This window comes from Adiantum capillus-veneris, chromosome 24 (assembly GCF_014529385.1).
Source record: "Adiantum capillus-veneris isolate H3 chromosome 24, ASM1452938v2, whole genome shotgun sequence".
NCBI classification, from domain to species: Eukaryota; Viridiplantae; Streptophyta; class Polypodiopsida; order Polypodiales; family Pteridaceae; genus Adiantum; species Adiantum capillus-veneris.
This window is the reverse complement of record NC_140954.1, coordinates 145,550,743-145,694,921: the sequence shown is the minus strand read 5'-3', so window position 1 is coordinate 145,694,921 and position 144,179 is coordinate 145,550,743. Positions and strand designations below refer to the sequence as shown.

At 45.4% G+C, this 144,179-nt stretch overlaps 2 protein-coding genes across 5 annotated transcripts; one reads left to right on the top strand and one right to left on the bottom strand.

Annotated features, from left to right (window-relative positions):
- The first annotated feature begins 26,165 nt into the window (after nucleotides 1–26,165).
- On the top strand, nucleotides 26,166–142,104 carry LOC147427305 (protein MICRORCHIDIA 2-like). Of its 4 annotated transcripts, none has more exons than XM_086499360.1 (21): nucleotides 26,166–26,521; nucleotides 26,709–27,059; nucleotides 61,844–61,918; nucleotides 100,057–100,091; nucleotides 100,181–100,259; nucleotides 100,375–100,464; nucleotides 138,616–138,691; nucleotides 138,806–138,884; nucleotides 138,964–139,092; nucleotides 139,270–139,368; nucleotides 139,556–139,657; nucleotides 139,731–139,883; nucleotides 140,089–140,181; nucleotides 140,338–140,389; nucleotides 140,524–140,635; nucleotides 140,770–140,855; nucleotides 140,937–141,035; nucleotides 141,130–141,218; nucleotides 141,291–141,391; nucleotides 141,474–141,516; nucleotides 141,593–142,104. In XM_086499360.1, the coding sequence occupies exons 2-21, from the start codon at nucleotides 26,720–26,722 to the stop codon at nucleotides 141,692–141,694; spliced, it is 2,034 nt and encodes a 677-aa protein (XP_086355486.1). In that variant the 5' UTR covers nucleotides 26,166–26,521; nucleotides 26,709–26,719; the 3' UTR covers nucleotides 141,695–142,104. The 4 variants fall into 4 exon arrangements, with proteins under 4 accessions (XP_086355486.1, XP_086355487.1, XP_086355484.1 ...); XM_086499361.1 differs by having other exon boundaries at nucleotides 26,167–26,521; nucleotides 26,709–27,041; nucleotides 140,770–140,864; XM_086499358.1 differs by having other exon boundaries at nucleotides 26,171–26,521; nucleotides 140,770–140,864.
- LOC147427306 (uncharacterized) lies at nucleotides 56,917–60,564 on the bottom strand. The gene is made up of 6 exons (XM_086499309.1): nucleotides 60,521–60,564; nucleotides 58,780–58,863; nucleotides 58,480–58,664; nucleotides 58,121–58,374; nucleotides 57,639–57,771; nucleotides 56,917–57,542 (listed from the first exon to the last, which is right to left on the bottom strand). Exons 1-6 carry the CDS (start codon nucleotides 60,562–60,564, stop codon nucleotides 56,917–56,919), a joined length of 1,326 nt encoding a protein of 441 aa, XP_086355435.1.
- Nucleotides 142,105–144,179: the final 2,075 nt, after the last annotated feature.

Genomic DNA, 144,179 nt, shown 5'->3' with positions numbered 1-144,179 from the left:
TCCATTTTAGCTCGGTAGGGTGCCGGCCTACTTACCTCTAGGCCTAGATAGTGCATCATTTTCTCACTCATGATGCATATCTGTGTGCCACCATCTATGTAGATGTCCGAGATGTGTTGCCCCTAGATGTGGGAATCCATGATAGGTAAGATGTCGTCAAGATTCCTCCCAGAGATAGCCCCATCCATCCTTGGTCTTGACTTTCTTGTACTTACCATCTTCGTCCATTATCTCCTCATGCTTGGTGCAAGATGGAGTAATTGGGGCCAGGTTATCTTGGGACCCTGCATTAATACATATTGAACTAGGTCATATGGTTTAGCATACTCACCCAATGAAAAATCCACAATGTCGATCTTCTCCCGAGGCTTAGACCCATGCTTGCTAGACTCTCCTTTTCCCTTCATCTTCTCCTCCCTTTGAGAGGCCTCTTCGTGCCTAGCACTCTTCACTCCCATGGCATCCACTTATTCTACTTTTCCTTTCCCTTTGACATGCTCTTCTCCCTTTACCTTCCCTTTAGCTTCAAGGCTAATGACACTTACTGCTTGGTTTCCAGCAGGTGGTGGAGGTAGCCGTGGAATGAGAGGTTGCGGGGGTGGTGGTGGTTGTACGGGTGGTAGAAGGATTTGGACTGTTGGAATCAGCTCTAGTAGCCTGGGTGGTGGTGGTCTCGCCCTTGGTAGAGAGATCTAATTCTATCTTCCTCCTCTATTGAAGTTCTGCCTTCTTGGATGAGAACATTAGTACATGCCATGGCCGTCCTCTCCACAGTTGTAACAATGGTAGTCTTGATTTTGTCTTCGTTGCCCTCTTCCTTGCTCTAGAATTCTGGCACGTGCATGCACTTGTTGCACCAGATGTACTGAAAGATTCTCTAGCTGGTTGGTGATTCAATTGAGCAAGTCTTATTGATCTTCAGTCGGTTCCTGTGGCTGATTCCTTTGAATGGCTGCTGCACGTGCGGCTAGGTGTGGTTGGGCCCTTCTCGGTTCCTCTTCCTCGGTAGTTCTGGCTTCTAGATGCAACTTCTTATCTTTAAGGTGGGCTAATTCAACTACTACCTCATATTTAGTAGGAAACCTTCCCTTCATCTTCTCTTTAAGAATTGGCCATAAACCAACCACAAACCGGTCTTTCTTTAGGAAATCGGGTGGCCCTTCACCCTCCCTCAGCGATGCAGCCCATCATCCCCATAGATCCACAAAATTTGATTTGTATGTTGCATACTCGGCCATACTTCCTTGCTTCAACTCCATCAGCACTTGCCATAGCTTCTCGAATGTGGTGCCTTCTCCAAAACGCCTTAGGAATGCTTAGCAGATCCCACCTCTCCTTGGTGGCTTGCACCAAGCGTTGTACCATGATCTTACTTCCACTTTCATTAGCATCAAAAAAATATGATGACGCAAAGCATCATCATCCCTTCTAGAGATGACACATGCTATTTCAAGATTATCCGAGAAATCTGAAGCATCTTCCCCCACCTTACCCGTGAAGGTTGGGAAGGAAACGTTTGCCATTGTTAAAAAACAAGATTTCTTTCAAAAAAAAATTCTTAAACACAAATGACTTAGCGACTTATAGCGGCTTTCTTACAAGGCTGGGTGGATAGATTAGAACAAGATGAAAATGGAAACATTGAAAGAGTGACGGTAATCCAACACGGGGAGGATAATGGGGTTTGGGGAGCTACGGATCTCTCCTAGCACCGCAACACCAAAAAAATACACAATCTTCTGCTGATAGAAGATTTTCTATCTACATATATATTTACGTGCATGTGTTGCAGAAACCTAAGCGAAAAAGCGGTTGGTCCGTTATCCATGATGCACAGAGTGTAGAGTACTTACTTACACCCTTACCATGCCGGTGTTGACAAGTCGGCACAGCCACAAGAGGTCATCGCTCTTCACAGGCTCCACCTTCTCTTTGTCGCTCAACACGTATGGAGTGATGGCGACGCGTTTGACCACTTCTAGCCTTTTAGCTAGCAGTATTTGCAAGTAATTACCGTAGTCGGCTTGTTGCGTGAACTCCACACCATCTAGTTGTAGCTCGTCTCTGGCCCACTGGATTTCACTCGTGGTAGACAGTTTCTTTAGGATGAGTTGTATGGGGAGAGGAGGAAGGCCCTCTACACGCCCTCCAAAACAATGAGGATAGTAGCCAAACCACCTCTGCTTCGGGGTTGTCGAAGTGAACTAGAAGCACTCACATGCGCCGTGCGAATCGATAGGTGATCTTCCGCCGCTTTGCTTCGGATGACCTTCTTTTTGGCGGCCTAGGCACGATTCTGCTTTCCGAACTCGAAGCACTCATTGGCCAAGTGTTTCTTCTTCCTTGGGGGTATGTGATTAGGATTGGCCTAGCCCTCCCTTTCCTTTGGCACGAGCAGCCCCTTTGGGCCACTTAGGAGCAGAGGCTATACCTTTACTTGCAGATTCCTTGGGAAAGAGAGGCCTTACTGGCCTTTTTCCTTCCTTGATATGGATGACCTCTTCACGGTGGACGTCGATGTAGAGGATTTTCGCTTCTTTTTTACCTCCGTTGACGCCAGTCATTGATAGAGTGCGGTGGACGACGACAGTGAGAGCAGTCTGCAGCCCTCCCTCGGATGGCTCTTGATTTGCAGTTAGAGTGAGAGATGCGAGACGGAGGACATACTTCTTGGATGTTGACGACAGTGTATTCCGGCAACAGCACTTAGATGAAGGCAGTCAGTGCTTCTTCAATTTCTTCCTCCTCCGTTCTCCAATTGGAGAAATCCCACAAACATTTGTCCATGGTTGATGACGTGCATCATTTTCAGTGTTGCAAACTGAAGGTTTTCGAGAAGCCCTCCTCAGTGGGGGCACCAAATGACAGGCGCAAGCGCAAAACGGACCTTGACAGCCTCTACACGAGGATCGTGCACGCCGAACTCATCACGAGAAGTGAACAGGGGGCACCACCTAGCTTTGAGCGGTTAGGACGCAAACAATAGTGATTAAAATAACTCTAATATTGCACATGTAGAGAGAGAGAGAGAGAGAGAGAGACGTAGACATAGATGATGAAAACCCCTCGCGATGTGAGGGAAATCTTGATTCAAAGTGGTATTTACAAAAAACTTAGTTTTGGCGAGATGGAGACCGTGGTGTGTGTGTGTGTGTGTGTGTGTGTGAGAGAGAGAGAGAGAGAGAGAGAGAGAGAGAGAGAGAGAGAGAGAGAGAGAGAGAGAGAAAGAGAGAGAGAGAGAGAGAGAGAGAGAGAGAGAGAGCATATAGTGCATTCTCTAGGGAAAATCCCCTATACACGGAGATTCTACTCTTGTGTGTAGCAACCCTTAGATTTAGGTGTGTGCATGGCTTCATTTTCAAGTGCTGACTCCCCAAGTGCTCCCTTGATAGTGACCTCTCAGTGTTCTTTTATAGGTGCATGTTGCATTAGTTTAGGATAATCTGATTAAGTTAGGGCCCTAATCAGGAGAGACAAAGCAAGCAACCGGTCCCCAGATGGTTGACCCTTGCTTTCTTTTAGAAGAACTTTAAAATGATATCTCCTAGGTGGGCCTTTGTGACATCACCTAAAGAGAAGTGGCAATATACAATTGGTTTTTTATACAAGGTTTTGGCTTGAAAACGGAAAAGTAGATTACCCTACAGATGTTTACTGCGGAGATGCATCGTGGATGAGATGTCGGTGGATGGCGGGCTTCGCTGACTCCCCATGTGCTCCCTTGATAGTGACCTCTCAGTGTTCTTTTATAGGTGCATGTTGCATTAGTTTAGGATAATCTGATTAAGTTAGGGCCCTAATCAGGAGAGACAAAGCAAGCAGCCGGTCCCCAGATGGTTGACCCTTGCTTTCTTTTAGAAGAACTTTAAAATGATATCTCCTAGGTGGGCCTTTTTGACATCACCTAAAGAGAAGTGGCAATATACAATTGGTTTTTTATACAAGGTTTTGGCTTGAAAACGGAAAAGTAGATTACCCTACAGATGTTTACTAGCGGAGATGCATCGTGGACGAGATGCCAGTGGATGGTGGGATTCGCTCGTGCGTCGGTGTAGTGCGTTCTTCACTTTCGGGGCCGGCCGGGACATGCCTTCGGCATCATTTCTTGATTCATCGTCATCGCGTGATTTTTTTCGACCTTCTTCCTTGTTTGGGCGTCGATGTTGAGCTCTTTCTTTATCTTTTCTTCTTGTGCGTGTGTATGGCGTGCATGTGCTTGTTTGAATGTGTGCATGCATGCAGTGTACGTATGTAACTTGTGTATGTGTGAGTGTGTGAGTGTGTATATATGCCAGTGTGGGTGTGTGTGTGTGTGTGTGGGAACGAGAGAGAGAGAGAGAGAGAGAGAGAGAGAGAGAGAGAGAGAGAGAGAGAGAGAGAGAGAGAGATTTTACATGGCTGAGCTGACAGAGGAACGAGGAAGAGGGGAGAGAGAGAGAGAGAGAGAGGCTGAGCGAGGGGGGGGGGGAGACAGAGAGAGAGAGAGAGAGAGAGAGAGAGGAGAGAGAGAGAGAGAGAGAGAGAGAGAGAGAGAGAGAGAGAGAGAGGGGGGGGGGGGGGGGGGGAGAGAGAGAAAGGCTGAGGGAGGGGGTGAGTGTGTGTGTGTGTATTTGGGTGGGGAAACGAGAGAGAGAGAGAGAGAGAGAGAGAGAGAGAGAGAGAGGAGAGAGAGAGAGAGAGAGAGAGAGAGAGAGAGAGAGAGAGGATGGCGAGGGTGATAGATGAGGAGGGAGACTGAGATTCTGTGTGTGTGGTGTGTGTTTAGAGAAAGAGAGGGAGAGCTTTGGTCATGGCAACCCTCCCCCCGGGTTGACGAATGAGAGAGAGAGAGAGAGAGATTTTTATTACATGCGCCCTGCATGGGCTACCGACACAGGGAAGAGGGGGGGAGAGAGAGAGAGAGAGAGAGAGAGAGAGAGAGAGAGAGAGAGAGAGAGATAGATAGATAGATAGATTTTATTATCGTCCTCGGAGGTCAAATATGACCTATGGGACCAAAGTTACATGTGATGTAGTATGTGTATGGCTGATGAGTGACTCTCGATGCTGCAAAATTGTAGTGATGAGAGTCGCAATGGAGAGCCCACACTTTGGCTGGGAGAGGAAAGTGTGTAGGTCTAAGTTATGGCTGAAAATGTGAGAGAAGCAAGTTCGGATGTGATCAAAAGCTGAGCACTCTAGTAGTGTGTGGTACTCAGACTCTCGAACTTGCAGTGAGCATAATGTGCACAATCGATTTGACTCTTCTCCATTGCCCCAACGCCCTATCTCGCATCGAAGGAAATGGGAGCTAAGCCGAATTGCTGCGATACTGCGTATCGTGGACAAGGGAATAGGCTCAAGCATGTAAGTGTGAGTACGGTTTCCTCTCTCAGCGAAGAACATGGTTTTGTAGTTGGGGGCAATATAGGTGGTGTAATGTATGAAGCGTGACCCACCGGATTTCTCCCAAGCCGTAATACATTGGCGTTGTAGAAAAGCTTCATTCACTTGAGAGTCAATTGAAGCATCATGTAGCAAGTGTAATGCATCCCATCTCCCAAACCACTTCTTTATGTCTTGCATCCATCCCGTGCTCAAGATCTTGCTTTTATGCGTCTTTTGAACTTTTTTGCCTGCTTCCCATGCAATTGTAGGAAGTCGATGTGAGGGGTTTTGACGCATCTTTATCATGTACTCCACAACCCTTTCCATGCCCATAACCTCAATTGGAAGAGATCCCGACTCAAGAAGTAGGAGCATATATGGTGTTTGTGTCTTAACTTGGAGAAATTTTGTAAGAAAACGCTTTTGGACATTCTCAAACTCTTTCCAAGTAGACTTTGAGATGCTCCCGCCCCACACTTCAACTCCATAAAGAAGAACCGGTGTCACCAACGCATCAAAAAGATACTTCTTGAGAACCCAACACTTGATGTTTCCCGCATTACACATGTTCTCAAATGCATAATATGCTCTCTTTCCCGCTTCCAAACGACGCATAGCACATTCATGCCACTTGTGATTGGATGGAACCTCAAGGCCAAGGTACTTAAAGCTCTCAACAACTTCAAGTGTCTCGTTGTTGTACACAATGCATGGCTTCTCCTTATGGTTGGTTTTCACAAGCATAACCTTTGTTTTGGATTCATTCACAATCAGCCCACTATGCAAGCAAAAGTTCTCAAGGACAACCATAAGCTTTTGTGCATCTTCTAAAGTGTGTGCTAGAAGCACTACATCATCCGCATACAACAAAAGCATGATTACCGCATTGCAAATAGTGACCTCTTCAATGCCTTCTTCTTGCATAAAGTCAAGTACCATTTGTTCCAATTGATCGATGCATAGACCAAAGAGAGTTGGTGACAATGGACATCCTTGTTTAACCCCAATAGTGCTTACAAAAATTTCTGAAATTTCTCTTCCCATGCGCAATTGACAAATCACCTTCTCATAGATTCGAGAAACCGCAAGCATAAACTCACTTGGCACTTGGAGTTCTTCCATCCTTCTCCACAAATTGTTACGTGGAATCATATCAAAGGCTTTCTTAAAGTCCACAAAACAACAATACAATCGCTTGCCTTTCAACCGACTTTCCTCCATGAGAACACGAAGAGTGACAAGATGATCAATGGTGCTATGGCATCGACGAAAACCCGCTTGTCCCTTTGCACGCTTGTCATTCTCTTCAGCCCAATCACTCAATTTCATCTCCATTATGCACCCAAACAACTTTGCCATAAGAGACCCAATCATTATAGTCCGATAGTTGCTTACATTCTTTACATCCCCTCCTTTATGCAAAGGCTTAACCCAATTAGTACTCCAATCATAAGGCATACCATGTTGAAGTGCAAGGTTGAATATATCACACATCCACTCATGGGTAAAATCTCCCGTCCATTTGATCATCTCCGGCTTGATACCTTGAAGATCTCCCGCTTTGCGAGTGGCCAACTTTTCAAGCCCACCGCATACATCCTCAATAGTAAAAAAATACTGCATACATGGGAGTGAACCATAAAATGGCATTTCTTCAATATTTTCTTGCTCATATAATTGCCTACAATGTGTGTACATATCCACTAGACTCAAGTTACCAAAATTCTCAACCCGCTTGCCTCTCAAGTTTCTCCAAAATCTTCCACATGCATGTGCCTTTTCTTGGACTTGAAATTCTTGTTGCTTTACTTCCCATCTTCTTCTCTTCTTTTGAATCAATGCCTTGTATGTATGCAAATGACTTTGATAGTTGTCTTTGTCCATAGTTGCATCAAGCTTTATCAAGGACTTTCGAGCATCTTGACATTCTTTATCAAACCACCTTTTGCGTGATCTATCTTTGTTGATACCATGGAGATGCTTTATGGCAAAGCATTCTTCCGCACAAGAACAAATAGCTTTCTTGAAAGCTTCCCATTTAGTTTCCAATGGTGCATCACATTGAAGCTTTGTCATCCATAATTTTTGCTCAACCATTTCAATGTACATTGGTGCCCGTTTGAAATCCATACATAGTGATAACTTCTCTTTCCTTTGGCTGAGATAATCATGCTTAGTTGCTTCTCCACATGAAAGGTCAATACATAAGGTGCGATGGTCGGATTCCGGGGTCCATTGACCAAACATAAAACTCTTTATGCGATACATGATGGCTTCAGAGAGTAGCATATAGTCAATCACACTATCCCCATTATGTCTTCTACATGTAAATCCATTGGTTCCACTCCACAAAGATACACCATTGGCAATGAGCATACCCGTGCTATTACACATGTGTAAAAGTAACTTTCCATAGTGATCCGGCTCTTTCTCATCCATTGAAGTACGATCATACAAGTGAACTTCCTCCAACTCCCTTGAAATGTATGGCATATCAAATTGTTGAGTATCATGTTGCAGTGTTTTTGTGCGAGCATTCATATCCCCAAATACAATAACATCACCTTCACCTTTGAAATAAGCAATGTCCTCTTCCAAATCAGAAAATGGTTGATCTCTATCCATGCAAGCATAAAAGGGAGAATCATGATGAGGAATGTAGCAACCAGCTACAAAATGGGTGCTCTTTTTGGTGTCATAATTTTCAGCCATACATAACGTTTGTACTTGTCATCTTTCACAATTGATACAAAATCTTCCAATCCTTTCTTAACCATACATGCTAACCCTCCTTGTCCTCTTCGTTGCTTGAGATTCTTTGACCACATCAATGAATGTACATTGTAATCCTCCAAGCCGTTAATCCTTTGTGTATCATGCTCCCAAGTTTCAACAAGAAGTACAACATCGGCTTTGCTTGTTAGTTCATCAATGCCAACCCCCGCATTCCATGGGTATCCATTACAATTCCAAAAGCATATTTTCAATTGTAACTCGGTCTCATAGGTCACGCATCCCTATTTTCTTGAGAGACTTGCCTCCTCCTTGGGCACATTTTCTTCATGAGAGATCTCCTTGTTTTTATTATTCTTTTCCTCATATGCCTTGCGACGCATATTTTGTTGCTTAATAGTGCGATCTTCACATACAAAACATTTTGTATCCCTCAAATAGATCCAACTATTATCAAGGATAATCTTTCGCTTGGTCTCATCCGGCATGGTGAATACAATTGGCCGTTCTCCCGAGCGAGGAGCTCCTTGCTTCCCCACTCTATGTGCTCCATAGACCATAACTCCGGACATGCCAAAGTGGGTTTTGAAGAAATCTTCAATAACAATGGCAAGAGAAGGAGGTGTCTCTAACTTCTCTTCGGGAATTCCACGAATAACAATGTTCTTGGAACGTCGCTCCCGTTCCTTCAACTCCTCCACATCCACATTCTCAACATTCTTTGTTTGAACCATAGCTTGCATGAGTGAGGAATTAGAAACCACATTGCTACCACATACATCAGCCCAAGACTTGTTTGTGCATACATTTTTCATGTCGCATACATCCCGGCTCATAGTGTCAAATTTCTCCTCTTTCAATACATGGTCATGCTCTACTTTGCTCATCCGCTCCTTCAAAGCATTCAAGTCCACAAGAGAGCGTTTACATTCCTTGACTTCCTCTTCAAGTTGCATCAAACGTGTTGTTTGCATCTTAAGTGTCCTCTTGAGATTCTCATTCTCAACCACAAGTACCCTTAGTGTGCCATTCTCCATTGCAAGTGCTCGTAAGTCTTCGCCTTGTTTGTTTACGGTCTCTTGCAATGATACCAAGTACGCCATGATCATGGTTTCCGATGTCGTTGGTTGGGTGGTTGTGTTGCTATCTCCACACTTAGGAGATTTTGGATCATTTTCCACAATGGTTGTGGACCTTGTTGAAGAAGAAGAGAGAGAGAGAGAGAGAGAGAGAGAGAGAGAGAGAGAGAGAGAGGGAGGGGGGGGGAGTGGGGGTGTGTGTGTGTGTGTGTAAATAATGAGAGAGAGAGAGAGAGAGACTTCGTATGCTGTCGAGGAAGAGAGAGAGTGACTGAACGAGAGGGGAGAGAGAGAGAGAGGGGGGGAAGGTGAGAGTGTGTGTGTGTATTAAGAGAGAGAGAGAGAGAGAGAGAGAGAGAGAGAGAGAGAGAGAGAGAGAGAGAGTTCTATTATCGTCCTCGGAGGTCAAATATGACCTATGGTACCAAATGAACATGTCACGTGGTGTGAGTGGAGGTTATAAGTGACTCTCGATGCTCAAAAATGGTTGAAATGAACGTCCCAATAGAGAGTCCACATCGTGGTTGGGAGAGGAAGGTATGTAGGGAGAGCTCATGGCTGAATATATGGGGAAAAGAGGACCTATTGTGGTCAAAAGCTGAGCACTCAAGTAGTGTGTGGTACTCGCTCTCTCGCACTTGACGAGGGCATAAGGTGCAAAGTTGATGAGACTCCTCGCCAGTGCCCCAACGTCCTGTCTCGCAGTGTAGAGAATGGGAACTAAGACGAATGGAGGCAATGGTGTGGATCGCACTCAACGGGATGGGCTTAAGGATGTAGGGATGGGTTCGGTTACCTCGTTCGGAGAAAGAGAGAGACATGTGTTTGGGGCAATGTGTGTGGTGTAATGGCTGAAGCGAGAACCTCCGGATTTCTCCCAAGCCGTGATACATTGGCGTTGTAAGAAGGCCTCATTGACTTGGGAGTCGATCGAGCATCCTTGACCAAGTGACATGCAGCACATCTTCCAAACCATTTCTTGATGTCAAGCATCCACCCCGAACTTAGTATTTTGCTCTTGCATGTCTTCTCGACCTTTTGACTTGCTTCATATGCGATTCTAGGAAGTCGATGCAAAGGGCTACGTTGTGTCTTAAGCATGTACTCCACAACCCTTTGCATGCCCAAGACCTCAATGGGAAGCGATCCGGACTCAAGAAGTAAGAGCATGTAGGGTGTTTGTGTCTTGACTTGGAGAAAGTTGGTGAGAAAACGCTTTTGAACATTCTCAAACTCTTTCCAAGTAGACTTCCCGATGCTTCCATCCCACACCTCCACTCCATTAAGAAGCACCACTGTCACCAATGTGTCAAAGAGGTACTTTTTGAGAGCCCAACACTTGATCTCTCTAGCATTGCACATGTTCTCAAATGCATAATAAGCACTCTTTCCGGCTTCCAAGCGACGCATTGCACAATCTGTCCATTTATGATTGGATGGAACCTCAAGGCCAAGGTACTTGAAGTGATCTACCACTTCAAGTTGCTCATTGTTGTATACAATGCATGGATTTTCGTCATTGAGGGTCTTTACAAGCATAACCTTGGTTTTGGATCCATTCACGATCAGCCTGCTATGTAGGCAAAAGTGTTCCAAGACACTCATAAGCCTTTGTGCATCTTTCAAGGTATGTGCCAAGAGCACTACATCATCGGCATAAAACAAAAGCATGATCACCACATTTCCGATCTTAACCTCTTCTATGCCTTCTTGCTGCATAAAATAAAGAACCATGCATTCCAGTTCATCAATGAGTAGCCCAAAGAGGGTTGGGGAAAGTGGGCATCCTTGTTTGACACCAATGGTGCTTGCAAAAAATTCTGAAATTCCATCTCCCATACGTAATCGACATATCACTTTTTTGTAGATGCGAAAGACTGCATGCATAAATTCTCTCGGCACTTGAAGGCTTTGCATATGTCTCCAGAGATTTCCTCGTGGTACCATGTCAAAAGCTTTTTTGAAATCCACAAAGCAACAATACAACTTTTTTCCTTTCAATCGAGACACTTCCATAAGAAATCGAAGAGTGACAAGGTGATCAATAGTGCTATGATGCTTTCAAAAACCTACTTGGCCAAGCATACGTTTGCCATTCTTTTCAGCCCATTCACTTATCTTCATCTCCAATATACATCTAAATAACTTTGCCATCAAAGAACCGACCATTATAGTGCAATAGTTGTTCACATTGTTTACATCTCCTCCTTTATGCAAAGGTTTGATCCAATTTTCACTCCAATCATGAGGCATGCCATGCTAAAGTGCAAGGTTAAACATATCGCATATCCAATATCGTGTTTTCTTGCTTGTCCATTTAATCATTTCAGCTTGACACCTTGAAGGTCCCCTGCCTTGCGAGTAGCAAGTTTCTCAAGCGTGCGGCATACATCTTCAATGGTAAAGAAGGGAGACATAAACGGAAGGGAGCTACAACACTCCATCTTATCAACATTGGGTTGCTCATAGAGGTTCTTGCAATACATATACATATCCTCAAGAGTCAAGTCACCAAAGCTCTCAACGCATTTTCCTTTTAGATTTTGCCAAAACTTGCCACATGCGTGTGCTTTCTCTTGCGCTAAAAGAAGTTGTTTCTTTACTTCCCACCTTCTCCTCTTCTTTTGAACAAGTGCTTTGTATGTGTGTGAACATTCCAAGTAAACTTCCTTGTCTTTGCTTGCATCCAATCTTAGGAAGTGTTTTCGGGCTTGACTACATTCCATGTCAAACCATTTCTTCTTGGTGCTACCCTTCTTATATCTTTTGCAAGACATGTGTTTCACCCAAAAGCATTCCTTCGCACAAGAGCAAATTACTTCTTTGAAAACTTTCCACTTGCATTCTAATGTTGGGCTCTCTTGATGCTCTATCATGCTTAACATTTGGTCCACCATATCAGCATATATAAGTGCTCGTTTGAAGTTTAGATGTAGGTAGAAATGATTCACATCATGATTGGAGGCTACATGCTCGGGCCGTTTACCAAACTTGAGGTCAATACATAACATCATATGATCCGATTCCGGATTCCATTCACCAAGTATAAAGCTTTGTATGCATTCTAGAGTGGCTTCCAAGAACAACTTATAGTCAATCATGTTATCACCATTGTGCTTTCTACATGTAAAGTCATTGGTGCCTTGCCATAGAGATACACCATTTGCAATGAGCATTCCGGTACTATTGCACATATGTAGAAGTAACTTTCCATAGTGATCCAGTTCTTTTGCATCATTAGAACTTCGATTATACATGTATGAGTCATCCATTCTTCTTGAGATATGCGGCATGTCGACTTGTTGTGTGTTGTGTTGTAACGTATTTTTGCGAGCATTCATGTCTCCAAAAACAATGACTTCACCTTGATCCTTGTAATGAGCAATGTCTTCCTCAAGTTCAACAAAGGGTTGATCTCTATCCATATCCAAGCGAGCATAAAAGTTGAAGTCATAGTGAGGAATGTAGCAACCAGCCACAAACATGACTTGACCATTTGGTGGGCTGATTTTCAGCCATAAGTAGCGTTTATATTTATCTTCTTTGACAATGGAAACATCTTTCAAACCCTTTTTGGTCATATTCTTTGCTTAGACAACGGCTTGTGTGATAGGAGATGTAGAAATCACATTATCATTACATATATCAGCCCATGATTTGGATGCATTTTTCATCTCACATATATCATGTTGTATTGTATCTATCATTTCCTCTTTCAATACATGATCACTCTCAACTTTGCTCAAGCGCTCTTTCAATACATTCATGTCAACAAGAGAGCGTTTACATTCTTGAACTTCATTCTCAAGATGCATCAAGCGTGTTGTTTGCATTTCAAGAACCTTCTTGAGGTGCTCATTCTCCACAATGAGAACTCTTAAAGTGCCACTCTTCATTGCAAGTGCGCACAACTCTTCACCTTGCTTGCTGACGGTTTCTTGTAATGAGATCAAGTAAGCCATGATCATTGCTTCCGTTGTTGTAGATGATGTGGTTGGATTAGCATCCAAATTCCTTGGAGATTTTGCATCATACTCCATGGCGAGTGTGGATTTTCCACCCTTGCCAATTTTGTTTGACATTGCCTTCAAGTCAGCAACAAAAACTAAAAGTTTTGACAATTTTTTTAGTTGTGAGATGTTGTTACAACAAAGCCTTCCATTACACATAAAAATTATGTATTTACATCGATGCATAGAGGGATTTGTGCTCTTCAATTGAGGCTATAGATCACCTAAATCGGAGTTCAAATGAGCGAGTTATGGTCAAAAGAGTGAACTTCTATCTACTAGGTCAAAAAACGACTGAGAGAGAGAGAGAGAGAGAGAGCTAAATATTCTACGCCATGCATGGGCTTTTGACATAGAATGAGAGAGAGAGAGAGAGAGAGAGAGAGAGAGAGAGAGAGAGAGAGAGAGAGAGAGAGAGAGAGAGAGAGAGAGAGGCTTTATAATGGATGGGAGAGAGAGACATTAACTTGCGCTTGAGAGAGAGAGAGAGAGAGAGAGAGAGATAATGGAGGAGAGGGAGAGGGTGATGCCGGGGGGGGGGGCACTGTGGGTGCATGTGTGAGCAAGGGGGAGAGAGAGGGTGGCGGTGGCGTTCCTTGCAGACAAAAATATTTTTTTAAAATTTTCTTGCATTATGGAGCTCTTCGGTTGGGGTTGGTTCCCATGGCCAGGCTCCGAAAGCCGACTATCAAGATGAGAGCGCCACTCACCCATTGCTTGAGGAGGTGCCCCATTAGTCTGTGTTTGGGGGTGGTGCATCGATGCGCAAGGCTGAACAGCAGAGGCAAGAGCTGTTGGATGATTTGGGTGCACCACATGGTGATCCTCCCATTAGCTCTACTTCGAGAGCTCATGTGGCATCTTAGTCGCACTTTAAGGCAAAGGATGAGCACATGTTCGACATGTTGGATGAGTTACTGGCTCATGAACGCGACGTGTGCAAGGAGGATTTCCATTCCTGCTTTCAACGGGCAGTGGCGACACATGATAGATTGATGATGAGTGCTCGAACACCTCTTTACGACGGTGGACAGTACTCGGTGCTCCGGGCATCGTTGAAAGTCCTCAACTTACAAGCGAAATTCGGATGGAGCAATGCAAGTGTTGATGCACTCCTTGGGTAAGTTTGAAATATGGCCTTAATTATATATCCTTCACTTGCTTTATGGTGCTACCTCCTTGCAATTGTACTAATATGCTTGTTTTTTGTTGTAGTTTGATGGGCAAAATGCTGCCAAAAGATCACCACATGCCTCCAAATCGTCGACGAGCTAGATCGTATGTCACTACACTTGGAATGGAGTATGAGCGCATCCATGCATGAGTCAACGATTTCATGCTATACCGCAATGATCACGCACATGCTACCTCATGTCCCGTGTGCGGGGAAGCACGATACAAGACCGGAGTGAGCAGGATGCACCTACCCCGCAAGGTATTGCGACATTTTTCACTAATTCCTCGCATTCAACACATGTTTCAAAGCAGGTCTATCGTGGAGCTTCTCACATGGCATGCCAACCACTGCTCAAATGATGGAATGATGCGTGTCCCTGCCAATTCACCTGCATGGAGGCACATCGAAACTCAATGGCCAGAGTTTGGGTTGGAGCCTCGACACTTGAGGCATGGGTAAGCAAGGGATGGTGTCAACCCCTTCGGCACTAAGTCTATTTCATGGAGCACTTGGCCTATGGTGATCGTCAACTACAATATTCCACCATGAGAGACAACCAAGAAGAGCAATATACTTCTTTCCTTGCTTGTGCCAGGTAAGTACAAAGTGTCAAATATTGATGCATACCTCGAGCCCCTCATCGAGGAGTTGGAGGAGTTATGGAGAGGCATTCCTATTGTAGATATATCACTTGCAAAGGGGGAAAGAGAAGCCATTGTGAGGGGAATCCTTATGTGGACTATGCACGACTATCCTGGGCTTGGAGAGATTTCTGGTGTCTCCCTTTTCCTCTCTCCCTCTATCTCTCTCTCCCTTTAGTTTTGTCTCTCTCTAATGATATGATATATATGCAGAGTTGTCCACATCGGGTCACAATGCATGCCCTACTTGCGGGCCATCATTGGTGACAAAGGGGCCTGATGCCTTGCGCAAGGTAATCTATCCAAACAAAAATCGTTTCTTACCCCATAGCAAGCACAAGGCTCCAACAAATGGGAAGACTCCTCTAAATCTCATGATGGTAGATTGGGCAACCATTTGGGAAGAGCACTACAACAACAATGCAACTCCGTGCCCTCCACCAAAAGGTATGTCAAGGTATTCCATATTTTTAAGGCTTCCATATTGGAAGGACTTAAAAATAAAACACCTCTCCAAGAATGTAGCCCAAACGCTATGGGACCACATTATTGGCAAGAAGGACTCTTTGGGTGCGAGGGAGGATTTGAGGCTTTTGAAATGTCTCCCCACCTCTACTACTCCATGCCATGCCCCCAATGGAAAGATTGTGCTTCCTAAAGCACCATGGATGCTTGCCAAAGAATAATTAGACAAAGTGAAGGGTGCCATTGCTTCTATTCGCACACCAACATGATACACGAGGTCGCTAAAGGAAGCTTTCACAAAAGCAAAGAAAGGTGGAAGTGTTCAATTGTATGGGTTGAAGTCCCATGATTGGCACAAGATGCTTCAGGTAATATCCCTCTCCCTATTCTATATATAGTTTGTGTGTATGAATTTCTCTCACTTTTCCTCTCCTTAATTTATATTGTAGTTCATTTTGCCGTTGAGTATGTGTATATGCCGGGACAAGAAAGTTAGAGATGCTATTTTCAAATTTGAAGAGCTAGTGAGGTACACCACAAGACTCCACTCAACTACATTTTTTTAATGTACACAATAATCTCAACTAGCACTTAGTGTATCCTTGTGTGTTTTCTTGCAGATTTGTGAGCTCCAAGGAAATTGAAATAGATGCTATCCCTACTGCTCAAACACTTGCAATAGAAACTATGTGTGCCATTGAGGATGCACTTCCTCGATCGGTCCTTCTTAGTCAAATCCACCTCTTGGTTAATGTGGTGGAGGAGATTTCTATATGTGGAGTAGTGCACGCATGATGGATGTTCTTCTTAGAGAGGTTTTTAAAGACTCTCAAAGATTTTGTGCGGCTACGATCTCAACCAGAGGCATGTATGGTTGAAGGGTGGATCGTGCAAGAGGCATTTGTTTACATCTTAGAGTATTTGACACAAGTTGATTCTTCAATGGCTCGCATGTGGTCAGAGGAGGAAGATGCAAGGATGAATTCACACTTGCCAAGTGGAAAGGGAAAACTACTCAACATGGATATGAATCTATCCCGAGTGATCAATAACTTTTGTATTGTTAATCCAAAGATTATGACCAAGTGGGTGGACTTATGGACAGTGGCAAAGGCAAGGCATTTGCAAGAGAGAGAAGCATGGAAATAAGCACATGGAGGAAGGAGGGCACCCCCGGTGCCTAGACACCTTGCATGTTTCCTAGATCTCATTAGTGCAGAGTGGATTCATGAGAGAATGATCCAAGCAAAAGCGCACTGAGAAGACATCACCAACAAAGAATGGGAGTATGCACGAGGCTGCGTACCAAAGGTAGAGTACTCATATACCTAAACCATATTGTAACTTTTTTTCTTGATTTTATCTTTGTATTTGATAAAAGATATTTTTCTATTTTGTAGTGCCTTTCATTTAACTCTATGTGGTCAAAGGGTCATCACTTTTGTACGCGCCACATTGACGAGCGTAGAACCGCCATGGATTGTGCCATCATGGGTAACTTTGACACAGACGGTAATTAAGTCAGGTACTATGGAACTATTGAAAGGACACTAAAGGTTAATTTTAGAACCTTTTATACCTTCATCTTGGAGTGAAAGTGGTTTGCAAATGTGTCTAGACGACATGAGAATGGCCTCTACATGGTGGACTCTAGTGCGCATCACACAGGGAGGTATGACAATTTTGTTTTATCGCACGATTGTGAGTAGGTAGGTGACAACTACCTTTTTATTCTTATTTTCTTGTAGCATTAATTATACCAATGTTACTCACTTGAGCTTCTCTTTTATAAATCATCTATATCCCAGCAATCCACCAACCAAAACTTTGGTTCGTAATTCCTGTAACACCTCGGGGGAGAACCATTTTTTCCATTAATGAAGTGCACCATCTTTGACCCTCTTCCACCTCTAACTTTGGATGAGGTGGAGACAGAGGAGAGGGAGGTCGATGAATCAAGTTCGACGACAGCAAGTCTTAGCAAGGATGATTGTCATGATGATGAAGATGATGAGATGGAGGATGACGAATTCAAAGATGATGAAGCCAACGAATCCACAAATGATAATTCTGTTTCTCTCTTTATTGATTTAGGAGCCATGGGCTTAGAATTGGATGATGCTTCATGTATGGATCTTTTGGAAGATGATTCATAAACATTTTGCATACTTTAAGTTGTGCAAATTTTTGGTCGTGTAATCCATTCATCTCTCTCTAATTTTGTGAACATGCTCAATTATGTTAATCAAGTGGCATTGATTATTTTAGTTGTAACCAAGTGTAATATTATTATTCCCCTCCTCCCTCCCTCTCTCTCTCTCTCTCTCTCTCTCTCTCTCTCTCTCTCTCTCTCTCTCCCTCTTTCTCTTTCTTTCTCTTTTCTTTTTTAAATTTAAAAATTTCATACAATATTCTTTAAATTTTATTGAGAGGAGGGAAACACCAAAATTTGGAGGGGGGGGGGGATGTTTTAGCCAGAATTTGAAAGTTTAGGCGCTAAAATTTTCCTCAAAAATAAGCATGATAATATCAGCGATATTATTAGCAAAAATAAACGCGATAATAATAGCAAATATAGTCGCAGTAATAGTTTACAAAAAAAATCACCCCCTCCCTCCTCTATCTTCCCTCTCCAGCTGAGTTTGGACCTTCTCTCTACAAAACGCGGTAAAAGACTGCGATAAACAACTAAGAATATGCCTTGCAACCAAAGACATGTAAATTGTTTTAATGAGGCTTCTTACCTTACAAACCTCTTATGGAATCTTATAATTCAATGGCATGTTGTTTTAATGGGATGCATATTATCAATCGAGCCATTTGTAAGATTTACAATGGAAAGCATAGCTAGAACAGGTTTATGTATGGTAGTGTTCATATGCTCAACAAATCCATTCTAGGAAGTTGTGCATGGCACAATAAACTGCAATCGAATCCCTCTCTTTACGTAGAAATCTACCATCTCTTTTGAGACATAAACCCCACCATTGCTCCGAGGCTTATTTTCCAACCGATTCTCAACTAGTACAAGGAACTTCTGGGATATAAAGAGACCCTTATCCTTATTTTTCAAAGGGTAAACCCAAAACTTCCTGTCAATGAAAGTAATAAAGTAACTAGCCCCCCCTAGAGACTTGGTCGACACAAGAACACATATGTCCTTGCAAATAAGCTTTAGCCACTCTACATGCTTTCTATTCATGGGTAAATGACAACTCTTGATCTACTTGCCATAAATGTAATGTTCACACATAGAAAACTCATTAAAACTCAATATAGGTAAATAATCAGAATGTGAAGGTTTCTCATTCCTTGCTTGCTCATATGGAATAGATGGCTATGCCACCAACTTTGTAGATGAAAACTCAACTATTGTGATAAAATCACCTTCTACACATGGCACATGCATGGAATACGATTAGCCACACTTTTGACCTTTGGGAAAAACCAAGCTTCCCTCTTAATAACCTAAGTCTAGTTCCCAAATGTGGGTGGGTAATCCAAATTATTCAGCTATCCTCTTGCAAAGATCAAGCTCTTTGCTAACTCGGGAACATGTGTGATATTCTTAAGCATTAAAGAGTGAGAAGTTTCTGTTTCCGATTCCAAAAATATCAAATGCATAAGAGTCAACCAACTCTAATAGCCCTTTTCATAAGAGGAAAACTACTCTCTACCCGGTATATCATGAAAATTGGCCCTAGAATGCATCATTGAATTCTATACATAGATGGCCTCATGTGTAACGAGAGAATTTGCGCTAAGATATGACATAAAGAATGAGACATCTAAATCATAAGTCATATCAAAGGCATGATTCTTAAGAGACTCCGCAACATTGGTCTTTTCCACCTTAGCTTTGCCCTTAGAATTTGAACTGTCAGACTACTTGTCTTACTGTGCAGCACAAAAGTCTTTCTTCATATGTCACATTCTCATGGCAATATTAGCACTTGACTTTACGCATAGAACCACAAGATTTGTTGTGAAAGTTCGTGTGTTCTTTAGACTTGGCATGATCATCAGTGTGACCTCTCTTTCTTTGAGAATAAGCACATAAGCATCACCAGACTTGGTAGCATCAATACATTTCATGCAAATCTCTTTAGTGAGAAAACTACCAATAACACCATTGTAGACAAACTTGCCTTTAGGTGCCAAATTGCTTACCGGACATATCCTGTGAGGAAGGTAAAGGACAGAACAAGAAAATAGCTTAGACTTCATTGTTGAAGGTAATTCCCTCCAAGGTCAATTGACTAAAAATTGATGTTAAACTCATTCAAGTGCTCTTTGAGTGTCCTGACACACTGCTACCTTCCTTCATACAAAGCTCATAAAGCTTTTTCATCAAATAAACTTTGTTACTAGTAGTCTTGTTCTCATAGGTGTTGCAGAACTTCTACGATAGATTGCAAGCGGTGGCTTTGCCCACAAAAGTAAAGAACACCGACTACAAGGTGTAAAGGAATGGTGGACTTTGCTTTTTCAGCAAGTGATTTCCATTGGGCATCTATGTAACCATCACCCTCTTGGCATTTAAACAATCCAATAGAATCTCAATTGAAAAAAGAATTTATAAAGCTGTCAAAATACTGCAGTATCTCACTAACCAGATGCACTAAATATAACCCAAACTGATCAAATCTGACTTGCTAGCATGGCATATGAAGCACCTAGGTCTTGTAAAGGGGTTAACTCAAGCCACTTATTTCACAAAAGAGATCTCAACATTTGAGAATCTCCTTGATCAGAGTCAGTGACACTACTAAATCTTTTGGATGGTCATGCGTGAGTTTTTCTTTGAGCTAGGGAGATTCTCAAATGTTGAGATCTCTTTTGTGAAATAAGTGGCTTGAGTTAACCCCTTTACAAGACCTAGGTGCTTCATATGCCATGTTAGCATATGAAGCACCTAGGTCTTGTAAAGGGGTTAACTCAAGCCACTTATTTCACAAAATGGGCATCTATGTAGCCATCTTCCTCTTGGCATTTAAACAATCCAATAGAATCTCAATTGAAAAAAGAGTTTATAAAGCTGTCAAAATACTGCTAGATGCATTAAATATAACCCAAACTGATCAAATCTGACTTGCTAACATGGCATATGAAGCACCTAGGTCTTGTAAAGGGGTTAACTCAAGCCACTTATTTCACAAAAGAGATCTCAATATTTGAGAATCTCCTAGCTCAAAGAAAAACTCACGCATGACCATCCAAAAGATTTAGTAGTGTCATTGACTCTGATCAAGGCTCAACAATGATCAACTAGCATAAATACCAATAGAGCTCCACAATGGCATACAAGAAAATATTTGCAACTCAATGTACATAAATCATGAGAAAATATTTGCTATATGTAGCAGGGTATGTGCACAAACAAGTGCCAATAGTAGCCAAGCACTAACAATATATTTGGATTGAAGTGAACACCTTGCAAGGATAGCAAACTTTGAAAAGAGCACAAGCAATTGACACCATAAATTTCAAGCAAGCACAATGCTTGAATGCATCTTGCAATGATCCAAAATGCCTGCAAATTAAAGAACTTCCAACAAAGGAGCGTGTAACCTATAGATCTCTACATGGCATACAAATCTATGATCCAACCAATCATGAATCAAGCCTATAATTGTGTGTACAATGTGTCAAGACTTGGCTCTCAACTGCAAATGGCATACATGGACTATCCAAAATGCATTTGCAAAATTTCAAATAACCTTAGTCTATCTAAATAGCTCTCAAACCATTAGGAATTCGGAAAATCTTTGGTCCGCAAGAATGCAACCACAACAAAACACATATCCTTAGGTGGATCCTAACTTTTCCACAACGAGTCCACAAATTCATCGCATTCTCTATCACAATGTTGCAAGGCCTTCACATCGGCTTTGATACCAATTGAAAGAATTGGATGTGCGAGAGGAGTGCATGTGCATGTATGTAAGGAAGTAGAAGAGGGAGAGACATAGGATGGTGGAGCTCATACAACAAGGATGAAAGGAGTGCATGTGTACGCACACAAGAAGGAGAATAGGGAGAGACATAGGATGGGTGGATCTCATACAACAAGAATATGTTGTGCCCCTTGTCCTCTTGATAAAATAAAGAATAGGCTAGCTTGGAGTATTAGTAGGCTACGGGTGAATGTTCGGCAAAAGTGTCCTTTACCCCAACATAAATGGATGGAACTTTTGTCCGTAATTGATAGAATAGGGCAATTGTGCACCCACAACATCGGCCTTGTTGGAGCATCTCTTGATTTATTAGTGCTAGTTTGACGTTTGGTGCCATGCACCCAAGTTCGAAACTGGTAATAAAAAAAAAATGGAAATCAATTTTCCACTTGCAAATTTTGAACCCACTTGTTCAACTTTGTAGCCTTCACCGTCTTTCATCTAAACTGTACAAACCCTTTGGAAAATCACATTCACTACCTGTAAAATTTGAGAAATTCAAAAAGGGAAAGGTCAAAATTTAAGAAATGATTAAACCATGCTCAATCTTTTCTTTGTCAACTTCACCTAATCTTGCAAGTTCTTGCTCTTGCCTGCATTTCAAAGTGTTTTAAGAAGTTCCCAAGCTAAAATCATTTTGCGAAACCCAAGATAATAATAACCTTGACTTACAACCACAGCCTCAAGTTATCTTTCCGAATGAAAATTAGAGAAAATTATCCAAATACTAAGCCCTTCAATAGGCTTCTCCCTCAAGATTGTGTTGGGTTCAAGCCCTAGCCGACGTGTCTAACCCATGTGGAAATACCTTGTCAACCAACTGGTACACACCACCCCTTGTTGTTGAGTTTGCATGGGAAAGGTGTGGTTGGCCTAGTTCCATTTAAACGTATCTTTCAAATCAATACAATAGTGTGTGTATGTTTCCTTGGTTGAAAAAAACTTTGCTATGTTTCTACCTCTTGATGCACCTTGTTCTGCACACTCCTCCAACACCATGGCTAAGCCCTCCCCCATAGCCATCGTTCCTAACAGAGCGCACTTGTCATTTCTTAGACAAGACAACTCGCATTCATCAAGCTCTGCTTGCTGCTCTTCAAGAAAAAAAAACACTAAACAAAATGAAAGAAAAATAGAACTCGATGAGCTAGTCCCTCTTTGCTTTACCTTCTGCCAGCTTCTTGCTTCAAAGCCTTAATTGCTTTGCCTTCAAAACCTTTCAAGGCTTCATGATTTCTCCTTGTGTAACTTTTTGCAAAACTCAAAACTTTAGGAGAAACAAAAAAAAAAAGTTTTCAACCTACCAAATCCTTTTCTTTGCCGACTTCTCCTAGCTCTTGCCAATTATTACAAATATTAGAGCCTTTCCTTGCGGTAATGGGAAATTTGTAAAGGGGTTGGCCACTTTGGCCACCCCATCAATCCCAAAGGGGTTCCCTAGATGTGAAGAGAGAATGAAGCTATGGTGTGGGTTGTTTGTTGTAGCAGTGTAGAGAAAAGATCTTCAGCTCGTAGCAAGTGATACAAGTGCTAATTTGCCATGTTGCAGAAGCGAAAAATGTTTAGGAGCCCATGCTGATCCTATTCCGTTCTATGTCTACCGGCTAAGGAGATCAATCTTTAGAACTTGATTGTCTTCGATTATGCCATCAAGAGCAAGGGATTTGTCAGCCATATGAGTCTCCCACTAAGTTTCCTTGATCTTGCTCTTTTATTCCTGTATTTCAGAGGTTGGTGGATGTCAAGCATCCTCGAACGCAATGTCCTCATCCTGACCCTTTACTTCATCCTCCGGTTTGTAGGTATCAGAGGCCCAAGGTGGATTGTCATCGCTAGTGACCCCCCTCCAAGTAGTTTTAACCACTGATTTGCAAACAACAATTGCCTCGAGGCAATTAGTGGTTGATTCTGTGACACTTGTAGCATGAGTTTGGAAAAGAGGCGAACACCAACTCTTGTCGATATACAATAAAGAATCCTATTTTACTACTTATCGTGAAAATACGCAAAAAAACATATAATAAGGATAAAGAGACTAAGAAAAGGGGGTCACTTTATGCCATCCATGGTATTTGTGCAATTTGATGTGCCTACACATGACAACGAAGACACGACTAGCAAGGTTGATGTGAATGAGAAGAATAAGGGCTGCAAACAGTGAAGTTTCGATGAAGAGCTTGAGGAAACTTGTCAAGACAAAAGAGGGGGGGGGGGGGGGCATGACGAGTAATGTCACGACAAGGGTAGCACCAAGGGGTGGCATGGCCAACTAAGCATGGTTCAAGGGTTCCCAGAGATTGGCTTGGATACCTAGAAGAGGAAGCGGTTGGGTGAAAAATAGCATGCTTGGTCCCCTATCCTTTCAGCGGTATTAGAGCTAAGGTGAAGATTTTTTGGGGAGGGGGGTCATGGAGTGCCACCCACTCATGCATGGGCATGCAAGCTTTCATGGTGTGGTCAAGGAGACGAAGAGACATGTGTGACAAAGGGCTTGTATACACAACTTATTGGAAGGGCAAGAAAGAGGTCTTGCACACAAGGAAGGCGAGGACGTACCTATGTAGAAGGCACCTCATTGATACATCTGGCCTTGTTCACAGAACTTGTATGAAAAAGAAAAAAGAAGAAGAAGTAAGATCTTTATTGATATTTAATGTCCTTTGCTATAAGGGTTGTTGGCTCCTTGTAAAAGCCACACAGTGGTTGTCGTGTACTCCCTATGTCCCTATGGCAAGTTCCTTTTGACATGGGTCAATTTTTGTTCTCGTTAAAACAAATATCCCACCTAACGTAGGAATCGCAAAAAAGTAAAAATAAAAAGAATAACATTCTTCATTGTATATCTATTATAATAAAATCCTTTCATCTTCTTTCAATCATAGTCACCTTTGGTAGTCTATTTTCCATTCCTCGTCTGTTGCAGCCTTTATATGTCAATTGTGGCCTTTTGAGCTAAAATGCTAATTTTACATGCTTCTTAAACTTTCAATAAACCCAAAAAAAAAAAAAAACCCCACAAGAGGAGGAATGTCATCACCCAAGCCCTTACACCGACTACCCCCTATCACATAAAAATTTCTCTAAATGCATGTTGACATTTTGATCTTCACCTTGTACACAGTTTTTGGTTGAAAGCCATGTCTCTTCAATGTTTACCTTTTTAAATAATCAAGAAAACTCTTTTTTAAAGTATCATAATTCATCTTTCTTTGAGTTCGTGAGTTTTGCAAATTGAGCTTCATAATCTTTAAACCATTCCCCTACATCTCAAGCAAAAGTTCAAAATCTCAACATGATCGAAAGATCTTCCTTATATACAATCAAAGAAGAGAACTCGCTCTTCTCAATCAATGCAATAGCATCTTCATTAACGTGACCATGAAATTGCGAGAACTCTAGGATCACATCCGTCAAACTTGTAAAATGGAGATCACTTGAAACACAACCTCAAAGCACAACCTCAGTGGAGCACCGAAACACTATTAGGTAGACAAACAAATGCAATTATCTATAATTATGTTGCCATCAGATTCCTCATCATATAATGTAGGTCCTTAATGCCTCTTGCATTGTCACCCATACTTTGCTCGAGCAATAAAAAAATGATGCCATATGAAGGTCATTTGTAAGGATTTGAAAAGATTTGTCCAAATCTACAAATGGAATCCTAGTAGCATGTGAATATTCCAAAGCTTGTCAGACACCTCTAGTATTGCCATGATCATCTTTGCTAAATTTGTGGCCCTTTTCAGGGCATATACAAACAATTTCTTTCTGCAACCTAGAGAGAGGAAAAACAAAATTACTTGTCAAGCCTCAAATTTTGTATTTTTATTACATGAAAACATAGTGATCAAAAAAATATACTTAAAACAACAATTTAGACTTATAAATTATAACTTCGGTGGCAATTCTCTTTTGTTTCCTCTTCTAACATTGGCCAAGGTGAGGCTAAGGCATGCACACATATGCAACTTTGACTTTTTTCGTTTTGGGTTGCCACAAGCCCATGTAAGGCATGCTCAAAGGCTGTTGCCTTGCCATAAAAAATTGGAGAGAGGACCTAGAATACTTCTCGGCATGTCCTTTTGCTCCTAAAATTCATCCCCCCTCTCGCTTTATGTCTCTCTTACACACACTTGCAATTACCATGGTCTCTCTCTCTCTCTCTCTCTCTCTCTCTCAAACATATACATGCACAATTACTGTCTTTGTTACGTCACCATTCTCTCTCTCTCTCTCTCTCTCTCTCTCATATACACACAATGACACACGTCTAAGTCACATGCCTTAAAATGGGCAATGAAACCTTAGTGAGGGTATGGAGGCCTACCACAAGGCAGGTGCATACTGAAAGCACAAGAGAACGTTTTGGCTTGCCACCGGTGGCAAAGGCCTTAGCATTTGGTGGTGTTATTTTAGCTTTGGATCTAAGGCCATCATGATTTTATGTGGGGTGTGTGGGTTGTCATTATTTGAAGAAAAAAGTGATCATGAAATGTTGAATGATGTCATAGATGCTTTAAGGAGATATCCCTTCAAAGTTTCCTTTGAAACACAAAAACGTGCTTTCTCAATTTAGCTTGAAGATCTTAATCTGTTTCACTTTGACAAAGTAGTGTACAATTTCATTGATGGACACTCACCCAATTTGATGTTCCTCCAACTTAACTTAGTTGGGACTATTTTTTAGCATTTGTTGAACTTGTTACCCTAGACATGGAGGAAGCTTGTAATGGAGGGAAACCGGAAGGCGGGATTATGAATTAATAGCTGTGATCAGAGGCTTTCAAAAGATGGAATTTGACTGCGGTGCTGATGGGCCCATTCTTACGATAGATCCTTCCCTGGTTTGTAACAACCTCGTTCTCGCAGCAAAGTTCTCTGCACGAGGTCTGCATCCCTCTCGCGCTCGCTGCTCATCTACTTAATCGCCATCGCTGCCAGTCTTGCCTCGCTGCGCCAAGCATTTCAATCGGCTTTCCTTCAGCTGCCCTCTTCCTGATTGTCCTTGCGCATATTTCATTGCTGCCATTGTATGAACTCGCGTTTCCGCAGATTGGCGCTGAAGCTCGCGTTTCTCTTCTCACAGGTATTGACTTTTTCTCCGACAATATATACTCTCATGCCCAATCCGTGTTAAAGATTTAAAATACGAAAGTGGCATTGCTGCCCTCTGGCTCATTCTTTTCATACATTAGCTTCTTTTGCCAGGTAAGAAAGAGTGTGTTCGTGGGACAAGACGAGCTCACAATCAATCGTCATTTTTTTACGTGCAGAGATAGAAAGTATGAAGGAAGATGTGATTGACCTGATCAGCGACGAGGAGGACAGCGGCGATGAATCTTTCGAAAGGAAGCCCGCACAGCTTGGCAAAGTTAAGAAAGAAGATGGAGGGTTTGAACATGTTGACGAAAGTGGGGCAACTGCTAAAGCAAGTGTGAAGCTAGAAGAAGTTCCATTTGGCCAGCATAGTTCCTCTGGAGCTACATTTTTGAGTGCCCCTCCCCCACCAAAACCTGCTGCAGGGGTGCAGGGAAAGTCCATAACACGTCAGTTCTGGAAGGCTGGGGACTATGAAGTACAATCATCTTCGACTCCCTCTCTTCCAAGTATTCTTTCTTTCCACGGTATTAGATGGGCATGTCTGTACGGGTTTTAAGTACAATGTTTAGTAGAATCAGCTCGTTTTCACGGGCTGATATTTGTGGGTTGCTTTCTTTTTTTGAGATCTTTTTTGCTATATGGGCCTCTCTTCATAGAGGAACTTATTTCTATCTTATAAAGGAACATAGAACGTTTCTCATGTGTTTGAAGGACAGATAAGATGAGCTGAAACTATGCTACAAACTCAAGAAGAACGATGTTATAGCAAGAACTCTCACTGAAAGAACTAAAGCAAAATAAACCTAATATGTAGGAGTCTAATAGGTGGATACATCCAATATAGATGGTAATAAAAGTGGTATAACTATATGGCAAATTTGAAAATTTCTTTTGAATGTGAGAAACACGTTTTGTCCCCTGATTTGAGTTTGTTTCGAAACGTTTTGAGTGTTTTGGGTTTCGTTTTGTTTCGAAGGGATGAAACATATTTTCATGTGACTATGGGTATATGTTTGAGTAACATGACACTCGAATAAGAAATGTATCAAAACTCCTATTAAACGCATGAAATGCATGACACTCGAATAAGAAATGTATCAAAACTCCTATTAAAGGCATGAAATGCATATGCAAGGCGTAGATGGCTGATACAAGCATGTGATGGCACCCCAAATTCCACCATTTGTTGATGGCACAATCTTCAAGTTGTTTGCTACGCTTGATCGGTGATCCAATTGTGACATATCAAAGACAAAAATGCGAAGTATGGCTAAGAAGAGGTGTGATGAGAAGATTGTTCGTCAGTGAATCTTGGGTGTAAGAGGCTTGAACACCCAAGCGAGAATTCAATAGCAACATATGGACGGCAACAACCGAACTTGAAAAAACACACAACACACACACAAAGAGAGAGAGAGAGAGAGAGAGAGAGAGAGAGAGAGAGAGAGAGAGAGAGAGAGAGAGAGAGAGAGAGAGAGAGAGAGAGAGAGAGAGAGAGAGAGAGATTTTTAACGTCTATGTCAGGCCGAAATCGGCCTATGAGACAAATCAAATGTACATGGTGTGTATGTCATCCGTCTATCGGAAAGACAAATGAAACAAAACTGAACTGAATGTAGGTAGGTAGGGGAGTATCTGAGGAGGGATGGAGCTCTATCTCTAGGGGTATATGCATGTCTATATGCTCAAGGTAGTACAATCATGAGAATGAGAATGCATCAAGCTATCTAGCTCCATCCTGTACAAATGGGGGGATGTAAGATGTGGTACATGGGCGGGGCTGGTGCCAAGGCTACCCGGATGAAAGCTGTCGGGTCGGCCCTCATCTGAGCTACTCGCTCCTCAGTGGCACGGCGCTCCCGGGCTCGGATCTCCTCGATCTGTCGGTGGTGGGAGCTCGCGCCCCTGTAGCCTGTGACTCGTGGTCGTCGTCTAGCTCGGCTCACCTCCGCCTGTGGGAGTGTCACTCCCCTCTGAGTGTCTGGTGAGGGAGGGGCGGCAATCCTCTGAAAGAAGTCTGTGAGCTGCGACTGTCTCCCCTCTGTCTGTGTAGCTGTGCGTGGCTGTAGTAGTGTGTCCCGATGGCTCTGTATCTCTAGTAAGAAGCGTCTGAGCTGTCTCTGATCTCTAGAGTCCATGATCTCTCGGAGAGTGGGCTGTCCTCTGAATAAGGCCTCATACTTGCCTCTGATCTCAGTGTATGCTCTGCATCTACATACAAAGTGCTCCTCACTCTCCACCTCCTCTGTGCAGGCTCTGCAGACTCGCTCCTCCCTGGGAACACCAGTATGTCTCCCGATCTCAATCTCTAACCTGTGTGAAGCCACTCTCAGCTGACCAATCGCCACCCGTGAGCTATGTGGCATATATTTTTTCCATATAGCGTGGTCTCTGTATGAACCCCCCAGACAGTATGGTGAGAAACTGGTCTCTGTAATCTGACATCCTCGTCCCCAAGCCAGGTGACTCCCAGACTCTCCTGGTGTATAGCTGCCACAGATCCTGTCTCAATACCAAGTTCCTCTCACTGCGAGAGAGGTGAACAGATGGTGAGTGGGGGTCGTACTGGAATGGTGGTAGGCTCTCCATGTCAAGACCGTGTCCCTCAAACCATGCTCTGACCTGTGAGTACCATGCTCTCTCATGCCCACTCTCTGATAGCTGTATAGCTGCCTCAAATGCTCTACGAGTAAGTCTGTTAGGAGGTAGCTCTCTCATCCTCTGGATGAAGCAGACTGTCTGGAATAGTGCCTCTACAACCATAGGTGGTGTGGCGAGCTCGGCTCTAATAATGTCATGTGGCACTGTCTTCTTGCTGCGGAGCAAGCGTGAGATCATACATACCTGTGGCCTCTCAAGCTGTGTCCACTGGTCAGCTGTCAATCCTGGTGCCCATACTGCCGCCGAGTACATCAGGGCCGGGGTGACTAAGGTGTCGAAAAGCCACCCCTTTGTGCGGGGCTCCTGAAAGTGTGCCTGGTGGCATCTCCGCTCTAGCATGGTCAGAGCTGCATATCCTCGAGTGAGCCTGTCAGCAGCAGCCTGCCTCATAGTGAAGGGTCCTGGTAGGCTGGTGAATGTGATGCCAAGGTAGACATAGGAGGTGACTACATCAACCTGTCCTCCTGCTGCTGTGAAGGTGGCAGCGCTCCTCACTGCACTGGATGTGTGAAAGATCATGACCTTGGTTTTGCCAAGGTTCACAGTCAACCCCCTGTGTGTGCTGAATTCGTCCAAGGCCTCAAGATGGCGTTGCAAGCCCTCGGGTGACTCTGAAATCAACACAATATCATCAGCATATAACATGATGTGGACCGGAGTACTTGCCAAGTCGCTCCCCTCTCCCCCTGCTCGTAGTATGTAGTCGGAGATCTCGTCGATGTAGAGCCCAAAGAGTGTCGGGGAGAGTGGGCATCCTTGCTTAACACCAATGGTGCTAGCAATGGTCTCTGAAAAGCCGCCTGGGCAACGAACTCGACCCGTCACCCTCTCGTAGAGAGTATATATGGCCCAAATCATCTCTGTTGGTACCCCAATGCTGTGAAGGCGCTGGAAGAGTCTCTCGCGTGGGACTGTGTCAAAGGCCTTGCGGAGAGAGAGAGAGAGAGAGAGAGAGAGAGAGAGAGAGAGAGAGAGAGAGAGAGAGAGAGAGAGAGAGAGAGAGAGAGAGAGAGAGAGAGAGAGAGAGAGAGAGAGAGAGAGAGAGAGAGAGAGAGATGCCTTGAAGTGGCGGAATTTTGCTTCTAAATGCACTGTCCTCAAAGACTGGCGACCCTTTCGGTATTTATTTATTGAATTGATGCTTCACAAAGTACTAGGCCGAGGTGCTCTACTTCACAATTGCTTCCTAACTCATTTGATGAAGAGACCCCCCAAGGCATTAATTTATAGGGTTACATGGGTCCCTAAAAGTAGGGCGCGTAGATGGCTTTTTGACTGCGAAAAGCTTCTTCGCAAAATGCTTCTTCAGTCGCTAACGCTAAAACAACATTAGACTTGGCCGTAAAGATGTCTACATTGTAGCCCATATTTTGTGGCTCACGTGTCGTGTGAAAGAGATAAAATTTTGCAATTATTTCATCTTTTTGACACGTATTCAAACATTATTAGGTGCAGTGGAAATGAGATGGTGAAGATCTAGATTTTACACTTCTATAAATCCTTTACATCCTTTTGTCACAAAAATACGGAAGTGAAAACTGACTGTTAAATGCAATTTATATACTCAAGAGACTTTGGAGAGAAAGAGAGAAATCTCGACACATTATTGGGGACCAGAAGATGGGTTGGTCCCTCCCCATAAAGAGAATATCTGTATTACTAAGGGAGAATTCTTTACAAGCAGAGGAATGGGGCGAAAGCCCGTCCTCTATTCTTTCTTGTCCTTTTTCTTCTTCTGACTGAGAGAGTAGAAGAACTGCTCTCCTGACTACTGCGAGGATCTTTCCTCTTCTGTGAGATTTTCGGAAGCTCTCGTAGATGAGAGTCTATCTACCACAAAACTCATTGGAAGCTCTCAAAAACGAGAGTCTATCTTCCGCTAACTATGTCTCTTTAGACATAATCATTCCTGCAGTCAACCCACGAAAGAAACATGCAAAACACACGCACACACGCTTGTTGTAATTTTCTGCACATAACCAGAAATTGTTAGTTGAGCGGGTTCCAATGCCGAAACGGAGGTTCTTTTCGCGACGGAAACGCTCCAAACTTTGTGTATGTGTAGAGTAGGTAGAGAGGAATAAGATCCTACTAAAGCTTTGCTGAAATTCACCCTAATACAGGTGATTAGGGACTGAAAACAGAGAATTTGCAGCAGCTAGTAGAGAGAGAAAGAGAGTTTTCTAGTACTTTAAGCGATGAAACTTCTCCCACAGCTGCCTACGACCATGAGAGGCCTTGTTCTAGGTGATGGGTGCACAGAGGCTCCACATACACCACAAGGTGTTGCTCTCAAGCTTCAATGGAGAGCTTCACTGCGTAGAGGACGTTCAACTTAGGGGGGGTAGTGCACTGCCAACCTGGCAAGAGGGGGAGGGGTTGCTCTCTTATAGCCTCACAGAAGAGGGGCTGCTAGCATGAAGAGAGGGAGTGAGAGAGGGAGAGAGAGATTGCATGGGTAAGTGTGCCAAGTGGCACACTTAATAATTTAAAAACCATTCAACTTTTGACTTTAAAAGTCCTATGCTAATTAATGAAATGTGCAATTAAGTGCACAACTGCACACATAGATGCAACCAATCAAATTGTTAGCTGCTCCCCAGCGCAATGCCGTATCGACATTGCTCTGGCATTATCTGTTCGTACTTGTTCGGCCATTTGGTCCAGCGCAAATCATTTAAGAATACTTCTAACTAACTTATCCTAAGGCCGTAAAATAATCAGGTCTTAGGGTTATTATTATAAGGACCCCATCTCATTCCTGTGCTTGCACTAACGCGCGTAATTTTCTGAGCCTGAAATGTGAGGCTACTATCTACCGCTTCATTGAAGACCCGATTTCCCAATCGCTAGGGCTTCATGATATTTTCTGTTAGGGTCTCCCTGAGGTGCACTGGCCCAAACTTCGGCGCACTTGAGGCCCCAGAACTGCTAAATCTATTCTGATGTGCACACAACTAATTAGATAATTCTTTTCTTGTAAATAAATTAATTATTTACAAAGTCTGACATAGTTACATCCCTCTTGGTTTTAAACAGTTGACCTCAACTGTAGAGCGTCAACATAACTGTGCAAGATGTCTGGGTAGTCCTTAAGATCGGACTCAGTCATCCACTTTGCATCTAAAGGAGTGTAATTCTTGAACTTGACTAAATACTTTCGATGTAGACTCTTCGACTTGAGTTGTCTCTCCGAGTGGTGTATTGTCTGTTCAGGTTGAAGGATTTCCTCAGTCTCTTCGACTTCTGGAGGATCTTCTTGTATTGGCGCCATTGGAGGAGGTCCAACCTATGGTCGGAGGAGACTAACATGAAAAGCATTATGGATGCTCCAGTTAGAAGGCAAATCCAATCTGAAAGTCACGTCATTGACTTTATCTGTAATTTTGAAAGGGCCGTAAAATCTATGGGAAAGTTTGACAACTTTCCCTTTGCCGACCCGCTTTTTCAATCTAGCTTTCTCAAACCGAAGCAGGACATATTGTCCTTTTTCAAGATTGAGATTCCTTCTGTGCTTGTCTGCTTTTCTCTTCTGTTGCTCTTGAGTACGAAGAATCGCTTGCTTTACTTGTTGATGGGCAATATCAATATTGCGCACAAATTCATCTGCGGTGAAGATGTTTTCTTTGGTAACCATAATAGGAAGTAAGAGTGGCTTCCCATATATAATTTCGAAGGGAGCTTTACCAGTTGAGGAATGTATGGTATTATTATACGCAAACTCAACTATTGGTAAGTATTGTTTCCATTCGGATTGTCGTTCCGAAACATAGCACTTGAGGAGATCTAAAACAGTGGCATTAGCGATTTCGCTTTGACCATCTATTTGAGGATGATAAGCTGATGAAAAATCAAGCTTAGTTCCCAAGTTTTCGAACAATGCCTGCCAAAATAGACTAGTCATGCGGGAATCTCTATCGTTGACAATAGTCGTTGGCAATCCATTGTGTTTAAAAATCTGAGCTAGAAATATTCTAGCCATGTGATCAACTTTGATCGTCTTCTTCACTGGAAGGAAATGTGCTTGCTTACTGAATCTGTCTACTATAGTCCAGATTGCATCATTTCTATTCTTGGATCTAGAAAGATCCGTAATAAAATCCATGGCAATACTTTCCATGGCGTGTTAGGCACAGGGAGCGGCTGAAGCTTGCCATAAACTTTATGTCTGTCATATTTTACTTTTTGACAGACTAAACACTCACGTACATGTTTTTCAATGTCCGCACAGAGTGTTGGCCCAAAGAAATACCTTTTGAGGGCACTAGTGGTGGAAGCAATTCCCCGATGCCCGGCATAAGGAGAATTATGTGCTTCATCCATCACCTTCTGTCGTAAGGGTTGAGCTATGCATATTGCTTGTTGACGATAGAGCGTATTATCCCTAATGGAATAAGGTGGCCTTGAGTGACCAGCTTGAAGATCTGCCCAAATTGTGGCAAAGTCTGGATCTTGAGGATACATCTCGTTGAGAGATTCTAGTTCCTCATGATAAATTGTTGTTAGTGCATTGATCTTTGGACGTTTGGAGAGAGTATGAAACCGGCCTGTTCAATCCAAAAAGGGTGGTAGACTTTAGACTTAAACCTTATTTGCTTTCACCCATTTAATTTTTCGCTCACTTTATCTGTACTTTCAAGACACAACAAAGGGGAGGGGGATATAGGCTGTTAGATTGCACTTGTATGAGTAGACCGACACCAGATTGGCCCCTAACTTAGGCGCCCCTTTCGGTATTTCTCTATTGTTTAAAAGAGGGAATAAACGTTGTGGTTCCCTACAAGCTGCCCCGCACAAGCTTGACTGAATTTCAACTGTTTCTGCCCGATTTCGGCAACATAACTGTACTAGGACCCTTCACAGTCAGTATTCCCACGCATTGAATGACTTTCCCGACGCATACGGGCACTTTGCAAAACCTGGCGAGAATTTGCGGCACGCTGAATTCTCTGTTTTCAGCCCCAAAAATGCGCCAGATCACTTGTACAGCGGTCCCCTCGCATCCCCGAACCTCTTGGGGGTATTAGGGACCGTTTAGGGCAAAACCCTAGACCTGCAAAAATACACAGCAGGCTGTAATTTACTGTTTTGGGCTCCGTTTCGCGTGCTGGTCGCATCCGTAGCAAGTCCTCGAGCTCTCGCACCTGTAGGGCTACTTGCCCTTTGAATCGGATGAGATTTCTGGCGTGAAACCTCTCCGAATTCACCTGTATCTGCGGGGGATTAGTTGCTAGCTAATCCAGTACTTGTGCAAGAGGCTCTTGCCTCGGCAATCGTTCATGAATCCACACAACTGTACATTGGTCAATTGAAAAGCCCAATAGAGGGGCATAACATACTGCCATAGGGGGGAGAGAGGGCTTTGCGTAGCGTGCAGGGCATCACTCTTGGCACCACACTGTACATAGGAGGGAAAGGAAGCACTCCATAGCTCTTAACCTGTGACAAAATCTGAAAATGAGCTTCTTTGCTCTTCAAATTCAGCGCCACCTTCTCTTGCATGAGTAAAGTGCACCAGAATGTGCCACTTGGCGCATTTACAAGCATTTTCCCGTTTCGGGGTTGCCGCCTAAAAATCTCCCAACCGGTTGCCCATTTGACTTCACGGCAGAGTAAGAAAATGTTCTCCTTGTCATTCCGGAGGTAATGACGCAAACACATTTTCAAATCCCAAAATAGCAGTTCCCTAAATTTTAGGAGATGCTGCCATTGTATCTTTCTAGGTCATATGACCCCCTTTGTACATTGTAGCCACACCCATAACTGAAATGTAGCCTCTGTAGCAAAGGATTCCACTTTGGCTAGTCAATGACCCCACTTTGGCTAACCATAGTCTTTGTCCAACCTTAGTGCTCTCTTGCCCTCAGGCTCGGACTCCCTTTGGATAGTTCCACACTAGCTATGCAATGTAGGGCAGTTAGATTTCTCGAGGGGTGTTTCCAAAAAGTGAAAGTAAATAAATAATAAGAAAGAAATCAACAAAAAGGATAGATAGTAGTCACACGCTGGTGACATACCCCTCTCTTGAAATCTCAAACGTCCTCGTTTGTATCTATGTCGTACATGCTCACAGTCAACACCGATGTATTCAACACTTGTCGACACATGTATGACACATACATGCTCATTGTCAACCCTGGTGTATTCAACACCTCGTCGACACATGTATTGCCTGCGTGTGAACCCTGTCCCAATGACATAGTGGTAGCTTCGCACTCTGCCATTGCTTTGAGTCACTATCTTTCCAATGACAAAATGGCAGCTACACATTTTGCCACTGTCTTATAGTACATGTTGGGTCCAGTAACACTTTCGAGCATACCCAAACCGACAATTTAAGAATGCAGCTACACATGTACCCTTTAATAGAAGCAATTTCTGTATCCTTGACAAACTGACAAGAAATACTCACTTCTATAGCACTAACCATACTTTTGGACATTCCATAAGAGCAATTGTCAAACTGACAATCTGTACAACTCTAACATTCATGTAACAGGTATTTCATTTGAGCTCACTTTAAATACCATGTACATCATTTGTTTCAAAAGCCATTGTCACACTGACAATCCATGTAGCTTTGAAACTCAAGGGGTCAAGGTAGGTTGCAAATCGAAGGCTTCAAGGTAAAGTGATAACACAGTTGGTGACTCTGCAAGTTCACCTTCTTCCATCCACTTAGCATCCATTGGTTGATAGTTTTTGAACTTTAACAAGTAATGCCTAACAACCTTGCCTTCCACTTTTCTTTCCTCATGTGCCAAAATCTGTTCGGGGACCAAGATCTCGTCAAGTTCCTCGACTTCCGGTTGATCTTCAACTGGCATATCTTCTGGCACATCACCCACATAGGGTCTCAGAAGACTCACATGAAACGCATTGTGAATCTTCCAACTCTCAGGAAATTTCAGCCTATATGCAACATCACTGATTATGTCGCATACTTGAAAAGGCCCATAGTAACGCATGCTGAGCTTTGGAAACAGTCTTTCCTTGCCCTTCATCTTCTTTAATCTTGCCTTTTCAAAGCGTAGAAGCACCCAATCACCAAGTGAATATACCACTTCACGACGGTGACGATCAGCTGCTTTCTTTTGCTTTGCCTGAGTCTTTTCTAAGGCCACTTTGACCTTCTTGTACATTTCATCCATGTCTTGAACATACTTATCTGCTTCAAATATCTTGTCCTTTGTATGCAGTATGGGAGGAACTTTCTTGCCACCTTCAACTATCTCAAAAGGTGCCTTGTTAGTTGATGAATGCACTGTATTATTGTATGCATACTCCACCAATGGCAAATACTGCTCCCACTTTCCTTTATGCTCTGACACATAAGACTTCAGTAGATCTAGGACAATAGAATTTGCCTCTTCTGACTGCCCATCTGTTTGAGGATGAAATGACGAAGAGAATTTGAGCGTGGTGCCCATATTCTCAAACAAGCCTCTCCAGAACAAACTTGTCATGCGTGGATCACGGTCGCTAACAATCGACTGTGGCATGCCATGATACTTGAAAATATTGCTCATAAAGAAGCGTGCCATCTGATCTGGTTTTATCTTCTTCTTGACAGGAATAAAATGAGCCTGTTTGCTGAATCTGCAAATAATGGTCCAAATACCATCTGCAAATAATGGTCCACATGCATAATTTGAAAGTGGAACATGGACAAGATATTTGCCCATCTCATATGCTTCTCAGATAACTTTGCCTGTGTCAAGAAGTATCGCAAGGTCTGATGGTCCGTTTGGACAACAAAGTCTGGACCTAGCAGGTAGTGTTTCCAACTTAAGAGCGCATGAATCACAGCCAGTAACTCTTTCTCATAGATCTGCATGGTCATCTCTGGCCCTTGCAAAATTCTACTCTCATAGGCTACTACCCTGCTATCTTGCATTAGCACTGCACCAATGCTACTACCACAGGCATCACATTGGACCACAAATGACTTCCTAAGATCTGGCAACACAATGACTGGATCTGAAGTCATCTTTTCCTTTAAGAGATTAAAAGCTAAAATCTCTTTCTGTGTCCATCTAGAGGTGATTGCCTTCTTTTGAAGAGCATGTAAAGGTGAAGCAATCTCAGCGAAATTTCGGATAAACCTTCTGTAATAGGAGCATAGTCCCAAGAAACTTCGGACATCGTGCACCGTCTTTAAATTTGGCCATGACTTGATCGCTTCAACTCTTGCAGGATCCATTCTGACACCATCCTTTGAGACAATGTGTCCCAGAAAGTGAATCTCTTCCAAAAAAAATTCACTTTTCTTTGCATTGATGAGCAACCTATGACTGCGTAGCTCTTTGAACACAATGGCCAAGTGATGCCTATGCTCCTCTTCATTCTTTGAGTAGACTATCATGTCATCAAAGTATGTACCAACAAATTGCTGGTGTGGACAGAAAATTCTGTCCATCATCCGATTGAACGTAGCAGGAGCATTTGTGAGACCAAAAGGCATCACTGAAAATTCGTAAAGGCCAAACGTTGTTCTAAAAGCAGTCTTGTGCACATCCTCTGATCTCATGCGGATTTGATGGTACCCACTTTAGATCTATCCTGCTAAACATAGCTGCTCCTTCTAACTTGTCCAAAATATCATCAATTCTAGGTATAGGGAACCTATTCTTGATGGTATTCTTGTTCAGTGCACGGTAGTCTATGCACATACGCCATGAGCCATCCTTTTTCTACACCAACAACACTGGAGGACAGAATGGAGATGAACTGGGCTGAATCAGCCCCTTTTCTAACAGCTCTTGTACTTGGCCCATTATCTCTTTTTGTTGAGCCGCACTAACCCTGTACGGAGGCTTATTTGGTGGGCTACTGCCTGGCACCAAATCTATCGCATGGTCCTCGGGTCTCTCTGGCGGTAATTGAGACGGTAATGAATCGGAAAAACAGTCACTATACTGTTGTAAAAACATTGACCTTTCTTTATCTAGCACATATAAATTTGATTCATCACAATCTGACACTTCACGTGCAAAAACCAAGTACGCAGAAAGATGCTTTTTCATTACAAAAGTAATAGCAGAAGCTGATACAGTGGGAATAGACTCCCCTTTAAGCTTTACATCCAGAATGTGAGTCTTTCCCCTGCTCTGTACAGTGATCTTTTTGTTGTAGGCATCCATGATTCCCTGTACACGAAACAACCAAGGAATACCTAACAACACATCACATCCGTCCAGTGGCATGATATAAAATTCTTCATCATCTACATAGGACTGGATATGTAGGCGCAACTTTCCAATGATGGGTGTCACAGTCTCTGTATGGCCAGGACATGCCAAACCTGCCTCTGCTGTATACCCAATCTCTTCATGTCTGATTCCCAACTTTGAAGCCAATTCCGGGGAAATGAAATTGGCTTTGGCACCTGAATCAAAGAAGATAAGCAATGTGTGATCCGTGACCTTTCCCCATGCTCTGCAAAGCTCACTTGCATCTGAATTTGGCTTGTCGCCCACCATATCTGGCACTAGACCAGGCATGGGCTTCTTTCCTTTCTTGTCCTCCTTGTCTTCAGAATCAGCTGGCCTTTTCTTTGTAGGACAATTGTAAGCAATGTGGCCAAGCTGCTCACAGATGAAGCATTTGTTCTTTGACCTCAGGACCTTCTTTTGCTCTTCCGTCTTGCGAGGAAAACGTCTTTTCCATTGCTTCGCTGGTCTCTTTTCTGATTCAGCCATAGCTTTGTCTTTCCCTGCGTTGGCTAGCTCCTGAGTCACTTTCGGAGCCTCCTTGGGAACATACTTCTTCGCTGAATTTTTCTTGGCTGATCCTTCCTTGACGCTTGTATTGAATTCACAATCTTCTCCCTTGAGAAAACCATTGCCAGTGTTTGCTACCTCGATGAGCTGCGTCAAAGTAGTGACTTTGGTCTTCGTGCAGTATTTTCTCAATCCTTTGGGTAGGCCACAACAGTATTTTTCAATCTGTTCTGTCAATGGCACAAACCTATAGGAAGTTATTGGAAGTAGAGCTTTCCAAAACTTCTGATTGTAGTCATCCAGATTCTTGCAAGTGGCAGTAATAAGCTGGTGCCATTCTGTCATGACATTTGCTTCAAAGTCATCAGATAACCATGCTGCTGCAAAAATCTGCTTGAAGTAAATCCATGTGGACGGAGCTTACCCTTGCAACAATAAAGTTGTCCACCATTGTCCCGCATTCCCTGTCAAGAAAGTGGTTGCCTTGCGGACCTTTGAAGCCTCTGTAAAGTTTCCCCCATGCATAGGCCTTGTCAAACTGCTGGTAGAATAAAAGAGCCTTCTTCTTGTCATTAAACCTTGTAAAGGTCGTGAAAGTCACACCTTTGCCACCTTCTTTGTACGGAGTTGGCCTCTCCAGCGGCGTTAAATTGTCATATGGAAGTGACTGAAACATGGGAATACTGTTAGGGTTCATTTGTGTTCCCTGACCGCAATTAAGTTGACCTGGAAATGCCATATTTGGCTACTGATTTGTAATTCCAACATACCGAAATTTGCATGTGGCATCCCAAATTGGCCCTGAGTGCTTTGAAACCCTGGTAGCATGCCCGTGACACCATACATGGGGTTAGGCATCATCGTTTGAGTACTCCCGAACACTGTTCCTGGCGTGTAAAACTGATTTCCAAGTGCATGACCAGCCATGCTTTGGAATATCGATCCACCTCCAAAATAGCCAGGCTGTACTGAAAGTGGTGGGAAGACCTGTTGCATAGCTTGTAGGTTGCTTCCCTGCCCATTAGAACTAGCTATAGGTTGCTGAAAATTGGCTGGCTCAACTGGTACAGCTTGAAAGACTGGCATCTCAGCCACCTGTTCTTGCACCTTAGGCACAGGTTGTGGAGACTGCATGTTCTCCGTCAAGTGTACAGGTGTTTCCATTGACTGTGCAGTATGAATCACCTGTCCTCGAGCCTTAACAGGCTTTTGAATATGATCCAGTGACCCAACTTGCTGAGACGGAACAGGAGGTTGCAGAAAGGCTAAAAACCTCGGGTTCTGCATTACTTGTGTGAACATAGCCACAGCAGTAGCCAACTGGGTCCTGAATATATCATCATCCGTCTGTGGTGGTCTTGAAGACTCACCCACTTCATGTGTCTGTTGACCCTGTGAAGAGGAAACCTCTTCAGTCACATCATCTGGTCTGTCAGCCATTATTGCAATTCTCTGTGTCTGGTCTATGATCCCCTGTGTCTTCAAACCCAACCTGACCAAGGCTCACTTCTATGGGAAAAAGTGATTTAATCCCATCGATGGAACCATGAAACCGGCCCGTTCAATCCAAAAAGGGTGGGGGATACAGGCTGCTAGATTGTACCTATATGAGTAGACCGACACCAGATTGGCCCCTAACTTAGGTGCCCCTTTCGGTATTTCTTTATTGTTTAAAAGAGGGAATAAACGTTGTGGTTCCCTACAAGCTGCCCCGCACAAGCTTGACTGAATTTCAACTGTTTCGGCCCGATTTCGGCAGCATAACTATACTAGGACCCTTCACAGTCAGTATTCCCACGCATTGAATGACTTTCCCGACGCATACGGGCACTTTGCAAAACCTGGCGAGAATCTGCGGGACGCTGAATTCTCTGTTTTCAGCCCCAAAAATGCTCTAGATCACCTGTACAGCGGTCCCCTCGCATCCCCGAACCTCTTGGGGGTATTAGGGACCGTTTAGGGCCAAAACCCTAAACCTCCAAAAATACACAACAGGCTGTAATTTACTGTTTTGGGCTCCGTTTCGCGTGCCGGTGGCATTCGTAGCAAGTCCTCGAGCTTTCGCACCTGTAGGGCTACTTGCCCTTTGAATGGGACGAGATTTCTGGCGTGAAACCTCTCCGGATTTACCTGTACTTGCGAGGGATTAGCCGCCAGCTAATCCAGTACCTGTGCAAGAGCCTCTTGCCTCGGCAATCGCTCATGAATCCACACAACTGTACATTGGTCAATTGAAAAGCCCACTAGAGGGGCATAACATACTGCCATAGGGGAGAGAGAGGGCAGTGCGTAGCGTGTAGGGCATCACTCTTGGCACCGCACTGTACATAGGAGGGAAAGGAAGCACTCCATAGCTCTTAACCTGTGACAAAATCTGAAAATGAGCCTCTTTGCTCTTCAAATTCAGCGCCATCTTCTCTTGCATGAGTAAAGTGCACCAGAATGTGCCACTTGACGCATTTACAAGCATTTTCCCGTTTCGGGGTTGCCGCCTAAAAATCTCCCAACCGGTTGCCCATTTGACTTCACGGCAGAGTAAGAAAATGTTCTCCTTGTCATTCCGGAGGTAATGACGCAAACACATTTTCAGGTCCCAAAAATAGCAGTTCCCTAAATTTTAGGAGATGTTGCCATTGTATCTTTCTACGTCATCTGACCCCCTTTGTACACTGTAGCCACACCCAGAACTGAAATGTAGCCTCTGTAGCAAAGGATTCCACTTTGGCTAGTCAATGACCCCACTTTGGCTAACCATAGTCTTTGTCCAACCTTAGTGCTCTCTTGCCCTCAAGCCTGGACTCCCTCTGGACAGTTTCACATTAGCTATGCAATGCAGGGCAGTTAGATTTCCCGAGGGGTGTTTTGCAAAAAGTGAAAGTAAATAAATAATAAGAAAGAAATCAACAAAAAGGATAGATAGTAGTCACACACTGGTGACAGAGCATCTGCAACTGCATTCTTCGGTCCAGCAGTATGTAAAATCTGAAAATGGAACATTGAAAGAAAGTTGGCCCATCTCATCTGCTTTTCTGATAACTTTTTCTGTGTGAGAAAGTAGCGAAGAGTTTGATGATCTGTCTTGATAATAAAATCAGCTCCTAACAGATAGTGTTTCCAAATGGAAAGAGCATGAATTACTGCCATTAACTTTTTCTCGTATATGGAAACATGCAACTCTGCATCTTTAAGGCACCGACTTTCGTAAGCTATGGCGTGACCCTCTTGGTTCAAGACTGCTCCTATACAATCTCCAGATGCATCGCAATATACCTCGAAAGGTTTGCGAAGATCAACGACGGTGAGAACAAGTCCGTGATTGAGTAGATACTTAAGCTTTTCAAAAGCTTGTTTTTGTCCAGACCCCCAATGGAATGGAATCCGCTTCTTTGTCAGGTCATGAAGGGGACCTGCTATAGTGGCAAAGACTCGAATGAAACGCCGATAATAAGAACAGAGGGCAAGGAAACTTCGTACATTATGTACTGTAGTTGGCGTAGGCCAATCTACAACTGCTTGAATCTTATCAGGGTCCATTCTCACCTGGTTGTGAGATACTATATGGCCCAAATTGTGGATTTCTTTTAGAAAGAACTCACTCTTCTTAGCATTCACAAATAATTTGTGTTTGCGTAATTCTTCAAACACTAAGGCGAGATGCTTATAGTGTTCGTCTTCCGTCTCTGAGAAGATTAAGACGTCATCAAAGAAAACGCGTGTGAAGCTTCTATATGAGTGGAAGATTCTATCCATCATTCTATTGAATGTGGCTGGTGCATTAGTGAGTCCAAAAGGCATCACTAAGAATTCATACAACCTGAAGGTTGTTCTAAATGAAGTCTTATGCACATCCTGAGGAGCTATGCGGATTTGACAATAACCGCTCTTCAAGTCTATACGACTAAAGATACTTGCTCCTTGTAACTTGTCAAGAATGTCGTCAATCCGAGGGATTGGAAATCGATTCTTGATTGTGATCTTGTTTAGAGATCTATAGTCTATGCACATGCGGAACGTGCCATCCTTTTTCTATACTAGCAAGACAGATGAACAATATGGAGAAGTACTAGGCCTTATTAAGCCTTTCTCCAAAAGTTCGTTAACTTGCTTGAGAATTTCCTCTTGTTGCATTAGACTAACTCGATAAGAGGGCTGATTTGGAGGAGAACTTCTTGGGATCAAATCAATTGTATGATCTTTAGGTTGAGGAGGTGGGAGTTCATTTGGAAGTTCATCTACAAAACAATCTTTATAACTTTCTAATAACTTAAGTCTTTTTTGCTCTAAGGAGGAAGAAAGTTGTGAAGTAGACACATCTCTCTCTCTCTTGCAAAAATCAAGTACGCTGAAACACACTTTTTCATTACTTTCTCGATGGCAATGTGATTGGCGATAGGGATATGCCAATCACCTGCATCGGCAAGTACAAGATACTCCTTTCCTTTATGAGCAAAGGATAAGTATTTTTGAACATAGTCAGGAATGGGATGCATCTTGTAGTGCCAAGGCATTCCCAAGATAACATTGCATCCTTCAAGTGAAGCTAGTAAGAAAGACTCTTGATCTTTGTAGTTTTCGACCTTTAGATTCAACTTTCCTATGATTGGAGTAGAGTTAGAGTTCTGCCCTTTGAAAGCAGATTGTGCTTGAATAGAAACTCCAAAACGATTGGGCTGTAAGTTCAGGTCATCAGCTAGCTTTGTAGAGATGAAGTTGTCTGTACTGTCAGGGTCAAACAAAATAAGAGCCAGTTGGTTGTTTATACTACCCTATGCTTTGAGAAGAGCTCTTTCTTTTCCATCCTTGGTTGTATTTCCCTGTACATCTGGGACTGCATTGGAAGAGGGTGGTTGCGGAGGTTTGGTAGGACAATCACCTTTCATATGACCAACATGTTCGCACTTGAAGCATTTTCCTTCACTAATGTAGGTTCGCAACTCAGCAGGAGAGAGATATCTCCCTTTCTTGGGTTGATTTGGCTTTGCTTCTGCTTCGGAGGCGGTTCTTTTCTTCTTTTGCGAAGAAGAAGTAGAGATAGGCTGCTCATGGAGAGCCTTTTGCTTGGCATGGTAAGTGCTTTGCTCCATCTTCCTGGGAGTACCCTTGTTATGTATTCCATCAGCTATGCGGGCTGATTCCATAAGTATTTGCAAGTTACCTCGAGGGTAAAGCTTCATAGCCTTTTGCAAGGCTTCATGCAAACCTGCTTCAAAGTTGCGCATCTTTTCCGAATCATCTTGAATGGAGTGACTTTCAAGAGAACGTCCCAAAACCTATCCACATAGCGTGGAACAGTTTCGTTCTCCGATTGTGAAAGTTGATCCCATTCTTTCTTTACCTCTTTCTCATAGTCTGGAGGAAGGAACTGCTGGCGATGCCTTTCAGGTACATACTGACATGGCGAAGCTTGGATCTTTCTTTAAAATTCCCTTCAGCAAATGCAACTTCGAATTGGCGGATGAAAGCCAAAGCTTTGTCATTATCACGCCGTCCATTGTAGGTGTCGAATTTCACATCTTTGTCTCCCGACTTGAATGTTTTCTGCCTGTGGTGCTTCTTCTTATGGTGCTCCTTCTTTCTGTGCTTAGACTCCTTGTGGACAGGAGTCCTTTCCCTTGAATGCACCACTTGCTGCAACGGGTCGTCCAGAAACATGTCCTCCGGAGTAACTATGTCATCCAGATCCTTCATGAAAGAGAACTGAGGGGAATCAGGGGGATCCTGCTCTTGAACCTTTGGATTAAACCGCACATGACTTTTTGGAGGTTTCCTCTGCCTCTCGTGCATGCGGCAGGTTCCAATCAAAGGATCTTTCCTTGGTTTTGGTGTCGTTGGGTTCTGCGGGATTTCTCCCGACCCCATCGGCATTTTCTTCTTCCCTTTCTCAAGAGTAGGAGAATCTTTTGGATTTCTGGATGGGAGAGAGCTTTTTGCAACTCTTCCACTTGTTTTGAAGGAGAGAGAACTCTATCTCGCGTCCTCCCATTTCTGCAGTCTGCCAAGAGTCGTCAATCCCTTAAGGAAGAGAGAGATGACCTTGCTCTGATACCATTGTCACAAAAATATGGAAGCGAAAACTGACTGCTAAATGCAATTTATATACTCAAGAGACTTTGGAGAGAAAGAGAGAAAGCTTGACACATTATTGGGGACCAGAAGATGGGTTGGTCCCTCCCCATAAAGAGAATATCTGTATTACTAAGGGAGAATTCTTTACAAGCAGAGGAATGGGGCGAAAGCCCGTCCTCTATTCTTTCTTGTCCTTTTTCTTCTTCTGACTGAGAGAGTAGAAGAACTGCTCTCCTGACTACTGCGAGGATCTTTCCTCTTCTGTGAGATTTTGGGAAGCTCTCGTAGATGAGAGTCTATCTTTCACAAAACTCATTGGAAGCTCTCAAAAACGAGAGTCTATCTTTCGCTAACCATGTCTCTTTAGACATAATCATTCCTGCAGTCAACCCACGAAAGAAACATGCAAAACACACGCACACACGCTTGCTGTAATTTTCTGCACATAACCAGAAATTGTTAGTTGAGCGGGTTCCAATGCCGAAACGGAGGTTCTTTTCGCGACGGAAACGCTCCAAACTTTGTGTATGTGTAGAGTAGGTAGAGAGGAATAAGATCCTACTAAAGCTTTGCTGAAATTCACCCTAATACAGGTGATTAGGGGCTGAAAACAAAGAATTTGCAACAGCTAGTAGAGAGAGAAAGAGAGTTTTCTACTACTTTAAGCGATGAAACTTCTCCCACAGCTGCCTACGACCATGAGAGGCCTTGTTCTAGGTGATGGGTGCACAGAGGCTCCACATACACCACAAGGTGTTGCTCTCAAGCTTCAATGGAGAGCTTCACTGCGTAGAGGACGTTCAACTTAGGGGGGGTAGTGCACTGCCAACCTGGCAAGAGGGGGAGGGGTTGCTCTCTTATAGCCTCACAGAAGAGGGGGCGCTAGCATGGAGAGAGAGAGAGAGAGAGAGAGAGAGAGAGAGATTGCATGGCTAAGTGTGCCAAGTGGCATACTTAATAATTTAAAAACCATTCAACTTTGACTTTAAAAGTCCTATGCTAATTAATGAAACGTGCAATTAAGTGCACAACTGCACACATAGATGCAACCAATTAAATTGTTAGCTGCTCCCTAGCGCAATGCCGTACCGACACTGCTCTGGCATTACCTGTTCGCACTTGTCCGGCCATTTGGTCCAGCGCAAATCATTTAAGAATACTTTTAACTAACTTATCCCAAGGCCGTAAAATAATCAGGTCTTAGGGTTATTATTCTAAGGACCCCATCTCATTCCTGTGCTTGCACTAGCGCGCGTAATTTTCTGAGCCTGAAATGTGAGGCTACTATCTACCCCTTCATTGAAGACCCGATTTCCCAATCGCTAGGGCTTTAGGGTATTTTCTGCTAGGGTCTCCCTGAGGTGCACTGGCCCAAACTTGGGCGCACCTGAGGCCCCAGAATTGCTAAATCTATTCTGATGTCCACACAACTAATTAGATAGTTCTTTTCTCGTAAATAAATTAATTATTTACAAAGTCTGAGATAGTTACACCTTTGCTTGCGTTAGTGATTCCTTTTAGCTTGAAATGATGGTTCCTTTTACTTTTCCTTGGAGAGAGGGAATGAGAGAGTGCGGTAGAGATGTGGAGGGAGAGAGAAAGAGAGGAGAGGAGAATGACACCGATGGGGTCCCAACCAACCCTCTCAAGGGTCCCTCACACCGTTGCCGATGTGGTATTTGCTTTAAATTGCGTAAATAGAATGTACACACATGCAATACCTCAAGTGTAGACTCTACTGGCTCGAATGGGGAATGTTGCCGCGGTAACTCCTCGAGACAAGGCACCTCCGGGGCTGATTTGATGCACCTTTGGATCCTTCTCGATTTGGGACTGTGGATGGCCATGAAGGGGAAGATCTAGAGCTGAATTGCGCTCTCGATGTGAGAGGAATGAAGGGTTGAAGACACAGATCTCGATGATGGACAACAATGGGAGCACTCGATGATGGCGAGGGAATTGTTGAAGGGAGGCTTGATGGGTTGCCGAAGTATCGGACCGCAATGAGGATAGTTAGTGATTGTAGTTTCGAGCCAATCTAGCAAGGGAAGGGTTGAACACTGAAAATGCTAGGAGATAGCGCTAGGGCTGATCTGGTACTTACAAGCAAAAACGTTGTGGCTGGTTGCTCTTGTAGAAAACGCAAGATTGAGAGAACTCCAAAACGCTAGGGTTGATGGGAGCAAAAACGTTGGGCTGATGTGCTCCTTGATCTAGTGATAGGAACTTTGCGCTCAAATGCTAGGCCAAGGACTCCCTTTATAGGCCAAATTTGTTGGTTATAAACTCCTTTAGATTGAGGTAGGGCAAATTGTCCAACTACCGAACAAATTAAATCATTAAATGGTTTAATTTATAAGTTTTTGTTCAAGGCTAAGTTTCGGGTGAAATTGTTGCACATCTGTTGATTCGGGAATCCGATTAACGTGGTGAATGAAGCGTTGAATTCCTCTAACCTAAAACTATATGCACGTCATGCCAGATACCCACCATAGTGCAACATTTGTCAAAACGCTTGCGCAATCCAATTATGCACGAGGGTTTCAAAACTAAAAAATTGGTTCTAGATGTCGATGAAGCATGCCCACATAGTGCATAGAGCCATGTGCACGTGACATCCCCTCCTGTGTAAGGTGAGGTATTGGTACCGAACTCCATGCATGCCAGAAGATGGTTGTGGATGAAGTTCCTTCTAGATGATGTCCTCTACGACTAGTTTAACCCCATGTCACTCACGGCCTATGTTGATAAAAGTTCAATTTTTCTTCATATTTTTAAAGCACTCACTCTTTGAAGTCTCAACACTTCTATGCACAAAAACAACAAAACTATGTACCCCGCATAACTGGCCCATATCCGTAGAGACAGCTGGCACACATTGCATTTATATACTTTGTACAAGCATGCTTTATTTACATCCAAGGGTCCCAAAAGCACAAAAAAACAACTCTCAAAGTCTTTGGGATTGCCCGCACCATTTCGGAAAAACACGTGACAACGTGACCAAATATTGGAAGACCAACTTACCTTTCACTTTCCTTTCCTTGTGTGCAAGGACTTGTTCTAGAACGAGTGCAAGGACTTGTTCTAGAACGAGAATCTCTTTTGTCTCTTCCACTTTGGGTTGCTCCTTTGACTCCATGTCCTCTGGCACCACACCTTTGAAAGGTTTGAAGAGACTGAGATGAAAAGCATTTTGAATCTTCCAAGTATTTGGCAACTTCAGTCAAAAGATACATCGTTTATCTTTTCTTGAATGTGGAAGGGCCCGTAGCATTGCATACTAATCTTAGAAGTACCCAATCATTCTCCTTCAATTGCAAGTGTAAGGTGCAACGGAAGTGAATGTTGAACTTTGCTTAAGATGAGTGCTCCGAATTGTGCTCAAGGTTTCTTTTTCTTACGGAAGGGAGAGCCTTTCGTTCCTTTACTGAGAGAGTGCAAATGATCACAAACAAAGTGGATAAACACTGTGCATGAAGGTACTGAGACTGAGAGATAGAGAGAGAGGAATACGACACCAGAATGTTGTCAAACCCTCCTCTGAAGGCCCCACTCTCTATGGCGAGAGCGGTTTTCTATTGATTGCACAAATCTCTACAATGCAATGGACTTGCTGACGATGTCGACGACGATGAGGACGACGACTAGAGTCTAGACAGGATGAAATCAGAAAACGCTAATGGCTGAAATCTGCAAATCGTGTATCTGCTGAATTTTGACTCTATGTCGGTGACGACGATGCGATGACGACACGCTGAAAACGCAGATGCTGAAATCTGCATTTTCCGGGTTGAATCTGCAAACGTTGGCTGATTTGATTGTGCGGCGAGGATTTGCTGCGGGAAGGTGAGATCTGCGAGGTTTGGGGCTTGATCTGCGGAGTCTATACGCTGAAAACTGAAAACATTGATCTATATGCTGGTTCTGTCGCGGAGAAACTGCAAAACGCTGAGGCTAAATTGCTGTTCAAAAACGCTAGGCTGATTTGGGGTCTCGCTGCAAAAACGCTAGGTGATTTGCTGAGTGTTGTTGTCTCTAGGCTGAACTGCAAGTTGCAAAGCGTTGGGCTGATCTGTACTTGAGAAATTCGCTGGTTCTATTGCTGAAACGTTAGGTTGACTGTCGGGGGGGTCTTGCCAAGAAGGTGCACTGTTGAACACAAGGTTCCTGCTGCCTCTTCTGCCAAAAAACACTAGCGCTAGCTTTTCTTATATACATGCTTGGTCAAATTGCCTTACCCAGTTTCCCAACAAAGTCACTTATTAATAATAAGTGAAAAATGGCTAAAATAGGGAAAATAGGTATGTGCACTGTAAAAATGCTCTTGATGGGTTCTAATGGTAATCTGATGATCATGCTGTGTGCAACCAGAGGATATGCATCTACTCTAAGTGCCTCGACATGCACGGTCTGCGAACAGACTCACAAAAGTGCCAGAACACTTCCTAAGCTAGGCTAACTGAACCGAACCCTAGTCATGAAGTAGCTTGTCCACGTACACATAGGGTTAAATGTGCACGTGATAGCAAGTCGCGTAGATGCTTGTCCGTTGCCTTCCTATGTTTTGCTTGAGACTTTTGCAAAGCCTCTTTTACCTTGGCAAAAGCAGGCTTCGGATCATGTGTACTGTTCTGCTTCAAAATTCTTATCCTTGGTGTAGAGAATCAATTATTGACACCCTCGATAATCTCAAATGGCACCTTCCCTGCAGATATGTGAACAATGTTATAAGCGAACTCCAAGAAAGGAAAATATTTTTTTCACTAATTATTATTGTTAAAGATATAAGACTTTAACAAGTTCAAAACCATTGAATTGGCTATCTTCAATTGCCTATCTGTCTATGGATGAAACAACAATGAAAATTTAGACCGAGTGTCTACATTCTCCCACAATGCTCTCCAAAACAAACTTGTGAATCTGGGGTCTCTATCTGACACTATAGAAGTAGGCATGCCTTGTAGTCTGAAAATGTGTAAAACAAACAGTTTGCCCAATTGAGATTTGGTTGATTTGGTGCGGTTTTGGACTTGATTGAGAGAGAAGGAGCTTGCTGTTTTTTCTCTTGGGTTTCTTCAAGTTTGGGGTAGATTTCGGTGTCACGTGCGCACTTCACTTGCGCCACGTGGACAAGCTTCTGCTACAATCTAGTGTCAGTCGTAGTCTAGCATAGGACCTAGCCGGGCACTTTGTGATCCTCTAGCAGGACGTGCATGTCCAGGCCGGTCATAGTTGCATACCCTCACTTGCACAGTTAAGTCACTTAAGCATAACATGACATTTATTTAAAGTAGGTAGAGCAAATGGCTAAAAGACCTATAAAAGAAGCCCTTTGGGTGCTAGAAGGTAGAAGAGACAGAAGACGAAGTAGTATCGACAGTACCCTCTTCTCAGCAATACCTAGCAACCATTAGCAACCATTAGCGTTTTCAACCAACCTTGGCGTTCTCCCATTAGTCACCAGAGTTGTCAGCTACCAAAACGCCAGCAGCCCATCAGCGTGTTTTTGGTCAGTTTTAAGCCCTTTCGTCATTGCCAGCAGTTTCTCCATCACAGTAGATTTCAGCCTTCAGCCCATTAGCACCACCAGCATTTTTCAGCCCTAAGCACCCTGAATTCAGTGATCAGCCCTTGCGGATCAGCGACGTTTTCAGATAAGCCAGCAAGACCAGCGTTTTCAGTTTTTCAGCCATCACCGTCCTTGGCGATAGAAGATCAGCCCACACCCTCGTTGTCGTAGTCGTCGTCGTAGTACCAAGCATCTTCTGCAGAATCCATTACCCCTCATCATCGTCGCTGTCGCAGTATCCCAGTATCTAGTACCCCTTGCGTTTTGGCTTGGCTCTTGCCTAGCTTAGCGTAGGGATCATCAGGACCTCCGTGTCCTTAGCACCCAAGTACGAAAGTACCCAGTAGTACTAAGTACCTGTAGTATCAAGCACAACACTACCCCTCTGCACCTCAGAAGTACCCAACATCAGTCGCATCAAAGCATCTCAACATTTAACATCTTTTTATCAGCATTGTGCAAGAAATAAAGCAAGTACTTGCTCTGGCCACAGAGCAAGGGGGCCCTTGAGGGTCTCTCTCTCTCTCTCTCTCTCTCTCTCTCTCTCTCTGTGCGCTTCTCTCCCTTCCATTCAGTCCAGTTCTTTCAAGTGAGTAAAGTAACCTTGTGTTTGTGCGGAGTACTATCCGAGCTAAAATCCTTAAACACTTCTGTTGCACCTGACAATGGAGGCTATGGACCCTCGTCTACGACTTCCTTGACTCTACCCTTGTTTAACCCGACCTCTCTTTAGCGAAGGGAATCCGATGGAGGTTTCAAGATGTCTAGCAATGCTAGATTGTTTTGGTTTTCCCAGATGGAGTCATGTTGCCATGCCTCCCCGCAAGGGGAGCAAGCATGCGATTGTTGGATCCAGAGGGGAAGCTATTCATTTCCAACTTCTTCTTCAGAGAGAAGTGTTTGGACAACAGTAGGATCTTCTTCAACACTTCTTGAGCAGGTTTCTATGGTTGTGTTTTCTTGGAGGAGATGGATTGGTAGATTTGTTGTGCCTTTTGCAAATTCATGTCTTTCTTGGAATTGTAGACGGAGCTACCTATCTGATGGGTATCAGGTTGATGATTCGGTTGCACTTTTGTACCAGATTGTGGATATTGGATGACAAAGGGGGATCTTGTTCCTTCTTGAAGTAGAGATGCTCTTTGATTTTCTCTTGTTCATCTAAGGATGGAAAATCTAGTTCTAGCTTCAGTAGTCTTGCTCATTTTGTATGTAGCAGTTCAGGTGTATGTTCCAGTGCTTGTGCTGGAGTTGGCTTTGATAGGTAGAGGAGGATACTTCTATCTTTCAAACCACTTCTTGTTTGATCATCTGATTTCTTTGGATGAGGTTTAGGTGGAGCATGTGGTGCGAGACCCTTAGCCAACAATGACAATAGTTGTAAGGTGTAGCGGAAGTGAATGTTGAACTTTGCTCAAGATGAGTGCTCCGAACTGTGCTCAACAAGGCTTCCTTTTACTTACGGAAGGGAGAGCCTTCCGTTCCTTTAGTGAGAGAGTGCAATGGACACAAACAAAGTGATGAACATTGTGAATGAAGGTACTGAGACTGAGAGATAGAGAGAGAAGGATACGACACCAGAAAGTTGTCAAACCCTCCTCCGAACGCTCCACTCTCTATGGCAAGAGCGGTCTACTATTGATTGCACAAATCTCTACAATGCTTGAACTTGCCGACGATGTCAACGACGACGAGAGGGGCTGAAATCTGAAAATGCTAATGGCTGAAATCTGCAAATCTTTATCTGCTGAATTCTGACTCTATGTCGATGACGACGATGCAACGACGACGCGCTGAAAACGCAGATGCTGAAATCTGCGTTTTCTGGGCTGAATCTGCAAACTTCGATGGATCTGACCGTGCGGTGAGGATCTGCCCCGGGAAGGTGAGATCTGCGAGGTTCGGGACTTGTTTTGCTGTGTCTAAAGGCTGAAAACTGAAAACGCTGGTCCTAGGGCTGAATCTGTCACGATGGAATTGCAAAACGCTGAGGTTGATCTTCAAACCAAAATGCTAGGTTGAATTCTGCTTCCTGCGGTGGAAATCTGCTGACGTTGGGAATCTGCTGTCTTCTGGGGAATTTGCTAACGCTAGGGCTGATCTGTTGTCTACTGTCGTCGGGAATCTGCAAGTGCAAAAATGTTGGCTGATCCGATGCAAAACGCTAGGCCTTTTGGTGAGTGAAAATGCTAGAGTTGTCGCAGGGAGGGGTCTTGCTAAGAAGTTGCTTGATGAACACTTGGTTCCTGCTGTCTCTTTTGCCAGAAAGTGCTAGCGCTAGGTTTCTATATGTACAAACTTCGTAAATTTGCTCTACCTTTGCCCTACCTAGTTCCCAACAAAAGGCTAGTGAAAAATGTCAAAAATAGGGAAAATAGGTTTAATGCACTGGAAAATGATCCTGATGGAATCTGATGGGAATGCTGATGATCATGCTATGTGCAACCAGAGGATATGCATCTAATTTAAGTGTCTGGACATGCACGGTCTGCGAACAGACTCACAAAAGTGCCAGATCACTTCCTATTCTAGACTAACTTGATTGAACTGAACCTTGGTCATGCTGTAGCTTGTCCACGGACACATAGGGTTGGATGTGTCACGTGACATCCCCTCCTTTTCAAAGTGAGTACTCCTTTTCAAAGTGAGGTACTGGTACCGAACTGTATGTCGTCGAGGGAGATTGCCAACAACATCTGGAACCCTGGGCCGCGTCGAAAGCGACACAAAGTCATCTGTGGCTCCTTCAATGCTTCAACTTCGTCTATAATCATGCGTCTACTTTCTTCAAGAATCCTTGAGGCTGAAAATTCCTGAAACCACTTTCAACACAAAAACATGAACATACCCATTCCATGTAAAGTGATTGGAAAAATTGTAGTCTATCAAAAAAACTGTGTATGCAATGCAGACGAACAAAGTGACGGAGTGTCAAACAGCTCATCAAACACACGCAAACAATGGGGTCGAAGCTTAACTTTCTGATATAAATCAATCAACTGTGGCAAAACACAATGGAAATGCCGATGCTTGATGCTCAATCCTTTTTGTGCTCTTTCTACGACTGTGTCGTGCCAAGGAAGAGACATGGAATGTGACTTCCCTGAATGCATACTTTTCAGCTTTTCATGAGAAATCCGCATACATCCGTGCTCATTCATGAGTGAATCGTGCTCAACGTACAATATGGCATGCCTTTGGAAAGGGATCACATAAAGACGCTGTCTAAAATACAGGAAACAATCACGAATGAAACACTCGAACAATGCGTGCTGACTAATCATGTGAACACATAATACTTCTTGTGGGGGTTCTTTGGACCTAGGCTCGAGAGCCAAGATCGGTTCTTCGTGATCGATCGAATCTGCAACGAGGTTAGCTTCGCTAGAAAAAGTATCAACTATCACATCATCGTGGGGAACAATCACATCATCTTTACCTTGCAAATCATCATGCTTGCAAGAAATCACATCTTGATCATGTGAATCATCATGCTCGTTGGCGGCCTTGTGCTCAACACATGGTTGCTTTTTCCCACCTCAACGTCGATTGGTCGGCCGCTAAGTGCACGGTCCGCTCTCAATGAGTGAAAAGAGGTACAAGGGGAGGTTGGACAAGCCCTTCTTTCTTGGGATTTTTGTCACTCTTCAAAAACACGATTAGGAATCGACACGCCCAAGTGGACTTGGGTTACGTGCGACCGCAACAAGCAAAAAAAATTCTTGTGGTTCTTTCCTTGAGTGATACAGAACACTGGCAAAGCTCTGATACCAATGTAAGGTGCAACGGAAGTGAATGTTGAACTTTGCTCTAGATGAGTGCTCCGAACTGTGCTCAAGGCTTCCTTTTACTTACGGAAGGGAGAGCCTTCCGTTCCTTTAGTGAGAGAGTGCAATGGACACAAACAAAGTGATGAACACCTTGAATGAAGGTACTGAGATTGAGAGATAGAGAGAGAAGAATACGACACTAGAAAGTTGTCAAACCCTTCTCCGAAGGCCCCACTGTCTATGGCGAGAGCGGTCTACTACACGTCGGGAATTTGCAAGTGCAAAAACGTTGGCTGATCTGATGCAAAAACGCTCGACCTTCTGGTGAGTGAAAACGCTAGAGTTGTCGCGGGGGGGAGTCTTGCTGAGAAGTTGCCTAATGAACACCTGGTTCTTGCTGTCTCTTCTGTAAGAAAGTGCTAGCGCTAGGGTTCTATATATACAAACTTAGTAAATTTGCCCTACCTAGTTTCCAACAAAAGTCACTTAAAAATATTAAGTGAAAAATATCCAAAATAGGTCTAATGCATTGGAAAATGATCCTGATGGAATCTGATGGGAATGCTGATGATCATGCTGTGTGCAACCAGAGGATATGCATCTAATCGAAATGTCTGGATATGTACGGTCTGCGAACAGACTCACAAAAGTGCCAGATCACTTCCTATTCTAGATTGACTTGACTGAACTGAACCCTGGTCATACTGTAGCTTGTCCACGGACACATAGGGTTGGATGTGTCACGTGACAATAGTTGGAGGAGGTTTTGTTGGAGTGTGGACTTTTCCTATCTCCATGTTCTCTCCCTCCCCGGTGGTAGTGTGACCCTACAGATTTGGTCATTCCTTTGCCGTTTTGTGAGCTTGTCAGTACCGGTTGGTGGATAGGTTTGCAACCTTCTATGGGCAGTTTTCTTGTTGTTCGACAATAGATTTGTCGAGATCCTTTGTTGGATGACAGGTTTGTACGTAGTGTCGGCAGTTAGCGGGGACATCTAGTTCCTACTCCCACAGTCAACAACGTTTGGAGACTTCTTCCATACATCCCTTTGGAGAGCTCCAACCTTGCAGGTAGTCCCTCGGGTGCAGGTCTGGCCATGACTGTCAAGCATAGCAAGTTCTTTTCTCTTGTAGTTTTTGCCCAGCTTTTTAGCATGCTACATATTAGCCCTAGTGTTCTTCACGGGCTTGTTTCGCGAGCCGGTTCCTTTACTCTCCCTTTGAGTATTGGTGTCATGTTTTGTATTGGATATTGATTGCACAGTTCAGTTGTTGGTATACTCTCTTCAACACAAGTACAAAAGACAGTTTTCATGCAAATTTTAAGGAAGCAAGTTACAACAGTGGGAATATATGTGCTCTTTTGAGTCTGTATGCAGTTTGGCGTATTGTATTGGATTGTACCTACAGGTTTGATCTTGGCAGATGCAAAGAAGTGGCGAACATTTGGTTTAATCTCATGGAGTTTGCTTGAGTAGCTAGGTCTTTTTTTACCCCAACGACTTCTTTGGCAAACATGATCCTCAAGTGACGATCTTTCAGGTCTTCCTATTCTTAGTGGTCCGAGTTTACCAATGGCGTGATTCTCTTTGGGTCTCCAGTTCTTTGAGATTTAGGTTTTGCTATTCAGTTATAGAGAAAGTTTTACTCGAGGTTATCTCAGAGTTCTTCTGGTGGTACTTATTCTCTTTTCCTAAGATAATCGGGAAGGGGGGACTTCCTATCTTGGGAGGAGCTCTCGGCTTTAGCTCTAGAGCTTTCAGTGACATTGTCTGCTTTGTTTCAACGTGGAGTTAAGTCAGTTGTTACCTCAAAGCGTACTTTTGAGGATACTTCTCTTTCAGAGGGGGCTTCCAAGTTATTATCTTCAGTCGACTTTCGATGCTCCATTCAGCGAAGTACCATGCAGAGTGTCTTTTAGTCCTTGGTTTCCTTGCCCATTTCTTGCGGCTTTGGATGGTGCACTTTAGCCCATCGTACAATTAGTATCTTGGCGGATGTTCTTCTTTAGCCATTTCGATGGTTGCCTCGTCTTTCGGATTTGTGGTGTGATGGTTGCTCTTCTCAGTGCATCCGAGTAGTAGATCTGACAGGTGGATTTTAATCGAGTTCTTGGGTACTTGGGGTTCTGGCTTTTTGACACTCTAGTTGCTTGAGCTCTGCTTTATGGGGTTCATATTTGGTGCAGTCACATGGGGACGGGGACGGGTCTCGGGGACGTGGCGGGTCCCGGGAACGAGGACATGGCAAAACATGGGACGGGGGACGCGACAGGGGACTTGCTTTAAAAAACACTAGCTCTTTGCAAATTTAATATTGAGACAATAGTGAACACTAAGAGCACAAGATTGCAAAGAAAAAGTGGGTTTTGCATTCATATTACATAATACCAAAATATAACAAAGGGCGTGTGGCGTGTGCGACACAGTACACCATTGGTGTGGTGATCAAGCATCAATCATCCTCGCCAAAGGGCAAAACATAATGAGGTACAAGTGAAGAGTGGATAAGTAGAGTTTAGCATAAATGGGAGTCAAAAAGGGAAGGACTCGAGTCAAGAGTCAAGACTCGCGACTCAAGAGGTCTAGACTCTAGACTCTACATGTTGGCCCATGGTGCCAACTGAATGTCAATTGGCTCTGCATAGTCCATTTGATCCAAAAATCATCTTCAAGTGGTGTTGTCTCAATCTCTGCCTCTGGCACCTTTGCATCTATCTGTGTCTCTGGGATAGGATCATCCTCTGCAAGTGCCCACTCTGTGAAATCATCACTTTGGTCTGACTTGGAAAGTATCTTCAAATTTGATGAGACATATATGAGATCATTGGCTCTCTGCACATCAAGACGATTCCTCTTCTTTGAGGCTACATGAGCATACACACTCCAAAGTTGCGCCAAGCAACTCGTAGTGTATGCTTGGCTAAGAATGCGAATAGCTAAATCCTGTAAATTGCCCAATCCCGCCCCAAACTCCTCCCACCAAAGAGCACTCGCCATCTCAAAGCGAGATGCTTGTGCATCGGGCATGTGACAAATTTCTCCCTTTCCATTCTTGTAGACCTTTAGATCGGGCACAAGGTGCGCAAGGATCGTGTGCCAACCATTCATCACCTCTCTGTCCTTCCATTGGTTCCCTTGTTGGAATTGTGGATCCACTACATAAGCGGCCGCATGAAGAGGAGAATGGTAGGCATTCCACCTTGACACACACAATTCTTGGATCTCCTCGTACGTACGTTATGAAGATTCAAAACAAAGTTACAAACTCAAGAGAGTAAACTTGTAAAGCATAGGGAAAACTTAAAAGTGACTCGTGCGATGTGAATACCTATCGGGGTCGGTCACAAGTTTTTCAAGAGAGTCAATCATGGTGTCCATGGCCTCATATATCTTGCCGATGCAAGGCTTCATGGAATCCAACACCCACAAGAGGTGGATGATAGGCTTCACCATTTTAGAGATTGTCTTTACTTCCTCCCACCATTCCGGCATGTCGGCCCGTGCTCGGCATGCCACTCCGTTGACACTTTTTGACTCGGGCATTGCCAATAACTTATCACTAATGAAGAGATCCCATCAATGTCCCACTACATGAACTCAAGCGATGGAGCATAATGAAGTTGTAGGCGAAGCGAGTCTCCGAGTATTTGAGAAGAGCTAGCTTTGACCTCATTGAAAATTCAGCCCTCGCCTTTTTAGAAAAATTAAGTTTCAACATTCAAAACGAGAATTGGCCTTCCATTTTGAAATTAGATTCGAATTGAAATAAGATTGGTTAACACTTAATGGTTACCTTTTGATGATTATTGACAAAAGTCACCATTGAATTCGCATGCTCAATGACGGGGGAAATCCATTCCAAGGCGCCTATATCTTTGAGAAGATTGTTGAGGCAATGAGCCATGCAATATGTGACCGTGGTTTGTGGATAAAGGGATTCGATGATGGCTCCGGCGGCACGATTGCTATTTTCTCCATCGGTAATGATGGCAATGACATCATGCTTTCCCACCTTCTCAATGATAAGCGCCCACTCCGATGCAAGTACTTGCGCACTCTTTTCGGTCCCCGATGCATCATGGGAGTCAATGAAATATATCTCCCCCCGAGAATATGCCACCATGCCATGAATGGAGCGGCGACGGGTATCACTCCACCCATCCACAATGAAGGATACCCCATTCTTCTTCCATGAAGCCCTTGTGGATGCACATGCCGCCTCCACCATGATTTTCTCCCTGTCAAGAAGAGTGGTGCGCAAGCTCTCCGAAGAGGGAGGGACATATGTGGATCCAAACTCTCCGATCTTTCGTGCCATTTCTTTAAAATATGGAGATCTTTTATGTAAAAAAAAAAGTGTAAATGAGACTTGAGTGATATACATTGTATAAACTAAAGATTAAAGCTTAGCTTAAGCCTTAGAAGTTAAAGTCTATACTATATAGAGCTTACCGCGTTGCATTGAAAGCAATACGGTCGTGGTAGAAAAATCTTGCTACGGCGACATCTACCTCCTCTTTCGAGGACGGTTTCCAACTATCTCCAAGAGTTGCTTGCCGCTTGGATGGACAAAAATGAGGGACATATGACGATGAAGGGTTGGTAGAGAGTGGAGGTGGGCGGTCACGCCAGTTGATGCACAAAATGATGCCGAAGAAGGGGATGCCGATGCTCGGATGAAAGCCGTTGTGTGATGCTTGGTACGATTCTTCTTGGCTTCTTTTATATCCGCAAGAGTCTTCTTAAGGTTTAGGAGCTTTTGCTTCTCCTCTTCCGAGCCGGTTTGCGAGCAAAATTGAACTTTGCTTGGGTATGATACTATGAGGCTATGAGCCTTGAGGCTTGGAAGTTGGGTGCTCTTAAGTAGAAAGAGCTCCCCCCAAAATGGGGGTTTGAATTTTGAAAGGCCCCCCAAAAGTGGGCGTTTGAATTTTGAAAGTCCCCCCTAAACCAGTGTTTAAAATTCAAAAATCCCGCCCTTGTTGGTTGTAGCCCGCCCCTTGTCCGTGTCACCGGGGACGTGCGTCTCGGGACCCGTCCCACCCCCCATCCCCTGTGAGGGACGTCCCCCCGTCTCAGAAATGCGTCCCCGTCTCCGTCCCGGCGTCCCCCGTCTCGTCCCCGCACAAATGGGCCGCGTCTCCTTGTCCCCTGTTTCTATGATATTTGGGGACCCTTGGTGGACCACCATGGCAGATCTGGTAGCATTTATGGGATACACAACCTATGGGATACTACCAGAGATAGATATGCCAGGTTGGCCCTAGAGTCCTCCAGACAGTTTGCTCTACTGGGGGATACTTCATGTTGGTATGCACAAATGACATCATGGTTTCAGACACATGACTTCACCATGGACAGGCTGCCTCCTTTTCAATACTCTCTACAGGCACCCTTGATGTCTCTGACACTGGTGGAGATTACTAGACTCATTCGTTAGGATCTGATCCAACTGGACACGAGGAGGACATGTATAGAGCCGGTACAAGAGTTGGGCACGAAGATGGATTTCTATAGAGAGCATCTTCTCCACCTCTCAGAGGATGGGTTTGTGATTGACCTAGCTATATGGACACACATTTTTCTTGTGGTTTGCATTGTGCCATTGGCCAGATACGCACATCCTCACATCAGCTCGAGATTGAGACTGGCAGATTTAGAGGGATACCAGCAGATAGTAGGATATGCCGCTTATGTCATCTAGAGCCAGAGACAAAGTTACATTACATATGCCATTGCACAATGTACTATGAGATACGAGGCCGTTTCTATTGTCTATTCAAAGAGGGTTTTGGGCCTCTATCTAGGGTCACGAGTCATGAGGATCAAAGATGTCTTGGACTGTATCTACTTGAGGTACACTGGCATAGAGACACTTTACTGAGGAGAGTTGGAGAGAGACAGTCCCAAAGACAGATTATAGATTTCTTTACACTAGATATTGGACACCCAGAGGAGCAGCCACCATTGCAGAGCTCTGTCCGCACTCATACTACCACTACTGGTATTCTCATAGACCGAGCATTGGAGCTAGGGAGATCTAGAAGACCGCGATTGAGGAGAGGAGCTACACAGTATAGACAGAGGTTACAGCAGACGATTCGAGCCATACTTTCTCGACGGCCAGAGTGCGGATGAGGATGGATCTCTACCATATCTATTCCCCCCCCCGCTTCTCCTTCTCTCATTGTACTGCACAGTGTACTGGGCACCTTTTGTATTAGCTGGCACATCCATACAGTCCTAGTTTGTAGTAGTTGTATTTTTTGTTTCAATTCTTTTTGATTCCGGACATGGTATCAGATTCACTATGTTGTAACAGCTTGGTCTCATAGGTCATTTTGGCCTTTTGAAGACGTTAATATATCATTTCATTTCTCTCTCTCTCTCTCTCTCTCTCTCTCTCTCTCTCTCTCTCTCTCTCGTGTTTTTCCTTTGCTTCATATTAACCAAGAACAAGAGAGAACCAATAAGTTGCCTACACTCAGTAGCATCCACCAAAAAAGTAACTTGATCCTTGGAGAACTTGGTTCCATAGGACAAGAAATGGAAGAGAAATTTTGCATACGATACTTTTGCCACAGGTGCTAAACAAACTTCTCTTGATAGAGAGAGAGATTGCAAGACTTCGAAATCAAGAAAACAAGGCTACAAACCAGGATCATTGGATAACAAACTTGGGTTGAGATGAGAGTAGTATGGCCTGCAAATACATCTTGTGGAGTGATGCCGTCTCTCACGAATTGAGAAGATAAACTGATGTAGCCATAGCTTCACCTCAAAATGAGGGAGAGAGAGAGAGGCATGCTAGAAGAGAGTGCGTGACATCTAGTTCATTGTTCAGCCCTTCCTTTTCACAACACCATTCTATTGAGGGGTGTAGGGAAGAGAATTGCATGCCTTTAGAGAAGAGAAATGAGTCAAAGGTTATAAATTCTCCTCCCTATGAGGGTTGGCCATCCCACATTTTGAAGAGCTCATATATGGTTGCTCCTCATGTTGGCATGAAGTTCTCATAATAGTCCTTTTTTGGGACATCCCACAAATCTTGCTTCATAAGATATGTGAAACTTTTGAAGTATTTACCATGGCAGATTTATAATGTTTGCGCTCAACGGTTTACATTCTTTGGTGTTATCCTTTATTTAGTGGACACTTTGTTAAAAAGAGATCCATGATGCATTTGGTGGGCTGCAGCTTTTGAATAGTCCTTGGCCTAAGCTGGAAACAATATTCTGAAATAATGAAGATCAAGTTGTTAATAGTGCATGCTTGTTTATAGTAAGTAAAAAGGTATGACTTATTTGAAAAGCGGTTAATCATAAGTTGATGGCTTGCGTTGAGCAAACAAGTGTATCTACATCGAGGGAAAAGTTTTTTTCTGTTTGAGATCCTTATATTGCTGTGAGACACTTGATTTGAACTGCAATTGGCAGTGGTAATTAGTGTTTGTTATGCTGATGAAGCTATTGTTGTTATTTTTTTTTCTCAAATCCTTTAATGTTTCTATGATTAGATGGTATGGATCATGTACGAGTTCATCCAAAGTTTCTACACTCAAATGCCACTTCACACAAGTGGGCTCTTGGAGGTCTGCACTTCAACTTTGAAATTATACATTGTAGTATTTTGACATGGCATAAATGCTTCAATATCAAGCAAAGCTCTCATTTTGAGAGAGAGAGAGAGAGAGAGAGAGAGAGAGAGAGAGAGAGAGAGAGAGAGAGAGAGAGAGAGAGAGAGAGAGAGAGAGAGAGAGAGAGAGAGAGATATGAAATGAAATGATATATTAACGTCTTCAAAAGGCCAAAATGACCTATGAGACCATCAGATACAAAGTGGTGAATCTAATACAACGTCTGAAGTACAAGTACAAAAAGTACTGAAAGTAAAAATGAAAACTGAAAATGAGTGTGAAATGTGAAATGTGAAAATGTTAAATAGGCCCTCAATGACAATCTGGGTGTCGTGCTAGAATGCCTATGATCCTCTGTTGGAGTCTCCGTCGATGGAGTGTGCTCCTGTGTCTCGATCGTGGTCGTCTCGATCTCCCGAGCTCAGTCGCCCTGTCAATGAGGGTGCCTCTCGTATGAATGCGGGTACAACCCTGTGCTGGTGGTTGGTCTCTTGGCTCCCTCGATCCAAAGAAGTCTGTGATCTGTCTCTGCGACTGTTGTGCTCCATGTCTCCTCAACAGACTATCTCTATGTCGGTGTAGCTCAAGTAGATATAAGCCAAGGCATCTCTGATCCTGATACCTCATTACTCTATCTAGGGGTCCAAAACCCTCCCTGAATAAGCAATGGAAGCGCCCTCGTATCTCATAATACACAGTGCAGTGGCATATGTAGTGTAGCTCTGTCTCTGACTCTCTACCGCATAGTTGACATATCCTAGACTCCGGTGGTATCCCTCTGAATCTACCCGTCTCAGTCTCCAGCTGGTGTGAGGATTTGCGAATCTGACCAATAGCACATTGCAGACCATGAGACAAATGAGTGTCCATGTAGCTCGGACAAGTCACAAACCCATCTCCCGAAAGTTGGAGAAGGTGCTCTTTGTAAAAAGCCATCTTCGTGCCCAACTCCTGCATCGGCTCTACCCATGTCCTCCTGGTGTCCTGTATTAGATCCTGTCGAATGAGTCTAGTGATCTCCGTCCGTGTGACTGGCAGGGAGGGTGCATCTAGGGAGTATTGAAAAGGAGGCAATCTATCCATGCTGAGACCATGCCTCTGAAACCATGAGGTCATCTGCGCATACCAACATGATGCATCTCCTTGCATCGCTAACTGTCTAGAAGACTCAAGAGCCAATCTAGTATATCTGCCTCTATGTGTATCCCATAGACTGTGCATAAAGGACATTGATCTAGTAAGAGCCTCAATCTCAATAGGAGGGGCGGCTACCTCCGCTCGAATAATCGCATGCGGTACGGAGGCCTTGGCTCTAATCATCCGGGATATCATAAATACCAAGGGTCTCTCCATGTTCCTCCAACTGTCATGATTCACAGATGGTCCCCAAACTTGGACCCCATAAAGCATAGCTGAAGCAACCAAAGTATCAAAGAGCCATAGCTTTGTTCGTGGTTCTTGAAATTGAACCTGCGAACACATTTCTCTAGCCCTCCCAATGCCGCATAGGCTCTGGACAGTCTAGTCTCTGTTGCTCTCCTCAGAGTAAACCTCGGTCCCGTGAATACCACCCCCAGATATGTATATTCATTTGTGTACTCCATAGTGTCCTGACCATATACGAGTGTAGGTGTCGATCTCTTGACCCACTGTGGTGTGGTGTTAAACACCATAACCTTGGTTTTACCAAGGTTCATAGACAGTCCACTATCCTCTGCAAAGTTGTGCAATGCATCTAGCAGTTAACTGTCTCTGCATGCCCTCTAGCGACTCTGATATCAACACAATATCATCAGCATATAATAATAAAGGAATCCATGTCCCTGCTAGCTGAGCGCCTCTGTCACCCTCTCTGTCAATGTAGTCAGAGACCTCATCTACATACATACCAAAAAGTGTAGGGGACAAAGGACACCCCTGCTTCACTCCAATAGTTGAATGAACAATGTCAGAAATCCCCTCAAGAGTGCGTACCTGGCCAGTCACTGAGCCGTAGAAAGCCATGATCCCCCATATGATCTCTGTGGGTACTCCCAACTTCAGTAGCCTGTGCATCAATCTGGCCCTCGGCACTGTGTCAAATGCTTTGCGGAAGTCCACAAAGCAACAATACATCCGTCTCCCATGTGCCCGACCCTCCTCAATAATGGCTCCGAGTGTAAGAATATGGTCCAAAGTGGAGAAACCCCTCTTGAATCCAGCTTGTCCTGCTGCTCGTATGCCCTCATTTTCTGCCCATTTACTCAGTTGTTGTTCAAGAATGGATGCATACAACCGTGCCAATGTGTGCCCTATCATAATAGTACGGTAGTTCCCTGGCACAGTGGGGTCCCTTGCCTTGAAGAGAGGTACAATAGTAGATAATCTCCAGGACTCGGGTAGTCCCTCACACATGACACGGTTAAACAACCGCGCAAGAACCTCTGACAGTAAATCTCTAGCATGTATCAAGTGCTCTGCCACCAACCCATCATGATCATATGCTCTCCTAGTCCTCATCCTGTCAATGGCGTTCTTCACCATCTCAGTGGTAAAGAAGGTACTAGTGGCTGGACATGGTTCTAGAGGGTCTGGTAATGGTGGTTGGCCAGGTATTGTATATAATGATGCTGCATACTGACCCCAAATCTCGGGAGAGGTAATCACTGGAGGAGGTGAGTGCTCATGGAAGAGACGCCAGGCCTCACCTGAATCTCGGCTCAAAAAGAGCTGATACAAATCACATTCCATCTGGGCTAAAAAGGCCCGCTTCTTCCGTCGCACTAAGCGCCGAAGGGCAATCCGAGACTGTCTATATGTAATGACTCCAAGTATAAGCTCGCTCTGAATCTGAACTCTCATCTCTCTGCATTCCTCATTATACCAACTATTCTGAGGCATGTTCCCTGAATGTCTTCTCTGATCTGGTTGAGTGTGTGGGTATGCCTCTGCTGCAGCCCCATGCAAGATCTCCGTCAATAAAGTGGTGATCTCTTCCACTGTATATACAGGCTCGGTTGCTCACATGCGTCTGTAAATTTCTTCCACATAAACTGAATCCGTCTCTGGTGTAAAAGTATACCGTGTGTGTGCAATCCTCCGTGGTGTCTGAGAGGCAAAGTCAGGAGAGCATGGTCCACTACTACTCCAACAGGCCTAAGACCCACACTGAGATCTTGAATATTAGAGATGAAGCTCGGTGAAGTCATGACATAGTCCACCGTATTGGCCCCATGTCTGTGTGGAAAGCATGTGAATCCCCCAGACGAAGGAAAAATCTCTAGACCATTAAGTATGGCCAGACCATGCGTAGTCGTCATCTCCATGAGGTATCTCCCATACTCTGTGTGCTCTCTATCCTGTGAGTGTCTATCAAGTCCCATCTCCGATACATCCATCTCTCTAAGCATCTCCTCCGAGGTATCATAAAATACCGTTTGGGAGTTGGCCGTCCTGGCATTAAAGTCTCCCAAGAGAATGATATCTCCATCTCTAGAGAACTCCCATATGTCATCATCAAGTATAGAGAAAGGGGATTGCCCTCTAGGTGAGGTATAGACTGATGTGCTAGGGGGAAAGTAACATATAGCAATGTATAAGAATCTGCCTGTCTCAGCTCTCAGTCTCACCCACATGTATCTCACCTGGTCATCTCTCCGGGCAATCTGTAATAGCGGCTGCAACTCCTCCTTGAATAAGACTGCTACCCCTCTTGAATCTCGACTCCCATGCTGGGATCTAGCGTCTGGCTGACAAGCTGTCTCCCATAAATAACCAGTCACATTTGGCATCGACTGTCCAGATTTTTGATGTGTCTCTGAGTAAAAGACAATGTCTCTATCTCTGAAGCTATCCTCAAAGGCACCCACATCCAGCCTATGTGAGAGAGAGAGAGAGAGAGAGAGAGAGAGAGAGAGAGAGAGAGAGAGAGAGAGAGAGAGAGAGAGAGAGAGAGAGAGAGAGAGAGAGAGAGAGAGATTTGATTTGATTTGGTATTAACGTCCGCGGGGGGCCAGAAATGACCCATGGGACCTCAAAGTGATACATAGTCTCCCCTCACGGGGGTGTATGGTGTGGTGTGTGTGTGTGTGTGTGTTATTCTCTTTTTGTGTTCCTATGAGCGTCTTTTTGTCACCAGCGTGTGACTACTATCTATCATTTTTGTTGATTTCTTTCTTATTATTTATTTACTTTCACTTTTTGGAAACACCCCTCGGAAAATCTAACTGCCCTGCATTGCATAGCTAGTGTGGAACTGTCCAGAGGGAGTCCAGGCTTGAGGGCAAGAGAGCACTAAGGTTGGACAAAGACTATGGTTAGCCAAAGTGGGGTCATTGACTAGCCAAAGTGGAATCCTTTGCTACAGAGGCTACATTTCAGATCTGGATGTGGCCGCAGTGTACAAAGAGGGTCAGATGACCTAGAAAGATACAATGGCAACATCTCCTAAAATTTAGGGAACTGCTATTTTGGGACCTGAAAATGTGTTGGCGTCATTACCTCCGGAATGACAAGGGGAACATTTTCTTACTCTGCCGTGAAGTCAACTGGGCAACCGGTTGGGAGATTTTTAGGCGGCAACCCCGAAACGGGAAAATGCTTGTAAATGCGCCAAGTGGCACATTTTGGTGCACTTTCCTCATGCAAAAAAATGGGCGCTGATTTTTAAGCTGGGAGAGGTTGTTTTGCAGATTTTGTCACAGGTTAAGAGCTATGGAGTGCTTGCTTTCCCTCCTATGTACAATGCGGTGCCAGGAGTGATGCCCTGCACGCTACGCACTGCCCTCTCTCTCCCCTATGGTAGTATGTTATGCCCCTCTAGTGGGCTTTTCATTTGACCAATGTACAATTGTGTGGGTTCATGCGCGATTGCTGAGGCAAGAGTCTCTTGCACAGGTACTGGATTAGCTAGCGGCTAATCCCCCCGCAGATACAGGTGAATTCTGAGAGGTTTCACGCCAGAAATCTCGTCCGATTCAAAAGGCAAGTAGCCCTACAGGTGCGGGAGCTCGAGGACTTGCTACGGATGCGACCGGCACGCGAAACGGAGCCCGAAACAGTAAATTACAGCCTGCTGTGAATTTTTGCAGGTTTAGGGTTTTGGCCCTAAACGGTCCCTAATACCCCCAGGAGGTTCGGGGACGCGAGGGGACCGTTGTACAGGTGATCTGGCGCATTTTCGGGGCTGAAAACAGAGAATTCAGCATGCTGCAAATTCTCGCTAAGTTTTGCAAAGTGCCCGTATGCATCGGGAAAGTCACTCAATGTGTGGGAATACTGACTGTGAAGGGTCCTAGTACAGTTATGTTACCGAAATCGGGCCGGAACAGTGGAAATTCAGCCAAGTTTGTGCGGGGCACCTTGTAGGGAACCACAACATTTATTCCCTCTTCTGAACAGTAAACTAATACCGAAAGGGGCGCCTAAGTTAGGGGCCAATCTGGTGTCGGTCTACTCATACAGGTGCAATCTAGCAGCCTGTATCCCTCTCTCCTTTGTTGTGTCTTGAAAGTACAGGTAAAGTGGACGACAAATTAAATGGGTGAAAGCAAATAAGGTTTAAGTTTAAAGTCTAACGCCCTTTTTGGATTGAACAGGCCGGTTTCAATTTTTATGCTCAAGTATGCGGGTGAGGTATGTGCCGAGAGCTGTAGGGGAGGGGTCTGTCTTGGATAATAGGTCCGCAAAGGTAGAGCAACCGCTTAGAAGTGGTTGAAAGTTAGCCCGGATGTGAGCGTATTCTGGGCATTCCAATGTCACATGTGCTTCATCTTCGGGAGCTTGCATTGTACATGATGTGCATATCCGTTTAGAAGCATCAATTTTCAGTCAGCCCTCTGTTTCTATTTTGAGCATATGTGACCTTGTGCGCATCAAAGAGATGGCTCTTCGTGCCATGTGGGGCATGGGTGTTCGTATGTGGGCCTGAGCTTCCATTGGGTTTGTGCTATAGCCTTCCCAATACTTTGTGTTGACATGCTTGCAATAGTATTCAAATTTCGAGCGGTGTTGCGTTGTCTTCCACTTGGTGTGGAGGCTATTTAGTAATGCAATTTCAAAATTCAGCATGTGTTCTCCCTCCTTGCCCTCCTCAATAAGCATGTCCACATATGCCTCTACATTCCATTTAGCGAACCATTTCTTAATGTCCTGTATGAGGCTCGATGACATAAATTTTCTTTTTTTTTTTTGTCTTTTGCGGCGCACATCCCGTTTCCCATGCAATGCGGGGGATTCGGGTAGTAGGTATCGCTTTGACCTTTATGATATACGTGTACATTTTTTGCAATGCTTTCATTTCTAGTGGTCTCTTGCCTGTCTCCAAGAGTAGCACGGAGTATGGTGTTGTCTTTTTGACCCCCATGTGTCGACATAGAAATTTTTTCTGAATTTTTTCAATTTCATTCCATGTGTGGGCTGAAATGCTTGCTCCCCATATTTCCACTCCGTAGAGGATGGCTTGCACTACGCTTGTCTCAAAAATGGTCGCTTTTATCTCCCATCTTTTTATGCTTCTTTGTGTGCACATGTTTTCAAATTGATAGTACTTGGCATGGCCGATGTCAATTCTATTATGTGCGTATTGTCCTCAAGCATAGTTGCACGGGATGTCAATCCCCAAGTACTTGAAACTGTCGACTTTCTCAATTTGTTTCCCTTGATACATGAGGGGGGCGTGGATATCCATCTTACGAGTCTTTACAATCATGAACTTTGTTTTATCTACATTGATTGATAGACCCACATTTTCACAAAAAGCATGTAACGCATTGACCAATTTCTGTAGAGCTGTAATGTCATGGGCGAAAAGAGCCACATCGTCTGTATAGATGAGCATGAGAAGTGTAAACATCCCGATGGCTGGTTCATCCCCTTCTAGTTGAGGGAGGAAGCTTTCTATTTGATCAATGCACAATCCAAAAAGAGTAGGGGAGAGAGGGCATCCTTGTTTGACCCCCATGTTGCTCGAGAAAGCTTTGGACAGCCCTTCGTGCGTTTTTAGTTGACATAGGACTCTGTCATAGAGACGTGCTACTGCACTCCTGAGATGCATCGGTACTTTTATGCATTCCATTCTTTTCCATATACCCATTCTCGGGACCGTGTCAAAGGCTTTGGTGAAATCTACAAAGCAACAGTATAATGTTTTTCCCTTTAGCCGACTCTCTTCCATTAATACCCTGAGTGAAACAAGGTGATCAATGGTGCTATGTTTTGGTCGAAAACCTGCTTGTTCTTTTTCTCGTTTTCCATTTGTCTCTGCCCATGTGCTTATGCTTTGTTCTAAGATGCTTCCCAAAAGCTTTGCCATGCAAGATCCAACCATAATGGTACGGTAGTTGGTAGGCTGATTTACATCCCCTTTTTTGTAAAGTGCTTTGATCCAGTTCTTTTGCCAATCCTCAGGTAGCCCTTGAACAATGGCTTGGTTTAGCATTCTATGTATCCACTCTCTGGCTCTCATACCTAACCATTTAAGCATTTCTGAGTTCAAGTGTAGTATGTCCGGAGCTTTCCCATTTGCAAGTTTTTGTATGCCTTTTTAACCGTTTCGGGATCAAAGTGGTCTTGGGCATGGAGATCGGTTTGCATGTGTGGCATTTCTTCCGCATTATTATGCACATATAGTTGTTCCACATACATGTACATGTCATCTGAGCTTATGTCCCCCATAATGTCATGTCTGCGTCCTTTTATTTTCAGGCATTCTTTTTTGGGATTTTTCTTGAAGTTGGCTATGGCTTGTGTCTTCGTGCGTAGCTCATAGTTTCTTCTTTTCCGCCTCTTGAGATTTGTGTAGTCTTTTGATAGAGTTTCCCATTCCGTGTTCGTCGTTGACAGTGCCTGCAATTGTTTTTTGACATACTTGCACTCTTCATCAAACCATGGGTTATGCGGTAGCCCTTTAACATGATTTCCTCGCCGATGCGTTTTTCCCATTGTTTGTTCCACGGCGTCACAGAGAGCTTGTTTGAAAATTGGCCATGTTTGTGCGATGTGTGATGGTATGGGTACATGAGCAAGTGCATTGTCTAGATGTTCTGCATACATTCTTTTCTTGTCCACTTGCATTTTGTATGTCCATGATCGGGCATGGGGCTGTCTTTGTGCTTTTTGAGTGGGAACTTGTAACCTTACATGGATTGGGGTGTGGTCCGAATTGGGTGACCTCTTCCCAATTGTAAAATTACTTACAATATGGGATGCCTCATATGCAATCAATACATAATCAATAACACTCATGCCTTTATTGGTTGTGTAGCATGTGCATTCTCCCGATTTTTCAAATTTACTTGTTCCATTGACGGCGATTAGTTGTAGGGATGTCATCATACTGAGCAATGCAATACCTTGCGGGTTTGTAATGAGATCTTTCGAACATCTCTCCCATGTGGGATCTAGTATCTCATTATGTTCAAGCATTGGAGGTGTCATGAGATCCACCATTTGCATTTGCGCATGTGCTATGCGAGCATTCATGTCCCCAATAAGCATAATCATCCCTTCTTGTGCATAGGCATGGATATCGGCATACAGATCCTCGAAAGGGTAATTCTTCTCTACATTGAAGGCACCATAGAATGGTGACTCTCTATGGGGGATGTAGCACCCGGCAATGAACATAGGTTTAGGTTTTGTGTCAAACTTGATCCATATGTACCGGTTATGGGCATCTGTCTTGCAAATTGTGATCATTTTTCTGAGTTCCTCTCGGTATATCACTGCGACTCCTCCTTGTCTCCTCATTTTTGTACATGGCATCCGTAGGGAGTGTGTGACATATCCTTCAATGTGTGGTATTCTACATGCATCATGTTCCCGTGTTTCCAATAAAAAGAGAATGTCGGCTTGTGGTAGGACTTCCGTTAATCCTTCTCCTTTATGCCACGGGAAGCCTATGCAATTCCAACTTGTTACGTGTAATTCCGTGAACCCATGGGTCTTGCATTGTCATTTTGTTTCCTCTTTTGCTTCCCCTTTCGTGTCCGCTTGGGTTGTTTTTTTGTTCATGCGAGCTTCGTATGCTTCACGTCTGGTCTTTTGTCGGTTCTAATGCCGAAAATGCAAGAGTAAAGGGGTTAGGCGATAGAGTTAAAAAGGGGACGATAGAGTTAAGATGTAAAAAAATGTAAAAAAGATAAAGGTTTTAGACGAGTGGGGCAGCGCGATAGAGAGAGGGGGGGCAGGGGGCCCATCGCGATAGAGAGGGGGAGCGGGGGGCAGCGCGCGAGGCAGGGGGTGCGGGTGCGCAAGGGCAGGGGTGGCGAGGCGGCAGAGCGGTGCTGAGGGGGCTGCGTGTAACAGTGCGCAAGCAGCAGCAGAGCGCGCGAGGGCAGCAGAGCGTGCAGGCATCAACAGGGCGCGCGAGGACAGCAGGGTGAGCAGGTAGTAGGGAGGAGGTCGGTGCTGTACGGAGCCGCCATTAGAGAGAGAGAGAGAGAGAGAGAGAGAGAGAGAGAGAGAGAGAGAGAGAGAGAGAGAGAGAGAGAGAGAGAGAGAGAGAGAGAGAGAGAGAGAGATATGTATGTAAATGAAATGAAATGTAATATTAACGTCCAAAAGGCCAAAATGACAAATGAAATGAAATATAATATTAACATCTTCAAAAGGCCAAAATGACCTATGAGACCAAAAGGTTACATGTGGTGAATCTAATACCAGATCTCGGTACAAAAAGTACAAAGAACTGAAAAGAAAATAGTGGGTAGGGGTGGGGTGAAAGCTGATACAAAAGGAATACGAAGGGTAAGGTGAGACAATGGAGCTCTCTGACAGTCGAGGCATCATATACATGTACTTTAGTATCCAAAAGGCTATAGAGATTCAATGTCCTCCAAGGTAGGCACTCTGTTGGGACGGCCCATATGTCGCGCCAGTATGGTATGGATCCTATGTCGCAATCCGCGTCGATGTTGAGAGGGCCCCCTCATCTGTGGGCGACAGGACTGCCCCAACTCTATCGCTTGATCAAGTAGTATGCCTCTGGTATTGTTATGCTGTGGAGGCTGCTTGAACTCCTGTGTCTGAGATTGAAAAAAAATTGTAATCTTCCACTATCTCTAGATCTCTCTCATTGTGCCTCTCTTCAAGAGGTCCTCTTTGTGTATGCGAATTTCCAGTAAGTATAATTTGAGGCATCCCTGATCCTGGTATCTCATGACTCTAGAAAGTGGCCCAAAACCCTCTCTGAATAATATTGTGCTAATTCTTTCTATCTTTTGTGGTGTATATGCCCCATCAACTACCTCATTTTTGTGCTAATTTTTCCGATTTAATGCTTCTTTTAGTGCTAGGCTTCATTATGGCTGAGTCTGCCCTTGATCTCCGGAGTCACGACAGAAACTTAGTATGCTGAACTTTGTGTTGATGTATGCTCATGTGTGTGTGTTGTGTTGGGGAGCATATGTTAGTACCTAGTTCTACACCCACTATTGGGCACTGATGACGTTAGTGGGGATGTCGTGGTATTTAGTCAATACTATGCATGATGGAGCTGATGGTTATATTGTCTTGTGGGTGACTACCATGTGTCTATACCGTGCACTTTCCTTCAAGGGTAAGTCTGGACTTATCCTGGTAAGTGATCCATTGGGAATTTACAAGGACACGCTCGCCGAAAAGACCACCATGGAAACTAGAAAGCACTTGCTTTTGCATGGAATTACAACACACACCAACCGATGCACTTGAGAAAAAGAGCTTCTCCCTTCACCAAAATCCTCTTTACAACCACATTTTCAAAGCGTACATACACCACAGAACATGCGAACTTCCATAACTTACTCTACACCAAATTGCTTGCAGGCTGCCATATCTTGTATCTTGCGGGAATCAGAGTGTATTTCCCAAACCACAACTCCAAAAGGGATGCTTTCAAGCCTCAAAAACTCTACATTTTTCGTAGCAAAAGTTCTGAAGACCACAAATTTCAAATCTATTCATCTCTATGTGCAAAATTGGCACGAACGGAAAGTTGCCATGGCGCGACCATAGGTAGGAAAGGCTAGTTGAGGGTAGAAAACTACATTAGAAAGCATTAAGAGGGCACAACAAGCAAAAACTTGAAAATTTGTGATATTTTTTTGAACTTTTTTATGTTTGTACATGAGGTTTAGTTATATACAAGTGACATTTAAAAAGCTCACTAACGGTCTCATACAACCACCGGCCAGCTGGTGCTATACTAGCAACTTGTACTGCATGTACATGTGTTTGCTAAAGCAAGCTAAAAAGCCCACAAAAAGAAATCCCACACACCCGTTTGACACACGGAGTCGTGTCCATATGTACAAATTTACAAGAAAAAGGGGTGCCCAAAATGCGCGTAACACCAGTAAAACAGATCTCGCCATATCTGCAGTCTATTTAGTGAGTAAAGGCAAGGCCCCATATTAACGCATTTTGTTTGGCGGCCGGTTAGAGTAGTTGGTACCAAGGAGAAGAGACACAATGAAAATCTCTATTTTCTTGTAGACGAGGCTTCATCCCGGCGATTATCGAGGGGAGTGGTAGTGGCCTACGTAATTTTCTGATCGATTTGTTTGTCATTTGGAGAAAGCTTGCCCTTCTTTTGAGTAGAGTTGGTGTCTTATTTTGAGTAGAGCCGGTGACTGAGGAGGCACCACTTTGGAGATTGTGGATTTGGCAGGGAAAGGTTCTTGTTCAACTGGATTGGGATCTAGGTGAGTGGAAGTGGCCTTCGTTTAGCAAGGATGGAGCCCCTCTATCCTTTCTTAAGTACACTGTACCCCTTGGGAGGAGGCTTGCAAACCTGGCACCCACCTCATCATCCACGTTGGTCAGAGGTATGGTTGGATTAGCGCATCCTCCCAGCTTTCGAGCGACAATTTTGGTCATGCATTTGGCCCTCCGGATCAGCTGCAGGGTATGTTTTTCATGTGGATGATAGCTCACATAGGATTGCATGTTGGCACTTGGGCTGTAGTCACTAGTCATGATCCGACTCGTCAAAGATGCACTTTAGAGCCTAAGTCCTCGAGGCACTGTTTTTCGGCTTGTCCATATGCACAACCAGTTTGGATGATAGTTTGTTGTTTGTTGATTAGAGTGGGTATTCATGATGGGTTGTGACGTGGGTGCAGTTGCATGGATTTTGCAATTTCCGGGGTTACACACCTTTTCTCAGGTCTTGTTGAGAGATCTAGTCTTCAACTTATGCTCTTAGGATATAGATCTGTAAGGTGCAACGGAAGTGAATGTTGAACTTTGCTCAAGATAAGTGCTCCGAACTGTGCTCAAGGTTCCTTTTTCTTATGGAAGGGAGAGCCTTTCGTTCCTTTAGTGAGAGAGTGCAATGGACACAAACAAAGTGGGGAACACTGTGAATGAAGGTGTTGAGACTGAGAGATAGAGAGAGAAGAGAATACGACACCAGAAGAGTTGTCAAACCCTCCTCCAAGGGCCCTTCTCTTGATGGCGAGAGAAGTCTATGCTATTGATTGCACAGATCTCTACAATGCTTTGGACTTGCTGATGATGTCGACAACGATGAGATGGGCTGAAATCTGAAAACGCTAAGGGCTGAAATCTGCAAATCTTTATCTGTTGAATTCTGACTCTATGTTGGTGACGATGTCGATGGTGACGATGCGACGACAACGCGCTGAAAACGCAGATGCTGAAATCTGCATTTTCCGGGTTGAAACTGCAAACTACGTTGGATCTGACCGTGCGGCGAGGACCTGCTGCGCGAAGATGCGATCTGCGAGGTTTGGGAGTCCTAATGCGGTGTCTTGATCCTGAAAATTGAAAACGCTAATGCCTATGCTGGTTCTCTCGCGGAGAATCTGCGAAACGCTATGTTGTTCTGCTGATCCAAAAACGCTAGGGCTGATTCTGCTGTTTCTGCTAATGCTAGGGCTGATCTGTGATCTGTTGCAAAAATGCTAGGCGATCTGTTGTTGCCAGGCTGATTGCAAGTGGCAAAACACTCGGCTGATCTGCACTTGATGAAAAACGTTGGTTGGTTCTTGTGGTTAAAAAGCTAGGTTGACTGCCGGGGAGTCTTGTTGAGAAGGTGCACTGTCGGATGTCTGTTCCGTGCTGCCTCTTCTGCCAGAAAGTGCTAGCGCTGGGGTTTCTTATATACTTGCTTGTCAAATTGCCCTACCAATTTCCCAACAAAAGTCACTTAATAATAATTAGTGAAAAATGGCTAAAATAGGGAAAATAGGTCTATGCACTGTAAAAATGCTCCTGATGGTTTCTGACTGTAATCTGATACTCATGTTGTGTGCAACCAAAGTATATGCATCTATTCTAAGTGGTTGGGCATGCACGGTCTGCAAACACTCACAAAAGTGCCAGATCACTTCCTAATCTAACTGAACTGAACCCATGTCATGAAGTAGCTTGTCCATGTACACATAGGGTTAGATGTGCACCGTGACATCCCCTCCTTTTCAAAGTGAGGTACTGGTACCGAACTATATGGCATCGAGGGAGATCGCCAACAGTGTCTGAAATCTTGTGAAGGACTCTTTACCGGCTCACTCTGATGCGTGGGTCATGTGATACTTGAACTTCATAAAGGTCTGCAACGCTTGCTTTTTTGGGGCGCGCCGAAAGCGATACAAAGTCATCTGTGGCTCCTTCTTCAAGAATCTCTGAGGCTGAAAATTCCTGAAACCACTTCCAACACAAAACTTGAACATACCCATTCCACGTAAAGTGACTGGAAAAATGCTATTCCTTTGAAAACGCTGTGCATGCAATGCCGATGAACAAAGTGACTGAGTGCCAAACCGTTCATCAAGCACACACAAACAATGGGGTCGAATCTTGACTTTCTGATCTAAATCAAACAACTGTGGCAAATCACATTGGACATGCCGATGCTTGATGCTCAATCTTTCTTGTGCTCTTTCTGATACTATGTCATGTCAAGGAAGAGACATGGAATGTGAATTCCTTGGGTGCAAACATTTCATCTTTTCATGAGTAATCCGCATACATTCGTGCTCTTTCATGATTGAATCGTGCTCAGCGTACAATATATCATGCCTATGAAAAGGGATCACATAAGGACGATGACTAAAATGCAGGAAAGCATCGCGAATGAAACACTCAAACAATGCGGGCTGACTAATCATTCGAACACAGAATACTTCCTGTCGGGGTTCTTTGGACCTCGACTCAAGAGCCAAGATCAGTTCTTCGTGATCGATTGAATCTTCCTATGGGATCCTGTGCCATGTGGACCTCGACTCGAGAGCCAAGATCGGTTCTTCGTGATTGATCGAATCTGCACTGAGGTTAGCTTCACTAGAAAAAGTGTCAACTAAACCATCATCCTTGTGAACAATCACATCATCTTCTGCAAATCATCATGCTTGTGAGAAATCACATCTTGATCATGCAAATCATCATGCTTGTCATTATTATCCAATTCATCATGCTTATCATTATCATTCAAATCATGTGTGTCATGCTTTGGAAAAGAAGAGACTGAGAGAGTCTCCTTTTTCGGATTCTGTTCAATCTGTGCCTGCACATTAGGAAAAAGTCGCAACAACTCTTTCATGTGTTGGTCGCTCATTGCTTTTCTTGCTTTGTTCTCGCGGTCAAATTCTGCTTCTCTTTCTTCGCGCTCACGCTCTATGGCTGTCATTCTTTCTTCGTATTCACGATCTATGGTTGCCATGCTTTCTGCTGTTCTTGCTTCGCGTTCTAACTTCCTGTCCATCATCATCTTGTGTCATAATAATCAATATCTAATTCTCCTAAATGATTTTCTCATATTAAACTGATCATTTAATGTGGGGAAGTGCCAAGGGAGAAAAAGCTAGAATATTGGTTAAGTTAGCAGACCGGCCACAGTAGGGATCCAAAGGAGGGAAAATAGGGATCCAAAGGGGGGGCCATCTGCAAAAGAGCCATGTGAAACAACGGGCTAAAAAGACCCTAAGGTTCAGCCCATTAAGACTTCCAAAATGCTAAGGTTCCAAAATTCAAAGGTTGTGTCCAAAGGTCAACCTTAGGGAAAATTGGATGCTTAGTGTGTGTGCCCAAAAAGTCTTTTTGCATCCCTACATGGGAGGGGGCGAGCCCCAAAGCTAGGGGATGAGAGAGAAAACCACACACACACACACAGGCTCCCTTTACACAAAGGGAATAAGGGACACATGTCAGCTCCCTAGGCCAGATGCCCACAAGGTGTGCCCAATTCCTATTGGAAGACCCTTGAAGTGGACCAATGAGAATTAAGCTAGAGTAAATCTAGTTTAATTAATTTAAAAACATTTAATAAAAGAAACCAATAAGAATTAAGTGTCCTAGAAGACTATTGGGCAGTCTCCCAAGGGGTCCAATGAGCATTCAGGAGCCCCATGGCTTGCCTGATTCCTATTGGCCAGGAGGCAAAGGGGTCCAATGAGAGTTTAGTTTAATTATTTAATTACCTAAAGCTCTCACAAAAGGGGAAAGGGGGACACATGTCAGAAGGCTATCACTTATGCTGCTTAATCCCTATTGGCTTGACCTGGGGAGGTCCAATGAGGCAAAAGCCAGCCTAACTTAGCAGCTAGGGCTCGCCCAAGAGAGAGAGGGGGCTGATTTTTGCTTGGCATGGACACACACACTCTCACACTTGACCATGTGTGAAGGAAAAACACTCTATCTCCTCCCAAGCTTTAATGGAGAGCTCATCACCTACTCCAAGCTTGTGAGATAGAAGCCTACATCAACACTCTCTTGGCATGTGGATGCAAATCCAACCAAGAGCCAAGCTTCAATGCATGCTCATCTTCTCTACCAAGCTAATTACTAAGCTAAGCTATGCTAATATGAGTGATTATGTGAGGAGATGTACTTCCTTCTCGTAAGATACTGCTTTTTCCTCTCAATCTACTCTCATACCCTGCTAGCTCTCACCATCTTCGAAGGTGTGTGAGGTCTTGGGTCTGAGAACGGGGATAATTCAAGTTGTGTTTGATTAAGTGTTTTGCTTGGTGTATGAAGCTTCCATCTTCATTGCACTAGCTAGTCTTGAAGGAACACAAAGAATTGTATTGTACAATGTCTCTCTTGATGGGAGAAACCATAATACAAAGCCTTTTGGAGGGGGGACCGGCTCCATGCAAATCCGGTCCTCAACTGTTGTCAATAGTTTAATTGCTCTCTCTTTTGAAAGTATTGTCGATGCTATCTAACTAGGTGTTATGCTTTTTGTTGCTCTCTCCACCCAAGCACTCTTGTAATTATCATTAGGAATCTATTCTAATGAAATGCCCACTATGTTCATGCTAATTTCCGCTACAAATAAGATTTTAGGCCATTAAATGTTACATCTTGTCGAAAGCCTCCATAGGAGTTAGTGCAATCCTTGACGTAGATGGGGAAGGGAGAGGGTCGGAAAAACCTCTTGGTGGGGAAAACTCTTCTTTGCCACTCCCATGCTCACCACCTCCATGCGAAGTATCCATCCGCTTCGGGTGATGACGATTCACTGAAGTCTTGGGTTCTTAAGTTCACGAAGAACTTGGGGTCTTAGTTCTTGAGGTTCTTGAGGATCTGGAGTCTTGACGTTCTTGAGTTCTTGAGTTCTTGAGGTTCTTCTTTAGCGTGCAATCTGTGTTAGAGAAGGATCTTCTCTTCACCCGAGCTCTTCTCTTTTTTGCGGGCACACCCCTTGGCGGCCTTGCGCTCACGCCAAGGTTGCTTTTTTCCACCTCCCGTCGATTGGCCGGCCGCTAAGTGCACGGTCCGCTCGCAATGAGTGAAAAGAGGCACAAGGGGAGGTTGGACAAGCCCTTCTTTCTTGGGTTTCTTGTCACTCCTCAAAAACACGATTAGGAGTCGACACGCCCAAGTGGACTTGGGTTACGTGCGACCACAACAAGCAAATTTTTTTTTCTGTGGTTCTTGTGGTTCTTTCCTTGAGTGATATAGAACACTGCCAAAGCTCTGATACCAATGTTAGGTGCAGTGGAAGTGAATGTTGAACTTTGCTCAAGATGAGTGCTCCGAACTGTGCTCAAGGTTCCTTTTACTTACAGAAGGGAGAGCCTTCCGTTCCTTTTGTATGTGCATGGTAAAAGAGAGAGAGAGAGATTCTACTGTCTGTGTGGGAGTGTGTGTGGATGTAAGTGTGTATGTGTGGGTCGGTAAGCAAGAGAGTGCAATGGACACCAACAAAGTGATGAACACTGTGAATGAAGGTGCTGAGACTGAGAGATAGAGAGAGAACGACACCAGAATGTTGTCAAAACCCTCCTCCGAAGGCCCCACTCTCTATGGCGAGAGCGGTCTACTATTGATTGCACAAATCTCTACAATGCTTTGGACTTGCTGACGATGACGAGATGGGCTGAAATCTGAAAACACTAAGGGCTGAAATCTTTAAATCTTTATCTGCTGAATTTTGACTCTATGTCGGTGACGATGTCGATGGTGACGATGCGATGACGACACGCTGAAAACGCAGATGCTGAAATCTGCGTTTTCCGGGCTGAAATTGCAGACTACGTTGGATTTGACTGTGCGGCGAGAATCTGCTGCGGGAAGGTGAGATCTACGAGGTTTGGGAGTTCTACTGTGGAGTCTTGATGCTGAAAATTGAAAACACCGATGCCTATGCTGGTATTGTCGCGGAGAATCTGCAAAACGCTATGTTGTTCTGCTGATCCAAACGCTAGGCCTGATTTTGCTGTCTTTGCTAACTCTAGGGCTGATCTGTGATCTGCTGCAAAAATGCTAGGGATCTGTTGTCGCCAGGCTGATCTGCAAGTGGCAAAACACTGGGCTGATCTGTACTTGATGAAAAACGCTGGTTGGTTCTTGTGACTGAAAACGCTAGGTTGACTGCCGGGGAGTCTTGCTGAGAAGGTGCACTGTCAGATGTCTGGTCCCTGCTGCCTCTTCTGCCAGAAAGTGCTAGCGCTAGGGTTTTTTATATACTTGCTTGCCAAATTGCCCTACTAAAATAGGGAAAATAGGTCTATGCATTGTAAAAATGCTCTTGATGGTTTCTGACTGTAATTTGATGATCAATCTATGTGCAACTAGAGGATATGCATGTATTCTAAGTGCTTGGACATGCACGATCTGCAAATAGACTCACAAAAGTGCCAGATCACTCTCTAATCTAATTGAACCGAACCCATGTCATGAAGTAGCTTGTCCACGTACACATAGGGTTAGATGTGCACGTGACGAGATCGGGCACTCTACAGATGATCCCTGATGCAGGTCACCGGTTGGAATTTTGCCAATGGGATGCGCTTTTCATCAGGATATGCAGCATTATGCTTTGGATCATTTTGGGCGCGTAGTCCTCCCCTACGTCCATCATTTTGACAACCATTTGGACATAGCTATTTCAGACTTTTCATAGTTAGTGGGAATCTTCAATCGGCTCCTTCAAGGCAGCGGAGAAATATCGTGTCAAAGGTGGCAGCGGAAGATGCAATGAGGACAAGACCTGGTTCGTGATCCGATGGGTACCTCGACTCCGATCTAGAACACTTGCAATGCCAAACACATGAACAAGGCACACCTGAGGAGAAGATAGATCACATAGGTAGAGTGAGACAGGACATCTGAGAATGTGTGAGAGAGAGAGAGAGAGAGAGAGAGAGAGAGAGATGTGGGAAAGGCTCCATGCTGATAACAATATGCTCATACAAGTGACTAAGGGTGGTTCGGCATAGAACTGACATGCCAATGGATAGTCTCGAGGACACACACAACTACGATTGCTACTGACATTGCCAATTGCTCCCGCACACGAGACCACTGTCACTGTCTCGTCATGGGCTGCCCTAGCCTCGTGTGGAACCGAGGCTCTGGTGGGATCTCCTCCTGGCAGGAAGGCTGATCTGAAAGGAGAAGGAACCGGATCGGGGATGCCCTATGGTGTGGTTGTCACAAAGACGTGGCAACTGCTAACCTTAGTTGTTGGTTTCTTTCCAATGATTTTTGTTTTATTTTTGAGACCTTGTTTTTGAAGTAGCAAACGGTCTAACATTGTATGGCCAATGTGAACGGTAGTTTCACCCGCAGATGGGAAGTAGTCGGCATTGGAATTCGTATAGTAAGAGGATGTCTAGGCTCATAGCAAGATCGTGTAGGTCCCTCCGTCGCACTTAGCAAGTTGGTGGATACTAGAAAGTGTACTCAATAAAAGCATAAAGTCAAGGTGGGATCTCCAACAGAAAAGTACCCGATAGCTGGGCTACATGCATTTTTGGATGCGGTTCCAGTGGGCATTGATGGTCAGATGACTAGTGGGAGTCCAACGAAAGCATCCCCTATAATTTAGGAAAGTGCTATATTGGGCCATGAAATGTGTTCGCGTTATTACCTCCGGTATGACTAGGGGAACATTTTGCAACTGTGCCGCGAAGTCAATTGGGCAACCAGTTGGGAGATTTTTAAGTGGCAAACCCGAAACGAGAAAAATGCTTGTAAATGCGCCAAGTGGCAAATTTTCATGGACTTGCCTCTTATAGAAAAATGGGTGCTGAATTTTATGCTGGGAGAGGTCTCATTTTGGTTTTTGTCACAGGTTAAGAGCTATGGAGTGCTTTCTTTCCCTCTCATGTACAGTGTGGACCGTGGTGCTTGTATGGTGAGGTTATGGCCCTCACCGGTGCCTGCTTTGGAGTAGCAGTTAGCTACCCCTGTTCCTGCTCAAGGAGGCTCTTGCCTCAGCACAAAATCATGAACCCACACAACTGTACATCAATCAAATGAAGTGCCCTCTTGTGGGGCATCACATAACTGCACGTACGGAAGAGAGAGCAGTGTGTAGCGTGCAGGGCATCACTCCTGGGGCGTTTTCAGCGTTGTGTATGCGTTGTAAATTGACTGTTTTTCAGCCATACGGATGTCAGAACCCTTGGGAATCGTGCCCCATTGGTAGAGGACAGCTAGGGGATTGTTTGGGGCTGAAAACAGAGCAAAAACCAGTAAATACAGCGTGCTGAATTTACTGTTTTTGGGCAGGAATCAGAGGGTATGCATCAGTGGAAGTGAGTTCTAGCAGGGAAATTGGTTTCGTGCAAGTTTTGGGGCTGTTATGTTGCCGAAATTTGGCCAAAACTGGTAGTATCAAGCGGGATACAGGTAAAGGATTCCCAGGACTCTACTTTGAAATTTACCCTCTCAAAGTATAAAGAAATACCGAAAGGGGCGCCAATTTTGGGGCCTACAGGTTGTCGGCGTGTTCTCGGAGCATTCTAGCTTCCGAGCTGTGTGTGTACTTAAGTGTTAATTTCCGTTGCAGGTTTCCTTTGCATGTTCTCTCTGTGTGTGTCTAAAGTAAAGAATTTCTGGTGAAAGCCAAAGCCTACCGCCCCACGGGCCGGTTTCAGTGGTTGCCCCATGACGAACATGATCTGCTCCTCTCATATGCTTGCACCGTGATGGAGGTGCTCTGTATCTGCCAGATCACGACGCCTCCATGCATCTGCCTTGGGAAGAAGGAGAAACGCAAGGAAAGGACTTGTTGTCCACGAGGCCCTGTCTCATGCCAAAAACGTTGGATTGTTGCGTGGCAAAAACGTTAGGGATGCTGCTCTGCTGCATGCAAAACACACAAGGGAACAGAAAACGCTGCCCTCCCCTCTCCTCTGGTTGCCAAAATGGTAGCTGAATGGGCTGCCCAAGAGGGCGCCTTGCCTTGGGCTGAACTGCACACACCACAACACCAACCAAAGTGGCCTCCCACTTGCTCCCTATATAGGGCCATCCGTAAACTGCCCGACCCAGCCCTCCAGCCCCACGACTTGGTAAAATTGGGGGAAAATAGGGGATAGGGCATTAAATAGGAGGGAAAAAAAAAAGGTGAGCCTAGGATAAAATATCCGAGGCCTCCAAGAGCCAATGTGACCATGGAACATAGCCAAAACCCGAGCTAAACATGGCTAGACATGACCTGACATGAGAGAACAACCTCACACTGGCCGGATCACAGCCACAAAACAACCCTCACTCCCTAATCTGCTCTTGGGAGATACCGGAGCTACCATCGGACGGGAATATGAACTCTAACACCCCCTCATAGATCCTGGGTGAGAAACGGATCCAAGGAGCTGGAGTGAGCAACCTGCAATTGTAAAGAGAGGGTTTCGTGGACGAGGATATCTGCTACAAATCTCCGAGGTTGAATAGTACCTTGCCAGTATACTATCCAACCGCTACTCTCGAAAGACGTCTGGGAAGTATGATGCTATCTGCCGAAAGTAAATCTAGCTCTATGAAGAATCTCCTGAAGCCAATCGACTCACAAGTCGCACAACCAGCATTTGCAAAAGGTACTATTGCTGATTGCTCCAAGAGTATGTATCCGAATTGAGGGTAAAAAGCATAAAAGACTGGTATCCAGATCATTTCCCAACTCTAAAGTACTCCACCCTTGAGGAAATCCGCACCTCCGGTCATATACCACATGCCAAAAAAAAACTCCAAGCTGCGTCGAAAGTCCAAGGGAAGGGAACAATCCGAGGCTATTATGGAACTATATGTCCGATGATGAGGAACCAAAGTTTTGCACCAACCACCATATAAAATGATGATTTGCTAACTGTATCTGAAGGAACTTCAACGGAAGTGAGAGTGAAACTGTAACTGATTTGTTTGGAACACTACCCAAGAGAAGATCACCCCACTCTGAGAGTGAATCGGGAACAAACATCTAGTAGAATGGAAACACGCATCAATATTGAGAATGCAGCTAACACGGCAAGATCAAAGGAAGATCCTACTCCCAAGCTCTACAAGAGAAGAACAAAGTGCTGTAGAAAGCAACCAAATAGACTGTCAATCCTGTCTGTTGCACATGGAACCACAAGAACGAGTAGTTTGCGCAAACTAACTCCCAAGTTGGCTCCACATCCCCCTTTGAAGGGAGAACACCCGAACCATGGATAACTGTCATAACTCCCCAACAGTCTCTGTCTGTGTAACTGAATCACCAAGAATAGGTGCATCCAAAAGGAAAAAAAATATGATAATAATGATATACCTTTGGAACTTGGAACCAAATCTGGGAGAAGCAAGAAGATTGTCTCCCCTCTTTGAAGAATGCCATGGCTAACTGTAACTGGTTCCTAGTCCGAGAAGGACCACATCCACCTGTACAAAAGAGAACATGCTTGTCTAAGGATAAGGAAGTAGGTGTCTCCTGTATGGCACAGTCTCCAGGGATCAATCTGGAAGATGAGGCATAGGAACTACTACTTGGGTGCATTGTGAAGAGCAACCGTCACACCACAAATTTGAAAGACGGGTCAACCATTGAAATGGCTAAGGGAAAACATCCACTCAGATAATAACTGTAGTGTGGGCTAAAGCACACCATCCAAAGCCGCAAGGACACCATGCGTGGTACTCTGCTGAATGGAGCACCGATAGTCGAGTGAAGATAATAACATGGAAGCCCCCTTTGAAAGAGAAGTATCCTCAAAAGTATGCTCTGAGGTAGCAAGTGGCTCAACCCACGTCAGAATAAAGTAAACACTGACATTGAAAGCTCAAGAGCGAAAGCTGAGAACTCCCCCAAAGATAGGAAGTACCCCTCTTGCTCAATCTTGGGAAAAGAGAATAAGTACCACGAGAAAAAAATCTAAGACAACGTGGAGTAAAACTGCTTCCTTTGAAAATGAATAGCAAAGCTTGAATCTAATGAAACTCAAGACTCAAAGGGAATCACACCATATGTAAACTCGGACTATGAAGAAAAGGAAGACCTGAAAGGTTGTCACCTAAAGATCATGTTTGCCAAAGAAGCCGTCAGGGTCCAAAAAAGACCTACCTACTCGAGCAAACTCCCTGAGATCAAACCAAATGTCCACCATATCTTTGCATTCGCCAAGATCAAACATATCTTTGCATTCGCCAAGATCAAACCGGTCGGTACAATCTAATACAATATGCCAAACTGCATAAAAACTCGGAATAGCACATATACTGCCGTTGTTGTAACTTGCTTCCTCAAAAATCTTCATAAAAAAACTGTCCTTTGTACTTGTGTTGAAAAGAACATATCCACAACTGAATTGTGCAATCAACATCCGATACACAACATAACTCTAATTCTTAGAAAAGAGAGTAAAGGAACCGGCTCGGAGAACTAGTCCGTGAAGAATGTTGGGGCTGATTTGTAACATGCCAAAGAACTAGGCACAAAACTGCAAGGGAAGAACTTGCTATACTAGCCAATCGTGGCCAAATCTGCACACCTAAACAAGGGCTACCCCCAAGGTTGGAGCTCTCCAAAGAGATGTATTGGAAGAGGCATCCAAATGTTGTTGATTGTCCATTAAGGGTTGTAAACCTGTCCCAAAACCAGTGTAGACTAGCTGACAAGGATCGTAAACTATCCCACAACTAATACTGACAAGCTCACATGTCACGTGCACATATAACCCTATGTGTACGTGGACAAGCTACTTCATGACATGGATTCAGTTCAGTTAGATTAGGAAGTGATCTGGCACTTTTGTGAGTTTGTTCGCAGACCGTGTATGTCCAGACACTTAAAGTAGATGCATATCCTTTGGTTGCACACATCATGATCATCAGATTTCCATCAGAACCCATCAAAGCATTTTTACAGTGCATAGACCTATTTTCCCTCTTTTAGCCATTTTTCACTTATTATTTTTAAGTGACTTTTGTGGGGAACTAGGTATGGCAATTTTGACAGTCAAGTATATAAGAAACCCTAGCCTAGCACTTTCTGGCAGAAGAGGCAGTAGGAACACTTTGTTCAACAGGCACCATTTCAGCAAGACCTTCCCCGACAGCAAAACCTAGCGTTTTTAGCCAAGGACCAAGATCAAGACAGCCAGCGTTTTCCAGCTTTGCAAGATCAGCCAATGTTTTGCATTGCAGCAGTTTGGCGACAGCAGGATCGAGGAGAACACCTAGCGTTTTGGCATCAGATCGCAGATCAACCTTAGCGTTAGCAAAATCAGCCCCTAGCGTTTTTGGATCAGCACGACTCCCAGTGTTTTGCAGATTTAGCGCGACGGAACCATCAGAAGCACCAGCGTTTTCAGTTTTCAGCATAGACATACCGCACTAGAACTCCCGAACCTCGTAGATCTCACCTTCCCACAGCAGATCCTCGCCGCACGGTCAGATCCAGCGTAGTTTGCAGATTCAGCCCGGAAAACGCAGATTTCAGCATCTGCGTTTTCAGCACGTCGTCGTTGCATCGTCGCCATCGACAAAGTCACCGACATAGAGTCAAAATTCAGCACCTAAAGATTTGCGGATTTCAGCCATAAGCGTTTTCAGATTTCAGGCCGTCTCGTCGTTGTCCTCATCGTCGTTGACATCGTCGGCAAGTCCATAGCATTGTAGCGATTTGTGCAATCAATAGTAGACCGCTCTCGCCATAGAGACTGGGACCTTCGGAGGAGGGTTTGACAACATTCTGGTGTCGTATTCTTCTCTCTCTATCTCTCAGTCTCCGCACCTTCATTCACAGTGTTCACCACTTTGTTTGTGATCATTTGCACTCTCTCTCATTAAAGGAACGGAAGGCTCTCCCTTCCGTAAGTAAAAGGAACCTTGAGCAAAGTTCAACATTCACCTCCGCTTGTCACGTGACACATCCAACCCTATGTGTCAGTGGACAAGCTACAACATGATCAGGGTTCAATTCAGTCAAGTTAGTCTAGAATAGAAAGTGATGTGGCACTTTGTGAGTATGTTCGCAGACCGTGCATGTCCAGACACTTAGTGTAGATGCCTATCCTCTGGTTGCACATAGCATGATCATAAGCATTCCCATCAGAATTCATCAGAATCCTTTAGGGGAATTTTTCAATGCATTTAACCTATTTTTCCTATTTTTGACATTTTTCACTTATTATTTTTAAGTGACTTTTGTTGGAAAGTAGGTAGGGCAAATTGAGTAAGTTTGTATATAAGCAAACTTAGGCTAGCACTTAGAAGAGGGAGCAAGAGCACCTTGCTCAACAGGCAACTTCTCAGCAAGACCAACCCCCGCAACTACTCTTGCGTTTTCTCCACAGAAGACCTAACGTTTTTGCATCAGATCAGCCTTGGCAATTTGTGCACAATGGATCAGCCCCGGCGTCGTAAAGACAGCACATCAGCCTAGCGTTTTGCATTTGCAGAACAACCAACACAACAGCAGCAGATTTTCAGCCCTAGCGTTTTTGCATTCGCATTATACCCCAGCGTTTTGCAGATTCTCCGCGACGGAACCTCAAGAACCACCAGCGTTTTCAGTTTTCAGCCCTTAGACACCGCAGATCAAGTCTCGAACCTCACAGATCTCACCTTCCCGCAGCAGTTCCTCACTGCACGGTGGGATCCATCGAAGTTTACAGATTCAGCCCGGAAAACGCAGATTTCAGAATCTGCATTTTCAGCGCGTCGTCGTCGCATCGTCGCCATTGACATCGTCATCGACATAGAGTCAGAATTCAGCAGATAAAGATTTGCAGATTTCAGCCCTTAGAGTTTTCAGATTTCAGCCCGTCTCGTCGTCGTCTCATCGTCGTCGACATCGTCGGCAAGTCCAAGCATTGTAGAGATTTGTGCAATCATAAGTAGACCGCTCTCACCATAGAGAGTGGGGCCTTCGGAGGAGGGTTTGACAACATTCAGGTGTCGTATTCTCTTCTCTCTCTATCTCTCAGTCTCATACACTTTCACGCACAGTGTCCATTCACTTTGTTTGTGTCCATTGCCCTCTCTCATTAAGAACGGAAGGCTCTCCCTTCCATAAGAACAAAAGGAACCTTGAGCACAATTCGGAGCACTCATCTTGAGCAAAGTTCAAACATTCATTCCGCTGCATCTTACATTGGTATTAGAGCTTTGACAGTGTTCTGTATCACTCAAGGAAAGAACCACAAGAACCACAATTTTTTTTTTGCTTGTTGAGATGGCACGAACCCAAGTTCACTTGGGCTTGTCGATTCCTAATCGTGTTTTTGAAGAGTGACAGGAAACCCAAGAAAGAAGGGCTTGTCTAGCCTCCCCTTGTGCCTCTTTTCACTCATTGAGAGCGGACCGTGCACTTAGCGGCCGGCCAATCGATGTGAGGTGGAAAAAAGCAACCTTGGTGTGAGCGCAAGGCCGCCAAGGGGTGCGCCCGCGGAAAAGAGCAAAACTCGGGTGAAGAGAAGATCCTTTTCTAACACAGATTGCAAGCTAAAGAAGAACCTCAAGAACCTCAAGACGCACAAGAACCTCAAGAACTCAAGAACCCCAAGAACCAAGACCTCAAAGAACCCAAGTTCCTCGTGAACTTAAGAACCCAAGACCACAAGAACCCACAAGAACCCATGTCTTCAGAATGGTCATCACTTGAAGCGGAATGGATACTTCGCTTGGAGGTGATGAGCATGAGAGAGGCGAAGAAGAATTTTCCCCACCAGGAGGTTTTTCCGACCCTCCCCCTTTCCCATCTATGCCAAGGATTGCACTAACTCCTATGGAGGAGTTGAAGCAATTGTTTATGGAAAGACAGTTAGAACGCGAAGAAAGAAAAGCAGAAAGAGAAGCAGAAAGAAAGGCCTACGAAGAACGAAGGGCAGCCATAGATCATGAATACAAAGAAGGAATGGCAGCCATAGAGCGTAAGAGCGAGCAAGCACGCTTGGAAACCAAAGAAAGACAAGCCAAATTTGATCGCGAGAACAATGAAAGACAAGTAGAATATGATCGCGAGAACAAAGCAAGACAAGAGAAGGGCGACCAACACACGAAAGAGTTGTGGTGACTTTTTTCTCAAGTGCAGGCGTACTTTGCACAGAATCAAGAAAAGGAGACTCTCTCACTCCCTTCTTCTCCCAAGCATGACACACATGATTTGCATGATTATGAGAAGCATGATGATTTGAATGATAATGATGAGCATGCTGATTTGAATGACAATGATTTGCATGATGATTTGTTTGACAATGACAAGCATGATGATTTGCATGATCAAGATGTGATTTCTCATAAGCATGATGAGTTGCATGAAGATGATGTGATTGTTCACAAGGATCATGTGTTAGTTGATGCTTTTCCTAGCGAAGCTAACCTCGTTGCAGATTCGATCAATCACAAAGGATCGATCTTGGCTCTCGAACCTAGGTCCAAAGCATCCCTTCATGAAGAACCGATCTTTACTCTCGAGCCTAGGTCCAAAGAACCTTTATAGGAAGTACTATGTGTTCGCATGATTAGTCAGCACGCATTGTCTGAGTGTTTCATTCGTGATCGTTTCCTGTATTTTAGTCACCGTCTTTATGTGATCCCTTTTCCTAGGCATGACATATTGTACGTTGAGCACGTTTCACTCATGAATGAGCACGGATGTATGCTGCTATTCATGAAAAGCTGGAAAGTATGCATTCAAGGAAGGCACATTCCATGTCTCTTCCTTGGCACGACACAGTGGTAGAAAGAGCACAAGAAAGTATGAGCACCAAGCATGGGCATTTCCATTGTGAATTGCCAGAGTTGTTTGCTTTAGACCAGAAGAGAAAGATTCGATCTCATTGTTTGAGTGTGTGTGGTGAACGGTTTGACACTCTGTTTTTTTGTTCATCTACATTGCATGCACTGTCTCTTAGGAAGACAATATTTTTTCCAGTCACTTTACATGGAATGGGTATGTTCATGTTTTTGTGTTGGAAGTGGTTTCATGAATTTTCAGCCTCGGAGATTCTTGAAGAAGGTAGACACATGACTCTAGACGAAGTAGAAGCATGGAAGAAGCCACATAAGATTTTGTGTCGCTTTCGGCGTGGCCCAAAGAAAAAGACTTTGCAAACCTTTATGAAGTTCAAGTATCGTATGACCCACGCATCAAAGTGGGCCGCGAAGAGTCCTTTCCAGGATTTCGGATGTTGTTGGCGATCTCCCTCGCCGCCACACAGTTCGGTACCAGTACCAGTACCTCACTTTGAAAAGGAGGGGATGTCACGTGACACATCCAACCCTATGTGTCAGTGAACAAGCTATAACATGATCAGGGTTCAGTTCAGTCAAGTCAGTCTAGAATAGGAAGTGATGTGGCACTTTTGGAGTCTGTTCGCAGACCGTGCATGTCCAGACACTTAGTGTAGATACATATCCTCTGGTTGCACACAACATGATCATAAGCATTCCCATCAAAATCCATCAGAATCCTTCAGGGGAAATTTTCAGTGCATTTAACCTATTTTTCCTATTTTTGACATTTTCCACTTATTAACTTAAATGACTTTTGTTGGAAAGTAGGTAGGGCAAATTGAGTAAGTTTGTATATAAGCAAATCTAGGCTAGCACTTTTTGGCAAAAGAGGCATTAGGAGCACCTTGCTCAACCGGCAACTTCTCAGCAAGACCAACCCCTGCGACTACTCTGGTGTTTTCCCCACAGAAGACCTAGCGTTTTTGCATCAGATCAGCCTTGGCGATTTGTGCACAGCAGATCAGCTCCGGTGTCGTCAAGACACAGCAGATCAGCCTAGCGTTTTGCATTTGCAGAACAACCGGCGACAACAATAGATTTTCAGCCCTAGCGTGTTTGCATCTCCATTATACCCCAGCGTTTTGCAGATTCTTTGCGACGGAACCTCAAGAACCACCAGCATTTTCAGTTTTCAGCCTTTAGACACCGCAGATTAAGTCCGAACCTTGCAGATCTCACCTTCCCGCAGCAGTTCCGCGCCGCACGGTGGGATCCATCGAAGTTTACAGATTCAGCCCGGAAAATGCAGATTTCAGCATCTGCATTTTCAGCGCGTTGTCGTCGCATCGTCGCCATCGACATCGTCATCGACATAGAGTCAGAATTCAGCAGAGAAAGATTTGCAGATTTCAGCCCTTAGAGTTTTCAGATTTTAGCCCGTCTCGTCGTCGTCTCATCGTCGTCGACATCATCGGCAAGTCCAAGCATTGTAGAGATTTGTGCAATCATAAGTAGATTGCTCTCGCCATAGAGAGTGGAGCCTCATGAGACCAGAAAGTTACAATGTGGTGGATCTGATACAAAGTCAGAGTAACAAGATGACAAAATGATAGAATGAAAAAATAAAATACTATACTGTGGAATCCTAAACTGCTAGATGTGAACTAAGCAGCTAGCTGGGATAGCTAGATCACAAGTGATTCAACATCGGTTCCTGGCGGATCTCATCAATCTCCTCCATGGTCAGTAGTTTGACCGGGCGTCGTGCATGTCGGGCCAAAGTGATCCGAATCCTTTGATGCAGCAACCTCCGTCGATGCTGTGTAGTCCTTCGCAGTCGTGGGCGTCTGGATCTCCCGAGCTCGGTCGCTCGGTTGATCAGTGTGCCTTTGGTGTGAGGCGACGATGTCTGCTGTGGTAGTAGCTCCTCCGAGTGTCCAGTGGTAGTAGCTCCTCCGAGTGTCCAGTGGCAGCTCTAAAGAAGTCTGTGATCTGTCTCTGAGACTGGCTAGCCTCTCCTCTCATCAAGCTCTCTCTGTGTTTGTGCAGCTCGAGCAAAAACAAACCCAGGCATCTCTGATCTTCGTACCGCATGACTTTGGAGAGTGGTCCAAAGCCCTCTCTGAACAAGCAATGGAAGCGACCTCATATCTCGTAGTAGACGGGGCAGTGGCGTGTATAGCGCAATTCTATCTTCGGCTCAATGTCACATAGGGGGCATGTCATGGCCTTTGCTGGTACTCCGCTGTATCTCCCAGTCTCGATTCGCAGCTGGTGTGAAGATGTGCGTATCTGGTCAATAGCACATCGCATCCCATGAGACAAGTGGGTGTCCATGTATCTGGGCCTCGTCACAAAACCATCCTCTGTAAGCTGGAGAAGATGCTCTCTGTAGAAAGCCATCTTTGTGCCCAGCTCCTGTGCTGGCTGTATCCATGTCCTCGTCGTGTCTAGCTGAGTCAGGTCTTGGCGGATGAGCCTGGTGATCTCGGACTGTGTAAGAGTCAGAGAGGGTGCATCCAATGAGTACTGGAAGGGAGGCAATCTGTCTATGCTGAACCCATGCGCCTGATGTCATCTCCCCATACCAGCAAGCTGTATCTCCTTGCATGGCTAACTGTCGAGAGGACTTAAGTGCACGGTGGGCATATCTGTCTCTGGAAAGTGCCCACATGCGGTGTATGAAGGAGACAGATCTGGTGAGCGCCTCAACCACTAGTGGGGGGAAGCTAGCTCGGCTCGGACAATAGCAGGTGGTACTGAAGCCTTGGCTCTAATGAACCGTGAGATCATAGAGACCAGAGGCTTCTCCATGTTTCCCCATCCATCAGTGCGGCCTGTCCTCCCGTTATGATCCAATGAAGGTCCCCAAATCTCAGCTCCATAAAGCAATGCAGAGGCCACCAAAGTGTCAAAGAGCCACAGCTTCGTCCGAGGCTCCCTCATATGTCATCATCCAAAATAGAAAAGGGGGATTGTCTTCTGGGTGGTGCATAAACTGACGTACTCGAGGGAAAGTAGCGAATAGCAATGTAAAGATATCTGCCGTCTGTCTCTGCTCTCAATCTCACCCACATGTACCTAGCTTGCTCATCCCTGCGGGCTATATGTATCAATGGTTGCAACTCCTCCTTGAATAACACTGCCACTCCTCCTGAGCCCCGTCCTCTGTGCTTTGATCGTGTCTCTTGTCTACAGGCTGTCTCCCATCTATATCCACTAATGTGAGGCATAGATTGCCCAGGGGCCTGATGTGTCTGAGAGTAGAAGACGATGTCTCTTCCCATAAAACTATCCTCAAAAGCACCCACATCAAGGCGCATAGATCCATTACAATTGCAGGTGGCAACTTTGAGTGTGGTCCCATAGGTCCCGCACCGTCCTGTGGAGCGCCGCTTTACAGTCACCACCCGACCATCTCTGTAGAAGGCCGTCTTTCCCTTCTCCCTTGCCGCTTGAATCTCTGGCGTTACCTCTCTCATATGCGCAAGCTGTGTGAGAGTGAGGTGATCTCCAAGGAATATATATTTGTTTTCTTTAGTGTAGGACGCCTCTTCAAGAAGTCCTTTGCCTCCATGGATGGGAAACGTATGATTAAAGCTCTCTCTTTTGAAGTCTACCCATTTCCTTGTGTCTTCTTCCCTACCCTCCATGCCTTTGTATGAGTAGCCTCACTACCCATCATGCGGAGAAGTTCTTCGAATTCCCTTTCTACATCATCTCAGTCTTTGAGACCTGTTATTCTTATATGCAAAGCTCTAGTTTTCTTTCGCTGCTCTTCTGCTAGAGTCATGTTGATGATTGTAGGAGTGGGGACAAATGTGATTTCTTTCCCTTTCCTTTCTTAGCGACTTCTATCCATTTCTCGGCCTCATCCGCCTTCTTCTGTGTCTTGGTGATCACATCCATCCACGAAGACGTCTTCACCACATTCTGTTTCTCCTCCTTGTTGATCATCCGTACCTGCTTCTTGATGACCTTGATTTCCTCTATCCCCGAGGTCTGGAATTCCCCTTTCTCTAGTCCACTGCTTGCTCGATCAGCAAGCTCTCGCTTGAGGGCTGAGACCTCTTCTTTAAGTGCTTGTGAATCCACCTTAAGTGCTTGTAGCTCTGTGTGCAAGTCCTCTTTCTCCTTCTTCCATTGCGCGTCTTCGTTGAGAACATTTGAAGAAGGTTGGCCTTCTCTTTTCACCATCCCTCCGTATTTGCTTTCCATTCTTTCATCTCCCTTTCCATTTGTGTTATCCGCTTGTTTGTAACATAGTTACATGGGACGGCGGGTCGGGGTCGGGACGGCAAAAGTCAGGAAACGGGGACAGGGGTCGGGACGGCAAAAAAAAAAGAGAGTTTTTTTGGCATTTTTTGACCTATACACATGCCACACATAGAGCATCACTTTGACCACAAATATACACTAAATAGACCAAAGAACATGAGTCATATAGATGCAAATGTGCTAATAAAACATCGAGAAATGAGGACCCAAAGGGTGGCTTTTATAGCCATTGGGGTGCTTTGCAGTTCAAACATATGGCTATTGGAGAGAAACTAGCCTCTAGAAATGATCAGGTTTTCAAATTTTTAAAAAAGTCCCCTCCCATCCCCTGCCGTCCCCTCTCGTCCTGTCCTGTCCCCAGGACGTTTTGCCTGCATTCCCACTTGGCAGCTCTTTTTCTGTCCGTCTCCACCCGTCTCCACCCGTCCCCGTCCCGGAAATGGGCGTCCCTCGTCCCTAGGGTCTGTCCCCTCCGTCCCCTATTACTATGGTTTGTAAGCACAAAGGTTGCCTTCGTATGAGGCTTACACACTGGCGAAGCGCTCATGACCTCCATCAAAGACACAGTCTGCACTTTTGCAAGGGAAGCCAACCCACTATATCCACATTACGCACACATCCATGTCTCGCATATTGCATACATATGTTTTCCTCATATCAATCATACATTTTCTGATTTTCTAATTTCTGTCAATGCTGTTCTGTAATTCCCTACAGGTCTGCAACTCGTGAGAAATCTAAAAATTCTGGTTTTCTGTATTTTGTAAATCTGCAGGTCAAGTCTGAAAGTGCAGAATTCTAAAAATTCTGAAAAATTTCTGAAAACGTATTTTCTGTATTTCTGCAGGTCTGAAAAATTGTGAAATTTTTTTGCAGGTCCGAGTAAAATGTGACTGCACGCTGTCTGCTGTCTGCCTTGTAATGAAACTGTGGGCTGGGGGGGGGTGGACAGGTGAGGACGCCCGCGCGCTGTCACACAGTCGGGATGGGCTGGTGGCGTGGGGCGGGATGGGCTGCAGCAGGTGGCGTGAGGGGATGCAAGCTGGTGGCGTGAGGGGCTGCAGCAGTCCACGCACTAGAGAGAGAGAGAGAGAAAGAAAGAAAGAAAGAAAGAAAGATTTTTAACGTCTATGTCAGGCCGAAATCGGCCTATGAGACAAATCAAATGTACATGGCGTGTATGTCATCCGTCTATCGGAAAGACAAATGAAACAAAACTGATACAAAACTGAACTGAATGTAGGTAATGGAGTATCTGAGGAGGGATGGAGCTCTATCTCTAGGGGTATATGCATGTCTATATGCTCAAGGTAGTACAATCATGAGAATGCATCAAGCTCTCTAGCTCCATCCTGTACAAATGGGGGGATGTAGGATGTGGTACATGGGCGGGGCTGGTGCCAAGGCTACCCGGATGAAAGCTGTCGGGTCAGCCCTCATCTGAGCAACTCGCTCCTCAGTGGCACGGCGCTCCCGGGCTCGGATCTCCTCGATCTGTCGGTGGTGGGAGCTCACTCCCCTGTAGCCTGGGACTCGTGGTCGTCGTCTGGCTCGGTTCACCTCCGCCTGTGGGAGTGTCACTCCTCTCTGAGTATCTGATGAGGTAGGGGTGGCAATCCTCTGAAAGAAGTCTGTGAGCTGCGACTGTCGCCCCTCTGTCTGTGTAGCTGTGCGTGGCTGTAGTAGTGTGTCCCGATGGCTCTGTATCTCTAGTAAGAAACGTCCGAGCTGTCTCTGATCTCGAGAGTCCATGATCTCTCGGAGAGTGGGCTGTCCTCTGAATAAGGCCTCATACCTGCCTCTGATCTCAGTGTATGCTCTGCATCTACATACAAAGTGCTCCTCACTCTCCACCTCCTCTGTGCAGGCTCTGCAGACTCGCTCCTCCCTGGGAACACCAGTGTGTCTCCCGATCTCAATCTCTAACCTGTGTGAAGCCACTCTCAGCTGACCAATCGCCACCCGTGAGCTATGTGGCATATATGTGTCCATATAGCGTGGTCTCTGTATGAACCCCCCAGACAATATGGTGAGAAACTGGTCTCTGTAATCTGACATCCTCGTCCCCAAGCCAGGTGACTCCCAGACTCTCCTGGTGTATAGCTGCCACAGATCCTGTCTCAATACCAAGTTCCTCTCACTGCGAGAGAGGTGAACAGATGGTGAGTGGGGGTCGTACTGGAATGGTGGTAGGCTCTCCATGTCAAGACCGTGTCCCTCAAACCATGCTCTGACCTGTGAGTACCAAGCTCTCGCATGCCCACTCTCTGATAGCTGTATAGCTGCCTCGAATGCTCTACGAGTAAGTCTGTCAGGAGGTAGCTCTCTCATCCTCTGGATGAAGCAGACTGTCTGGAATAATGCCTCTACAACCATAGGTGGTGTGGCGAGCTCGGCTCTAATAATGTCATGTGGCACTGTCTTCTTGCTGCGGAGCAAGCGTGAGATCATACATACCTGTGGCCTCTCAAGCTGTGTCCACTGGTCATCTGTCAATCCTGGTGCCCATACTGCCGCCGAGTACATCAGGGCCGGGGTGACTAAGGTGTCAAAAAGCCAGCCCTTCGTGCGGGGCTCCTGAAAGTGTGCCTGGTGGCATCTCCGCTCTAGCATGGTCAGAGCTGCATATCCTCGGGTGAGCCTGTCAGCAGCAGCCTGCCTCATAGTGAAGGGTCCTGGTAGGCTGGTGAATGTGATGCCAAGATAGACATAGGAGGTGACTACATCAACCTGTCCTCCTGCTGCTGTGAAGGTGGCAGCGCTCCTCACTGCACTGGATGTGTGAAAGATCATGACCTTGGTTTTGCCAAGGTTCACAGTCAACCCCTTGTGTGTGCTGAATTCGTCCAAGGCCTCAAGATGGCGTTGCAAGCCCTCGGGTGACTCTGAAATCAACACAATATCATCAGCATATAACATGATGTGGACCGGAGTACCTGCCAAGTCGCTCCCCTCTCCCCCTGCTCGTAGTATGTAATCGGAGATCTCGTCGATGTAGAGCCCAAAGAGTGTCGGGGAGAGTGGGCATCCTTGCTTAACACCAATGGTGCTAGCAATGGTCTCTGAAAAGCCGCCTGGGCAACGAACTCGACCCGTCACCCTCTCGTAGAGAGTATATATGGCCCAAATCATCTCTGTCGGTACCCCAATGCTGTGAAGGCGCTGGAAGAGTCTCTCGCGTGGGACTGTGTCAAAGGCCTTGCGGAAATCCACAAAGCAGCAGTAAAGCCTCTTCTTCCGCGCCTTTGCCCCATCAATGAGGTAGCGCAGAACGAAGATGTGGTCAGTGGTGGAGAAAGCTCGTCTGAAACCTGCCTGGCCTGGAGCTCGTAAGCCCTCGGTCTCTGCGTAGCAGCTAAGCTGTGCCTCAAGTACTGCTCCATATAGCTTGGCCATCGTGTGGCCAATCATGATAGTCCTGTAGTTCCCTGGGTCCAGGGTGTCGCCAGATTTGTGGATAGGCACTATGGTGTGCTGTGTCCACTCCTCTGGGAAGCCCTCCCCTATAGCCCGGTTGAAGACATGTGCAATCAACGGGGCTATAGTGGAGGCCGCATAAATGATGTGCTCACTCTGTAATCCAGTGTGGTCAGCTGATCGTCTGTGCTGCATGCGACGTATGGCCCTCTCTACCATCTCTGCTGTAAAGAAGGAGGAGCACGTGGGGCGTGGCTCATGTGGCTGTGGGATAGGAGGCTGCCCTGGCACCTCATAGAGGCGCTCTGCATAATCATGCCATATCTGTGGATCCGCAATAGCTGTGGTCGGACGTGGCTCGCGCAGGGTGCGCCATGCCGTCGCGCTATCTATGCTCATGAATAGGCGGTATAGCTCAAGCTCCTGTGCCTCTTCGAATGCTCGCCGCTTTTGGCGTGTCAGCGTCTTCATGTCTCGTCTGGCCTCTCTCTCTGTGATCTCTCCTAAGGCTCGCCGTGCACGGAGGCGTCGGTATAACTCTCTGCACTCATCATCATACCAGCGGTTCTGAGGCATAGTCCCGGGGGGGGGAGTGCGTCCTGTGTGGGTGGTGTGTGGAAAAGAGCTAATAGCTGAAGTGTGGAGAACGGAAGAGATATGTGATGTGAGAACTGAGAGTGGTGTGGATGGGTGGAGGAGGCATAGGCCATGCTCGACCTCGGCTGAGTAAAGAGAGGCTAGCTCATGTGTGAAATGGATGGTGGTGTGTGTAGTGTGTGCTGTGGAGCTATGTGGGATGGTATCTCCGGTGATGGAGAAAGAGAGGTATGTGTGGTCGGCTCCGATGGGTATGGGTGGAATGGTGAAGGATGTGATAAGGTGTGTAGCCTCCCTGGGTCCCAGAATATAGTCGACTGTACTCCCCCCTCCCTCTGTAACTCCATGTGGCATACAAGTCAGGCCCCCTGAGGTGGGCCACTGGGCCATCCCGTTATAAATAACGAGACGGTGCTGGGAGCCAAGTCGAAGTAGGTGTCGTCCGTAGGCTGTGACTGGAGCTCTGTCTGCTGTATCTCTCATAGTGGCCTCCTCATCTAGAGTGTGTAGTGCCTCTGGGTCCTCGTGGTCATATGTCTCACACTGCTCACTGCGCGTACGAGCATTGAAGTCTCCCATAAGGAAGACTTCACCCAGTGTGGAGTACTCCATAATCTCCTCCGTGAGGCATGCGTACGGTGACTCCTGCTCAATAGGGGCGAATCTGGAGCCTGTGGGAGCAAAGTAGCAAAGGGCAATGTAGACGATCCTGTCTCGTGAGAGCTCGAGGCGAATCCACATGTATCGGGCCTGTGTGTCCCGGGCAACAATCTGTAGTCTGCTGTGAAGCCCCTGTCTAAAAAGTATAGCCACTCCTCCTGAACCGCGAGTGGTGTGCTGGCGCATACATCCCCGATGTAGAGACTCCCATTGGAAACCATGTATCCGTGGTAACCCTCTCTCTGGGCTCTCGTGTGTCTCTGTAAGTAGAATGATGTCTCGACCTCTCATCACCTCCTCAAGTCTCTCTGGGTGTGTCCATAGGTCTCCATTGCAATTCCAAACCGTGACATGAATCTCCTCGTGTGTCCCACAGGCCGCGAGTCCCTATGCGATGGTCTTGCCATCAATGATAACCCTACCATCTCGATATACTGCCTTCTTCCCTTCTTTGCGGGCCTGGTGGACTCTAGGCATGCACGTGCGGCGGTGGTCTTGTTGCATCTTTGTGAGGTCATCATCAAGATAAATCGGGGGGCCTTCTAGCCCTCTCAAGATGACCCTCTTTCAGAGGAAAGAAGTTCGAGACTCCTCGGAGGCGAATTGGAGGATGAGAGCTCTCTTCTTTGGATCTTTGCCGGCTCTCCAAACTTTGGAGAAAGGGATCTCTTCTTCCTTGTATCCCACTTTCTTGCATAAGGCTTTCCCATCGCTCTCGGGTGTGGACCCTTCTTCTTCTTTGATGCCGGTCACTCGTACATTGAGACGGCGAGCTTGTCGCATTTTCTCCTCCTCGATGGTTGTGTGTACGATGAGTACCTCATCTTTTTGGGCTTCCTCTCTTGCTACCTTCTTGATATTCTTTTTGACCACTTCGACCCATCCTTCTTTGGTGGCTTCTAATTTGTCCTCAATGCTTGCGGTGAGGGCTTTGGTGATCTCCTCCTTGAGGGCTTCCTTAGCCTCCTCTTTAATCTCTCCTTCCTCGGGGGTGAGGGATGTGATGGAAGCATGAAGGAGGTCGATTTGTGCCTTCATCTCTTCTTGCTCTTGCCTCCATCTCTCCCTCTCCTTCTCGTTCTCCCGTGCCCTTCTCTCCTTCTCCTCTTTGAGGTTTTGGATTTCCGCTCTCATGTCCTCTTTTTCTTCGTTCCATAGCTTGATGAAGGTGGCTTTCTCCTCCCTCCATATCTCTCTCTCCATCCACCATTCTTTCATGTCCTTCTCCAATTGTGCAAGCCTCTTGTTCGTGAGCATGAAGGTTGTCTTCATTGTCGATTTCGGCGACTTGATGATGGGGGAAGACATAGCTGTATTCGGAGCTACCCTCTCTTCATATTGTGAAGAAGAGGGGAGAAGGGGAGTACGTGTATGTATGCGTGTATGTGTGTAGTGTGTGTGTGGGTATGTATCCGTGTGTGTGTGTGTGTGTGTGTGTGTGTGAGAGAGAGAGAGAGAGAGAGAGAGAGAGAGAGATGGCTGCGGGTACGGCAATAAGCTGGGCTGGAGGTAGCACGCTGGCCTTCTTGGCGTGCAGGGAGCAGCGCACAGAGGGGGGCAGCGCGCAGGAGGGAGCAGCGCACAGGGGTGGGGCAGCGCGCAGGGGAGAGCAGCTCGCAGGAGGGAGCAGCTCGCAGGGGAGGGCAGCGCGCAGGAGGGAGGGCAGCTCGCAGGGGAGGGCAGCGCGCAGAGAGAGAGAGAGAGAGAGAGAGAGAGAGAGAGAGAGAGAGAGAGAGAGAGGTTTGAATTATTGGTGTTGAATTTGACAGCAATAGCAGAACTTCTTGACAATTCTATAGACGAGGTATGTCTATGTAGGTTATGAGATCATGTTGGAAATTCTGAAATGGTTGCTCGTCTTGAGCTTAAAGAAGGTTTGTATATATTTTACAGGTCTCAAATGGAGCAACCTTTGTTCATGTTGATAAGGTCACAAATACTCTCGATAACACTCCCACATTGCAAATACATGGTAGCATCTTGTTCAAAGCATTTGTTGCAATTTAAGTAAATAAATTTGGTTGTGCTTGCTTTAATGTGAAATAGATATGCTTATTTGGACTTACTTCTTAGTTTGTGTATTGTAGATGATGGAGGTGGAATGGATCCTGATAATATGAGACATTGTATGAGCCTTGGTTACTCACGAAAGACATCAAACATGACCATTGGACAATGTATGTAACATGGTTGGATGTTGTTTAGCTTATTACTTGTTTCTTTAGAGGACATCCAATTGTTTGAATAATATTCCATTTATGACCATTGGTTGCTTCTGATCTTATCTATCTATCATAAGAAAACAGGAAGGTAAGTCATTTAGCACAACCCTAGGTGGCTGTAATCTTATTATCAGTTACAAATAAAAGTGTACCATTATCTTTTGAGAGGGTAGCAAAAGCATGTAAGTTAGCTGCAAATGAGAAATCTTACATCTTGTAGACCACTTTCATGATACGAAAAATGGGGTCACATGAATAGGGACGATGCAACCCTATTGCTTACTCTAATTCTGCATGACTGAAGATACGAATTATATGAGAGAGAGAGAGAGAGAGAGAGAGAGAGAGAGAGAGAGAGAGAGAGAGAGAGAGAGGAAAAGGAAGAACGAAATCTTTCTTAACATCTTTGAAAAGTCAATTAGACAGATTTGTGCCATAAGTTCGTGATAGAGACCTCTTGAGAGAGACAATGTCTGACAAGGAGATGGAAGACCAATGGCGTATCTCTCACATTGATCTTCTAAAGACAGGTTTTCGAAAAAAAAATATTGGCAAAAGAGGTGTTGCAAATCCTTTGGTTGAAATATGCCAAAGTGCTGGTGGAAACCATTTTCAAGTTGCCCCAGTCTCATAGCTATCCTATCTCAAACAATAACTAGAGAAATCTGTCTTGGAATCTTGCCAAGTCATTGGAGAATCTTGTAAAGTGAATCTGGACATATGTTGGATTCATCTAGGTATGTTTTTTAGTCTATAGCGTACATGTAGACTTCACATTGTGAAGTTTTCGTTCGAGTTGCAACCATTTGATATTGTGTTTATTCTTTCTATCATCCCTGTTGCGTATCATGTATGCCCTCTCAGCTACCTTATTTTTTTGCTAATTTTTTTTTTCCGAGAAAAAGATCCTTCTATTAGTTAAGGAAACTGCCCATAGGGCTACAACAACCATGATGGGGAGACTCTCCCAATGAAAAAACCAGCATATGTACAATGGGGCTAAATCAAGAAATGGGGGGAGGGAAAAGCCACACAGGTGGTCGGTAGTGCAATCGGAGTACACCCTGGACCATGGTGTAGAAATGCCCAGGACGCCATAGTCGAAGGAAAGCCTCTCTACGCTCCCGCATGTGGTCGGAGCTGCCCTGTAGTCTCTCGAGCTGTCCTCTGAGAGTGTGGATCAGCTCTAGCCAAAGATCGCGAACAGTCTTTGTTGGTGGCAGACTGCGAGCCTCAAAGATGCGGAAGCAACGGGCCCGCCAGATGAACCAAAGTGTCAGGCCACTGATGAGCTCCCAACACTCCTCTCTCTCACTACACCACTCCTGTGGAGTAAGCTCTGTGGCAGGCTGAAGTGTAGGTTGCCCCTCCTGCATCACTATCATCCTGCTGGTGGAAGATAGCTCAAACTGAAGTGCCGGGTCCGTGAGGGTGGACCAAGCCGCTGCTCCCCAAGTGTACTGTCGAGCCGTGGAAAGAGCAGGCATCAACCGAAGAACTCGAAGCCACACCTGCTGTGCCAAAGGATAGTCCCAAAGACAGTGACGTTGACTCCACAAGATGGTCACAAGTTGCACATGTGGCCGAGAGACCACTATGCACTAGCCAGCTCCCAACTGTTGTAGCTCTGTGTGCGACCAACCACTGAAACAAGGTGACTCGCCTCGGTTGTCTGGAGTCCCACAACCTCTCCCAGAAGGTTGCCAAGAGCTCAGCTGTGAGACCCTCCTCCTGCCAATGAGGTGTTGCAGCGGGGTGGGTCTCTCTTTGTGCTGCTAGTATATGACGTCCCATTCGAACAGTGTATTGAAAGAACGGGACACCTGGGTGGTCTGCAGAAGAGAAAGGGTCCCTCCAAAGCCACTCACCAGGATCCCATTGTACTCGTGCAAGTGGATAGCACTCCCAAGCCCACAGCCTCCAGTGTCCAGTCTCAAGAGCTGTTGGACCAGGATTGATGACACAAGTCCTCCCACAGATGCCCACCACTCGGATCCTCTGAAAACAGCACTCTGCCACCTGCAGGGCCTCTACTGCAACTCGCTGTAAGCGTCCCTCACCCTGTAGCTCGAAGAAGAGGGATGGAACAGTTTCTAAGCAGGCCCGGATTGAGATGAGAACCTCCAGTCGTGTGAAGGCTCTCATCCACCTGGGTGCTACTGGCTCGAGAGGTGTGAGCCACTCAGGTGGAACTGCCTCTGAGATATCCTGGCACATGCTCGGCACCCCTCTCATGCCCTGTAGTTGGAAACCCTGCACCTCATCTGACAAGCCTGAAAACTCTAACCAGTCACCTAAAGAGCGCGTTGGACCCGTTGCCATGGGACCCCAGGAAACATGAGGCCGACTACCAACCAAGTGGCCTCTTTGAGTGCTAACCATGGGGTTCCAAACAAGGGGCTTCCGTAGGCGCTCCTCCGTGCAAGTAGGCTGTCGCTGCTCCAGGCCTCGCCGCAAGCCCTCCCTGTGAACAAGGAAGAGTGATGACCTGCCAAGTCACTTTGGCTCGGGCTATCTGAGTGTCACGGCCTGACCAAAGGAAGTTCCTGATCAGCCTCTCTACTTGGTTGATACAAGAACTCGAGAAGATCCAGCAAGAAGTGATGTACCACAGTCGCCAACAACACCTGGTTGGCCACTACTACTCTGCCAGCCAAAGAAAGTCGTGCTGAGCTCCAATGCAACAACTTCCTCTTGATAGACAGGAGGAGGGGAGCAATCTGTTGCTCGGGAGACAAGTCCAAACCAACCTGACAGCCCAAGTATCCAATTGCAGTCCCTGGGGGAATCCATTTAAAACCCTCTCCTGGCATCCAATCGGGCACAGGAGCACTACCAACCGAAAAAGCCACTTTCTTTCTCTAGTTGATCAGTGCGCCCGATGCATAGAAGGTCTCCAGAGCTTGCTCACACCTGTGAAGATTGGCCTCCTGGCCATCTAAGTACAAGGCCGAGTCGTCGGCAAACTCAGCGTCCAGTAGCTCATCTCCCCGAATAGGGAGTGCTAAGCCCCGTAGACCAACCTGCTGCGACACCAAAAACCTGCTCATCGCCTCCGCATAGAACAGAAAGAGGAAGGGGGCAAGAGGACAGCCCTGTCTGACCAAATGTGTGAGCATGAAGCGATCACCTCTACCTCCTACCAAAAGTACCTGACTGTGAGCTTGTCTGTACAAAGCTGACACCCCTCTGATCCAAGCATATCCTGCGTAGAGTGCCCTCTAGAAAGTTCCAGTCAACCCTGTCGTATACCTTCTCAAAATCGAGAAGAAGAATCACCAAGTCCTCACCACGGAGCCGTGCTAGGGTAGAAGCCTCCCAAAAAGTATAGATGTTGTCAAGGATACCACGTTCCTTGAAAAAACCTGTATGAGTCCCATGTATAAGGCTCTCTAGAAGTGGTTGGATCCTCAAACTCAGAGCCTTGGCAAGAATTTTTTAGGCTGAGTTGAGGATGGTGATGGGGCGCCATTGTGGAATCTCATCCAAGGAGCCATCCTCCTTGGGAATGAGGTAGATCAAGCCGTCACTCATGCTGTCAGGCATCATTCCTGTGTGCAGAATGTACTGAAAAGCACTACAGAGATCTGGGCCAAGCAAGTCCCAATACTCCAAGAAAAAACTGGGAGTCAAGCCATCCTCACCTGGACAACTACCACGGGGAAGTGCACTAAGAGCCGTGTGCAACTCCTCAAGTTGAAGTGGCAGCTCAAGCCTTTGATGCATCTCCTCGGTGACAAGACAAGGCATCTGTGCGCACACCTGCTCCCTGCATGAATCTTGACGCTCTGATTGAGGCTCTGCAGACAGTAACTCGCGGTAAAAGTCAGTAGCAACTGCACGCATATTCTCAAGCTCAGAAGCAACTAACCCGTCGGGCCTCCTCAATTGATTGACCTTGGCATGCGAATGTCGAGGTCCCACTGCCTCAAAGAAAGCACCAGTCACTCTGTCGCCCACCTTGGTCCACTGAGATGCCTGTCGATGGAAAGCAAACTCATGCCGTCGCTCCTCTGTGCTAACAAGCTCCTAGCGAGCTTGCTGTAGCTGCTCCTCCAACCAAGGACTGTCTGGATGCTGCTCCTGCATCCTTTGCAACAAAGCAATGCCCTATCTGAGACGTTGCTCCTCCTCTCTTGCTGCAACTCGGCGAGCCAAAGACTCCTGGAGAAAGAAACGACTAATTTGAGCTAGTCTTGAGGCCACTCTGTCAGCAGGAGAATCCTGCCTGTCCAAGCTCTCTGTCCAGAGAGCCCCTACTCGCTCTGCAGAGTCCGGCAAGACCCTCTTTGGGATGCGAAGCATCGTGCTCCTTGTCCTCTGCCTGTTTGCCGCTGTGAGGGTCACTGGTGCATGGTCAGAGAAGGAAGTCCGTGCCAGAATGCCAACTGTCCCTCCCAAGTCACTGAATTGGTTACTAGTGTAGGAGCGATGTATCCGCGATAGATTCACTCTTCCCACTCTGCGGTCCGAACGAGAGAAGGCAAGGCTGTCTGGGGGCCTCACAAAACTAGAGTGCTGCCAAACATCCACGACCCTCAGAGTCATACAAAACCTCTCCCAAGTTGCCAGCTCAACTCCATGCACAGTAGCATGGCTATCACGAATCCTGTCAGAAGGGTCCTCCAACATGTTGAAGTCCCCCCCTATGCACCAGTGTTCTGCCTGCGGCGGAGACTCAACTATCTGTGACCAAAACTCTGCTCGAGCACTCGCCACATTGGGCGCATAGATGTTCAGGAAGCCCACAAGGCAACCCTGAACCTGCATAGTAATCCACTGGGCCCTGCTTGGCACAATAATCCCTCTGCCCACAATGGCCTGTTGCAAAGAATCCGCAATAGTCATACATACCCCATCTTGGATGCCTCCAGGTTCAAAAGCAGCTGACCAAAAAGTATCATGTCGTCCACGCAAGAGCTGACCACAACGCCTAATGCGGCTCTCACACAGATGGTGCTCCTGAAGCATAAGGAGATCAATCTCTCCTCCCACAAGGCAACGCTGAAGCTCCTGACGCAGTGGGCCCCGTCGACGCTGAAACTGGGGCCAACCAAGTCCATGCACGTTCCATGAGACGATCCTCATGGGGAGCGAGAGAGAACAGATGCTGCCGCAGTAGCTAAATGGGCTATCTTCGAGGCTGGCTTGGATGGGGAGTAATCCGCATCCGAGCGTCCTCTAGATAGGCGTGACTGCAACGAGTGCCTGGCTCAAGCCCAAGCAGAGCGAGCCGTATGTAAAGAAACCTCCTCTATCCAGGAGTCCTCATGAATGTGTACATAGCATGGCAGCCACTGTGTATCGGCAAAGAAGTAAACCACAATGTGTCTACATCTTGCTGTATCCGGAGGTGTCACCGCAAACTTGGCCAATGGCCACAAAGTCTGAAGCATGTCTGTAACTCCTAGTTCTCCCATGTGGTGAGAGAACTCTAGGACCTGTGTGTAACCACCCCAACACGGAGTCGAGAGTCCATTCAGTCTGGTCCCTGCCGCAAAGGGGAAACGAGAAGCCAATCGCTGAGTCCAAGGCCTCTATCCCAATGGCTGAGTCTATCCTGGACAAAAGTGGTAAGTACTCCCTCTGCAAACCCGGAAAGCAGACGGAGATGGTGATGTCTGCCTCCTCTACCAGAACATCCGAAGTAGGGTCGAAACCATGCCTCCATTGTCAAAAGTGGGCTCGAGCTGCTCGGATGGTCAATGGACTCATGGCGATGACCTTGGACGCCATCTCGGAGGTCTCCAACTCGATCTGATAGTAACCTCGTCCGAGTATCTGTACTCCCTCTGCAAACCCGGAAAGTAGACGGAGATGGGGATGTCTGCCTCCTCTACCAGAACATCCGAAGTAGGGTCGAAACCATGCCTCCATTGTCAAAAGTGGGCTCGAGCTGCCCGGATGGTCAATGGACTCATGGCGATGACCTTGGACGCCATCTCGGAGGTCTCCAACTCGATCTGATAGTAACCTCGTCCGAGTATCTGCACGTCCAAGATCTTGCCCACCTCTGTGAGAAGGCGGGCGTGGAGAAGGTCACACAGCTCTCCTTTGCTGGGTTGGGTGTTGGAGAATCTTGTAGATGACAGAAGTCGCTTGCAAGCGCTCTACCTCTGCGGCTTGGCTCCCTTGCTCTGTCGGTGAAAGAGCAAGTCGAATGGTGGGCTCCGTGGGGTCGGGCGGGAGGGCTTCAGACGAGTCCCTCTGTGGCGGAGCTGGAGCCTCCATTTGTGTCTACTACTGTGGCGGTGAAGCGCAAGGAGAAAATACTCTGCAACAAAATGCGCCGAGCACTGTCCAAAGAACAGCACGGCCAGAGCCAATTGCAGGGAACCTTCGGGAAAGAGGCGGAGAGCGAAGAGAACGACCGGTTGGGGGGGGGGGGGGGGGGGAGGGCAGCGGGCGAGGGGTGGCAGCGCGAAAGGGCAGCGGGTTGGCAGTGGATAAGGCGGGCAGGGTTGCGCCAGCAGGGGGCGGGTTGGGTTGTTGCGCGTGAGAGGATAGGCAAGGGGGCAATGCGAGGGTTGCGGGGGGGGCAGCGATGGCGTAGGGGGGGTGGGTGCTAGCAGCAACGGTTGCCTGCAATGACCATATCTTTTGCTAATTTTTCTATCTAATATTTTCTTATAGTGATAGGATTCATTATTGCTAATTTTTCTATCTAATGTTTTCTGTTGACGATGCCACGACAATTGCTTTGTGACGTGTTTCCAATCAGCTACAAGATTGGAAGCAAGGAGGCATACAGGAATCGTAGCTTCAAATTTTCCAAAAACCACCTTCTAGCATGAAGGTTGCCAATGACCAAAAGTAGATCTAGAAACCACATGAGAACATAAAAAAGAAAACATCAGCATCTAGGGCTGTTTTTGTTCCACCAGTACCAATAACAATGTGTCCTTTGCAATAACATGAGAACACAAATGTAAAATATTCAGACCACCACAGTGCTTTGGAGTACATAGTTTATCCATAGGAAGCAGTCACAACCCTTTTTTGTGGGAGCAATTAGGGCAAAAATGGTCCAAAATTCGAGACATGAAAGCACGAAAATGAAGAGGTGGGTAGAAAAAACTGCATGTATGCCATCAAGATGGAATGCACTATTTTGAGTTGTACATGTAGTAGCTAGGTAGACAATTTTCAATACTGTAATTTAGACCTAATTTTATACTCAACCCAATCCAAACATTTGGCAGTAATTCAAAGGGTATCCAAGATGCCGCACAATCTGATCCGACTTCACTATCTCACTGGCCATAATATAGAATGCCAATCCATCTGATGCATTGGCAAAAGTTTAGGTTTTTGGAAGTTAATATGCAGACAAGCAGCCGACCCATAAATGTGCAAGGCTTCTATGATATATTGAACATCATCCGGTTGATTTTTGGCCAGAATATGGAATCATCAGCACACGGTTGTGCCACAAAATGATTAAGAGATGGTAGTTCCAATCCATGTAATTGACTAGATGTTGTCAAGGAGTCCAAACAAAGCAATAGAGGATGAGTGGCAATAGCATACACCATGGCAGTTAAAGGACATCTCGAAGATTGACTATGGTCATAAAGAAAGTTGACCACACGACGCATTTTAAAACCAAAGCCCAAGCCCATCATGATCTGTGCAATGAAGTCCCAATGAATAGTGTCAAATGCTCTCTGTATCAATCTGCATGATGATAAGTACAACTTGTCTAGTATTTTGTATACTCAATGTCAATGAAAGCATTAGCAATATTATCCATAATTTGTCGGCAAGGAATGAATCTATACTGAGCGGTATGTATACCAGAAAACAAAGGATCTTTAAGGTGTGTATACCAGAAAACAAAGGATCTTTAAGGTGTGGCAATCATTTTCGACATCAATTTGTAAATGACCGGCATAAGCGTAATAAGACACCAATGAGAAAAGGATTCACAGAGTTCTTACTTAGGCAATAGTTTCACTAGGCCTTCTTTCCACGATTGCGGCAAAGATTGTGTAGTACATGCATGATTCATCATGAAAAGTAGAGGTTGTTTTAGGGACTTTCAAAAGCGAAGGAAAAACTCAACCGTAAGACCATCCCATCCAAGAGATTTCAATGACCAAGATGTAACAAATTGCTATGCAGTTTTGCTTCAATAAAGTCTGTCTCAAGTATATCTGCATCATCTCCTGTCAAGATAGGATGTACATATGACAACAACAATTGCTTGGCTTGAAATACCTCTTGCGAGGGAGCCGCATGAGGTGCAAAAACCCATTGAAAATAATCCACCATGGAATTTGCTAACTCGATTTTATTGTTAGTGCATCGTCCAGAATTATCCTTAACTCTTTTAATGACCTTAGATTGCCACGAATGATGCAAGTGCTTAAAAAATTGCTTTTATGAGCAACCTTTATCCTTTAGAGCATATTGCCGCGATATGACCTTCCATTTTTCTAGTTTTTGCTTGTTATTATGCATCAAAGAGAGTGTAGCAGCACATAAAGTCTCTTGCTCAGAAGTAGTAAGCCGTTCCTTAGTCCGCAAGACTTTCTAACTCTCGATATGTGGCCTTATTTGCTTGCACCTTTCTTCTGTGCTGTTGCATGTACCATCTGTACCATAATCCTATATGACTGCTTGGATACGCATAACAAAACGATACGAAGCCTCATCCACATCAATAAACATATGAAAGACAAGAGGAGGAATCACCTCTTTATCCAAATTTTGAAAGGCTTGATGTGAAAGATATGCATTATTGACATGCAATAACCGCTTGCGGGGAAGAGAAGAATCATTATGAGATGCATCAAAATAAACCAGCAGTCAAAGAGGGAAATGATCGGAGAGGGTAAAGGACCGATCAACCTTCATATTACATGCAAACATATCATATTGGTGAGTACCTAGTAAATACCGACGATCCAACCTTGCTCGATACCATGAGTCTGCATCATGGGTAAAAGTATAACCCCTCTCTAGAGAGCGAGTAATGGCCCACAAATCCAAAACACCTACATCATTGACCAAATAAACCCAAGGAGAACGCTTAGAGCTTGACATATCTGAATGATCAGATGTATTATTCGTGTTTGCAGGTGCATTATTCAAATTCCCACACCAAAATGCATGCGAATGCTAGGGTATTTGGCTAAAAAAGGTGACTTCTTTAGGCCGAAGAATATAAGCATATATATATTAGCAAATCCCAAAATGGGCCAAGACAGGTTGCAATTCATGTCGCACCATCATCAAAACACTCGAAGAAATACTAGTGCAAGAGTAAGCAATCCAAAATCCGGCAAAAATCAAAGATTGACCAGTGAATTCATGTTGATTATGCTTCTGCAATATCGCAATATTTTCTTTAGATGTGTGTACATATTGCCAAGTTAGCTTCTTGAAACCGGCCCGTAGGGCAATAGACTTTAGCTTTCACCCAAATCTTTACACTATTCAACTTAACTTGAACTTTATGACACAAAGGACTTTGACGAATAAACCTGTGACTAGGAATTACACTTCAAATAAACCACGCTTGGCAGCTAGAGTGCTTCCAAGTAGACAACGACACCTTGTAGGCCCCAAAGATTGGCGCCCCTTTATTTATATTATTCTTATTGCACTTGAGAAAAACTTGTAGACTTCTACAAGCTGTCCCACTTTTATTGGGCCGAAAGTCCCCTACTCTAACCCAGTTTCGGCAGCATAACCACAGTCGAAGTCTTTACGGACAAAATCCCAAGTAAACAGCGACTTTTCATGTCACAAAGTGATGACGTGGCATGATCGCCCACGTGGGACAAATGATGCGGCAAAACTGTACGGACGTGATGACGTGGCAACAATAGGGATATCCGGGTTTTGCGTTGACATGTTGACGTGGCAAATTGTACGGACAGTCCCAGATTTTACGTTGAGAGATTGTACGAAATTTCGTAATTTGTGCTGATTGCTTTTGGCAGTTTTTGGACCAAGTTGCTTTTTGGGATTACTTTGCTTTTGAGTTTAACTGCTTTTGGGCTCTGGTTTAGGCATCCCTTTTAAGAATAAAAGGAGCCCAAGGGCCTCACTCTTCAAGGCATTTGGACACAGAGTTTGAGAGTTGAGGACCTGTGGAAGTTGTAATTAGCTCAAAGATTAATACAAAAAGAAAGACCAAAAGGGGTGCCAGTCTGTGGGGCCAATCTCTCTTGGCACGGAATTCCGTCGGGCCGTGTCGACTCAAATTGTAAAACTGTGATAAAGTTTTTGAAGTATTTGAAGTGATTCTCTCGTGTGTCGTGTTTGATTATCTGCTTGGGGTGCCCAAGCCGGTGACATTCCACACACTTCGGAGCACTTTACAAAACCTGGCTAGAAATTATAGCACCCTGAAATCTCTGTTTTTGGCCTCCAATTTGTACCAAAACACTTGTTTGGTGATTTCCTAGCTTCCTCGAAGCTCTTGGGACCTATAGGTATCAAAACTAGCCAAAACCCTAAATCTACCAAAAATTACAGCAATCTGTAAATTTTTTTCCGAGAAAAAGATTTTTCCATTAGTTAAGAAAAATTGTCCATAGGGCTACAAACCACCTCTTCTAGAGAGGGCTACATCAAAAGCATGGGGAGACTCTCCCAATGAGTAAATAAAATATGTACAATGAGGCTAAATCATGGAGGAGAAAAGAGCCACATAGGTGGCCGGTAGTGCCATCAAGGCATACCTTGGACCATGGAGAAGAGGGGCCGTGGACGCCAGAGTGGTAGGAAAGCCTCTGTGCGCTCCCGCATGCGGTCGGAGCTGCTTTGAAGTCTCTTGAATTGACCCGTGAGAGTATGGATCAACTCTAGCCAATAGTCACGAATAGTCTCCGCCAGTCGGACACGGTGAGCCTCGAAGATACGGAAGCAACGGGCCCGCCAAATGAACGAGTGTCAGGCCACAGACGAGCTCCCAACACGTCTCTCTTAGTGCACCACTCCTAAGGGGTAAGCTCTGTAGCAGGTCGAAGTGTAGGTCGACCCCCTTGGATCACTATCATCTTGCTGGTGGAGGATAGCTCAAACTGGAGCGCAAGGTCCGTGAGGGTGGACCAAGTAGTAGCAGCAGTGAGCACCCCAAGTGTATTGTCGCGCTGTGGAAAGAGCTGGCATCAGCCAAAGAACCCGAAGCCAAACCTGCTATGCCATGGAGCAATCCCACAGATGGTGACGATGACTCTCCAAAGAATGGTCACAAGCTGCATAGGTTGTCGAAAGGTCGTTATGTACCAGCCAACTCTCCACTGTTGTAGCTTCGTGTGTAACTAGCCATTGGAACAAAGTGACTCGCCTCTGTTGTCTCGAGTCCCACAACCGTTGCCAAAAGCCTGACAACAAGAACTCAACTGTGAGACCCTCCTCGTGCCAATGAAGTGGTGCAGCTGGACAAGACCTTTTTGCGTGCTGCCAGTATGTGTCGCCCCAATCGAACAGTGTATTGAAAGAAAGGGATCCCTAGGTGGTCGGCCGAAGACAAGGGGTCTCTCCAAAACCACTCTCTAGGGTCCCACTGAACTCGTGCCAGAGGGCAGCTCTCCCAAGCCCAAAGCCTGGAGTGGCTTGTCTCAAAATCTGTTGGGTCAGGATCTGTGACACAGATCCTGTCACTGACGGCCACTACTCGTATCCTCTGAAAACAACACTCTGCAACCTGTGGAGCCTCTACTGAGGCTCTGTGTAGTCGACCCTCGCCTTGGATCTCATAGAACATTGGGGGAACAGACTCCAAGCAAGCACGAACGGTCCACTCCGTGGTATCCCTACCACACAACGGAAAGGAGAAACCCACGGCTATGTCCAGGGCCTCACCGTCTCTAGCTGCAAGAAAGAGGACGTGGACTCGAAAGCTGGCCTCCTCCAAGTCGGAAGAGGAATCACCCAGGAACCGAGTGAACCTGTAATCGAAGAAATCCCAACGTCTGCGAATGTCGAAGCTGGTCAGAGCTTTGGGGATCGCTGCAAAGGGAGAAGTGAGCACCAAAAAAGGCAGCCTTAGGTGGGGTTGCCCCTCACGAGCCACACGGCTCGTAGCGAAAGCACTACCAAGAGAACGCCTCGCGGCAGAAGCGTGGCCAGTACCCTGTGTTTGAGGAGGAGTGATGGAGGGTTTCGGAGACGAGGTTGTGGGCCCCATCGAGGAGAGGGGAGGGGCGGGGGGCGAAGGTGGGGGGGGGGGGGGAGGAGGCGAGGGAGGCAGGGCGGCAATGGCTGAGGGAGGAGGAGGCGGTGGTGCAGGAACAGAAGTGGACGGGGCCTCCTCAGGCAGGTCCTGTTGAAGGGGGTCGAAACGGTTCCCAGTCGGAACCCAGTGCTGCTGACCTGCAACAGGTCGGCCACCAGGAGGAGCAGTGGGGTGAACTCTCCCCTGCCCGCGGCGGCCAAGCACCTGTTGCCAACCATCAGGTGGCTGGTCATTGGTCTCTGTCGAATTACCAGCCTATGTATCGTGTGTACCTGGCTGCTTGGGCGGCTACGCATGCGCTGTGGGTCGAGATCTCTTGTGAGGACAGGCATTTGCCATATGGCCCATCTGTATGTAAATGAAACACTGGTTCGAGAGACCTGAATACTCCACACTCTGTCTAATCCATCCCCCACTCACCCTAGGCAGCAGTACCACCTTGGGGAAGGAGTGTGTGTCACGAACAAGAACCCGCATAGTAGGTAGACATGCGGCCTTGGCCAAAACTGAACCTGCCGTGCATGGAGACTCCAAAACTGTCCCGAACATGGAACCGATCGTGGGTAGGAGGGGATGGTACTCTCGCCTTAGGCCTGGAAAGCAAACCGAAATCGGCAAGTTTGCCTCCTCCTCGAGCACATCTCTAGTAGGGTCAAAACCGTGATGCCAACCTCGGAAGTAAGCTCGAGCTGCTCTGATGCCGAGCGGGCTCATTGAAATCACCTTGGTCGCCATATCTGCAGACTCGAACTCGACCTGGTAGAAACCTGAAACGGGCCAGTTCAATCCAAAAAGGGCGGTAGACTTTACTTTAAACCTTGATTTAGCTTTCACCCATTATTAGTCGTCTATTTTACCTGTACTTTCAAGACACAACAAAGGGGAGAGGGATACAGGCTGCTAGATTGCACCTGTATGAGTAGACCGACACCAGATTGGCCCCTAACTTAGGCGCCCCTTTCGGTATTTCTTTATTGTTCAAAAAAGGGAATAAACGCTCTGGTTCCCTACAAGCTGCCCCGCACAAACTCGGCTGAATTTCCACTGTTCCGGCCTGATTTCGGCAGCATAACTGTACTAGGACACTTCACAGTCAGTATTCCCACGCATTGATTGACTTTCCCGACGCATATGGGCACTTTGCCAAAACTTGGCGAGAATCTGCAGCACGCTGAATTCTTTGTTTTCAGCCCCGAAAATGCGCCAGATCGCCTGTATAGCGGTCCCCTTGCGTCCCCGAGGAAAACGTCTTTTCCATTTCTTCGTTGGTCCCTTTTTTGATTCAGCCAAAGGTTTGCCTTTCCCTGCGTTGGCTTGCTCCTGAGTCACTCTAGGAACCTCCTTGGAAACATAGTTCTTCGCTGAATTTTTCTTGCCTGGTCCTGCCTTGACGCCAGTGTTAAATTCACAATCTTCTCCCTTGAGCAAACCATTGCCAGTGTTTGCTACCTCGATGAGCTGTGTCAAAGTATTGACTTTTGTCTTCGTGTAGTACTTTCTCAATCCTTTGGGTAGGCCACAACAGTATTTTTCAATCTGTTCTGTCAATGGCACGAACCTATAGGAAGTTATTGGAAGTAGAGCTTTCCAAAACTTCCGATTGTAATCATCCAGATTCTTGCAAGTAGCAACATTAAGCTGGTGCCATTCTGTCATGATTTCGGCAGCATAACTGTACTAGGACACTTCACAGTCAGTATTCCCACGCATTGACTGACTTTTCCGACGCATACGGGCACTTTGCCAAAACCTGGCGAGAATCTGCAGCACGCTGAATTCTCTGTTTTCAGCCCCGAAAATGCGCCAGATCGCCTGTATAGCGGTCCCCTTGCGTCCCCGAACCTCCTGGGGGTATTAGGGTCCGTTTAGGGCCAAAACCCTAAACCTGCAAAAATACACAGCAGGCTGTAATTTACTGTTTCGGGCTCCATTTCGCATGCCGGTCGCATCCGTAGCAAGTCCTCGAGCTCTCGCACCTGTAGGGCTACTTGCCCTTTGAATCGGATGAGATTTCTGGCGTGAAACCTCTCCGAATTCACCTGTACCTGCGGGGGGATTAGCCGCTAGCTAATCCAGTACCTGTGCAAGAGGCTCTTGCCTCGGCAATCGCACATGAACCCACACAACTGTACATTGGTCAAATGAAGAGCCCACTAGAGGGGCATAACATACTGCCAAAGGGGAGAGAGAGGGCAGTGCGTAGCGTGCAGGGCATCACTCCTGGCACCGCACTGTGCATAAGAGGGAAAGCAAGCACTCCATAGCTCTTAACCTGTGACAAATCTGAAAATGAGGCTCTCCCCCTCCTAAATTCAGCGCCAACTCTTGTTGCATGAGGCAAGTGCACTAGAAGGTGGCACTTGGCACATTTACAAGCATTTTCCCGTTTCGAGGTTGCCGCCTAGAAATCTCCCAACCGGCTGCTCAGTTGACTTCACGGCAGAGTAAGAAAATGTTCCCCTTGTCATTCCGGAGGTAATGATGCCAACACATTTTCAAGTCCCAAAATAGCAGTTCCCTAAATTTTAGGAGATGCTGCCATTATATCTTTCTAGGTCATCCGACCCTCTTTCTACACTGCGGCCACATCGAGAACTGAAATGTAGCCTCTGTAGCAAAGGATTCCACTTTGGCTAGTCAATGACCCCACTTTGGCTAACCATAGTCTTTGTCCAACCTGAGTGCTCTCTTGCCCTCAGGCTTGGACTCCCTCTGGACAATTCCACACTAGCTATGCAATGCAAGGCAGTTAGATTTCTCGAGGGGTGTTTCCAAAAAGTGAAAGTAAATAGATAATAAGAAAGAAATCAACAAAAAGGATAGATAGTAGTCACACGCTGGTGACATACCCCCCTCTTGAAATCTCAAACGTCCTCGTTTGCATCTATGTCGTGCATGCTCACAGTCAACACTGATGTATTCAACACCTGTCGACACATGTACGACACATACATACTCATTGTCAACCCTGGTGTATTCAACACCTCGTCGACACATGTGTTGCCTGCGTGTGAACCCTGTCCCAATGACATAGTGGTAGCTTCGCACTCTGCCATTGCTTTGAGTCACTAACTTTCCAATGACAAAATGGTAGCTGCACATTTTGCCACTGTCTTATAGTACACGTTGGATCCCGTAACACTTTCAACCATAACCAAACCGACAGTTTAAGAATGCAGTTACACATGTACTCTTTAATAGAAGCAATTACTGTATCCTTGACAAACTGACAAGAAATACTCACTTCTATAGCACTAACCAAACATTTGGACATTACATAAGCGCAATTGCCAAACTGACAATCTGTACAACTCTAACATTCATGTAACAGGTATTTCGTTTGAGCTCACTTTAAATACCATGTACATCATTTGTTTCAAAAGCCATTGTCACACTGACAATCCATGTAGCTTTGAAACTCAAGGGGTCAAGGTAGGTTGCAAATCGAAGGCTGCAAGTTCACCTTCTTCCATCCACTTAGCATCCATTGGTGGATAGTTTCTGAACTTTACCAAGTAACGCCTAGCAACCTTAACTTTCACTTTCCTTTCCTTCTGTGCCAAAATCTGTTCAAGGACCAAGATCTCGTCAAGTTTCTCGACTTCCGGCTGATCTTCAGCTGGCATATCTTCTAGCACATCATCCACATAGGGTCTGAGAAGATTCACATGAAACGCATTATGAATCTTCCAACTGTCAGGCAATTTCAGCCTATATGCAACATCACTGATTATGTCGCGTACTTGAAAAGGCCCATAGTAACGCATGCTGAGCTTTGGAAACGGTCTTTCCTTGCCCTTCATCTTCTTTAACCTTGTCTTTTCAAAGCGCAAAAGCACCCAATCACCAAGTGAATATACCACTTCACGACGGTGAAGATCAGCTTCTTTCTTTTGCTTTGCCTGAGTCTTCCCTAAGGCCACTTTGACCTTCTTGTACATTTCATCCATGTCCTGAACATACTTATCTGCTTCAAATATCTTGTCCCTTGTATGCAGTATGGGAGAAACTTTCTTGCCAGCTTCAACTATCTCAAAAGGTGCCTTGCCAGTTGATGAATGCATTGTATTATTGTATGCATACTCCACCAGTGGCAAATACTGCTCCCACTTTCCTTAATGCTCTGACACATAGCACTTCAACAGATCTAGGACAGTAGAATTTGCCTCTTCTGACTGCCCATCTGTTTGAGGATGAAATGACGAAGAGAATTTGAGCGTGGTGCCCATATTCTCAAACAAGCCTCTCCAGAACAAACTTGTCATGCGTGGATCATGGTCGCTAACAATTGACCGTGGCATGCCATGATAATTGAAAATATTGCTCATAAACAAGCGTGCCATCTGATCTGGCTTTGTCTTCTTCCTGACAGGAATAAAATGAGCCTGCTTGCTGAATCTGCAAATAATAGTCCAAATACCATCGTTTCCTGTCTGCGTTCTCGGAAGATCAAAGATAAAATCCATAGCAATACTTTCTCATGCTTTGTCAAGAATAGGTAGTGGTTGCAATAACCCTCGCGCCTTTTGCTTGTCAAACTTGACTTTTTGGCAAATTAGGCATTCTCGCACAAAGGCATCCACATCTCTTCTCAATGTAGGCCAATAGAAGAATGTCTCAACCGCTTTAACTGTAGCATCGATACCACGATGCCCTGCATACGGTGGGACATGACTCTCTTCGATAACTTTCCGTCGCAATGGCTTTGTGACACACAATCTGCCATGCATCATCATGAACCCGTCTTTAAGAAGATAGTGTTCATGACGTTTTCCATCCATTAGCTGCTCGAAGACCCTTGCAAAATCTTCATCATTTGCATACTGTTCTCTCATATCATCAAGTTCATGATGATAAGGAATCGACACAGCTGAAATTTGTGGCTTCCTTGACAAGGCATCAGCCACAATGTTCTTCTTGCCTTCCACATGCACGATCTGAAAATGAAACATGGACAAGATATTTGCCCATCGCATATGCTTCTCAGATAAGTTTGTCTGTGTCAAGAAGTATCGCAAGGTCTGATGGTCCGTTTGGACAACGAAATCTGCACCTAGCAAGTAGTGTTTCCAACTTAAGAGCGCATGAATCACAGCCAGTAACTCTTTCTCATAGACCTGCATGGTCATCTCTGGCACTTGCAAAATTCTGCTCTCATAGGCTACTACATTGCCATCTTGTATTAACACTGCACCAATGCTACTACCACAGGTGTCACACCGGACCTCAAATGACTTCCTAAGATCTGGCAACACAATGATTGGATCCGAAGTCATCTTTTCCTTTAAGAGATTAAAAGTTGAAATCTCTTTCTGTGTCCATCTAAAGGTGACTGCCTTCTTTTGAAGAGCATGTGAAGGTGAAGCAATCTCAGCGAAATTTCGGATAAACCTTTTGTAATAGGAGCATAGTCCTAAGAAACTTCGGACATCATGCACCGTCTTCAAATCTGGCCATGACTTGATCGCTTCAACTTTTGCAGGATCCATTCTGACACCATCTTTTGAGACAATGTGTCCCAGAAAGTGAATCTCTTCCAAAAAAATTCACTTTTCTTTGCATTGATGAGCAACCTATGACTGTGTAGCTCTTTGAACACAATGGCCAAATGATGCCTATGCTCCTCTTCATTCTTTGAGTAGACTATCATGTCATCAAAGAATGTACCAACAAACTGCTGGTGTGGACGGAAAATTCTGTCCATCATCTTATTGAACGTAGCAGGAGCATTTGTGAGACCAAAGGGCATCACTAAAAATTCGTAAAGGCCAAACGTCGTTCTAAAATCAGTCTTGTGCACATCCTCTGATCTAATGCGGATCTGATGGTACCACCTCTTTATATCTATCCTGCTAAACATAGCTGCTCGTTCTAATTTGTCAATAATATCATCAATTTTAGGTATAGGGAACCTATTATTGATGGTATTCTTGTTCAGTGCACGGTAGTCTATGCACATACGCCATGAGCCATCCTTTTTCTGCACCAACAACACTGGAGAACAGAATGGAGATGAACTGGGCTGAATCAGCCCCTTTTCTAACAGCTCTTGTACTTGGCCCATTATCTCTTTCTGCTGAGCAGCACTAACCCGGTACGGAGGCTTATTTGGTGGGCTACTGCCTGGCACCAAATCTATCGCATGGTCCTCGGGTCTCTCTGGCGGTAATTGAGACGGTAATGAATCGGAAAAACAGTCACTATACTGTTGTAAAAACATTGACCTTTCTTTATCTAGCACAGATAAATTTGATTCATCACAATCTGACACTTCACGTGCAAAAACCAAGTACGCAGAAAGATGCTTTTTCATTACATAAGTAATAGCAGAAGCTGATACAGTGGGAATAGACTCCCCTTTAAGCTTTACATTCAGAATGTGAGTCTTTTCCCTGCTCTGTACAGTGATCTTTTTGTTGTAGGCATCCATGATTCCCTGTACACGAAACAACCAAGGAATACCTAACAACACATCACATCCGTCCAGTGGCATGATATAAAATTCTTCAGCATCTACATAGGACTGGATATGTTGGGGCAACTTTCCAATGATGGGTGTCACAGTCTCTGTATGGCGAGGACATGCCAAACCTGCCTCTGCTGTATACCCCATCTCTTCATGTCTGATTCCCAACTTTGAAGCCAATTATGGGGAAATAAAGTTGGCTTTGGCACCTGGATCAAAGAAGATAAGCACTGTTTGATCCGTGACCTTTCCCCATGCTCTACAAAGCTCACTTGCATTTGAATTTGGCTTGTCGCCCACCATATCTGGCACTAGACCAGCCATGGGCTTCTTTCCTTTCTTGTCCTCCTTGTCTTCAGAATCAGCTGGCCTTTTCTTTGTAGGACAATTGTAAGCAACGTGGCCAGGCTGCTCACAATTAAAGCATTTGTTCTTTGACCTCAGGACCTTCTTTTGCTCTTCAGACTTGCGAGGAAAACGTCTTTTCCATTTCTTCGTTGGTCCCTTTTTTGATTCAGCCAAAGGTTTGCCTTTCCCTGCGTTGGCTTGCTCCTGAGTCACTCTAGGAACCTCCTTGGAAACATAGTTCTTCGCTGAATTTTTCTTGCCTGGTCCTGCCTTGACGCCAGTGTTAAATTCACAATCTTCTCCCTTGAGCAAACCATTGCCAGTGTTTGCTACCTCGATGAGCTGTGTCAAAGTATTGACTTTTGTCTTCGTGTAGTACTTTCTCAATCCTTTGGGTAGGCCACAACAGTATTTTTCAATCTGTTCTGTCAATGGCACGAACCTATAGGAAGTTATTGGAAGTAGAGCTTTCCAAAACTTCCGATTGTAATCATCCAGATTCTTGCAAGTAGCAACATTAAGCTGGTGCCATTCTGTCATGATTTCGGCAGCATAACTGTACTAGGACACTTCACAGTCAGTATTCCCACGCATTGACTGACTTTCCCGACGCATACGGGCACTTTGCCAAAACCTGGCGAGAATCTGCAGCACGCTGAATTCTCTGTTTTCAGCCCCGAAAATGCGCCAGATCGCTTGTATAGCGGTCCCCTTGCGTCCCCGAACCTCCTGGGGGTATTAGGGTCCGTTTAGGGCCAAAACCCTAAACCTGCAAAAATACACAGCAGGCTGTAATTTACTGTTTCGGGCTCCATTTCGCATGCCGGTCGCATCCGTAGCAAGTCCTCGAGCTCTCGCACCTGTAGGGCTACTTGCCCTTTGAATCGGATGAGATTTCTGGCGTGAAACCTCTCCGAATTCACCTGTACCTGCGGGGGGATTAGCCGCTAGCTAATCCAGTACCTGTGCAAGAGGCTCTTGCCTCGGCAATCGCACATGAACCCACACAACTGTACATTGGTCAAATGAAGAGCCCACTAGAGGGGCATAACATACTGCCAAAGGGGAGAGAGAGGGCAGTGCGTAGCGTGCAGGGCATCACTCCTGGCACCGCACTGTGCATAAGAGGGAAAGCAAGCACTCCATAGCTCTTAACCTGTGACAAATCTGAAAATGAGGCTCTCCCCCTCCTAAATTCAGCGCCAACTCTTGTTGCATGAGGCAAGTGCACTAGAAGGTGGCACTTGGCACATTTACAAGCATTTTCCCGTTTCGAGGTTGCCGCCTAGAAATCTCCCAACCGGCTGCTCAGTTGACTTCACGGCAGAGTAAGAAAATGTTCCCCTTGTCATTCCGGAGGTAATGATGCCAACACATTTTCAAGTCCCAAAATAGCAGTTCCCTAAATTTTAGGAGATGCTGCCATTATATCTTTCTAGGTCATCCGACCCTCTTTCTACACTGCGGCCACATCGAGAACTGAAATGTAGCCTCTGTAGCAAAGGATTCCACTTTGGCTAGTCAATGACCCCACTTTGGCTAACCATAGTCTTTGTCCAACCTGAGTGCTCTCTTGCCCTCAGGCCTGGACTCCCTCTGGACAATTCCACACTAGCTATGCAATGCAAGGCAGTTAGATTTCCCGAGGGGTGTTTCCAAAAAGTGAAAGTAAATAGATAATAAGAAAGAAATCAACAAAAAGGATAGATAGTAGTCACACGCTGGTGACAAACCCTCTCCCGAGGATCTGGACATTTGTGATCTTGTCCACATCGGAGAGAAGACGGGCCTGCAGTAAATCCCAAACTTCGCCCCGACTGGGCCGAGTGCCAATGATTTTACAAATAACCGAGGTGGCCTGCAAGCGCTCCACTTCGGCCATCAAGCTCGCTTGCTCTTCTGGCGAAAGAGCAAGTCGAAGGGTCGGTTCCGCGGTGTCGGGCGAGGGGGTTTCTGTGGAGTCCCTCTGAGCTGGAGCAGAAGCCGCCATACTGTGTCTGCTGCTGAGAGGGTGGTCGAGGGTGTCAATGAATGCGAGGAGAATTGAGTGAGCCGGGAGGTTGACTGCGTGAAGAGGGAGAAGGGGACGGGTGAGCACGGTAAGAGGAGTGTGAGGCGAGCGAGGAGGGGGGTTGGTGGGATGCTGCAGGCAACACGAGGCGGGTGCCGGGTGTGTGTGTGTGTGTGTGCTGGGAGGTTGCTGCAGGCAACGCGAGGCGGGGACTTACGGGATGTTGCAGGTGTGGGCAGGGGGGAAGCACGCTGAGAACCAGCAGGGGGTTGCGCGCAGGGCAGAGCACGCAGGGGCGGGCTGAGAGGCTGGGCGCAGGAGGTGAGGGGGGATGAGGCTACATGAGGGCATGGAGGGCAGCGATGGCGAGGGGGGGTGCGGGTAGCAGCAGCGAGCCCGATTTTAGACACTTCTATCTAGGAAGAAGGGAAAAATTGGCTCTAGAAGTCGATGAAGCATGTCCATGTGGCACTCTTAGCGGCATTGGTCACGACATACATCTTGTCGATGTAGAGACCAAATAGAGTAGGGGAGAGGGGGCATCCTTGCTTTACCCCAATGGTGCTAGCAATGGAGTCCACCTAAGCATTGCACTCTACCAAAGAACTGTGCATACAAAGAATGAATGGCCCATATCATCTCAGATGGTATTTGTAGCTATCAAAAGCTTTGCGGAAATCCACAAAGCAGCAGTAGAGTCTCCTCTTCCGTGCTTTCGCTCCATCGATCAGGCAGCGAAGCACGAAGATGTGGTCGATAGTCGAGAAAGTGCGTTGAAAGCTTGCTTGTCCTGGTGCGCGTATCCCTGATGCCTCTGCATGTGTGCTAAGCTCTGCCTCAAGAATTGCCCCATACAATTTGGCCAATGTGTGACCAATCATGATAGTCCTGTAGTTCCCTGGGTCCAAGGTGTCGCCAGAGTTGTGGATAGGCACGATGGTGTGCATAGTCCACTCCTCTGATAGTCCCTCAACCAGAGCGCGGTTGAAGAGATGTGCTATCAGGGGGGGGAGAGAGTGTCTATTGCATATATCAGGTGCTCACTCTGTAGTCCAGTGTGATCTGTTGAGCGGCCATGCTGAAGGCGTCGGATGGCCCTCTTTACCATGCTAGATGTGAAGAAAGTCGAGGTGGTAGGTCGAGGATCAAATGGTGCTGGGATCAGTGGCTGCCCAGGTATCTACTATAAGCGCTCGGCATAATCATGCCAGATCTGGGGGTCCTCCAGGGGGCTGGTGGAGCGTAGCTCTGTGAGAATCTTCCATGCTGTGGCACAGTTTGTACTCATGAGAAGGTGGTATAACTCAAGCTCCTTCGCCTCCTCGAAGGCCCGCCGTTTACGGTGTGTGATGGCCTTCATCTGTCGCTTGATCTCGGTCTTAGTGATCTCCTCTATGGCTCGTCAAGCCCGTAGCTGTCTATATAGATCTCTGCACTCCCCGTCGTACCATCGGTTCTGAGGTATCTTCCCAGAGGATGGGGATCGGCCACTGTGGGTAGTGTGTGGAAAGCAGTTGAGGGTTGAGGTGTGTAAGACTGTGGAGAGTTGGCTAGTGAGTGTAGAGAGTGGTGTGTCTGGATCGAGGGTGTAGATCCCCTCATATACATGTGATGAGTAAACTCTGGCTAGCTCATGTGTGAAGTGTATAATGGTGTGTGGCGTGGATGTAGGTGGTGTATGTGAGATGGGTGAGCCAATGAGAGAGAGGGAGAGATATGCGTGGTCAGCCCCAATAGGTAGTGGTGGGATGGTGAGAGATGTGAGCAAATGGGTTGCCTCTTTGAAGCCGATGATGTAGTCAACTGTGCTACCTCCATTGGCTCTTGATGGTGGTATACAAGTCAGGCCGCCGGATGATGGCCATTGTGCCATCCCGTTATAAATAACGAGACGGTGCTGTGATCCCAAGCGAAGTAGGTGTCTCCCATATGGTGTGGGTGTGGTGGTATCTCTAGAGATCCTCTTTGCCCCTGTGTCCTCCATGGTGGAGAGTAGCTTTGGGTCATCGAAGTCGTAAATGTCACTGTCTACTCTGTGTCCTAGCGTTGAAATCCCCCGTGAGGAAGACTTCACCCAGTCTAGAGTACTCCATGATCTCCTCCTCGAGACATGCATATGGTGAGTGTGAATCATCCTCCTCCTCTCCTCCGCGTGTGTGGACCTCCTCTGTCTCTCCTCCATCTGCCTGTGCAAACCTAGAGCCGCTAGGTGCAAAGTAGCATAGGGCGATGTAGAGGATGTGCTCCTCAGATAGCTCAATCCGTATCCACATGTGTTGTGCTTCTGGATCGCGTGCTACTATCTGTATCTTGCTATGAAGTGAGCGGCAGTAGAGGACTGCTACTCCGCCAGATCCTCTCGAGGTGTTGTGCCGTGTACACTTCTTGTGTGTAGACTCCCATTGATAGTCCTGTACTCGGGGTAGACCTCTCTCTTAGCTCTCATGTGTCTCTGTGAGTACAATGATGTCTCTACCATGCATCACCTCTTCCAGTCTCCTTGGGTGTGTCCATAGAGAGCCGTTGTAGTTCCAAACTGCCAAATGTATCTCCTCATAGAGTGTCCCATAGGCCGCGAGTCCCTATGCTACCGCCTTGCCATCAATGATGACTCGGCCATCTCTGTATGAAGCCCTCTTCCCCTCCTTGCGATCTTGGTGTACTCTAGGCATGCATGCGCGTTGGTGCGTCACTTGCATTGGTGTGAGATCGTCGTCTAGGTAGATAGGTGGTCCATCAAGTCCTCTCAAGATCACCCTCTTGCGAAGGAAAGAAGACCGTGCTTCTTCGGAGGAGAAGTGTAGGATGAGGGCCTTCTTTCTTATGAGATCTTTACCCGCTCTCCAAGCTTTGAGGAAAGGGGGTGATTCCTCTTCGTTGTATCCGTGTTTCTTGCATAAAGCCTTTCCATCAAGCTCGGGGGTGAGGCCTTCTTTTTCTAAAATGCCCATGACGCGAATGTTGAGGCGTCGGGCTTGTCTCATCTTCTCTTCCTCAAGGGTAGTGTGCACAATGAGGACTTCCTCCTCTCTTGCCTCCTCCTTGATGTTCTTCTTGACTACTTCGAGCCACCCATTTTTAGTAGCTTCCAATCGGTCCTCGATGCTAGCGGTCAAAGCTTTGGTGAGTTCCTCTTTGAGGGCTTCCTTCGTGTCCGTGTGCATCTCGCCTTCTTCAGGGGTGAAGGATGCAATCGAGGCTTTGAGAAGTTCGATTTGCTCCCTCATGTCTTCTCTTTCTTTGGCCCATTCCTCTTGTTTCTTCCGCCATTCTTCCTTCTCTTGCTCCTTCTCCATCGCCCATCTCTCCTTCTCTTTCTTCCATGCCTCCCTCTGTTTGATACAGGTCTCCCCTTCCTTCTCTAATTTGGAGATCCGGTTGATAATTGTGTTTAGAGTGGTATCCGATGACTTCTTGTATTCCTTGATCTTGTTGTCGAGTTTGCTCATCTCCTTCTCCATTTCTTCCTTGCTCACTCCCTTCATCATTGTTGAGAATGAGAATAAATGTGGCTGTGGTTGTGTGGATATGTATGTGGCTGAATGTGAGTGTGAATGTGTGTGTGTGTGTGTGTGTGTGAGAGAGAGAGAGAGAGAGAGAGAGAGAGAGAGAGAGAGAGAGAGAGAGAGAGATTGGGGGCAGCGGGCCTGGTGCACTTGGTAATGCTGCAACAGTGAGGCAGCGGCAAGTGCTACAGCCTTGGCAGCGTGCAGTCGCAACAGGTCAGCCACAACGGGTTCAGCAGCAGCAGCAGTGGCGCGCGCAGGGGGTGAAACAGCATCAGCGGGTGAGAGCAGCAGCCGCGTGCAGGCCTCCACAAGGGTGGCGCGTGGGCAACTACAGGGGGTGCAGGGGGTGCGCGGTGGGGTAGGGCTGGCGAGGATGGCGGCGGGCAGGCATGGGGAGAAATGAAATGAAATGATATATTAACGTCTTCAAAAGGCCAAAATGACCTATGAGACCATCAGATACAAAGTGGTGAATCTAATACAATGTCTGAAGTACAAGTACAAAAAGTACTGCATGTAAAAAATGAAAACTGAAAATGAAGTGTGAAATGTGAAATGTGAAATGTGAAAATGTAGAATAGGCCCTCAATGACACTCTGGGTGTCGGGCTAGAATGCCTCTCATCCTCTGTTGGAGTCTCCTCGATGGAGTGTGCTCTTGTGTCTCGATCGTGGTCGTCTCGATCTCTCGAGCTCAGTCGCCCTGTCAATGACGGTGCCTCTGGTATGAATGTGGGTACAACCCTGTGCTGGTGGTTGGTCTCCTGGCTCCCTCGATCCAAAGAAGTCTGTGATCTGTCTCTGTGATTGTCGTACTCCATGTCTCCTCAGCAGACTATCTCTATGTCGATGTAGCTCAAGTAGATATAAGCCAAGGCATCTCTGATCCTGATACCTCATGACTCTATCTAGGGGTCCAAAACCCTCCCTAAATAAGCAATGGAAGCGCCCTCGTATCTCATAATACACAGTGTAGTGGCATATGTAGTGTAGCTCTGTCTCTGCCTCTCTATCGCATAGTTGGCATATCCTAGACTCCAGTGGTATCCCTCTGAATCTACCCGTCTCAATCTCCAGCTGGTGTGAGAATGTGCGAATCTGACCAATAGCACATCGTAGACCATGAGACAAATGAGTGTCCATGTAGCTCGGACGAATCACAAACCCATCTCTTGAAAGTTAGAGAAGATGCTCTTTGTAGAAAGCCATCTTCGTGCCCAACTCTTGCATCGGCTCTACCCATGTCCTCTTGGTGTCCAATTGTATAAGATCTTGACGAATGAGTCTAGTGATCTCCGTCGGTGTGATTGGCAGGGAGGGTGCATCCAAGAATACTGAAAAGGAGGCAATCTATCCATGCTGAAACCATGCCTTTGAAACCATGAGGTCATCTGTGCATACCAACATGATGCATCTCCCTGCATCGCCAACTGTCTAGAGGACTCAAGAGCCAATCTAGTATATCTGCCTCTATGTGTATCCCGTAGACTGTGCATAAAGGACACTGATCTGGTAAGAGCCTCAATCTGTATAGGAGGGGCGGCTACCTCCACTCGAATAATAGTTGTGGTACGGAGACCTTGGCTCTAATCATCCGGGATATCATAAATGCCAAGGGTCTCTCCATGCTCCTCCAACTGTCATGATTCACAGATGGTCCCCAAACCTGGACCCCATAAAGCATAGCTGAAGCAACCAAAGTATCATAGAGCCATAGCTTTGTTCGTGGTTCTTGAAATTGAACTTGCGAACACATCCTCTCTAGCCCTCCCAATGCCGCATAGGCTCTGGACAGTCTAGTCTCTGTTGCTCTCCTCAGAGTAAACCTCGGTCCCGTGAATACCACCCCCAGGTATGTATATTCATCTGTGTACTCCATAGTGTCCTGACCATATACGAGTGTAGGTGCCGATCTCTTGACCACCTGTGGTGTGGTGTTAAACACCATAACCTTGGTTTTACCAAGGTTCATAGACAATCCACTATCCTCTGCAAAGCTGTGCAATGCATCCAACTGTCTCTGCATGCCCTCTGGTGACTCTGATGACTCTCGGTCCCGTGAATACCACCCCCAGATATGTATATTCATTTGTGTACTCCACAGTGTCCTGACCATATACGAGTGTAGGTGCCGATCTCTTGACCCACTGTGGTGTGATGTTAAACACCATAACCTTGGTTTTACCAAGGTTCACAGACAGTCCACTATCCTCCGCAAAGTTGTGCAATGCATCTAACTGTCTCTGCATGCCCTCGGTGACCCTCGGTCCCGTGAATACCACTATCCTTTGGTGACCCTTGGTCCCGTGAATACCACCCTCAGATATGTATATTCATTTGTGTACTGCACAGTGTCTTGACCATATACGAGTGTAGGTGTCGATCTCTTGATCCACTGTGGTGTGGTGTTAAACACCATAACCTTGGTTTTACCAAGGTTCATAGACAGTCCACTATCCTCTGCAAAGTTGTGCAATGCATCTAGCAGTTAACTGTCTCTGCATGCCCTCTAGCGACTCTGATATCAACACAATATCATCAGCATATAATAATAAAGGGATCCATGTCCCTGCTAGCTGAGCGCCTCTGTCGCCCTCTCTGTCAATGTAGTCGGAGGCCTCATCTACATACATACCAAAAAGTGTAGGGGACAAAGGACACCCTTGCTTCACTCCAATAGTGGAATGAACAATGTCAGAAATCCCCTCAAGAGTGCGTACCTGGCCAGTCACTGAGCTGTATAAAGCCATGATCCCCCATATGATCTCTGTGGGTACTCCCAACTTTAGTAGCCTGCGCATCAATCTGGCCCTCGGCACTGTGTCAAATGCTTTGCGGAAGTCCACAAAGCAACAATACATCCGTCTCCCATGTGCCCGATCCTCCTCAATAATGGCTCTGAGTGTAAGAATATGGTCCAAAGTGGAGAAACTCTTGAATCCAGCCCGTCCTGCTGCTCGTATGCCCTCGAAGGGAAACCCATCTTGGCTAACGTTCCTTCGAGAAAGTCCCACTCAACACGATCGTAGGCTTTCTCGAAGTCAAGGATAAAAAAGCGAGAGGCTCAGAAGATGATCTGGCCCACTCCAGTGCCTCATAAAAAGTGAAGCAGGATGCATCGATCCATGACAAAGCCTGTTTGAGAAGTATGAATAATATCGGGTAAGAACGGCCGCAAGCGATGGCTGATCATCAACGCTAATATCTTATAGACCGAAGGGAGTAGGGTAATAGGTCTCCACTGTCGGAGCTGAGTGGTGTCACCCCCCTTCGAAATAAGAGATATGAGACTTGAACAAAGATCCGAATGCATATATCTTGATGCAAAGATGTCCTGACAACCGCGAAGCAGTGGTATATGCAATACATCCTAATATGTCAAAAAGAAAGCTCTAGTGAGGCCATCCTCTCCTGGACAGGAGGATGGATCAAGACTCTCTATAGCAGCATAGAGCTCTGTAAGTGTGAAGGGTGCCAACAAGATCTTTGCCATAGTATCTGTACAACGGTGCCGCGTGTGATGCCAGATCTGCTCACGTGCATGTAAAACCTCAGTAGTGCATACATCAGCAGTGACCAATGTCTCAAAATAATCTTCAGTCATATCAAGTAGAACATCAGGATGCATATGTAGTGTCCACTGAGCACAGAGTCCGAAGGGTGGTGCCAGGAGGGCGCTCTTTATGCGCAGCAAAGAAGTCTTTATTCATCCGATCAGCTTTAGCTATCCAATGAGACACTGAAGCATGATGAGTGAACTCAGACCTAGCCTCTTGTACGCGACGAATCTCCTCTGTGAGCTCTGTCTGTCGGCCAGAAAGATAAGCATCCTGAGGCCACTCCTCTAGTAACCGCAGAGTGGAACCAAGAGGGATGTGAAGATCAGACTCGCGTACCCTCAACTGACGATGAATAATAGCGGTCTGAGCACGGCAGTAAATACTAGACTGAGTAATGCAATGAGCAAGAAACTCTCCAGGGAGTCCACAATAAGAAGCATCCGTGGACCATAAGTCATGAATCTGCTGCTGCAATACCGGAGTGGTGAGAACACTGTCAGGGATGCGGCAGCCTCTCGTCTGTGCAGAGGATCTAGTGAAGAAGATAAACAATGAGATGGGTAAATGATCTGAGAGGCTGGTCCCTCTCCATATAGTAGTGAATCCGCCTAGAGTTGCTGCCCAAGGGCCAATGTAAAAACGATCAAGACGCTCTAATGATCTCCCCTGCTTTCTCTGAAACCCCCAAGAGTAATGAAGTGTAGTAGGGTGGTGACCAAAAGAGGGTATATGCTAGGCGTCAACGCCCTGAATAGCTAGAAGAAATCGATCCCAAGCTGGCTGCTCATTGGGAGAGATGGATGACAGAACTGGAGGTGTGGTGGCTCGCCAATCAGAATCGCTCTCAATGTTGTTGAAGTCGCCTCCAACAACCCAAGAGTCTACAGTAGGTAGAACAATAGACAAAGAGGACCAAAATGTAGCCCTCTCTCGAGGAGTAGTGGGTGCGTAGACTGACATAAAACCAATGATAGATTCTTGAATCCGAATAGAAACATAAACTGCTCTGCCAGCGACAAGGGTGCCAAGCTGCTGAACTGAGGCCAAGTAACGTGGTCCCACTGAGATGCATACACTGCAACTCTGTCCATGAAGGCCCAAAGCAGGCTCCCAAAAAGTGCGGGCGCCCCAGGGCTGAGATTGCCAAAAGGAGTGGCAATCTTATGCTCCTGTACTAGCAATATATCGAGAGTGCCCACTACATGAGAGTGTAAATCTCTGCGAAGTATAAGCTTACGGGAACCTTTTACCCGAGAAGGCTGTAAACCATTAGCATTCCGAGAAACTACATGTAAAATTATAGACTGCATGAAAGAGTATGAATAGCATCTGACTAACTGCGCATCTTCTTGGAGGCAGCTAGGCCATCCAAGGGGTGGGCTTCAGGCGGTAGGAAAGCTACCCGACAACCCTCTCTAAGATATGGTGTCTCATTGCACCAACTGCGGACCTCAGCTTGTTTACATTGCATTACCGATGCTGCAGCTTTGACACCCCAAATGCGCATAGACATAGGAAGCACCACATCTGAGGATACATGAATGACCATAGGCAGTGAATAGCAAGCATAAACATCACTCCACTCCATAGCACCAATACATGAAGGGTAGTGAGGAGACAAAACATCAGGAGCGGAAGGAGACAACCATGAATGAATCTGAGCCATAGTCTGTGAGTGCATAAAATGTAGAACCCGATCCTCGGACCATTCTTGACCAGCGTGGAATGGAAGGAAAAAGGAATGGGTAGGTTGAGAGTGACTGCCTACTAAAGAGGGAACACAACCTGTCTTGTGATGCAGAAGATAGAGCTGCACCTGCAATGGTCCTTCCGAGTCACCGCACATCTCAGCCCGATGAGTGTCCCAGGAAAGACGGCAACAACTGAGAAAATTGCGTGAGACGTATGTATGAGCTGCTGAAGGAGGAGGAGGACCAGGAGGCGGAGGGGGGAGAGTGAGGGCGAGAGGAAGAGGAGGAGGAGGAGGAGGGAGAGGAAGGAGCGGTGGATGATCCATCTGCATAGGAACATGGACCTCGGGAAGAGGGGAAGGAGCGGGTTGAGGAACTGCAGGTGAAGGAGGAGCTGCTAGCAGAGGCAAGTGGTCCTGTCGCGAAGAAGAAGAATGGTGAGGAGCTGCAGGGGGTAAGGGGGTGGTGGAAACCTGAGAGGGAGCTGGAGAGGTAACACTGGGAGCTGACTGCGCTGTTGGTTGCTGACGAGAACGAAAGGAATGATTACTACCCACTGTCTGCCATGCTGCCTCAGTGTGAGCTGAAGCGGAGGGAGAAACAGGAGGGGCTGGAGCTCGAGGAGCGCCTGTAGACTACTGAGGTGCTGGAGTAGTAGATGGGTGAGAAGAAGGAACGGGCTGTTGGTGCTGACTATGTGGCTGAGCATGACCAGTGTGAGGGGATTCATGCTAGATTGACATATGATGCCATCTTTCCACATCCTATCCTTCCCGGAGCTTGATGGGAGGGATTCAGAGTAGTTGGCTCCCGCGGGAAGCGTCATTGTGTTGACCCTCGTTTCGCTTCCGCTTATGCTCCACTTTGGAGGCTTTGGGTGTGGGAGGGTCGTGCCCTATCTCAGCTATATTGGGACCCAGGAGAGTGGCATTGGCCTCCCTCTAACCCTACATGTGCACCGGTATCCTTCTTTGAGTACACTGTTAGGATTGGACGGTTAGCATTGATGAGACAACAACCAGAGCAGCCCACTCGTATGCAATTCTGGTTACACCTAGGTCTCTCTCATGCCTATCTGCAGCAGTTTTGGTCCGCCATCTGGGATTTACATGCGGCTCGTCGTATTTCTTTTTTCATGTGGATGATTGCGCATGCAAGACTTCCAGTTGGGACTTGGCTAGCTACTATGGGTCATGATCCGTTATGTACTCGCTGTCCTTTGCGACTCCTTGAGTCACCTGCACACTGTCTTTGGTCATGCTCAGCTTCCCATGTAGTGTGGCTTGCAGTTTGCTTTCTACTTAGCAGAGCAGGTGTTCAACATGGATTTCTTACTTGGGGATCTGTCTCATGGTTGATGCCGATGCCCGGCCCCCATCTTTTTTACGAGGGCTCAGACACAGATCCAGCCTTTATGCTTACCTCGGCTGGTTATCAGTGAGGGACTTTGGCTATGCTACCACAGATTGCTTGGCAGGGGGATTCTCAGACACGTGATGAGGTTTTTTCAGTCATCACTAGTATTACACTATGGAATGTTTGGAGAGCTCGTTGTCTCCACATTCTCAGTGCGGCTCCACAGCTCCTTCAGGATACCCTCACTACCATTTGGCTAGATATCATTCACACCTTGATTTGGCAGTGGGATTCTTCCTCAGGTGCATCTCGAGCAGCCGAGGCTCGCCATTTTGCCTTCCTTTGGCGTCAGGCACGATCCCCACTCTTTTTCACTCTTACAGGTGGATAGATTACGTGGCATTATGCCCCTCCTCGGTGGTTTCTCCTCCAGTTGTCACACCGACCACCATGAGATTGTTTTAGTCGAGTTGTCACTATAGTGGCTCTCCTCCTTACATTCAGCTTGTACACCCCCTGTGATAGGCTATTTTGGCATCCGTTGGGGATTATATTGTACTCAGTATTATACAGCCCTTACTTTTTCCAAGAGAGAGAGAGAGAGAGAGAGAGAGAGAGAGAGAGAGAGAGAGAGAGAGAGAGAGAGAGAGAGAGAGAGACGAAATGAAATGATATATATTAACGTCTTCAAAAGGCCAGAATGACCTATGAGACCAAACTGATACAAAAGTGGTGAATCTGTTACAATGTCTGGGTACCTTAGTACTAAAGTACTTAAGTGTGAAAAGTGTGAAAGTGTGAAAATAAATGTGAAAAACTAAATACAAAGTATTAAATAAACTTCTTAGGAGCATTCTAGGTGTCTGGCTAGAATGCTTCTAATCCTTTGTTGTAGTCTCCTCCGGTGAAGTGTGCTTCTGCATCTCGGTCGTGGTCGTCTCGATTTCCTAAGCTCAATCGCCCTGTCAATGAGGGTGCCTTTGGTATGAATGTGGGTACTCCTTTGTGCTGGCTGCTGGCCTCTTACTTCTCCTTCCACTCCTGCTTCTCTCGATCCGAAGAAATCTGTGATCTGCCTCTAAGGCTGTAGTGCTCTTTGTCTTCTCATTAGATTATCCCCGTGCCGATGTAGTTCCAGTAGGTACAAGCCTAAGCATCTTTGATCTTGGTATTGCATGACTCTATCTAGAGGTCCAAAGCCTTCTTTAAATAGGCAATGGAAACGCCCAAGTATCTCATAGTATACGGTGCAATGGCATATGTAGTGTAATTCTGTCTCCGGCTCCATTCCGCATAACTTGCAAATTCTGCTCTCAGGTGGGATTCCCCTAAATCTGCCAAATTCAATTTCCAGCCGATGTGAGGATGTACGAATCTGACCAATAGCACATCTCAAACCATGAGACAAGTGGGTATCCATGTAGCTCGGGCGAATCACAAATCCATCTTCAGATAGTTGTAGGAAGTTTTCTTTGTAGTCGGCCATCTTCGTGCCCAATTCTTGTGTAGGGTCTACCCATGTCCTCTTAGTATCCAACTGTATAAGATCCTGACGGATGATTTTATTAATCTCCGTTCGTGTAATTGCCAGTGATGGAGCCGCAAGAGAGTATTGGAAGGGGGGTAATCTTTCCATACTGAACCCATGTCTCTGAAACCACGAGGACAATTGCGCATACCAGCATGATGTATCCCCTTTCATTGCTAATTGTTGAGAGGATTCGAGGGCCAGTCTAGTATATCGGCAATTATTTGTATCCCACAAACCATGTATAAAGGACACTGATCTGGTAAGAGCTTCAATTTCTATCGGAGGGGCAGCTAGTTCCACTCGGGTAATCGCGTGTGGTACGGAGGCCTTGGCTCTAATCATTCGGGAAATCATAGATACCAAAGGTCTCTCCATTGACTTCCAATTATCCTGATCCACAGATGGTCCCCAAATCTGGACCCCATAAAGCATAGCCGAAGCCACCACAGTATCAAAGAGCCAAAGTTTTGTTCGTGGTTCCTGAAATTGCACTTGTGAACACATCCTCTCCAACCCTCCCAAGGTCGTAGAGGCTCTGGACAATCTAGCATCCGCTGCTCTGCAAATACCACACCAAGGTATGTGTATGCATCTGTGTACTCTACCGTATCTTGGCCATATGCAAATGTAGGTGCCGATTTCCTAACCCATTGCGGTGTGGTGTTAGGAGAGAGAGAGAAGTGAACAGAAATTTACTTGCGTACTGTTGTTTCTCTAGAGTCTGTTCAATGCTTTTCGCCTAAAGTTTACTCGCCCAAACTTGTGTGAAATGCATCGAAAACCCTCAGTCCCGTTGTCGGAGTGCGTGGTTCTCCAGGGTTGATCGGGAAAGCGCCAGGCTTCTGGTTGTAGACGAATAGTCAGTGTAGCCTCAAACCAAGGGAAACCGGTGCAGATAGGGAGAATTCAAGGGTTAATAAGAGCGTATAGTGAAGATTAGAGAGTAATTTGAGAAGACGGACATGATTGGGAACGCAATTTATGGTTAAAAGACAAAAAGAAATGACGCATAATTGACGTACGAACCCAACACAAGCTATCAATTCATGATCTCTGATAACCCTATTACAAATCAATCGCATACGCTATTGTCGATATGCAAATTGATTTGCAAAACCCTAATAAACAATCCCCAAAATGGAAGCATTTTGTAATTGCCAGCACAACTCTTCTCCTATGCCTTTTGATATGCAAAACCCTAATAAAAAATCCCCAAAAGTGAAGCACCCCGTAATTGCCAGCACAACTCTTCTCTTAAATGGCTCACTTGCTCTTGAATCTTCAAGATTCCCATGAAAAAAGACCCTTTTTCCCTTCCTTGTAACCTTCTCCTGCCCTTTTGTCCTTCAGCGAGTGCTATCGGGAGAGAGCACCCTTTCTTCCCTTAAATTTCCCGTGTGTTAGATTTTCAGGAAGCTTGCCTTGTCCACTTCAATGAGAGCCGAGAGAGAGAACTTGCTTTCTATTGCCTCCTTCCTTGATGGAAAGCTCCAGAGAGAGAGAGAGCTAGAGCTTAGAGATCTTCCCCTTGCCGACTGAACCGCCTCCTCTTATGTCCGATTCCCCTCTTTTCCCTTAAACCTAACCCTCCCACATGCATATCTCCCCCCCCCCCCCCCCCCCCCCCTTTTTGGACAGTCACGACGCCTTGACTGTCCCTTTTTGTGAAAGGGCTATTTCCTTTCAATAAAATAAATCCAAGCAATCATTCATATGACCCATGGGCGGCCGGCTAGTCCACTACACCGTCTTGGCTTACACATCAGCCAAAGCATAGCTAGGCACAACATTTTCTCCGATAGCCCCTGGCCCGCATACATATTCGATCAAAGCACCACCAAGCACGCCATCTTTTTTGGACGATCCCTTACCTCAATCGGCATAGAAATCTCAAAAGCACTGCCTAGGACAAGTGATGCTTTTGTCAAGTCACCATATTTAGAGTACATATCGACCAAGGCAATGCTAAGCACATCAAGTGTTGCCAACAACCCCCCAAGCCCAAGCCTTGTATACCAAATCCTCGCAAACCCCAGTATTTGGCATACATATTAACTGAAATATCCTGAAGACCACCACATTTGGCATGCTTATCAACTGAAGCATTGTCAACACAGCTCCTCAAGCAGGCTTCGTGCCGTGATTGAAGCGCACCACTATTGGCATACTAATAGCCAAGGCAGATCCAAGATCAACTTGTTTTGGCCAAATATCGTCACAACTTTAATTGCATCAACATTAATTTACCTTGCTCATGGATGTCCAAAACTTCGGAAAAAAATAAACCTGCCTTAAGTTGAGCAGTGAATGCCTGATTTGCGCACTATAACGCACATGTCATAGCCCTTTTCAATTACTAGCAATCATACCCCCATTAAACTTGATTCAACTTCCTCGATACACATTGCGAGGTGGATCCAAGAACAACAGAATGGGCCTTCGAAATATATCCACTTTCCATATCTCCTTTGTTCGGACTCCAATTGACGAGCTGTAAAGACAGGCACGGAGAGCATATCAAGCACTACAATTTTGGCCTATTAAAGTGCAATTTTACAACATCACTGCATCTTGGTCTGTAGGCATCAAATCTCATTTTAATGGCCCCGAACCCACATTTGGCATACATTCTAGTCATCCTGTTGTCATAATAGATTCTGGCATAAATTGTAAGATTGGCAAAATTAAAAAATGCATGCAATTCCTCCTCTTTCATCTTGTGTCTGCAAAGTGGCACACAAAGCTAATCTCCCTTTTTTTTTTTTTTTTTTCAAAAAAACTGCCCTACATGGATCGATCCGTAACAATCCGTAGAGAACAGCCGTACGGTACGGAACGGATCCATACGTATGTTTTGAAACAACCTTGAGGGGGTCAAAGGCTCTTTCCATGAGGACTGAGGCGGATTCTACCTTAGGGGGGTCCCTTGAATAACCATCTTGCTTCCTCTATCCTTGCAGCGGCCACGACAAACTCCACCAGAATGGTTTCAGGTCGGAGTCTCCCGTAGCTTCTGTTGAGACATGTTGGGGAGAGCCTTCTCCACCCACTTCTTGACCATGAATTCTTTTGGTTGTTGGGGAAGCTTGGCCACTAGAGACTTTGTTCATGAGTTTTGCAAATGTCTCATCAGGTCGGAGCACCAAGTTTTCCAACTCATCCAAGACTTTCTCTTGAAAATCACCTGGTCTGAAAGCTTCACATAATTGTTGCCTTATAGTTGCCGAAGTTGTAAAGTGGTTCTCAGCAAATTGATTGTACCATTTATCTGCTAAGGCCTCCAAGGTTGATGGGAAGAGCACTAGGTAGGCATCATCTCTATTGAGGCCAAGACCAGTGCAAAGATACAAATCTCCTAGCATGGTCTTTTGCATCCCTTGTGGAGAGTCCTTTGAAAGTCGGAAACTTTATGTTCACCTTAGCCAGAATGCTTGTTAGCTCCTCCATTGTTGCTTGCTCAGGAGCCTTTTGCTTAGGAGCCTTTTGTAACATTGTTGGTGGAAAGTGTACTAGGGAAGGTGGTGAGGAGCTGGTTGACAGAGATGCTTGAGGAGGTAGAGGTAGTAGGGGTGGAGGACTTTATTGCAAAGGACTCCTTAGGGGGCTTGTTCGATCTCTAGACTGCCTTGTATGTGTCATGCAGTTGCAACAGACCTACCCAAGCTTTGGGCACCAAGACCCTTGAACTTGCTGGATACTCTAGACCCACTTGACCAGCCTGGACCATACCAGGGTAGATCAGCTAGACCACTCGAGCTAGACAGGGGCGAGAGACTAGACCAGCTAGACCAAGGTGGACGAGGCGATGATGGACTGGACGAGAGCGAAGGTGGACTAGACCAAGCTGGTTAGGCCGAAGGTGGACTAAGCTAAGTTGGACCAGACCGGCAGAGTAGACCAGGCGAGGGGCTGAACCAGCTAGCTCCTTGGCCATGTATCCTTAGTGGAGTGAGACTTTAGTTAGGTCCAACAGGGCGTGCCAAAATGAAAGCACTTGTAGGAGAAAAAGTGTGCCGTGCTCTCTATTGTGGGCGATCCTCAATGCAATATGCGTGAAACGTCACTCCAATAGAAAGAAAACACAATAGAGCAATGGAACAAGCAACTCAAAGACACAACAATAGACTTAGAACTCAATGGAACTCGACTAACACATGGAACCACTACAGACTCTGGCTGGAAGCACACTTAGCTCCAAGCCCAGGACTCACAAGGACAATGGGGGTGTTGAGACTCCACTGCGCAGGGAAAGTGCAGATGTGAGGTGCAGGGTTGTTCTCGTCCGTCGTACGGCTTGTCCCGTCCTGTCCCGTCCGGACGTCCCGTCCGTTCCGTCCGGCCTTTTTTTTATTTTAATAAGTCCGTTTGACCGGCTTAAAAAACGTTGATCTCGGACGGACTTTTCAAGGTGGTCTCATAAACAGGGTGGAAGAGGATCGTGAAAGCTATTGCGGCTGTCGGTCCATGAGGGGTGGACGGGTCCATCCTATGCGGACATGCGCACCAAGAAGCTCGACGAAGAGCGGACTTGCAAGTTGCCTTCTTGTCCAATGTGATAATCAATTCTCTAATTGTCCCAAGTGTAAAATCTAGGGTTAAGAATTGCGTGTTTTTATTTTTGAACGTACGTAACCATGTCGTACAACATAAAATTTTCTAGTTCGATGAGTACCGTACGTCTTCGTACGTGGACAAAACGTACGTGATCGTACGAGACCACCCTGGTGAGGTGCTAGACACAAGAGATTAGACTCATAGAAAGTATGGTGTATATAACGACTAGAACCAACTACACATATAAATCATTAAGAGCCACCAACGGCTAGCAAAATATCCCTGACAGTCCAGCTACGTCTATCCCCGAGCTGTGGTGGTGGTGAACAGGCTATGGTGTCTACTAGACCACCGCCCGTGTCTCTGCCAAGTGAGAGTCCATCCAGTGTGAACCCAAGACCAACTGTAAGTGGAACTGCTTGTCTATGCAAGTGACACTGTAGCCCTGCTACAATTATCATAATGATAAGACTAATTGAGCAAGACTTGCTCTTTGTAATTTTGTCTCTCTTATTTCGTTGCGTTTGTGTGATAGTGCTTTGTGATGTTGTGCGTATTAGCGCACAGTTATTAGCTCTCACTTGAGCACTCTATTTTTCACCATGGAGTGTGTGTGTGTGCTAGAGATCTCCTTGTCTCCCACATTCATATCATGCGCTCTTAACAACCACGAGGTTCAAGATTTCTTTCTCAAAAAGTCATCAAATATCATTCGAAACAACTAACTCTTAATTCTTATGTATCCAAATTTCAACTAAGGTCTTCTCAATTTCATGTTTCTCTTGGAATTTTTTTTTGTTCTGGCCTAAGGTTTTTAAAGTCGACTGTTAGATGCTGGACACTCCATGTTTCATGCTTATGTATAGCTTGTGTACATGTTAATTCCAGATGGCAATGGATTCAAGACAAGCACGATGAGACTCGGAGCAGATGCCATTGTTTTCAGTCGTTGTGTTGGAGACAGGTTTCTGTAATTTTTGTTCAACATTATGATTAAAGACCATTCTTGTTCTTCTTTATAGATACTCTCAATTGGCATATATGTCTATGGACTCATTTTATTCTGATTTTTTATCAGGTTTATCACTCAAAGTGTGGGTCTGCTTTCATACACATTTCTTCGAGCTACCGGTCACGAAGATATAGTAGTCCCCATGGTAATTTCTTGAAAATGGCTAGTCAAATAACCTTCAAATGTTACTAGTTTGTTTTAACTTGTGTTGTGTTTTTTCAAAGGTTGATTTTGAATTGAAGAATGGGAAACCAAAGAAACTTTTGCGAACTACTCAAGAAGATTGGACAAGAAATTTTTCGACTGTGCTACAGTGGTCTCCTTATGCTACCGAGGCTGAGCTTCTGAAGCAGGTGATGTTTGAAGAGAGCTCTAAGGACTGGGGTATATATTTTCAAGAGCTCTTCTAGTCCATCCTAATACATGAATTGCTAAAATTGGAACACTTTCCTCTTTGGATACCTCCCTTACTGGGCTTGAATGTTTGCTGACTATATTTCTCCCATTTTGTGAATGATATTTTTTTGCAGTTTGATGACCTAGGACAGCATGGGACAAAAGTTATTGTTTACAATTTGTGGATGAACGATGATGGTGAACTAGAGCTAGATTTTGACACGGACAAGCAGGTAGCATGGCACTTTCGTTTTTCTACTAGCTATGTTTTTTCTGAAGCAATTAGGAGGCAATCAACTTGTTTGGATATAGATTTGTGATAGGTCTGCTAGAACATGTTGACTTTCTTCAGAATATTTTAATCATTAATTGACTTCAAAATAGCATGAAACAGATAATATGCATCCAATTTTCCTTCAGGATATTCAAGTGAGAGGCACTTCAAAGCCAGAAAAGAACGATTCTTTACAAAAGCAGTTGACCAATGGGCATATAGCGAATAGACTACGCTTTTCATTAAGGGTGAGCTTCATATTGACACTCCCTTTTTTTACTTGATGAAGTGGTTCTCATGAAGCAAAATTGGTTGTGATAGGCTTATGCATCCATTCTCTACTTGCAAATGCCACCAAACTTCCAAATAATTTTACGAGGCAAGATTGTTGAGCATCTAAGCATCGCGGATGATCTCAAGTTTGCAGAACGCATTTTGTACAAACCAAACACCAAGGATTTTAATTACAAAGAGGTAAATTGTTCATGCTTGCTAAAACCATGCCACAGACGTGTGAATGAAGTGTAAAATTGCATATTCATAGACACCCAGTCATTTCAAAGGGATCATAATGACATTCACTTTTCTTCTCATTGTATGATTATTTTGGACTCCCATCCTAGCAACCTGGTGGGGATTCCAGAGCCTGTATTTGGTGGGCTAATCTTTCATAATGTAGGTGTCGGTGGTTACAACCATTGGTTTTGCCAAAGAAGCTCCCCTGGTTAGCGTGCATGGATTTAATGTCTACCATAAGAACCGTTTGATCATGGTATCTCTCAATAATTGGTTTTTGGAGTTAGTTTCTGTCGTTGCCTTATTTCCTTTCTCGTTGTATGTATGTCTCATCGGACTCTTGAGGCCTGTTACTGTGATCATTGAATATGGTGGTTGGCGATTTCTCATATTTGTTGCTTTTTGGTTTTAGCCTTTTTGGAAAGTCTTTCAAGAAAACAGCAGCAGAGGAAGAGGTGTTGTTGGTAAGTGTTTGGTTAGCTCATTTGAGACTTCAGGCAGCGGTAAAATCTGAATGTTTAGCCTTCAAACAAATGAACTTATTTTTGGAACTATTAGCAATTATACCGGTTTAGCCTGAGACAGATCCTTGATTTAGGGGTACTGGAAGCGAACTTTATGGAGCCAGCACATGACAAGCAAGACTTTGAGAGAACACCAATTTTGCAGCGATTAGAAACAAGGCTAAAGCAGATGACAGTAGAGTACTGGTGAGCTCCACATGTGACCGTGGTCAATTGTCAACCCCTAGAAGAAATTATCTTGCTTGCCCTTATGCCGGCTGCTTGCCTTTACTGCTTGTATATGAAGGCTAGCTAATAACCTTTATCTGGACCCTTGGCAGGAATCTGCACTGCAACTTGATTGGGTATCAAGCCCCAAAGCAGTCGAGTAAAAACCGCTCTTCTGCCTCTCCAAGTGAAGCTGCAGGTCATGCAGGTAACTTTTTTGCTCATCTAAATTTAAAGAACACAAGCACTAAACTGAGCTAGCTGTATTTGGCGTGAGCAGGGACACAGAGTGAAGGTAAACAGGGTGAATCCTCAGCACCTTCGACGCCGCCACAGCCTGGGGCGGATCCCCTTATCTTAGTGGATTCGGTGCATGCGGGTAAGAGTGTCTATTGGGAGCTACATCGTGGAGATGCGGCCCTCAGTTTTAATCTTGAAAGAGGTCCAGTGATGTGTTGGGTACTGATGTACAGGAAAGAGGTCTAATGATGTGTTGAATACTGAGGAGACGAGCTGCTCAAAGCGGCCGAAGCTCTCAGCCTCAAATTCTCTCGCACATCAAGTAACCACCTGTAAACTTTTGCTCATTAGAACTCTACAGATTGTTGGGCCTCAATTGTGTTGCTACTTGCAGCAAGCTATTGTCGTGCGGAATCGAGATACACCGTCCACTCTGGAGAACTCCGAAATTAACATGGAGGAAGTTTCTGAGGAATTGAATGAATTGAGGGAAAGGTAATGTTTCTTGTGATCATCAAAGGTCCTGATCAATGGAACTCTACTGTACAAAGTGACCTAGCCCTTGCTATATTGTCAGGTGTGAAGAGTACAAGAGTCGTGAGGAGGTTTTGAAGTCGAAGGTGAGGTTTTCATTGGGTGCTAATTATTTCTGTTCCTTGTAAAGAGGTGAGCTCATTGTTTACTATTTTTGAGCAGGTTGCTGAATTGGAAGCTGAGCTGCATGAGGTGAAGGGGAAATACAAGGCACTTGTGGAAAAATCAGTCGAGCTAAGAAAGCCAAAAGAAGAACGTTCATAGGAGCTAACAACCCAACCTTGTTCCCTTTCCTTTGGAATTGAATGCAATCAGTTTTGGACACACCCAGGACGGCAGTTAAAGTTTTTTGAGATCCACCTGCGGTCAGGAAAACGATGGGAGTTAGTTACACAAAGCTGTTCAGGATGCTGTGCTGAAAGCTCACTTCAAGTCTGCTCTTTGAAATTGGCAGCTCATCCAGGAAGCATTCTAACCAGTTAACTTACATCTGACAAGCACCTTTTTGTTCTGGCTGTGCCAACGTTGTACAAAACGGAGTATCATTTGTATCATTGCAGAACACCACTGTGTAACCTCCTACCAAAAGCTTTTATTTAGTGTGCCTCACACAGCTCTAGGAATGACTTTTGTTCTTCCTGAGCTTGTTCATGATTATTATTAATTTTTTGCCATTGCCTATGCGACAAAACAGCTATCAAACTTGTAAAAAATACTAAAATTGTAGAGAAACAAGTGAATCAAAGGAGCTAGCTGATAGCATGTCTCTGAAAAGCTTGAAGAGTTTTGCCAATGTAGAGAAAAAGGGGCCGTGTGCCATGAGACCTACAAAGAAAAGCTCTTCGAAATTAGAATACATTCGAAACCAGTGTATTCTAATCAACCCAAATAACGAATTTTTGCATGTTGATAAGCAAAATATCATCACCATAGAGCATCAAGTTGTCCGAAGGACGCAATGGGCTTAAAACTCGTACTCTTTCTCATCTTAAGCTTTATCCTAAAAGCCCAAGAGCAATCTTCATGTCCATAAATAATTCTTAAATGCTGAAGAATGTCTTCTTTCGATCCAATCCAAAATTTTATGCAATTCCTTGAAAATTTCGCAACGAGTTGTAAGAATTTTTACCTAAAATAGCAATTTCAATAATAAACTCTCAATTTCTTTGGGAACAAAATTCTGCTAAAACCTTACGGCGTTTTCAAGATGATGTGGGGATTCGAAGGGTTGAGGAATCACCCAAGCTTCTGGTCCTTGGAGTGGGAGTGACATTTGGCATTTAAAAACGATCTTGCAGTGTGATACGCCATATGGGGATTCGAAGGGTTGAGGGAATCACCCAAGCCTCTGGTCCTTGGAGTGGGAATGGCGAACTTGAAGAAATAAAAAGCATGGAGAGCTATCTGCAGGTTTGCTCATGGGTGGTGAAGAGTGGAGAAGGAAAATTGCAAGTAGACTAGGGCACCTTCTGAGAAAAAGTGCGGAGGCCAACGTCTCGTCTCTCCCACTTGGAAGGAAGTGGCTGCTCCCACACAATTGCTTCCAGCCCAGGCAGGCTGTGGCATGAAGTTCACCCTCCACTCTTGCTCTAATAGGCATTGTAGGAAAATCCCAAACGATAAATGATCCCTTGGTATTTACGGAGGGGATGCTTTGGCTCGCCAGATAGCCCATGTGGAACCTAGCCAAGTAAGCCCCTTTTTTTTTTTTGGGGGGGGGGGTGGGGGGGGGGGGGGGTAGCAAAGCACCAGATACTTTTATCAGGTCGCACCCACCACCCATACTTGCATGTCTCAAGGGTTGAACTATAACGGGCGTACTTAAAAGCTTGTTTCCTTTTCGCTACAAGAACCACGGCTAGATCAAAGTTGTAAAATTTCCCTTTGAACTTGAGATTTCAATGAGTTGTAAATCAATGAGAGCAGACCTCTAACCAACTCAACAAACTAATTTGGTTGTTGAGAGAGTTAGCCACAAAAATTACATTGAGTTTATGGCTTCAAACAAAAATCCATTGGAACTCCAAATGAAGTGCCTGAGGAGTCAATAGAAAGCTTGAGCCAAGCTTTTTGCACACACAGTGAGCTTCAGCTCTCACAATGTGGTAATGCAAACACAATCACTCCATACACAAATCTAATGGGAGAATTGCACCAATATTGATCCTATTTGGGTATTACATTGATTGTACAAGTGTGATTGGGCAAGAACTATGTCAGAGAAAACGTATAAGGAGATAGATTGGAGGAAAATACTTGTGCAATGACCTAATTTTTTCTAATTAATCATTAATTATTTAAGGAGCTAGGGGCTCAATGATGTCTAAGAACATGTCTACATCACTCATGCATTAGAGAGTGATTATGCAACTGATGCTATTAAGTAGGGCTTACTAGAAGTAGGAGCTACTAGTCCTCTAAAGGCATGACAAATTGCTAGATTAGAATTATTTAGTGGGGGGTAACATTCATGGTGTGTGTGTGTGTGTGTGTGTGTGTGTGTGTGTGTGTGGAGGCAAGAAATGACAAAATAGGAAAATCCATGTTAAAACTTAGTCATTAATTCAAATTTTGGAATGCGGGTATGAAAGTGCTTGTGTTGTTACTTGCCTCCACCACAAACATCCGTAGTTCTACACCACTTAATATAGAACTCTCTTAACTACCACATCTCCTTAGCTATAAGATTGTAATTACATGGTGAGTTCCATATAGAAAAATCAATTGAGAGAAGAGAGACTTTATGTTT

What these genes read in the sequence shown, in the direction of transcription:
- LOC147427306 (XM_086499309.1), bottom strand. Translation starts at nt 60,564, where the DNA reads ATGGATGTGCCAGCTAATACAAAAGGTGCCCAGTACACTGTGCA. An exon ending in GGTGCCCAGTACACTGTGCA is followed by an intron (nt 58,864 to 60,520) that starts GTACAATGAGAG and finishes TCTTGGAGATAG; the next exon opens with TTGGAAACCGTCCTCGAAAG. An exon ending in CTTCATTGTGGATGGGTGGA is followed by an intron (nt 58,375 to 58,479) that starts GTGATACCCGTC and finishes AGAGTGCGCAAG; the next exon opens with TACTTGCATCGGAGTGGGCG.
- LOC147427305 (XM_086499358.1), top strand. Translation starts at nt 26,720, where the DNA reads ATGAAGGAAGATGTGATTGACCTGATCAGCGACGAGGAGGACAGCGGC. An exon ending in TTGACAATTCTATAGACGAG is followed by an intron (nt 100,092 to 100,180) that starts GTATGTCTATGT and finishes TATATTTTACAG; the next exon opens with GTCTCAAATGGAGCAACCTT. An exon ending in AAGATATAGTAGTCCCCATG is followed by an intron (nt 138,885 to 138,963) that starts GTAATTTCTTGA and finishes GTTTTTTCAAAG; the next exon opens with GTTGATTTTGAATTGAAGAA.